The following is a 103,413-nucleotide window of genomic DNA, read 5'->3' on the forward strand; positions in this document are numbered from 1 at the left end:
CCAACTCGATCGGCAGTAAATTGTTGTATGGCGATATGATGTGAATTGGTGAGCAGTAAATTAATAGTAGTCTGAGAACATTTTGTACAGACAATGCATGTACACAAAATCAAGCTTTAAAAAGCCAATAAAAGAAACAATTACGCCAAGTACAGTAATTTTCACTAATTTTGTCAATCAAAATAAAAGATAAAATAACGATTATAATCAATTTGCTTAGCAAACGAGGATCGGAAAATGTTTTTACGCAGAAATATAATTTTTAAATATCATACTCATCAAACAGAAAACAAGAACTTTTCCAAACAAAAACTATGCACGACATAATAGATGTGTTTTAATTTTCAATATTTCTTATTAAGCACAGATTCAAATGATTTCTATTCCCAAAGAGATATTTGCAAAAATTTCATTTCGATTAAAAAAAATATTTTCAAAATCACAGGGAAAAAAAATCAATATTTTTGACCAAAATTTGTAAATAATCAAACAAGATAATACCAATTAAAATTTCAAATAATTACTGGCAGAGATGAATGAGCATTACAGGCTCAAATATCCAAGAATGTGTTTGCCAAAGCTTTGGCAGAGCTTTGGCCAAGAGCTTGACTTTGCTCCCATACCAGAGTTTTAGATAACTTCAATAAATAGCACAGATCGAACAATATCAGCTTACTTCAAGCCCACGATCTGATCGAAAAGTAGTGCATCAAGGGGATAAAAAAGTTTAACGACAGAAAATTCAGATCACACGCAGCAAAATCACTGTCATCAAAGTATAATTCTAATGCACGATAATCGATACATGCTTAGCTGTAGATGTTTGTAATGGGTATATTCATGAACGCTCATTTTAAGTGTATGTGGAACCTCTCTTTCTCCTTGCTCAATAAATATGTATATATTTATACTAAATACAGGTATATAATCTGGGAAGTGAGAAGCACTTGTCGATCCAAGATGAAACACTAAACTGAACAACTGGTGAACGTAATAAATACCATTGCGACTAAGCACCATCTGGCCCAGAACGGAACTAAAAATGAAAAAAACCGCCTCTGTAAACGTCTTCTACCATTTGCATGCAGGGCAACCTCACGAGAGACATTTGATGCTTATAGACATGCGATCTCAAATGTTGAAGGTTTTTCTTTTGTTACGAAACCAATCCATTCTCACTCCAGGGAAAAAAAATGAAAACAATATCAAAAATTTGATATTTTTCATATATATTGAATATTATCACACTAAATGCAAAACACTAACTGAAGTCAAGTGACATCCATCGAAACACCACTGTCACTAACTTTCTCGACTTTGACTTTGCTTATGAAGAGCTCTTTCATCACCCTACAAAGAAAAAGGATAAATTAATCTTGTTTTTTTGCTCACAATTTAGTGAGATAACTTCCAAATTGATATTTGCTCAAAATAAGTACAGATACTACAGTCAAACTTGGTTGTAATGACATCACAACTCTAATATCCAAAATTGGTGGTCTCGACTGATTCCTATAGAGAATAATGGATGAGCCTCTGTTATAACGTCAATAAAATGAATTTACCCCGGATATCATGATACTTTTCCCGATGCCTTTGCTTCAATTTTTATGGTGTTTTTTCAACAAAATCAATGGAATTAAGAGTTTAGCACATTAAGAAAATGTTTGCTACTCTATTGGTATGACCCGTACACGAGACATTCCCATATTTTCCCGCAATTTTGCCCAGTTTTTTATAAATATGTCTCATTTTAAGCTTACTCTAATTCACAATCTTTATAATTCTTAATGTTAACTATATATATCATGACAGAGTATCGATTAAAAACACATAAAAATCTACGCAGAGTTAGTGATTAGGGCAGCTATTCCAGAAATGAAGAAACATGTGCTAGATGTAAGGAGAATTGCCTAAAACCACATACTTTAAAACAATGTCTGAAGCTAGATATGCAAATTCTAGCATCAGGTTGCAATGGTGCTAAGAAATTGGTATTGAACCTAAAAATTGCGTAGTTACAAAATTGCAGACCGAGATCAACAGAAAATGTTTGGAATTTATAGCAGCATATCCGCTAATATGAAAGCAAGTCACTATGCCCTGAAAAAATCAAGCATTATTTTGGAACTTTTCATTTGAGTAAAATTTTTTGGAACCTAAAAATTTTTTCTGGCACTTAATTTTTTTAGCTATTTATCCGGCCCTAAAATTTGTCATTTGGTGTTATAAAACTTTATTTGTATCATGCGACTTTTTTTTCCCAAGAAATAAAAATGCTTTTATATGTACAAAACTAACCTGCCCTCGTTCCCATTTTGCTCCACATTGATAAATCTAAGTTCTGTTTGTGGAGCTGTGGCTGCAGTCAATGCTGCTTTGCCTTGTATCACATGATGACGACTTGCACTAGGATGGACAGCCGCTGTCCCAACTATCCCTCCAGCAACGTGAGACTCCACTGTGGACGGCACAGCTGGCCAACCGTAGGTTGTTGATTGCGAAAGTTGCTGTTGAAGGATCTCTAGGTTTGGTTTGACGTCAGAAGGCGACGCACTAGCTGCTGCTGCAGTAGCTGTCGCAGTGACTTGTGGCGTTGAGCTATGGTGGTTGACCTCACACAGATCCTTCATCAGTTTTTCAATATTCGTGTGGTTGTTGTATACTAAAATTTCTCCTAGAAAAGTTAAAAAAAAAAAAAAAATCAGCATCTGTTGAAATTGATTCATAATCAATTTTATATGCATAAAGGTGCCTACACACACCAGGGTTTAAGCTTGATAAAAAATTTCTTTAGCAAAAAAAAAAAAGAAAAATGAAATGGGGGAGGGGGGAAGCAATGCTACAATGCTAATGATTGGATGTCTACTTGTTTCGTATTTCCTGTAAGGATTGTTGCGAAAGTGGCTACTACTTTTTTCATATTTTGCAAAAAATGTGACCGTAGCTTAAACCCTGCTACACATGTAACTACAAGCTTTACAAGCATGCATGTGATATCTTTTTGTACAAGCATGCTTGAGCATCTGTATAAGAATTTTGTACAAGCATCATGATTGTACAAGTGGATTGAGCAGATTTGATAATACAGGCTTGTTCAAGACCCGATTTCAATAAACATAGCCATGGAGGTACCCATACCCCTAAAACAGAATGTTTTGCATTGTCAGGGGTGCAAGTGTCCCTTATTCATTTCTGAGCAGCAAATTTCATTTTTGGAGCAGCAAATTTTGAAAATGGAGCAGAACTAAACACGAACTATATCTGCAATATCAGGAGTAATTTTTCTGTGAACTGCCAAAAGTTTTGCCAAAAATGGTTGGAACAAATAATTCTAAATAAATTTCCTTCACAAATTGAAATCCATTTAAATTTTTTCTGAAATATCTGCCATTAATAAAACGTATATTACTGAAATGACGAATAAAAATTATTACTCTTTTCAAATCAAGCAACATGCATACTGAAAACCCAGGCAGCAAGAATTTCTGCTGCTTGAACACCAAAATCTTATTCCTCCTGATATAGCAAAAAAAGTGCGTGCAGAATATAATAAGAGTTTCCGTGAAAAAAAAAATTGGCTTCTCACAAAATTTAAAAGCAAAATGCAAAAAACGAGAAAAATATAAATACCTTATTTACTTAAACAATTTCTCAACCTGATAGCATGTTAATAGATTACGAATCACGAGTCGCTTTCAGAAGTACAGCATCTCAATGACTATTTTTTTCCAATTTTTTATGCCCTTGAACATAAGATTTTGTATGTCTTATTTCATTAAACATTAAAGCATTGCATGGACAGATTTTTCAATGTTCGAACAGGCTTTTATTTATTTGTTAACAATGAACTCTTTTTCACTGTCTGTGTTACCATGTGCTGAAGATAAAAAAAGTCTTCACCAAAACTGGCAAAATTTTGAACTTTGGGCAACTTTCAAAGTTTGAATATGTCTGCCAATATCTATCTATTCTCTGAACTGATTTCACTTCTTGTAATTTGTAATTGTTTGGATTGTAGTGCAACCCATTCATCACACATAATCAATAGTTCTGTTGGTGATACAATGTTAAACAACATCCCAGCAATACGTGAGGGAGTAATGTACCATCCTAGCAATGCACGAAAAACAGGGAGTGCGAAAAACAAGAAAGGGTGCAAATATTTCATTTTCTCCAACAACACGTTTTGCAAAAGTAGGACATTAATATAAAAAAGGTATCTCACAGAAGTTATGTAAAATGAGCATGCTCCTAGTACAAACTCCTTCCTCTGACTATTGTTAAGAGCATGCCCTTCCCCCACTAATGCAGTGGCGGACTGTGCGGCCATATTGGGAGCTGCTCAAGAAGGGGTGCCAAATGGAGTTGAAAGGGTGAAAAAAGGGTTGTAGACCAAAAAAACGTGGCCAGTAGCACCAAAAAAAAAAAAAAAAAAAAAAAAAAAGGTTCTGCATGGGTAGAGATTTTTTTCCCCCTTGAGCCGGCCCCGTTCGCCAAATCCGGATTTCCGTGATGTGAAATTGTTACGATCTGCAACCGCAGAAGATAACCACACGACTACATAGTGGCTAGATGACAAAAGTATGAATATTTTAACTGGAGTTTTTACAGATTCTATTTTTTCCCAACGATCTCCGAAAAATTTTGGTAATTTTAACGAGTAAACCAATCCCCTTTCGATGTATACCGTCTTTGAACGCAGGTTGGCAGCCGCGAAATTACCGTTATTTTCAGTATATAACCTATAACCAGCAGGAGAAAAAACTGTCTCCAAAATCGGAAAATTTGGCATATTTATTCAGGGACTTTGATAGCCGGTTATACCAACAACAGTACTTTATACTTCAAGGTAGTATAACTACTTTCCAAGGTCACGAGATAACGCAATTGTGGTAGATGGTGGGAAGTGAAAAAAAATTGAACCCCCGTATCGTTTTCCGTGTCTCGGAGAGAACGCGTCACGTGAACAACATTTCATGCGCCTTTTTCCTAAATTAAGGGTATTTGATGTACTACAGTGCATTAGCGGTGCCTCCGCGAACCACAAACAAGAATTGGTGCAAATGTGCAGGGATTCGGCACCTTGGTGCACTGTGTAGCAAGAGAACCGTTTCGGAGCAGTTTGGTGTAGCTTTTGCACCCCTGCATTGTTCTGCAATGAGCCCTCAGCTGACTGGAAATGTTCTGCGGTAAAAAATCCCCATAATAGTGTTTTCTTTATTTTTTCCTCCTGTATGTTCAGTAACATATGTTGCAGATTTTGACATATTTTGCTTTGGGACCCATATCAGTCTTCATGCTTCAGTGAGCTCTGCTTTTTGAATGAATGAACAAGTGAGTGATTGAGGAATTGTACAAATGAGTAAATCAGCAAGTGGTTAAGTCACTTGTGTTCTCTCACCTAGTCGTCCACTCAGTCACCTGATCTACTAAGCCCTCATGCACTCATGTGCATGTGGTCAATCACTCTCATGTCTTCATTCACACCCTCATTTGCTCACTGACTTCATTTACTTGCTCATTTTTTCTCACTTGGTCACTGCCACGGTCAAGCACTCACTCACTTGTGCTGAATTGTTTGTTGAATTTTCAGTAAAGCGCTTCAGTGTAAAAAACTGATGCTTGCACTGCATAGAGCAAAAAGATTGAACATGCATGCTTACCACGCTTACAGTTACATATGCAAGCATCCTTAGATTCTTAGATTGAGATGCCTGCACTATATGAGTGATACTGAGTTGTCACCACTGATTCACTTTAATGGGCAAGGAACCTCATGAATAAAAGCACTTTCTACAAGGAAATTGTTATTCCATGAAGTTAATTTGGGTTAATGACCTTTCCCATTACATAGATTTTTGGTGGTCATATTTTTTGCTTGTAGTTCGTTTGTAGTTTGTTCATTAATGCTGAATTAAATTTGAGCAATTGGGAGAAGAAAGCAGTTGAGTGATATGAAAACATGCATTCTTAATGATTAATAAGATTTGCTTAATTAATAAGCAGTGTGAGTTAATTTTAATAAAAAAAAATCTGATTTAAATAAAAAAAATCCAATTTTTTTAAAAACCATTATTTTTCCATGCCGTCTTTAACTGACAAATCAGTCAAAATAATATACCAATAGATAATAATGTTGTAAATCAAAAATTTTGAAACTCCATTTTGATAATTGGAACACTGCAAAAACCTTGATCCAATGATATTTCTTTAAAATCCCACTTCTAAAGAAACAAAGGTTTTTCTTTGAGTGGCCCAGATTTTTTTTATTCTCTTTCCTTAACTGTCATCTCAGGTCTTTAATTTATTCTGCAATGTGGGGAAACAGCAGCATGAGCATTTCTATTAAGTGCATGGCCATCAAGAGTAGTCCAGAAACAACTGTCATTAAGGTTGTGAGACGAATGAGACAGTTTAACAGTGACACAGCCAGAGACAATGCAAGAACGTGATCATAAGAATGATCATTATTGAACATTATTTCTGTTCGTTGTCATACGAGACATTGTCAAAACATTTTGAAAACTTGTTTCTAGATTCTCCTGTGCTCAATGGGAATATGATCAAGTGTACCAGTAACTATTTTCAAACAACATTCAGATTCATCCCTTGCACATTATAAAAAAAAACTATTTATGGCCATTAAAACAACATCCGCTGAATAACTAGAAAAATATTCCACAAAAATCAGTGCAAATCCTCTGCAGACAAACAGAAATTGCAACTTAAATCGGAGAAAAACTGACCCAGTGTCATTTTTTGTGGTCATGTTGAAGTTGGTGTCGTACCCCTGCCCCAGGAAACTTTCTGACAAGGATGAATTACGTATCGAACTAGACACATCAACATCCTTTAGTATTTTATTCGAGTATATAATCATCCTGGGCTACTATACTCATTTAATGGAAGGTGTCCGCTAAACAAGGAAAGCCCATTATGGAGGTGCCACTGTATGATGTTCCTGATATTTTATTTAAATTTGTTTTATTTTATCATGATTAACAAACACAAACCAATACTGATTAACAAACATAAACCAACATTGTTTAACCATAGAATACTAACTAAAATAAACACTACATGTCACACATTTTCCACTGTTACTGGCATGTATACAAGGCTTCCACTAAAAAAATTAGAGAAAGTAAGACGGGAGGAGGGACATTTTACTAGTACTCTCCCCCCCCCCAAGCAACATATAATCATAAGATTAAAAAGAACCACTCAAAAATTTATTCTTCATTTTAGAAAAAATTAAAAAAAAATATTTTTTTTCATAGCACCATCTCACTTTCTTATAAGATTGACTTGAGCCAAAGCAAAATGACAGAAATGAATAAGTAACAAAAACAATTTATGCCAAAACAGTGTAATAGAAAAGCATCATATGTGTTCTCCATTATACATTCCCCTTTTTTTTCTATTGAAGTCTTCCAAAGTCTAGTCCAGTGTTTCTCAACCTTGTGGTACTGGGATACGTCAAGGGGGGCACGGAAGAAAATTTAGAAAGGGGCCATGACAGGTGGTCGAGGGTTCCAGAGAGCTGAAAAGAAAAATTAAGGTGTGAAGAAATAATGCTTTTATATTAATGACTACACTTACAGAATCCAACAAAACCACCCACAAAACCAGGGCCGTCTTAGGGCATGGACCTACCTGGGCCTCACCGCCTACATTTTGCAGCAGGTTCTCTAGGATGGGGTTTTTCGCGGCCCCCCCGGCTAGACTTTCCACAAACCTCACCTCTATATTAAATTTATAGTGTAAAAAACAAAAAATGATGAAAACCATATCGGGCCCCAGCTCTGTCAGTCCCACTCTTGTGAGGGATCATGCCCGGGGGCCTCATGTCCATAAGTGACCCCCCACCTCATATTTTGTATAGTACAATAAATTTTGAAAACAAGTAGGATATACGTAGGCTGTTTATTTCCGGCTAAGTATGGGACTACTATAGCATCACTTTGCCTAGGAGGCCCATGATGTTAAGACAATCCTGAATAGAACTCAGATTAGCGGGGAGCTCAAATTCTAGGCCAGTGGTCTGGAGGCCAATCTTATTTGCAAAATTTTTGTTCAGTATAAATTCACTGAAAAAATCAATTAAATATGTATAAAGGAACTTGCTTCTAGATGAGGGTCGAAGACTCTGGGTAAGACAGAGGAGCCACGAGAAAAAAATATGCTTCAAAGGAGGCCACGGGCGAAAAAAGGTTAAGAAACGCTGGTCTAGTCTAATTCTCTTCCTCTATACACAGGGAATTATAAAGACATGCAAGTTTTTTTTCTAAAAATGACTCTTCGAGACCATTTCCGGAAGCACAGTGCAGAATTTATTAATTACAAGATCCAATGTAAATAAGTTTAAGTGTACCAGATGTTTCCATCCCTTTTTAAAAAAGGATTTGATTACATTTTGCTGTTCAATGCCAGTGTCATTATTTTTGACAAATCAAGCACTTTTGGCTCTTTGCAGAGCTTTGTAAAGATTGTTTATGCCTCTGCATGTCCTAAAAATAAACAAGACAATTGAATACTATTAGGTAGCATCAAAATCACCAAACCTAGAATAGACCTATGTATTCAACTGCTTTGTTATGCTAGCTGTTGTTTCACCTACACCCAAAATGTAAATCATAATGGTAATTGTTAGTTAATGTAAAACGAATAGTTCAAGACCATGAGGTGGTAAATGAAGAATTATTTCTTTCATCCAGACAGAAGTTTTTAATTACTCTACTTGTTGAATCCTCAAATTAAGCAAAAGAAAAAAAATAAATAAACCACATGGTCCACATAAACCCACCACATAACCTGAAAAAAGATAAAATTTCTTCTTTGGCAGAATCATCAATTACAATATACTACATTTGTATTATTTAGTAATATAGCGGTGATTCCCTCTTTCATTAAAAACAGTTACAAAAATTTTGTTGACAGGATTTGTTAAAAAAATGAGGAAATTTTACCGACAAGTGGGTGCTCTGCATATAATTGGTATTCTAGGAATTAAAAAAACATTTTAACTGCTTTCAAAATTGAAATCCAAAACAATTTTTACACAGAAAGACATAGCAAAAGAAAAATAGTGTTGAGACACGCATTCTAACGTATTAGCGGAACTACAATTTTTCTTTTTTTTTTTGTAATTAAAGGGAAATCATCATGAAAATACCAGAGAAGCTCAATAACTACATGGATCAAAATGAAGGTAACAAACACTCACTCACCTTCATTAGTGGGACCGTTTGATAAAACTATCTTATCGCGCAAGCTCCTAATACTGCTGGCGTCAGGTGACGCTCCTGGAATATGAGGAGGGGAGTTTGGACAGGAACTTGTGTCCGGTTGCGAAATCACAGTAGATTGAGGATACTGCACCTGTGGATGCAAAGGCTTGATGATAAACCTGGAGGTTGGCTGTGACAAGAAGGAATGTTCAGCACCAGTTAGTGAGCTAGACTCAGCGGGAGCTTCGATTCCTTTTAATCGCTCCAACTGCTTTCTTTGCAATTCAAACAGTTCCTCCTGGTTGCACTGTACATTCCTGTTGAGGTCTATTGGTATTTTGCTTAATGTTCTATTTACAGTATTAAAGTTCCTTCTCTGCACACTGGCACCAGCTTCATCGGAATCGCTGTCGCTTTGATCCAGTCGGCTCGACAAGGTCTCTGGATTGGTTGCTTGAGGCCGAAACCACTTCCTAGAGAAAATGAAAAAAACTAAAGCTATACTTTCAATGAAAGAAAAGTGCAAGGATAAGATATAGAATACATTACTGATAGTCATTATCATTAGTGTTAATAAAACCATGGTTTCACATTGTCTATTGAGAAGCTATTCCGCTTCTCAATAGACAAAACAATGAAGTCACTGACATGATATACCACATTGAATATTTTGGGAAGGGGGTACATAATATTTAATTCACATATCTTACAGTATATGCTTTTATCCCATACACTTTACAAGGTTTTCCAATATCTGGGTTCTTGTATTACATATATTTTATGAAACTATGACCCTATTTTTCGCTATCATTTGGTATCCAACTATTATAAAGAAATGTCAATTTTTTTCACTGTTCTACATATTTCCTTGGACACTCGAGCACCCCTGGCTCTGACGCCACTGCTGGACATTTTTGTTTTAAATTTTTTTTTGTGAAATTATAATAAACCAAAATTTTAAAAAAAGCTCTCAATTTCCAAGCCTTCAGCAATAAATTAAGAATTTTGTTCAGAACTAGTGGTGCCCCATATTTGCCGGTGTGTATAGATCCCAATTTTTTTCATAATTTCCGCTATGAAATATGGTCAACATAGAAATAAATGGCAATTAAATCATCCATCAGCAGTTTTATGATTAAACACATATATAAAAAAATGTTTTCAAAGTGAAAAGGTTGCCATGTTTCTTTACATTCAAAGATTTAGATAACTTTTTTCTTACTCTGGGAAATGTATGTCGGAGTGGAACACAGTGGAAAACAAAGTGGGGCCCCTCTTTCAATTATTTCATTTAATAACATACACGCTTTATAAAAGGACAAAGCACATGGAAGTTAACTTGGTGCTATATGATTGTTAATGACTAGAGAGAAGCAGAACAGATCTGCACTTATTCATAATGCAGTGGAGTGCATGTAGAGTGCAGAATATAATATACTGCCATCTATATGAAGGAGTTAAATCACACAGCTTTGACCACCTTCCATACAGGCTACCATGCCTGGGGTCTAGGAGGTAGGCAAGAGCTTTTTCATGCAATGAGGACGAGAGTCACTGTCTGAAAAAAAAACCCAGTAGCAGAAGGAAAAAAAATTCTTATTTCCTTCTTTTTTCAAGTTAATTCTTTTTAAGTTGATGGCAATAATTGAAAATGAACCCATAATCTGGAAGTCCTGAGAATGTTGTGAAATACACCATTGCCAAGCTAAATAAGGTAAGTCAGTAGTTCTGATTACAGTATTCAGGGTTAGCGATTTTATTTCGAGAAATACTCGCAGGATACTGAAAAGAAAACATTAATGATCTTTAAAAAGGATTAAAAAAAAAATTACTCTTTTAATGAAATTTCAAACTGATCTTGTGATGAATTTTGAAGGTGTTAACTTATTTGGCGGTATATATTAACATGTATTTTTTATTTCTGTAAAGTAACTCATACATACCATTCATTTTTTATTTCTGTAAGTAACTCATTGCAGTTAGGCAAACCGTTTGGCAAATTTGAGATGTTATCTAAGTCACCCCAGTATTCATCTAGTGGTGTGTATGCTCTGTCGAATATTACTCTGAAGGGAAAAAAATACAATAAAAATATTTATATACACAAACATACTACTTAAAGTTTAAACAGTACTATGTTTAAACTTTTTACTGTGTTTATACGGGCAGATAAGCCAAAAACATTAGAACAATCAATATGTTATGCATATGAAATTGTCAGTCTTGAAGGTGGAAGATGAATGCTTGAAACAGTGCTCTATCAGGTTGTTCATGTCGCTTAGACATGGAAGAAGCTTAGAATTTATTAAAATTCAAAGATCATGATGGCTAGATGACTGAGGAAAAGATTTAAGAAATAGTGAGTCTTATGAACTGTTTATGGCATGCAGTAGTTCTTGTGTATGGAGTACAGTTTGCGAACAAATAAAACATCCAGCCAAAGACATGGTTTCTACACAAGGCCATTGATATGTAAATATATTTTGGAAAACACGCTAAAAAAACACACAGAAAAGCCATGAAAAAAATTTAAAATTTACCTTCCACCTCTGCCAACCCTTCGCCTTGCGAAACCTATGCACCTCATTCGGTTGGGAACTGGTATGCTTGTCAAACAGTACCTGTACCGTTTGTCAGCTAAGCCACCTTCTTCTTTACTGCACCAGGGATAATTTCCTATCCTCTCCAATGGCTGCAAGGAGAGAAAATTTACGAAATCAAACAATGAACTATAATGAAGCCAACACACTTCACTATTTAACATGTCGTAAGAGATCAATTTACTCAATCTCAACATTTATTCTATAATAAATATTAAGGTATATATATTGATTTTCTAAGCAGTTAAGTTTTAAAGTAGATGTATGTAAAATATTTGGAACAAAAATGAAAATTTACGTGAATATATAAACAGTTTTGCTGGAGTTTTTTGTTTTAGATCTGCAACTATATATACATATATACATTAGATCACCCGACTCCACCTTCGATGCTGGGAGGCATTGCCCCCCGCATCTCCACTGATGGGCAAAACGCTCAATGAGATGGTTGAGGAAAAAGATGCCCATAACAAATATGGATGTAATATATTTAAAAAATACAGCAACACAATCAAAAATGTAATTACAAATACTAGAAACAATATACTCTTTTGCAAAAAAAAACCAAAAACAACCCAACCACACCAACAAAACAAAGCACTATGGAGGAAATTGCACTAATTGAAAAGCACTATGGAGCACTTTATTGAAATTAAACATGTGTAAAGCACACACAGATAATGAAATGATTAAAAATTCAAAGTCGTAGGACCCATCAATGTCTTGCAATTGCATATTGAATGTTCAAATCAGTAATTAGTAGAACCCCCCCCCCCCGGCGGCAATGCATGCTTGTATACGTTGATGTAACGAGTGATAAAGACTCCTAATCTCAGCTTGTTTTCCTTATGCCAGGCATTCATCAATTGTTGCCCCAGATCTGCGACATTTTGGGATGCCAGAATCTGGCTGCCTATCATGTCCCCTACATGTTCAATTGGAAAAAGGTCCAGTGACCTTGATGGCCAAGGAAGAGCATCAATAGCAGAGGCAGTCCAGAGATATGCGAGCCATATGGGGCCTGGCATTATGTTGTTGGAAAATGGCCCCAGGATGACGTGCCATGCAGGGTAATGCAACTGGCCCCAGGATGTCATCAACATATCGTTGAGCTGTTAAAGATGCACACAGGACAACTAGAGGTGGTCTGCTGTCGAGAGATAGCACCCCACATCATCACAACAGGGGTAATGGCCGTGTGTATGCCTCTTAAAAAAAAAGCTACAAACAGTACAAATATTCAGTCAGTACACATCACTCACTTCACTTCTGAGATATAGATGGCAGCACTGAAAAATCATAAACACTAGATACACACTCAGACTGTTAGGTACACACACTTACACTTCCGGCACAACTCCCTAGGTAGTAAATTGCCCATGGCGATAGACCCGAGTTGTGCTCGGTTTCAAAAAAAAAAAAAAAAAAGAACTTTGGCCTCAGTTGGGTCAGACTGTCCATGTATGCCCCATTCAGTGAACACGAGCTCCAAGGAAAGATTGAGATATTCTGCGCCTCTGTAGTCTAGTGCGTTCACCTGGAAAGTGAAAGGACGTGGGTTCGATTCTCTGCAAGGGGCAGTTGAATTTTCTCTTTCCAAAAAAATATATCTCCGCATCAGCCAGCTGTTAAAAACATTTGTATAGATAGCGGAGAGTGACATCATTGGATAAGTAATGTTATGCGAAGCATATGGGGAAAAAACTAATTTATTCTCAGCTTTAATACATGGATTGCTTTCTTCCCCACTGCTTAAATATTTACGATCTACAGGATACAGCCTCTAAAATTCACGAGAGAGAATAAACATAAAACAATGGCAAAATAGACACAAATGCATTTTCATCTGAAATTACGCATTCTAGTCACAACCTTACATAACCTTCTTATGCACCGATATCGCCCGTGCAGGCACGATCCGGCCGTCCTGCCCATTTAAAGTTTGAGAATAGGTCGAGGTCGTTTCGGCCCCCGAGGCCTCTAATCATTTGCTTTAACAGACCTGACTGCGTGTTTCCTCCGAGCGCAAGCTATCCTGGGGGAAACTTCGGAGGGAACCAGCTACTAGATGGTTCAATTAGTCTTTCGCCCCTATACCCAGGTTCGACGATTGATTTGCACGCCAGAACCACTGTGCATAGTTCACCATCTTTCGGGTCCCAAGGTGTACGCTCTGGCTCCGGGTCCCCAATGAATTATGGGCGACCCAGGCCGTCGGTGCGCCCTCCCGCGAGACAACCGGCAGGGATCTCGACACTGTTTCACCTTCGCTCTGCCCGTGGGCTTGATCGAGTCCCACTGACTCACGCACATGTTAGACTCCTTGATCTGTGTTATATAAATAAATTGAACATGAAAAAATTTTTCACAAATGCTTTGGCAATACAATAGCATGAATTTTTACATTATCAGCAAGAATAAAGCTACATGTACACTTACAGCAAGATAATTGCAATTTCTTTTCCTCTTGAATGCATAGGGTCCGTCAGGGTCTGCCTCTTCTTCCTGGTCAGATTGGGCCTATAAGAAAATATTATATATCAAATTATGAATAAAAAACATGTGAAAAAGAATTAACATGAAAAACCATTTTTTCCAAAAACTGAACCAGTCAAGAAGATCAATAGATTGATTTCCGTTTAATGTATGGACATTAACCTTTTATGGAAGAGTAGATACTTTTTGTTTAAGAATACTAAGAAATCACCAACAAGTAAGGCAAATATATGGGAAATACAAATTTCCATATACTTGCCTTATTCATTATTAATGATTTCTTATTATCATCCTTTTATACGGGCAACATGATTTTCTTATATCTTTCAAATAAAAGAAGGCAGTGCATATTTTGAGCTCGTTTCGACATTGATGGAGTTGCTTCTAAGCAACTCCTAAATATGTGATTTTTACTTGCAAGCTGTTCATGAAGTATCTATAATTACCAGCAGAATAATTGAAAAGCACACACGTTTCCTATTTCTTGACAAGCCACGCAAAAACAATTTTTAACCCTTGCATTTCAGAGGGAAATACCATGTGTTGATGAAACATTGTTCTGTATTCTTCAACAATGATAGCAAAGTTGACAAACAATAAATAACATTTTGATACTATTTGAATCTATGTAAATCATAAATACAGTGTGTTCCCCTAAAGTACAACATCCCATATTATTTTAAATATTGACAATAAATATTTTTACCATGTAATAACATTCAGGGTATCTCATTTGTTGAATATACAACGACTCAAAATTTTTCTTGTCTGGATATTTCAATGCTTGCCAATTAAAGGATTAATATGTCGATTCCTGGGAGTGTTCCTCATAGTTTTTTGCACACTTTTTTAGTGAACTAGGGTTATATATTTCTATTTCCATTCAACCAACAAACTGGTAAATTTAACTTTAGATTTTTTCCTTTGGATTGCATGGGATTTTATTTTTCGAAATTAAATAGAGCATTTTCCTTCGTATGATCCATATATGTAAATTTCGCAACCTTAAGAGAAAATATAAGTCTGCAGCAGTATATAATCAAGAATGTGGATGAGGTGCATGTGTGATTTAGTAGCAGCATATAATCCACATGCATGAAAATTCCACTCATCAATAATGAATGCAAGATCTTGTCTGTCCGATTTCTCTACAAAAAAATGCTAAAAAAGTTTAAAAAATCACTTTTTAGAAATTAATTTAGTAAATACAGTGAAACCTGTTTGTATAACAATAAACTTGCCTATAACGATATTTATTTTTTCGGTGCCAGTGGAATGCATTGTCTACAATGATAATTTGTCTATAACAATACTTTTTTCCCAGGTCCGAATGCAGGAAACATACAAAATTTCCAAAAGGAAAAGTAAGGAGTTTTTAAGTAGTCATGGGCAAAACGCCCCTCTTGCATCACTAGACTGAAACCAAAAGAATGGCCCAACACGTGGATTGATTTCCTTTTAAATGTCTTTTTTAAAATTCTAGTATAATGGTTAAACGATTTTAACTTTCAGAATTAAAAGTATAATACATATGAATTTATTGAGCAGATGTTGAAAAATAAGAGGTATACTGTGTATGTGAGTAACAAGCCACTGTTTGAGAACACAAATTCTAATAATAACAGAGCATTATGATGAGAATTAGGTATTGAGAAGTTGAGTAAGAAAGAAGGGAGAGTGAGTTGCAATAGTATTGAAGTGATTTAAAGAAGTGGGAAGTGAGGTTTTAGATGTGCTGAGTTTGCACAATAAAGTTTGTTTTTATCATAAAAAACAGTTTATTGCTTCAGCCGCAGTCACTCCAGTGAAAGACAATGGATGTTAAGCAAATCAAAGCCAAATCCCTGTAAACTGTTTAAGAAACTACGCTCATAAGATGCAAACTAACACTTTTCATTCAAATTCTTTCATATATATATTTTTTTTAACTCAGCCACATTTCTTATTTTTAAGAAAAAAACATTGTTTTTCTTCTACAAGTCATGACAGTTTCACATGATATGCCTTTGTGAATGAGTCAAACATTTTTTTTTATTTAAAATTAAATATCAGGGAAATGAATATGTATGTACTGGGAAGGGGGACAGACAGACAAACCCCCCCCCCTTTCATTTCCTATTATATCTTGTTTGGAATTTTGGAGCAGTGTTGGAGCAGCAAATTGAGGATTCTGAGCAGTTTTGGAGAAGCAAAATATAGGATTCAGAGCAGATATTTATAATTTGGAGAAGCAAAATTAACAACAATATTTTCGCTAACCCTCACTCCTTTTCAAAATAAAACAACTGCACTGTCTTTTGTTATCAAACATCTTTTGATCAGTTTGTTTTTTGTTGTTTCAGGCTTTTGACACCTTGTTTGAAAAAGTGGCTGTCGTAAAATTTTTCGCACCAGTCTATTTAAGATGATTTTTGCTTACTGATGGCACTTTATATAGATATTATAAACTATTTTCTATATCAAGTTTTAAATTTTTTTATAAACAGAAAGAAATTGTTGCAAAATGGGAGAGAATTTTGGAAGAATCAACACGATGGTTGGCAATTCCAGGGGTGGGAAGTGACTAAGTCCATTTCGGAGCAGCTTTAGAGCAGCAAAATTCAGGATTTGGAGCAGTTTTGGAGCAGCAAATTCAGGATTAGGAGCAGATATTTATAAATTGGAGCAGTGAAATTAACAAGAATATTTTCGTTAACCCTCAACCCTTTTCAAAATAAAACTGCACTGTCTTTTGTTATCAAACATCTTTTCGTCAGCTTGATTTTTGTTTTTGGTGTTTTAGGCTTTTGACACCTTGTTTGAAAGAGCGGCTGTCATAAAATTTTTTGCACCATCTATTTAAGATGATTTTTGCTTACTGAGGGCACTATTTGCTGCCTTGAACAGCAGCACTTCAAATGAGCTACAAAAACTTTATAAGTTTTTAATACTTGGAAAGAAATTGTTGCAAAATGGGAGAGAATTTCGGAAGACCAACTCGATATTTGGCGATTCATCACTCATCATCTGGCGAGATTAGCGATCTGACGCTCGTTATTTGGCGAGATTGGCAATTTAACGCTCGTTATTTGGCGATATTGACAATTTAACGCTCGTTATTCGGCAACATTGGCGATTTAATGCTCGTTATTCGGCAAAGTTTCCTAACTAACATTCGTAATTCGGCGGACATGCGCTTTTTACTCCCGGAATGAAAATTTTTTTCACGAAACATAGGGATTTAACACAATGACAATCGACTACAGCAATTTCTGCTGCTTCCAGTGACGACTTTTTTTTTTAAACGGAAACACTCGAATTTTCACTTTAAAGCTGAAAGGCATTGAAAACCATCTTCAGTTCCTCGATCAAGGTCAATATCGGGGTTTCGCGATGGAAAGCCCGATCAGGGGCTGATAGTTTAAGTATAGCGGAATAAAACACGCTCTTCTCGTAAAGAAACGTTTCGTGGCTAGCAGGAACAAAAATTTTTTGGCGTCCTTTCCGAAATTCCGGACATACTGAAGCAAAATTCGCTATTTGGCGCAGAAAAACGCGAAAATATGCTATTGGAGCAGGATGGCGCAAGATATTAGTTTTGGCGCAGTGCGGCGCAATTGGAACAGAGTTCCCACCCCTGCAATTCAGCACTCATTATTCGGCGAGATTGGCAATCTTACTTGTTATTTGGCGATTTAACACTCATTATTCTGCAACATTGGCAATTTAACGCTCGTTATTCGGCAAAGTTTCTAAATTAGCAATTGTAATTTGGCGGACATGCTCTTTTTACTCCTGGAATGAAAATTTTTGTTCACAAAACATCGGGATTTGATGCAATGACAATCGACTACAGTAATTTCTGCTGCTTCCAGTGGCAACTTTTTTCCTGACTACGGAAACTGACTCGCATTTGCGCTTTAAAGCTGAAAGACCATTGCAAAACATCTTCAGTTGCACGATATTATTGGGGTTGCGTGATGGAAAGCCTGATGATGGGCTGGTAGTTTAAATACAGTGATAGTTGAAGTACAGTGGAATAAAACACGCTCTTTTCGGAAAGAATCGTTTCGCGGCAAGCAGGAACAAAACCACTTCTCCACTGACGGCCACGAAAAGTTTTTCCTTAAATTAATTTCACCAACAAATAAATACCAGGTCCCCTGATGCAGGACCAAATTCACAGATTTTTAGTGGGGCCACAAACTGAATGAAAAATAGACTTTCAGGAGTGGTTTCAAAAAATAAAGTTATACATAAGGACAACAGGAACCCTGCTATAGAATCGTTAGACAAGTTTTATTGTATTTCTGTATTCCAACATCTCAGGAAAAGGCAGCAAATAAGACAGCTTTATTATTTGTGCTAAAAATTGAAATATTCTCTTAACATATAATCTGCAGATTACTCAGCAAAATACGTCATATGGGAGGGGGCAATTTAATTTGATTTGGGGGCTTTGATTTTGGGACACTTTTACTCGAAAAGGCAAATTTTGCCAACAACCTGGGGGTTCCAAGGTAAATTAGAATAAAGTGATCCCCAAAGCAGAATATTTAGCACTGTTCTGCGACGAGCCCTCAGCTAACTGGAAATGTTATGCGGTAAAAATCCCTATTCAGGTAATAGTGTTTTTTGCACTTTTTCTTAAAATTTTTCCAAATTGTTCTGCAATAGCGATAATTGTTCTGCGACATACGTCACACATTTTGGCACATTCTGCTTTAGGGAAAGTGATAATATTGTGATACAAACATATACCTGATATAATAAACATGTATTAACACTCTCAGATTTATCCATATAATATTCTGAGGACATGCTCAACCCAATGTGTCATATATGCAAGAAGAATTTGTGTGTCCGTCACTCTGTTTTGCACTTATTTTTCTTCCTAATAAGTTTATAATGCTGCAAAGAACTGACCCTAACAGCCCAGTTAAACAGGATCAACCTTTTCATGGTTTTCACAGATATGAACATATAACTTGAAGCCAAACTGCACGTGAAACTATGATTTAAAAAAAAAACCACATTTGAGTAGTTTACCATAAAACTAAAAAACATAAGTTAACAGTTTATAATTTACATTGAAGCACCTTAAATTATCAGATGGATCAATGTAAGATTTATCAATCAGTCCTATGAATGTTGAGAGAAGAGATACTTACAGGAGAAACCGCCTCTTCATCTGAACTACCAGCATCACCAAATCCAAGATCTGTACGATGTGTGGCTGACCTGGAGGTAGCATTTTCTGACTTCGTTTTTCGCTTGTAAGTCCTTTTCTTTTGAGCACCCGTCTTGACGGGCTGCAAATTCGAACATTTTGTTACGCACTGTTTCACTATTTACAAGACTTTCGCTAAGGTTTATCAAAAAAACACATAATTTGAGAAACAATACATTATTAAATTTCCCTTTTGCACTTTTTTTTTCCCCCTGCTGAAGCAGCAAATCAGATACCTTTCTACTAGGAATTCTGATTTCAGGCTTGCTGATGATAGGTACTTTCTGAGCAGGTATGATTGGAGTTGGCCTGGGAAATTTCATGGCAAGGACCTCAGACAGTAATTGACCAGCATAGTCCTGGGCATGATACCTAAGAAAAAAAAAAATCAATCAGTGAATTATTCATTTTTATGCAGGCACCATAGTAATGAATGAACAAGTAAGTGTGAATGATTGCATGCTGATTGCCAATGGTATTACTAAGTTAGTTGATGGATGAGAGAACAATACAGAGAATTCTATTTTCCAAAGTAATGCTAGATATAGTCCTCAAACCACGAGATGAGACTTAGCTAAGGCACACCATGTCAGATGATTTTATTCTTTGCCAAAAAAGATAAGCCAGTCGTAAAAGCTCAGTTGCTGACAAGCTATTTTTGATGCACTTTACCTAAAAGAATTGATTAAAATCCTCCAACGCAGCCAAATCTCATATCGTGGTTGGAGGAGTATATTTGTTATTTATTAATAATTATTAACGAAATTAACCCTTGAAGGCTTTTTCTAATTCTCACATATATAGTATCAAATATGAAGTTCTCCAATATAAAAATACCAGAGAAATAGAATTAGTTGAACAAAGCTAAACTAATGTAGAAACTAAATTTACAGAATTTCTATGTCTATGCATCAAATGTATATATCAAAAACTATGTATAAAATCACAAGTTTGAACAAATTCAATTGAAAAGAAGTCTAGAACTAGTGGAACAACAAATATAATTCATAGAGTAGAACTCTGTTCATCAGAACTAATGTGGACCGGATCTAACTCAGATCACTGAAACCTCAGATAATACAGACGCTACAGAATTTTGAAATTTAATGAAAAGCTGTAAATGGTGAAAATTATATTTACACATTTATTTTAAATTACTATACAATGATTGTGGGGGTGGGGGGAGCGATTCTTAAAAATATCAAATCAATGCAGCCTGAGTTATGTGAAGTAATGTAATGCATTTACAGTTCAAAAAATTTCAAAGATTACTTAACATAAGGTACTTTGTGAAACATGAAATAATCTTTCGATGCCTTCTGTCATCAAGCACTATTAAATCCCCCAGGGAGCATGACCGTGATCATGAGCAACAAGCTCAAGATGTTTGTCTAATACAGATCCAACAACAGAGTTCAATCAAGCTGGGTACCTGGTCATTCAGCTATCTCGGGTAATGAATTGGCTGGAAAGCTGGCTAGAGGGGGTTCTGGGACTCTGTTCATTTTTCCTCAGCCAGCTTTAGGCATTTCACAGGAATCAATTAGAAATACTGTTTTCAACTCATTCAAGAAAAAACAGTACTAAGATTGGCTGGACATTGATGTCAGTGACAGAAGAAAAGATAAATTGTGACTGCTCTAGTTTTAGGCAGGAGCTGATAAAGCTCAGCAAAAGTGGTATTCATAGAGCTGTTGGTCTACTTACCGGCCACTGCTTTGCTCTTAAAAGGCATCTCAATGTCAGGAGTCAGTAAAGATTGTTCACTTGATCAAACTATGATCTTTGCTGAACTTTGCTTCACTGCAGGTCTCTACTAAGGACTTTTATTTTTTGAGGATAGTACAATAGACCTCTGGCCGAAGTGCTAGGTTCCTTGGAACCACCCAACCATAAGCCTAAGTCTTGCCTAGTCCAGTCTTATGAAATTGGTCTCATCCTCCATCTTCTCTGAAAAAATCTTTCCAATCTCTTCCTTTGCTAAGCTACCTATAAGATCTCGTGTTGTATCTTTAGTTTCTACACCCTCTCAAATGAATTGTCCATTTCCTCCCAAGGGGGTGATATCACAAAATAGACATTATGTGAGTCTGTCATGTCTCCAAGTGTATTTGCAATTCATTCCACTGTACTAATCTTTTAGATCAATTTGTGAAAACTACCCTGGGTAACCCAAACCTTACACCAATCAAGGCACAGGTGGTTAGGATACTACTGTATTTAAATGATTTGATTTGTTTGATTCTTGATAGTTTCTTCTCCCACTGATGTCACTTTCTGTACATATCTAATGATGCTCAATTACAGAAACATATCAGAATATTATAAAAATCTTATTAAAAATTTTTTAATTTTCTTAATTCTAAAAATAAACTACAATAGTAAGAATGCTATAATTCATGAAATTGTATTGTCCAGAATACCAATTACTTAACCACATACACACACACTCATAAAAATTCCCTACAGAATTTCTAATCAATCGGTACATGCCGGAACATGTGTTCTGAGTGTATGTGTATCCCTAACATAATCATGTTGTCTGAGTTACGTATATTTTTTCATGTTATATGCCGCCGTCATTTATCTTCCAGATTTTGAAGTACAGACTTTAAATGCTTGAACTGTGGGCAAGACTATAAACAAAGTCCATTAAAATCGGATTTCACCAAATATTTTCTATGATGGATTAAAATAGAACTTTGGCCCTCACGCAAACGAAAGACATTTCCCTCTACTTGAAATCTTCAAATACGGGACTTAGAAGAAATAATGTATTGGGAAAAACTGAATGGGGGGAAACTCACCTTTTCTCAAATATTTCCACAGTCAAATGCAGGTGTTCCCTTTTTAATTTTTCCCTTTTCCGTACCATTTCTAGTAGAGAACTAAAACAGAATTGCACAGCATGTTAGAAACATTAAAATCACAGCACAATTTTTGATTCATCTGTAACTATGACAATTTATGACTTCATTTTATCTATATGCATATTCTATACTCTCATAAACTAATGAATTTATATGGAAAAGTCATACATTATACATATGGTGGAACCTCCAAAATACCTGATACTTTTTTTTTTATCCTGTGGAATAAACTTCACTGTAGTACACTACCTACTTGCAAGCATGCCCTATCAGCCGACAGGATTTTTGCACTCATGAAGTATTTGTCATTATGTCATAAGGTTTGGCTGTTTTTTTACTTTGAATTAAAAAAAAAAAATGAAGATTTTTCAAATTTCAAAATTTTAATTTTAAATTTAAAATGCTATTGTATAACTTGATTATGTATTACCAATGATTTGACTTTCTATTACACACCAGTCCCAATTTTTATCTCTCTATTTGCTTGCATAAAATCTGAAGATATAAAATCCACTACTTAGAGAAAAAAACTGCATTGTATAAATGCAACAGCTTACAATCTGTATACATACACAAACTTCATTTATCAATAACAAAATATTCAGGAATGGAAATGATTGTTGGTAACACTTTCCATAGATAAATGTTGAGTTTTCTTCCCTACTTGCATTCGTTCTTATGCTACCTATCATCTTAAATATGTTTTTATTTTTAAATCACTAGTGCGGAAAAGTTGTCTCCTTAAGAAAGAAAAAAGATGTAAAAAAATTTAAAAATCGGTTGATGTCGCGCATTGCTCTTGAAGTTTATGGAAATCGAAGAAATTGAACATTTTTCTTGAATTTTCTAATATTACTTAAAACTATACAAATAAAGATACGCCACAACAGGCAAAATGCCCAACGAGGTGGCTGAGAAAAAGATGCCCATAAAAATATGGATGTCATATATTTAAAAAATATAGCAACCCAATTAAAAATGCAATTAACAAAAATTGTAAACAATATATACACATGATAAAATATTACACAATGCCCATAAAGAATACTTATGGTTGTCTTATTCTAAGTATGGATAGCTTCTCGATTTACCCCAACACGTTTATCGTATTTCTTTTCAAACGTGTCAATTGTGTTGCAATTTACTACCTCCGGGGGTAAGCTATTCCATTTATTAACAAACCACTATTAGAGAAAAATTCCCTGCGACACCATAGCCTTGCATTGTCCCTCACCAATCGATACTAGTGTCCCCTCGTAAAAGCAGTCGATTGGCAGTGTACTAAAAGTTCATGGTCCATCCTATCCATCCCATTGAAAATTTTGAACACTTCGATCATATCTCCTCGACACCTGCGTTCATCCAATTCTACCATCGACACACACAACCTTTTTTCTGTTTATTTTATGGTTCAATAAAGTAAAATAAATTATAACATCATTAATATTTAATCACTAGAAGGTAGCTGGACTAGCTGCACGTGGAGTTCTAACCACATCCTACCCAACCATACATCCAAAAAGTTGGCGTGTAATTTACATTATATTTTAAAACTAGTTACCAAAATTGACTAGGATTTTCTCAATGGTTTACAGTTTCTTCTGTTTTTCTTCCAACTGTACAAATTTGAAGTCTGACTGTTGGGAGAAATCAGGAAGGACTGATTATTATAACAGTGTAGAGCTGTATACCTACTTCGTGATACGTATGATAAAGTTGCAGATTAAACTGAAATCATTTACTTGTATGCTGTATCCCCCCTCCAATGGGGAAGTATGTGATGATGATATATCATTCATCAATTCCGACACTAACATCAGAGGGCACCGAAAAGATTCACCATCACACTCAGACAGTCGAGGGATGTATCAAACTTGATATTGAGGCTTCAACTAAAGTATGTAGACATGAAGCTAGAGATGTATTTCACTTCATATCCATGTTATTATCAAGATCAGCTATGCCTAATTTCTTCCAAAAGTCAGATTTTCAACAAGTCTATTTTGGCGACTAGTTTTGAAATTAAAATTTTAAACACACACACACACTACTTTGGATGGTTGTTTGGGTAGGGTGTGCGTGTTACTCGACGCTTGCAGCTACCTCCTCATGGTGACTTCTGGGTCGTTATATTCTGACAAAACAGGCGAACACCTGCACAATATGAAACTTGCAAAAATTTGGCAAATTCCTGTTTTTCGAGCATGTTGCGTGCCCAATAAAAATTGAAATAGTAATGTTTTAATTTATTTTACTTTATTGAACCATAAAATAAGCATTAAAAAGTTTTGCGTGCCAATCATAAAATTTCAATATTGAAAAAAAGAAAAAGAGTTCAATTTCGTCGATTTCCATAAACTGCAAGTATGATGCACGACCAGAAGATATCAACCGATTTTGAAAATTTTTATGCCATTTTTCTTAGTATTAAGAGAGGCAACTTTTCTGCACCATATGGATTTGAAAAGAAAAATAATTTTTTTCCACCCACTTTTAGTGTATAATCCCCACTTAGAGTCTGATGCTTTTTAATGTACAGTGTTCATTTTTTGTGTACAACACAAGTGTCAAAAACCTAAATGAATGCTTTTTGATAATGTTTTGAATGCAATAGGTATATAACATGATGAAACACTTACTTTTTTGCATATTACAATGTTTTATTTTCAAACATTAATTTATTACAATAATTAAGACATAATGTTAATTATAATCTGCAGTTGTGAATTTTTCAACATAAGAGTCTAAAACATATAAAATATAATTTTATGGTTTATTTATCTAAACTTATCTTAACTTATGTTCAATTTGCTAAGCAGAATAGAGCTGTTCATTCAAAATATGTATGATAGGGCATCAGGGTTAAGTTTTTGAACCCAGAAACTGACTCGGTATTAAAATCTGTCAAAAACTTACTGTCAATGATGTCAAATACTTTGTTACCCTGATGATGTCAAATACTATTGCTAAATAACAAAACACTTACTTTTATATAGATTAAAGGGTTTTATATTCAGAATTACTGAGTAAAAAATATCTATTTTGATATTTTAAATTTTCTGATCTGGCCAAAATTTTATTCCATATAAAAATTCTCATGCAACATCAGTTGATACACTAATTAAACTTGCTCAATTTTCACCTAAAAATTTCTTAGCTGAGGGGTGTATAAATTCACAGTGTGTTTAAGAGCATTTTCAACCAAAGCAGAGCTGACAGGACTCGATACCCAAAACATTTGTTTCACATGTTTAAATACAGTTTCAATTAGAAAACCATTGCATTATAAATGCTAGTAAATATACCATATCATAGTGAAAAAGTAAGAATGAGTTTGACTAAGGATTAAGTTACAGGAGTTTCTTAAACATTATACACAAGCCAGCATTGTAAAATTAAATGACATTTTAGTACTACAATTTAGTATTTTGATCACTAGATATATTTCAATGTTTTGCACAAGAGTACCGTTTTAAGTATCAGTGGTTATTTAGATAATTTATACAAATACAAATACAAATACAACGCCACAACAGGCAAATTGCCCAACGAGGTGGCTGACTTAAGAACATCATGGATCTCCGAGCCCCTACCTACTACTGCTACACCCCACATGAACCCCCCCCGCGGAACCCCCCAACGAATCGATACATGCGGGAATGTGCGTGTACGTGTAGTGCAACCTGACGTAAAGTTTGTTTCTGTGTAATGCTTGTTATGTGTAGCGCTGTCATCTGCCCCCAGTTTTACTAACTATGAGTGAAGTGTTATGGTTGAATGATTTACCGTTGTAGGACTGTTGCTCTCTGTGGCGAGACTTTTTAACGGGGAGATCGGCTCGCATTTGCGCCTTGAAGTTGGGAACCACAGAAAACCAACTTCAGCCGACCACCACTGTGGGGTTCGAACCCGGATCCTCGCATCACGAGTCCGGCACTATAACCACTCGACCACCACAGCGGCAAATAACAGAAATAATAACAGAAATTAATAACAGAAATCAACATTACATATATGATGTAGTAAACTTTTTAAAAAAAGAGTAAAAAGAGTACAGCAGATGGTTTATATCAATGTATATATATATATATAAGCAGTTGAAGAAATTTGGGAAGGTCAAGAATCATCTTCATATCAAGAATATCAAATAATTCTATAGTTTTCGTTTTAGCTTTTATGCTATGCTTTATTCAAATTGTATATTTTATAAGGAAAAAAACATTGTCCAATATTGTCAAAGTAATTCTGTAAGGTAGAAAATGATTTTAAAACCATAATAAATATTTATTCATTGTATAACAGTCACTTTAAATATTACATGCAATTAACATGTGTAGTTCTAATGGGAATTTTTATATTGAAAAGCAATATTTGAGGTTTTTCACAAAGGTTTCTGACACGACAGTTTAAACCGTGGTTTAATCTGTCAAAAACTTGCCAACCCCGTTTGTGTATGATCAGAAGATTATACGCACGAAAATAACGAATTTCGGTTTGAAATTGTGGAATTAAAAAATATTTCAAATCTATGCTTATACAACTATTTTACCTCACACTATCAATTGACACTTCTTTTGTTTATAATGCAGAAATAACAGGTCCCAGAAAAAAAATTTAGTTCAAAACATTTTGAAAACTGTTATATCCTTCTCGTACAACAAAGTTCATAAATTTATTTGTCATACACACAGTCAAAACTCTAACTCACAGGCAAAAATCCAACATTGACATTAATAACACACACACATATGATTGACTATATGTCAGAACTCACCCGGCTCTAATAAGGTCTCTTTTCAATTTCAACATTTTTTCATAGGAAGCCTCATCATTTTTTCGGTTCTGAAAAGCATATTTCATGTATAGCGTTTTTTCTATAATGTCCAGGTTACTCGAGACTAAACCATTCTATACACATTTACATTGGAAAACTAAACGCAATGAAATATTACCTTTCTTGTTTGCATTTTTTCAGTTCTTCGCCTAAAAGCTACATATGGATTGTTGTTTGTTGAGCCATCACGCTTTTCACTTTTTACCTGAGCTATTAGAGGATGTGCCTGAGCAAAGAAAACAAAACATTTAGATAAAACTAATTAGAAAGTATTCCATCCTGTGTTCACATTTAAAAAATACTTTGCTAAAAAAATGAGCAAAAAAGCATACTTTGTCATTTCAAATCATTTTATCACACAGAACAAAATGTTTGAATGTCAGTGTCGCTATTGAAGTGACAATTTGACTATCCCTTATTAATGACTAAGATTATTTCTTTTCACATTACTTCTGAATTGAAGTTAGCTTCAATTGAGAAGTGTGAAACTTTTCAGGGTTCATACTGATTTTTTCAAAAAAAACTGTGACTTTTCAGTTTAATTTAAAAAAAATTCCAGACACTTTTTTAATTGAAAATTCACCATAATAATTATAAAATTCTTATAAAATTATATTAAGTTATTTTTTTCAAAATAACAATTGTAGATTATATTTCTTGAAACTATTTATGCTTTTCAAATACACCTGAAAGAAAAATGGAGCATAATCAAGGAATGCAAGATTTCTCCTTTTCTGCAATATCACTGTCTGGAAACATTAGCTTAACTATTTCTGCAATATCCTTGAACTGTTATAGGATGAGTGGGACATCACTAATTTCAATATCCACAACATTTAAGCCTCCACTGTTGTTTCCTTCGTGACATAATTAGTCAAAAATGTAGTTTCTTCCGCTGCATCACAATGCTTTGCAGTTAGCTTACACTCCATCCTCGTGTTAGCGATGGAACCAAAAAGTTTGTAAAAAAAAAACCTTGAGAGATTACTAAACTCCTGTGATTTCGCACACCTAGCCTGGCTCTGAATAGCCTGTCTGTCACGTTGCTCAAATTGAACGTTTTGTGGCAAAGCCAACATCACACTTTATATGGGTGCTGTTTATTTATGTCGAACCGATATTATATTTTTGGTGACTGTGTTATTTTCAACACTAAGTGTGTATTGGTACTCATGCTGTGATTCCACACAATTGCCTTTTTTCTGCATATATGCATTCTGCATGTATGTCTAGTCAGACATGCTGTTGGCAGCACTATGTTACATTAGCTATGTTAATTTTTGTTGTCAATTGAATAATTTGTTATATGATTTTAACCAAGTAATAAATGTAAAGTTTGGATGAATTTGGAATAGGCCTTCAATTTGGTCCCACTTCCCTCAGAAGTCCAAATAAATATACATCTCCTCCAGAGATGGCTGCCAAATTAAATTTAGTGTTCTGCTCGGTTTTTTCAATATAGATCCCTCTCCTCCCCAATACTCTTTTTTTGATTCTATCCACAGCTTACCCAATATCCTTCTCCAAACAAGGTATCCTAAAACTATTGAAAAAACTGAAACCCTATTCTGTTGGCCCAACGACATCCCGAATTCTATTCTTAAATTCTGTGCTGACGAAGCCGCGACTATCTTTCAATCCTGTTCAATGTTTCACTAAATACTGCTATCCTCCCGAATGACTGGAAATTAATAAGAAGATTCAAATTCCAAGAAAATACCAACTGTTGAGCATCATTGACTATAGAAAACTGAAAATGGGGGGGGGGGGAGGAGGAGTTGAAAAGGTGTTTGGTTGACTGAGTTTTTTGGATAAACGAAGTTCTGCTGTACTTCTTTTTGTAGTGACGTGTGAGCATTCGAATTTTCTCTCATGACAGTTTTTATACCAAGATATATCATAGCTGCCAACTTTTAAAAATGAAAATTAGAGAGATGTTCGTGCGGACCAGTATTTTATACTAAAACCACTCCCAAATAAATACAAAAGGGATTTTACACACAAATATTAAAGCATAGGGAATAAAATTCCTACTTAAAAACTGAAGTCAAATAAAATAAGGATTTTACATACATGGAAATTAAACCCTTGGGAATAAAATCCCTACACAAAAAACAAATGAAATTGTAGGCGAAAACTTGAATGGTGATCTAAAAAAAATATTGTGTTCAATCAGAAACGATGTAAACAAACATTCTGCGCGAATGATCCTAAAATGATCGGAAGATGAAGGGAAAAAAGCGTCAATTGTTGAAGAACATGCGACTTTTTGTGACATTTGCTTGATGTTTTTTTGATTTCACATAGTTGGGGGGGGGGCGAAAGTGATAGAACAATCAATTTAGTCATCTTTTTCTCTCTTCTCGGTCATTTTCTCACATTTCGGGGAGGGGACCAGACCCCCCTAAGTCCACCCCCTCGGTCCTCAACACAACTTGTCAGCAAATGTCAGCCTTTCCACCATGATTGATGTTTGTCCTTAACACAACTTGTACAAAAAGAAAAAGTTGGCCTTTTCCTGGAATGTTTGATGAAAGGAAATTCATCGGAATAAGTATCTTTAAAATTGATTAAATATTTTTTTGCTTATTACTATTCGTGTTTTGTTATCGCACGTACATAACTTCAACAAAAGAGGAAGTTTTGACCACATGTGTGTCACTATAATCTTCAATTATTATCCAAGACTATTGGCTGCTAAGCTATTTTCCTGCACGATAAGACAAAGAACTTTCCTTGTTAGCATCAGAGGGTTTGTAAAACTTCCTTAAAAAAGGAATTTTCCACTATTCATGACGTGTGACGTCATTTTGAAAGGGGGAAACTTTTTGCCCCACAAGAAATTTCTTAGGGATTGTTTTCAGAAGCGGGGAATCTTTTTAAATGAAGTATGGAATTTTTAGAGGCAATTAGGGATTTTTTATGGTTTTCGTAAAAATTCAGGAGATTTAAGAACTTTTTGGGATGCCAAGAGATGAAGCTAAAATTCTGGGGGCAGCATAGCCCCATTCACATGTGCAATAAAACATCCCGGGAAGTTCCCGGTAACAGGGATTTTCGCTACAAACCATTCACACAATGTTTAGTTTATGCCGGTAATCCCCTCTTCTTTCCGGAAGTCGTCACTGGATACGTGGGTAAAGTGAAAGTGCTTGATTCAAGATGGCTGATGAAGGAGCTTACAGTAGTTTGCGCAGTGCAAAGGGTTATGGGAGAGAAGGTCGGTGTTGACCACCAATCCACCCCAAGAAAGATGGGCTTTTTTGATGAGCTTCTTTACCACCTTTTTTCCCTATGGGGGGGGGGAAGTTATGCTGGTAATTATCACCAAAGCAACCCCCAATCTTGCACATCACATGTGAACGGGCTTATGATATATTGCGGTCAAAAAAATAACAGCAATATGTGGTAATTTTTCGTGACCAGTTGGAAGTAATACTTTCAAATGTATTTCAATAGTACTGAACGAAACTTCGGGTGGTCAAGACATGGCTCAAATCACTATTTCTTCGGCTTTGCAATGGCAATACGTACATAGCTGAAGAATTTTTAGAAATCTTTTCTATTCATGGAAGCACAAAAGGGGAGAATATTTCAGATATATGGCAAAATGTATCATGTTATGTACTGAGAGAAAGTATCAACTACCTATAAACAAATTCTTAGCAGTGAGAAAAAGTGGCACACATCAGCAATGGCTGAAAAAAAAAATTTGCTCCAAGACTTACAGCAAAATTGAAAAAAAAATGCATTCAGAAAATTCTTGAAATAATAAGACGAGTGTGATATCTAGCATTCTTAGTCCACACTACAGGACATTTGAATGACTTCAATATCCAATTTCAACGAAAAGATCAGTTAGCAACACATATTTTTATGCACTGGCAAGTTTCACGTGTAAATTGGATTTGCTCAGAAGAGAACATCCTCAATCATTTTTCAGTGAGTCAACAGTTGATCAATAAAAATCTTGGTGAGTTTAGTGGGAGGAATTAATTTTATGGTTTGTCTATAATTCTTACAATTCTCTTCATTTCCCATTGAACAATTTTTTAAATGTTTTTAATAAATAATAGAGATTTCTGATCACTAATTTTTAATAATTGGCAGCCCACTTTAAAGGTAATTTTGAAGCAAAATGGCCCAGGGCCTGATTGAGTTTGACATCCCTAGTGTACAACATGTGATAAATTCCATGAAACCAAGAACTATTAAAACAGTTAAAAAAAATTTCTAATATATTCAAAATTAATTCTTTCTCATCCAAACAGAGAAGAAAAAAAAAAAATTTAAGTATAATATGATATACTGACCGTTCGTAATCTCTTATTTAGCCAGTAGTCGTATACAGCAATCAACAAGTCGTCGTCTTCTTTGAGAAGCAATTTGGCCTCTTTAATCGTTACAACCTATAAAAAAATATTATAAATCATGCATTGAAAATTTTTTTCGGCACCAGCTTCATAAAATCATACCCAGAAATCATATTTATATGGGGTGTACCACAAATAGCATCAAACAATATAGACAGGGTGCATAGGTAATAGAGCACATCACATTTTACTGGCAAACCTTTGATTCTAGAGCAGGGTTGGCAAGGTTTTGGACAGTACGGTAAAAAACATGGTATTTACCATACTGTCCAAAACCTCCGATTTATAACTATAAGTGAAAAACTGCAATTTGATGAAGTTTCATCAAATTGCAGTTTTTCACTTATTCACTTTTTTGACAACTTCTATAATCAAATAATAAACTTTATATTATATAAATTATATTATATTATTAAAATTACATTAAATATAATAAAATTTTGAAATTCAAAACAGTATGTGAAAAAGGTTATATGACTGATATCAGGTTATCAAACAATTGAAAACTGAACTATCTTGATGTTAAATATTAGATTTATGGAAACATGAAAGATACAAGAATGGGATAGAAATTTTTCACATGAAAATTAGAAAAAAAAGCAATAGACTACAGAATGAAATTAAACTTATGTAATAATCGAACACTAATAATCAAGCGCAGCTGCGCCTTTTAAAATTTGATAACACATAACTAATTTAGCTACCTTATCTGTGCCAAGATGATTCCTAACTGTGTTTAAAGACAGTCTTTTGATAAGCCTTTTTCCAGTGTTTTTCTTATTGCTGCCCCCCCCCATGATAGAATTGTAAATATAGCTTGAATTTATTCGGTGAAATATTAGCTTCTAGCCTCATAAGAGCAACAATTTAAATTTAACAAAAATCTTGGGTCTTGAAGTCATCATGCGTAATAAGTGTTTGTGAAATTGTGTTCTGTTAGTCATGTGTAGATGCTACATATATATAGTGTGGCCTCATTTTCTTTGGATATTTTTCTTTATTTAAAATTAGTTTTTGAAAATTGAGAATGTAAAACAGAAAGTTCACTTGAAAATTTAAAGATAAAAAGTTAGAAAAGTCAAAATAGAACAATTTGCATTAAATAAACACTACACCATTGATATTTATTAACATCATATTGGTATCTAATAAAAAAAAATATTTGTGTAAGTTTCACAATAATGATTATAACTGTGACTATGCCTATTCAGTACCTTCAATATAATGCATTTTCTAAAGGAAAGTTTTCTGGCAGATTCGGCAGGGTTTTGGACAAGCACTGTCCTAAATACAGTACCTGCTTCATAATCATACATGAAAAATAAGATGTGAAGTAGAAATAACATTTACGAGAAACAAAAAAACTAAAAACAGATTTTGAGCTTAAAACCATAAATTTGATGAAGCAATTAATCAAATGACACCTTTTTGAAACATCTTTGATTAAATTAGTTTTATTTTTTGCTAGTATTTTTTTTTAATATGTTAGCATCATGGGGAGGGGGGGGGGGACCAAAGGTTTCCACATAACATTTTGAAAGTTGGAGGTTTTGGACAGTTTCAGACAGTTTTTTCCACGTGTCCTGTCCAAAACCCCAACCCTGTTCTAGAGGCATATTTTCAATTAGAAAAAGTATCTAAATAATGTGCAGTACTCAGATACATAATTTATGTTGCAAGGGGTTGTATAGTTATTAAAATAAAAAAACTCCATACAGTCCCCCAGTGTGTCCAAAAACCCAGCCAAAAAAAAATTTCTTGATTCACCAAGATATTTGAAAAATGAAAGTTGATTTTAATTTTAACCCTTGCAACCCAAATAACATACCTGAGGTCTGCATGTTATTTGGATACTTTTCTAATTAGAAGTATGTCTCTATGATCAACGACTCAACACGAAAATGTTACATGCTATTAACTATGAACCCTGTATATACAGTCAACATAGTACCAACCACAAATCTTAAAGATATTGCCACATTCAGAAATATTTGCATTATCATAAATAACAAAGAAAGAGGAACATGATCCAACTGATACAAACCTGTTGCCCGCTACTGCTCTCCAACCTGTCCATCATCTGTTCAAACTGAAGAGGTTTAATATCCATTTTCTCAGCCTGTTCCGTTAGCCATTTTTCATCTTCACTGTCCATGTCGTATTCGGGTATGTCTTGCTCCATGGAAAAAGCTGAAAGCAAAAATAGGAAATTCGTAAGTAAGGAACAAGGTGGTTTGATTACAAGAAAGGGTGATAATAGTTTAATCTCTGTTCGTTCTAACTTGGGTACTGATGTAAATAAAAGCATGTGTTCGATGCCCAAAATGATTGGCTGAAGAACATTTCACCTTTTCTTACTGTGCAACACCACCAAAAATATAGTCCTTTGTCGTTTGCCCCTCATACCATAAAATACCTCATAATTTTTTATTTTTTTTAAATATTTATTCCATATTATTTAAAAGTTATCTGGAAGACAGGAAAAAAATATTTTTTAAAAGATGGATCAAAGCGTTCAGAAATAAAATTCTAAAATTTTGAAGAAAAAAAAGTAATAAGAAAAAATGAGTATTTCTCACTATTTGCCGTAAAATAATAAACAACTCATAAGCTTTTGTAACAACCATGCCCCCCCCACATCCTGCCGCAAGACCCCCAAGGCTGTGATCATTGGCAGGCCCTCTGACCAACCTTTCAACAACCCTTCTATATAGTAAACTTTTAGCGTAAAAAAGTAAAAAATGACAAGAATTGGTCGCAGGCAATGTCAGGGCTGGAGCCCTGTCATCCCAACTCTTGAGGAGTGTGCCCCGATAACGACAGAATACCTTATCAAAAATTTTTTTTGGAGATATATACCTCTTTATATTTTAATTAGTGTTATCAACAGTTTTTATTTCAATGAAATTTAGAGAACAGTGGGAAAAAATTTTCCAGGAAAATTCTTCATAACGAATTTACAATTTCACGTTTGAGGAAAAAATGCACATGTACGGAACACTTAATGAAGGGGCGGGTAAGATTACAACCAATAGAGATAAAGGATGCGGAGTGATATCAAAAATTGGTACAGCGGTTTATTTACATCAGGACCCAAGTTAGAGCGAACAGAGAATACAGAGGGTGCCCCATAGACACAAAGAAAAATTTAGAGACTTTTCACATAAGAAACGAAGATTTTCTAGGATAAAATCGAGCACAGCAACTAGCCTGGGAAATCCATTCATTAAAAACACGTGACTTTCTCTCTTAACCCACGCCCTTTATCTAGTGATAGGCACCATCGTTTAAAAAATCTAGATGCATTGGCTGGAACATTATGCTGCAGTAATGTAAAAACTTAGTTTCGAAAGTGTCTCTAATGCTATAGCAAGATGAAAACAAATGATAACTGCTGTTGCCATCCCCACCCCATAGAAACAAAGAGACTTGATGGCAGATGAATCAAGCGCCAAAAAAATTCTAAGCACCAATGACTGTCTTCAGCAACCAAAATAGACAAAACAGGACAAGACGATGGGTTATTTTGCTTTAACAAACAAGCAAGAAAACTGTTAGTCAAAAGGATTCTTTTGTTTTTTTAACACATTAGAGACTTGCGTAGTCAAATCATCACAAATCTTGTAAGGCTTCAGAGAATAGGTCACAACAGGTTCGTGCATGGACAGAAAATAAAATAAGCAAAAAGCAAAAATCAGGCATATTTAATTATCTCCCAAAAAATGAGTATTCAGTAGGGTATCTCCATTTAAATCTTTTTTCTTTTTTTTTAAATCACTGATTTAAATCTCAGATACTTTTAATACTTCATGGAATTCAAAATATTTTTTTTCTACTTATGATGTAATCGAGTAAATAGTAGATATTAATGAGGTTAATATTTTAATTGTTTACGCATTAGCATTAAAAAATATTTAATGAAAGTATTTTTTTCGTGAGGTATCTGGTTGGTCAAATTAATTCAGTTTACCTCAGAAAATAAGTGGATTAAAAAAAAAAAAAGAGGTATCTAGAATCTTCCACATACGCAAGTCCTTTCCTTCGAAAAAGTTTTTTCAAAATTTCGTTAAAGTTAAAAAGTGTGTTAAATGTATTGACAGAATTTTATACATGGAATGGAGTTTATTTGACGAAGTAGGCAATACACAATCTATGGGAATAATTGTCACAGTTCAGAAACAAGATATGTTTCTCTATAAAGCTATATAATGATAAGAAATTTGTAAATTTTTTCACAACTCAATTTTTTCCGTTCATGTTTTTTGATACAATATAGAGAAATTCTTCATATCTCATAATGAATGTGTTTGATCATTCAAAAAAGTGGTTCTTTTCAGAGAAAAGTTTAGGGTATTCTAGCAATATTGTATAAAGATATTACTAGAGATGCCATTGACGCGTCAAATACCTGGAATTTTGGAAAAGGATGCATAAACATTTTATACACGCATTCCTCCGGGATGCATTCTTTCCTAGTTCTTAGAAGAACAAAGTAGAGGGGAAAAAAACCTCTCAACTTTTTACCACGTATCATGATCGCACGACCTTGAAAAAATCATTTTACTACTTTGTACATTGTACTGTATTGATATACATACGGGTTGTTTAAGAATAAGATGAGGGATATCTCTCAAGTTGCTTCCCTGAATGAAGAGCCGTATGATTGTCAAATTTTGGAGTTTTTATTCCAATGCGGATTTTCTCTCTTCTGGTTACATACTGGAAATTACGGTACTTTTGCAGCTAACTGCTGACATTGAAAGACTGCATCTATACGGCAGAAATTGGCCTTGCTCCTACAATATTGTGAATGCACATTTCTTTTTTAATCATTAAGGATTGGAACACCCGTTCAAATTGTAAAACTTAAGATCGAAAGAACCAAATCAGTACAAACTCTATCTTGAATATCCATCGTCATCTAGCTGCTATGCGGTAGTGACCATTTTGCATCGCGAATGCTGCTTCTTCTACATTACATGAGTATGCCAAAATACGTGCTTCCCCATTTGAGAAAGTATATAGTTGCAGCGCTATGTAGATATGTAGACGGCATCACCTACTCAACACAAAGAACGCCAAATACTGGGCACACACACATAAGCACACTGTTAAGTTTCTCCACCACAAATCTCACATAACTCCCATATTCAGGTGTGAAAATAAGCGGCAGTCAAATAGCAACATATCAGAACGGTGGACCATCAGGGACGGAAAATAAAACAATTTTACTAGGAAAACCAAGTATGAATAGGGAATCAGAAGATAAGTATCTCTGAGAGAGAGAATCTAATTAGCTTCAAACTTGATCAGAAAATATTGAATGCTCAGATTTTTTTAACAAATTGAAAAATCAAAAAATCAGAAAGGAATTTATAGATTGATTTATTAGGAAGTATATAAATCAGGGTTGGCAAGTTTTGACACATGACTTTCACGTCAAAAACCTCAAATAATGATTTTCAATATAAAAATTCCCATTGGAAATACATTAATTGCATGTAATGTTTAAAGTGACTGTTATATAAAGAATAAATATTTAATATGATTCTAAAATAATTTTCTACTCTCTACAGAATTATTTTGCACAAAATATATATGATTTTTTTTCTTATAAAGCACAGCATAAACCCTGAAAGGAAAACTATGTAATGATTTGACATTCTCTGATTCCAGATGATTCTTGACATTCCAAAATGGCAACTGCTTATATATATATATATATATATATATATGCATGCTTTGATATAAACTATCTGCTGTACTCTTTTTACAACAGATAAGTGTTTAAAAAAGTTTACATCATATATGTAATATTGATTTCTGTTATTTAATTATCTAGATCTTAACCTTTTTTTGCCCATGGCCCCCTTTGAACCATATTTTTTTTCTCGTGGCTCCCCTGTCTTACCCAGCGTCTTCGACCCTCATTTAGAAGCAAGATCCGTTATACGTATTGAATTGATTTTTTCAGTGAATTTATACTGGCAAAAATTTCAATTTCGCAAAGAAGAATGGCCTCCAGACCACTGGCCTAGAATTTATTGAGCTCCCCAATAGTCCGAGTTCTATACAGGGCTGTCTCAACATCATGGGCCCCCCTAGACAAGGTGATTCTATGGTAGTCCCATACTCAGCTGGAAATAAACAGCCTGCATATTTCCTACTTATTATCAAAATTTATAGTACAAAATATTATAAGGTGGGATCACTTATGGACATGAGACCCCCAGGCATGACCCCTTACAAGAGTGGGAGTGATAGGGCTACAGCTCTGTCACTCCCACTCTTGTGAGGACCACCGCTCAGTCTAAATGAAGAAATATAAGCAGGTGATCAAAGACCTGGGGCATGCTGGAAGAAAATTCATAGAGATACCTGTGAAATTATGGGGGCATAATTTTTTTTCAAAATAAATTTTTTTTTGAGACAGACCCACTTTCACTCAAAAAAGACCTAGATTTTTCGAATAACCCGGGACCCAGGTAAATCAGAGCACAGCTGCATCTCGGTATTATTCCACAATATTTAAATTAATGTCAGTTGCGTATATGCAATTGGAATAATACCGAGATACCGCTGTGCTCTAATTTACCTGGGTCCCGGTTATTCGTATATATATGACTGTGCATTTTGATTTTTTTACTGAGAGGAAATTTCAATAGTTTCAAACATAGAATGAATTGTGATTAGATGTCATTAGCATGCAAAACGAGATTTTTTTTAAAGCAAGATCTTTAGAGAGATTAATATTGTCTATGAGTAAAAAACGAGAAATATAACTGTTATGAGAACTATTCAATGGTGCCAATAAGTTAGAATTTCAAACTTCGAATTGATAATGAGCAAATATTGAACCATAAAAATCTGATGTAAACCACAAAAACTAGATTAGACTTTTTTTTAAAAACAAATTGTGATTTTTATCAACCTTGGTGCTCGTTGGGTAGACGCACGTTTACATAACTATCAATTTCAAAATATTTTGCAACTGTTCGATACAAATCTGAAAAATAAAAATTTCCATACTTACGTTGGACATGAATAAGTTGACGTGGATGTTTGTAGGTCATCGGATACAGTACTTGCAGAAATTCTTTGGGAACTTCATAGACCTCAGGCGTGGGAATGACCAGTTCACCTGTGTGCCCATATGCCTGCTGCGCTGACATGGCCCTTTGCAAGTGATGTTCCTGTGGGAAAAATAGTCTATTTTAACCATCTCACAAAATATCAGTCATTTTGAATAATAAAATTGAAATCATTGTAGCTAGAGGGGTGATTGTAGAATTGGGGGTTACAGAATTTGACAATATATTTTATTTTGAACTTCTCTAATTTTTCAGAGCTAGTAGCTTGACAATAAATCCAGATATTCAGACGGAAATAGAGGCACTTTATAGTATTTTTCCTGTTCTTTCCAATTATGTGTTTAATTTGCGTTTAGGTCTTTCAGAAACTTCACAAATTCCAAGTTTTTTCAGACGCATTTTTTGTCCATAATCCACCATAACTCGAAAACAGTTTAAAAATAGGACAGGGTTAGTACGAAGTTTGATGGTCCACTAGAGCTCGTCTCTCATATTCTGGTTTGGCAGATTAGGTCACGTTCACAGTGTATGTAGTTCTCCTAAAAGCAGAATGCTTTGCTTTGTTCAGCAATGAGGCCCCGGCTGACTGGAGATGTTTCTGCAGTAAAAGCTCATGTGCTTTCTACATTTCTCTTAAAACTCTTCCAGATTGTTCTGCAACATACATCACAGATTTCTGCAAATTCTGCTTTGGGGATTGTTTCTTTTAGGCCATAGTTTCAAAAACTTCTTCACTTTTTCAGAATTTTTTTTTCTCTCATTGCCCCCCCCCCCAACTCAAGTGAACCCATAGGATCCTATATTAGATCTGTAACTTCTATCCCCCCCGGACCATTCGATTACCCAACGGGGGGAAGGAGCAATATTGCGGTTGGCATGGAGTTTTAAATATGTTTCAGAAAGTCGCCAACTGTACTATTGTGCAGAAAACGCTCAGTGTTCTGAAATTCATCTCATATCCCTTTCATCGCGTGTGTGGTGCTCTGCACTCTTTGTGCTCTGAAATCGGTCTCATTTCGCTTTCATTACGTGGCTGGTGCCGTCATACATTCTGCCTCGAGTCGCGTTTCACCACATTGACCCCCCCCCCACTTTCACTGTTTAACTGCTTCTGCTGTACCAAGGCGCCGCAAAACTTCAAAAACTTCGCGGAATTCATTTTTCCAATGAATTTGATTTCACATTTTTGTGATTTTCCTTTAAATTGGGTAGTACCAGTGTACCATCCATTCAATTTAATTGGGTTGCTGTATTTTTGAATTATATGACATCCATATTTTTATGGGCATCTTTTTCTCAGCCACCTCGTTAGGCATTTTACCTGTTGCGGCGTTGTATTTGTAATTTTGTGAATGCCCTTTGGATTATTCCAATTTATAATGTGGATTATTACTGTGCTGTGGAGAAAGGAAGATGAAGAAAAAACAGGTGAGGGGTAAAAAAAAAGTTTTTTTAATTTCCGTATGTTATGTGTGAACCCCAGAGCAGAATGTGCTGAAATATGTGACGTACATCACAGAACAATCAATTTTACTGCAGAACAATCGGAAGAATTTTACAAAAACACTGTTGGGTAAAAAACACCATTATTGGAACTTTTACTGCAGAACTTTTTCAGTCAGCCGAGGGCTTGTTGCAGAACAAAGCAAAACATTCTGCTTTGAAGTGTATCAGGTTATTACCCGAGGTCTTGGTTTTTTCCCCATATAATCCTAATGCATGGAATATGATAACAGCTCGCGCGAAGCTGGCAGAAAAAAAAACTGTGCTGTTTCAAGTACAGCGAGAACAAGGCCACAACTAGATGTTTGGTCAACTGGGGCAAGTGCACATTTTGGCACCCCTTTGTAATGTTGAGGAGGTGGTTTCAGAATAAAATTTGCGCCCCCCCCCCTGGTCCAGCGCCCGAGACCCGCCTGCTCCCCCCCTAGTTGCGGCCCTGAGAGAGAATAACTTGTCAAGAACATACTGTCAGTCTTTATGTGGAATGTAAAATATCAAATAAAGTTTTCATATCAAATAAAGGCAGGTATTTACTAACAATTTCTTCCATTTTAATTAAATGTTGTTTTTCAAGATTTACCAAAATTTAAATACAAAACATATATCAGAAAAAAATTAAGTATCAGGGCGTAAACCACCCCCTTGCACGTGCTCGTGTTCTTTCCTGTTGTGTACTCACTGGGAATATTATATTTCTTATTAGATCAGTGAGCGAAACATGCTCACCGGCCCCGGGAAAGCTGTCATGACAAAATATTTAAAAGTGAAACCTCATCACGCTAATTATAAAACAGATGAGATAATCATTTGATTTAGTATTTTTAAAACATACAACTAACCAGCGACGTGACAAACAAATCTGCCATCCTTGAAATTCACAGAATGATCAATGCAGAAGCGCTAGAAACCTTCCTCCTGGAGACAATCAGAAATAACAGTTTCAGGAAGGACGTATTTCTTACAAAACCTGCAGCAGGATGTCCTTACCGCGGTTTGGCACCACTTCCACAAAACATCCATTGGCATCCCCACGATGCTACCAAACACCTAATCACCCTAACACGTTTACTGTAATAGTATTTTCATTAAAAAAAAATGCTCTCGTCAACATTGTTCAGACCTCCGATTTTGATACTGTGAGCCACAATCGCTTCCACAAAAACTTCGTCCAGTCCCACAGTTTTTAGAGACACTCATTGATAATCAAATTGTGACAGGTTTTCGTCACCCACAGATACCTCAGTTTCAATATTTCTATAATAAGTAACCAGCTCTCCTTGAACCAGGTATGGTTAATTTACCATATGCGTAGCCAGTGCCGTCTTAACGCATGGGTCCACTAGGGGGAGCCCGGGGACCTCAAGAGAAAAGGGGCCTCACAAAAATGAAATGTGATTGAAATTTCCGAGAATTCGCCACATAAGGGCCAATATATCGCCACGTACCGCTTCAGAGAAATCATTTGGCCCGGGGTCCCATGATGCTCTTAAGACGACCCTGGTGCCAATGTGAAGACTTTTTTTTGGTGCAAGATATCGCCACGTTCGCAGTGAGCGGTGCATTAAAGATGGCAGACAAAGAGCACATACACTTACACAAAAAAAAATAAATTTATTACATGAAATCAATCTAATTATGGCAATCGAAATATGCAGGAAATGTGAGAAAAATACAAAAAATTAAATTAATTGCATTAATTATAAGTTAATATGATTGCTGGAGGGTTACCAATTTTGACATGAAAAAAATCACCATGTTGCACTGCCCATGCTTATGAAAAGTTAACACCCCCGTACCACCTCTTTTAAATCGGTGCACAGAATGCCCCCCTTTTTGGACTTCATTGAAAAATTGCAGGTTGGGCAATCATAACTTGATGTTATTAGATCCTGCTGCATACAAAAATCCACGGAACACAGATGCAGTACAATCCAGATCACCAAGCGCGCCATAAATCACCAAGGCAGGCAAAATGGCACTGGTTTCCTACAATATTTTTCTCAATCTTTTCATTTGAAGTGACGCTAGTAACGCAGGCTATTCAAACTGTCTCCTTTTGTGTAATATTTGAAATGTCGTTATTTGTTTTCCTTTGTCTCGTTACTAGGATTATTTTTCCGTGTCGGTTGTATTTTTCTGATATATTTGTTTTTTCGTAACTTCTGCCCTTTTTTGTCATGCCTTCCGTTTCCAGTATCGTAAAGAAATGTTTTAATTTATTATTTATAAGAGTCTGGATACCCAGAGTGACTTATACCCGATTGGCTTATTATTTCAAAGAGAGTCCGGGTTTTATTTTTTTAATACTGAGAATATTTATTTATACTATTTATTTATCATATTATTGTTATGACATGAATGTCGCTCTCCACTTGTTAATACAAGATATACAGAAGACTGGATGTTGTGAAGATATTTATAATTTGAGATGTTAATATTTTAAGGAAGGAAAAAACTCATCTCTGCCTCTACCGGGAGTCAAACCCGGGTCCCTCGATTGCCGGACGAGTGCTCTGACCACTAAGCTACAGAGGAGATAGAGATTTTCCGGCATATATACGCTCTAGCGAAGGAAAATCTCTATCTCCTCTGTAGCTTAGTGGTCAGAGCACTCGTCCGGCAATCGAGGGACCCGGGTTCGACTCCCGGTAGAGGCAGAGATGAGTTTTTTCCTTCCTTAAAATATTAACATCTCAAATTATAAATATCTTCACAACATCCAGTCTTCTGTATATCTTGTATATTATTGTTAGTTCCACTTTCATGTTTTCTAAGCTGATGTTTCTTCAGTGGTCCATAGTGTCCGTTAGTCTTGGCGACTTTGAGTTGGATCATCGAATGTTTTTGGCGCCGAAAAAAAGGTCATCAAGAGGGTCTGGATTATACATCTATTCCATCGCTGTATCTCTCACATTCTTTACTGTTTCCCTTCTGGCTTTCTGGAATGTTTAATATAACGTTTCATAGGTGATGCTAGTTCCGCAGGGTTTCAAACGGGTTTCTCCTGTTTGCTAGACAGTGTCTTCAGGGCTGTCATTTAAACTTTTTCCAGGGGAGGGAGCAAAGAACATGTACTCAATGTATTTATAATTATATATTATATATATATATATATATACCATTTTTAGTGTATTTTCAAAAGCGCGGGGGGGGGGGGAGGGAAGGAAATGCAATGGTCCTCTCTGACCCCCCCTAAATGACGGGCCTGCGTCTTTGGAAATTTAAAATACCCATTCAATTTCACCATTTTTTTTTCCAGCACATCAATTGCCATGGATTTTTTCCTTCTCCTGTCGACAGGTTATTTTGTATCGTTTAGTTATTTATTATGCTTTGTCTTTAGCATTATTAAGAAATGTGAGGATGTTATTTCTGAGGACCTCAATGTATAATTTGGAATTTTCCAATGCCACGCCAACCTTGGATTTTTTTATCCTGGGGAATTATTTATAATCCAGAGCTTCGTTGATAGGGTCAGAAGATGGCTGTAGCAACTCCCCATTAAGCTGTTGGGCATGTTTGGCGGCAGAAAAAAATCACTGAAATCGCAAGATTGCAGATTACACAAAAGTGTCCCATAATTTGGTGAAATTGGGGAGAAAAGATAATCCACATGTCACGACAAAGCCCACTTAACCCATGGGGGGGGGGGGGCAGGGGGTTTGGTGGTGCTTACGTCATCAACCACCCTTTATTTATGAAAATATGAAATATTCTTAATGGCATCTTATTTGGTGCGTCATAAATGGAAAAAAACTTTCGATAGTTATTGGACATCTGAACTAACATTCTACATATTTATTAATAAGTCCCCTTACTTAATGATCTTTAATGATCTCTAAATGTTTCGTGGACCCTTCAAGTGCTCTGGAACTGTACCACGCATAACTCAAGTTATCCGTAATTATGCCACGGATCCCCTAAGTAATCTGGGAATGTTCCGCGGGTAACTTGAGTGATGTAGAACCACACTGGGGGCCACTTAAGCGCTCTAAACCTGTGCCACATGTCACTCAAGGGATCTCTAAATGTGCCACGGATAGATTAAGTGTTCTGTAACTGTGTCGCGGGTTACTTAAGCGATCTTTGAGACCTACTCCAGTGATCTGAGAATGTGCCATGGGCCACTTAAATGCTCTGGATTGTGCCACGGTCATTTAAGCGATTTGTAAATATGTCGCTTAGTTCATTTTTTACAAAGTTAGGTTTAAGGGGGCAAGTTGCATCAGATAACCTTCAGGACCACATTTGGTCTGCGGGCCTAGGGTTTACCATATATGGCTTAAAGGGTAGGTTGCAATAAACTTCTTCAAAAATCTGTTATAACATATAAAGGTATTTTCTTTCGAAATTTTAATTTTTATAAAAATATTTGTTGCATCAAAAAAAATAATTTTTTCACCATCGTGAAGGGGGGGGGGGTGCCACACAAGTCCCCTATGCCGCCAAACCTGCGTACATTTCTGATCCCACCAATATGCATTAGGAGGCAGTGATGAAATTTTGCTGACAGGGGGGTGGGGATGTCCATAATGGCTAAAAGTTTCCTTACATAATACTTGAACGGTCCCTTATGTATCATCACACTTTAAATCAGTGTTTCCAAAACATGCAATAGAAGCTAAGAGCATAACCATAGAATCCTGTGGGTTCGCTTGAGTTGGGAATGACAAATGACAAAAAAATTTTGAACAGGAGGACATCGGAACTAAAAGTTTAGGGAAACTGCTTTAGAATGGCGAAACACACACTGCATTTGACTCCTTCAGGCGCAATCAGCAAATCACGCCAGGTATCAAAAGCACTAGGGAGAGGCGTGTTGCACTCTGTAGGAAAACAAATTGATTACAGTCACGGTGCTTTTTTTTTTACGTGTGAGTGGACGGCACGTGGCGCTGGGCGATTCATGTTACACATGATGCTCCTAGTAAAATCAGCTTCAATGGACAAATTTTTCCAAGTCCAGACCTGTATCAAAAGTTCACTATAAAACAAGTGAGGAGGGACCGTAGAGAGGTTCACAGCCACTAAACAATATAATCAATTTGAAAGAAAACTTAAATATATTTATAGTACCCTAATATTTATTAACAAAAAACTTCCCAGATCAAATTCCTAGATTTTATTCAAAGTGACCAGGGCTATAAAAAAATATCAAACATCATCCTAACATTGGACAATGTCGCCGAAAAAATGTCTCTAAATTAAATAATTTTCCCCATCATATGTAATGTCAAATCCACAAATCAACTGTCCAAGTGGCCATTGTTAGGCTTAAGTTGCATCATGTAAACAAAAACATCCCCCCCCGCACACGAAATGGCTGCCCCCCCTCCCCCCCACACAATAACTCCCGCAAACGGGGACCCTCCATACCCCCATCGATTACCCCCCGAATCTGGGGCAATCGGCCCCCAATATGCTCACAGAGATCCCGTAGTAAAAAAAAATCTTAAAATTTTTTTAAAAAAATTAATTTTTTGAGAACCCGCCACTGAAACGAGGTGGACCAATCACGAGCGAGCACGAGTTATACACAGCCATTGGAACAATAATAATATCAATTTTTTTTTGGGAGAAAAAAAAAAACAACTTACGCATTCCTCTTCTTTTTCCATTCCCGTCGGCATTTGGGGCACGGCCCGATTAATTGCAGCGAAATCGGGAAAATCCGGGACTTCTTCAATGTAATAAATGGGCATGGGCTTGTAAGCGTCCAGCGCCCTAGCCCTAAACGACAGCTTACTCATGACGATGGTCGTCGTAGATGGCTACTAACACTAACGATGATAAGGTTTCCCCCACGAGGAGCGCGATTTATTCCTTGGTATTGAGTCCGAGAACCCGTAGGGACGGGCACTCTTGCTCCACCGAGTTATCTCCGAGCTTCTACTTTCGATCCATGACATTTTCGAGCTTGTTATATTCCATAATGATGGTTCGACGCACGATTTATCGTCGACGGCGATAAACAAAGATTCCTAATGATTTCTAACATGGCGGCGGATCGACTTCCATTGCGTCCACTTTTTTCGCAACAGCGCCATCTCTGTTTTCTGACGTGCTGTTGCCAGATACGCGGGTCGATCCGAAATCACGCCCGGACGTCATCGATCTTTTTGGTTTCGATTATGAATTTTATTTTATTTTTTCTTTTACTTCATTTCGTCACAGTAAATATATTTTAAAGATGAATACAGTATTGATGTGCTAGTTTTAAATATTTGTCAAAGAATGGCATTTATAAAAATGACAATATGTAGCCGAATACCAAAAATATCAAGTTTTGTCATTACTTCTGACCAGAAGCTTTCCTTATAGCTCAGTGCTTCCGACTATATCGCAGCCTTCAACATCAATCATTTGACCATATTTTACCCAGATTCAGAGACACTGAAGGTGGAAGCTAATGCCTTCTTGATTTGTGGACAGGTGACGCTGCTCTATACTATGAATCAGACTTTTCTTTCCCGCTTTTAACTTTTTTTTTGTTTCTTCCTTTGACCATTAAAGCCGGGTTTTCCTAGGAGCAGGTAACCTGCAGCGTGAAAACGCTGATTGGTTAAAAAACGTGAATTTCAGGTTTTTAACCAATCAGCGATTTCACGCTGAGCGCACCGTAGAAAACCTTTTCCTACGAGCAAGTTCCCTGTACCGCGCGCAACGTGATTCACCCAGTGCGATACGCTGTCCACTCACCAATAAGAAAAGCAGCATGACTGTTTTCCTACAGAGCGTAATACGCCTCACGACAGCGCTTTACGTCAAGCGTGATTAAACACGTTTCTGCCAGCGCGAAATTGTATAGTTCGGTTCACGCGGCGCAAAAAACCTATTCCTAGGAAAATCCGGCTTTCGACCGATCACCAGGAACCGGGGAGGGGGGGAAGAGCTAAGTATTTTACGGCCCTCTGAGGAGGGTTTCTTTTTATTACTTCATGATCCGTGACAACACCTTCCAGAGCAGGTCCGTAGGCACCAGTGCCGTAACTAGCCATTCCTGTGCCATGTAAGAATTTGCATTTGTCCCCCCCCCTTCCTCCCTTCTGGCCCATTCCAAGGAAAAATGGGAAAGAACATCGATAAATGCGGAAAAACCTTTTTACCCGCATTTAACACTATTCTTTCTCAAATTTCTCAGTTTTTCGAATTTAAATATCTCCGGGAATATTACACTTAGAAGAATGGGGTTTTTTTTTGGTAGCATCAGGGTAAAGACAGGGCAACAACTTTGTAAGTGGAAGCTACAGTACGGGGGAAGGGGGTTATGAAAATTTAGATTTTTTTATTTTATGACACACGCTGTACTTCCACTCTCAAAACTGCTACAGGGAAATTTTTGGACGCCTGTTGGGTATTTTATAAATTTAAATCATACGTGTACGACAGACAGTTGAGAGGCCGTCCAAGTATTAAGTAAGCAAATTTTTAGCCATTTTTAACCCCCCCCCCCCCACTCGTCAGCAAAATTTCGTCATCAGCCTCTCTGAATGCCTCTCTGAATCCTCACGCATATTGGTGGGATCAGAGACGAACACCAGGGGGGGGGGGCATAGGAGGCTCGTGCCCTCCCCCGACGATCAAAAAATTATTTTTTAATGCAAAAAAATTTATTTTACTTGCAATTTTGGAATAAAATACCTTTATATGTTATAATAATCAATGTCTGTTAATTTCGATGTTATTTGAAGGCTATGAACTCAAAATTTATATCTTTAATAAATTCATTCCGACCTACCCTCTAAGCCAGTGATTCCCAACGTGAGCGTTAACACCCCCTGGGGGGGGGCGATGGAGTGTTCCAGGGTGCAGTAGAAGCTACAGGTATAACACAAGGTTAGATTGCGTTGGGGGGCGATGGGAGAAAAAAAATTCTGAAGATGGGGCGATGGGACAAAAAAGTTTGGGAAACTATGCTCTAAGCCATATAATGATAAATCGCATAAAGGCCTTTGGTCCATGGACCAAATATGGACCTGGGGGGTTATCTGATGCGGCCTGCCCTCCTCAAACCTAATTTTGAAAAAATTAACTAAGAGGCGCATTTACAGATCGCTTAAGTGTCCTGTGGTACAATTCCAGAGCATTTAAGCGGCATGTGGCACATTTTCAGATCACTTAAGTGACATGTCTCGTAGTTTTAAAGCACTTAAGTGGCCCCCAGTGCCGTTCTACATCACTAAAGTTACCCGCTGCACATTCTCAGTTTATTTAAATGATCCGTGGCATATAATTACGGATCACTTGAGTGATGCGTTGTCCAGTTCCAGAGCACTTGGATCCGCGAAACATTTAGAGGTCCCTAAAGTGGCTCTGTAGGACACTTATCAATAGGGGGGGGGGGGATGTTACTTCAAGCGACCACAAACTATCGAAAGGTTTTTCTCGTTTTTTTCGCACCGAGTAAGGTACCATTAAAAATATTTCATATTTTCATAAAGGGTGGTTGATGACGTAAGCATGGTCCAATTCCCCCACCCCCGTCTGTCATCAAAAGTCAGCAAATCGGAAACCCATCTCCCCCCATCGATGCTGACGTAATACTTGAATGACCTTAGTAAAATAAATATTTAAAAATCAGTGAAAACATTTGTCATTTGTCCTCCCCGTCAGTTTGATTCGGGGTTCTGGGTTCCGCTGACCTACAACTACAAACAAAAATGCATTTCTGTTGACAAACATTTATATTTGTGTACCCTCACTCCATAATTCTGAGTGAGAAAAGTGCTGAATTTGGCATCCTGGATCAGTGCTGCCTCAGCGCATGAACACACTCAGGCCATGGACCCCCCATAAGGATGGGACCGACAGGGCACCAGTCTGAGAGCCAGGAACAATTTTTGTTTTTTTTGTCTTTCACACTATAAATTGACCAGAAAAGGGTCTGTGAATAGTCTGGCCTCGGGGCCCTCTAAGATCCCAGCCCAGGGGCGCAACTACAGGATGTGAGGGCCATGACTAAGGCCCGACAGCTTCAAGTTCAGAAGGGCAGGGCCAGTTCCTCTCATGGGTGAATGGAGCACATTCCCAGGACCCATAAATTTTCGCCGCTTCAAAATTTGCATTTTCTTTCGATATTTTAATTTTTTTACAAAACATATCAACAAATATTTTTGACTTTTTATTGCCTTGTTGGGGGGGGGGGGGTCTCCAATTCTCTCTCTCTCTCCTCCTACGTATGTCTCTGCCTTGAAAACGATGTAGATAAGAGGAGGCTCAAAAAGTTATGTTTGCCCACGGCTCGAACTTACGAGAGACAGGCTCTGCAGAAGGGGGGGGGGTTATTAAGACAGCCCTGCTCTGGGAGTGAAATATAATTGCCTTTCTATAGTTATGGCTCTTGTGGTGGTCGAGTGGTCAAAGTGACGGACTCGCATAGCGAGAATCCGGATTTGAACCCCACGGCTGAAGTTAGTTTTCTGTGGTTCCCAACTTTAAGGCGCGAGTGTGAGCCGATCTTTCCGTTAAAAGTCTCACCGCAGAGAGCAACAAGCCTACAATAGCACAGATATTCAATCATTACATTTCATTAAAAATTCGGAACATAGATGGCAGCACAACACTATATAAGCACTCAGACTGTTAGGTGCACGCACACTCACACTCCAGGCACAACTCAATCAGTAGCAAACTGCCCACGGCAGGACCGGAACGAGAGGAGACTGGTGGGACAACAGCCTCATTCGGAAAAATTTAGGGCGGCAATTTTTGGTGGGAACAGAAAACACGGTTATAAATTATCCAACTTCAAAATTGTGAGGGTGGCAAAATAATGTTTGTCCCGGGTGGTAAAAATCCTAGTTACGGGCCCTGCCAGGTCCATCATTTGGTGGTCCTGGTCCACATATACATACCTATATATATATGTTCTTTTCCCCTTCGGAAAAAGTTGAAATGATGGTCCAGGGCCCTACACATAGCGACAGACAAGAGTTGCGCTTGGTTTAAAAGAAAGAGTTCTGGCGCCGCGGCCGAGTACCCTTCTCGAGGCGAATGAGTTTCCCCTACATTAGTTTTCATATTTGAAGCTCAAAGGTTTTGAGAAAACTTGAAACTTTCCTTGTTTCACTCACTTCAAAAAATTTAATTCTTTCACTTCTAGCCTCTGATTGCGGGGATCCTCAGATCACGGGGCTCGGTGCGACTGCACCTGATGCACAACCCTAAGGGTGGCTCTGTGGTCGACCCACAGGAAAAAAGCTTCGAGAGCCACATATGGACAGCAGGCCATACGTCGTAAACCACAGCATAGAAAATGTACTCTGATTTATAATTGCGGAGACTCTTAGACAACGGGACCCGGTGAGACTGCATCTGTGGCACAATACTAAGGACGGCTCTGTGATCGACGCACAGAAAAAAGTTTCGAGAGCCACATGTGGCCCACGGGCCATACGCCATAAACTCCAGCACAGAAAATGTACTCTGATTTATGATTGCGGAGACCCTTAGACCACGGGGCCCGGTACGACTGCACTTGTAACATAACCCTAAGGGCGGCTCTGTGATCGACAGACGGAAAAGACTTCGAGAGCCACATGTGGCCCGCTGGCCATACGTCGTAATCCCCGGTACAGAAAATTTACTCTGATTTATTATTGCAGTGAGATTACCCTTATACTACGGGGCCCGGTGCGACTGCACCTGTAGCATAACCTTAAGGGTGGCTCTGTGATCGACACACGGAAAAAAAGCTTAGAGAGCCACATGTGGCCCGGACAAAAAATGTACTCTGTAAATAATTAAGATACTTTGTCAAATAATTTAATTAATTAATTATTTTTATGCTATCCCATTAACGCCAATTTGACATACCGTTTTTGTTCTGGTGCAATATGGTCAGCTTCTGGTTAGGTTATTTGATTATTATGAAATTAGGTAAGCTTTATCGAACCGAATATAGAGTACTGTATATCCAATTGTAAAATATATAATTTTTTTTTATTTTCCAATAAAAAATCAATACAATGTGATTAATAGTTGTTATTGGAATTAATAAAAAAAATAAAAGGGTGGAAAGACCCAAGTCGTATCACCTGCCACAATCCGATGGAGTCGTGTTGACGTTTGCTTGGCAGACGTGTCTCTCCTATAAATTTATTTTATCACTTTCCGAGTGGACAAACACCGGGTTCGAAATTTCATTCATATCTTACTCCTTTCTTATTAATTGGTAATTATTTATTTGTTAATTATTTTACTGGAAAATTAATTGTTTTGCACGTTATTTACTTACATTAGTGCTAAGCAATTTAAAGGTATTAATTGAGTAGCTCATTGTATTGCACTCATAGATAACACACCTTCGCATCTGGGCAATTTTTTTAAATATTCATTTAACCAAATTTATTTTCGAACTATCATGAGCTGTGCGGTAGTTATATTGATCCGTGGGGGTGTGGTTCTAGATTTGATAAAAAAAATTATTTCATGTTTAGAATCAGTTTTAAACATGTTTATAATTCAACAAAAATTGAAACATTGAAAAGGGGCTGAAGGTATGTAAATTTAATACAGATTTAAGACTAATGAAATTCTTCACTGCTGTGAAGGGGGGGGGGGGGAATTATTGAGCATACGCCCGTTTTTGTCCTATACAAGGTCTCAATTACAACTTGAGGAGGCCATGGTAGTAAAGCATGCATTGCTAAGTGGTGGTTGCAGATCGTATATCGTGCAATTAGGGGCCTTGTACAAATATCCAGCTTGCCATGTGAATATCGGCACTTGGTAATGACATTGTTAGGGTAAAATACGTACATTGCTTTACATGCCCTGACCTCTCTTCGCAGTGGCGAATTCACCGTGATTGTTCTCCCCCTCGATGTTTTCTTTTCTCCCATCTCCATGCACAACCTGGTTCCGACTGCAGCTTTGGGTAAAACAAAATCAACGATTCGCAACGAAAGCTCCTCGCCTTCCGAATCCATCCTGTGTGGAGCCTTTTAAGTTTGGTGTTCGTCTAGTGTGTGTTGTGTGGCTTGCGATAAAATATTTTGTGACAGCAGTAGACATACCACTTGAAGACAATGCATAACATGGACATGTAGACACACCCTAAAATTTAGTAAATACAATCTGACTTAAAGGGTTTTTCTTTCTATCAAACTGAGCACAACTCTTGTCTATTGCTATTGAGCAATTTACCACCAATGCTCTTGGCAGCTCAATTCTCAAATTTGCCGCCTCCGGACTATAGCCAACTACACTCCTTTCCGCCCCCCCCCCCATAAATACGACACCACTGGGTAAAACCTACTTTGCAGGCTGGAATTAGTGTACCCTTTTATAGAAAAGGGGGAGGGGGGTTGTTAAAACTCGGGTTGAATTTTTTTTTCTATTCAAATTTGATAATTTTCAATCATCACCACGGTCATTTTCTGCACACGAGGGCTAATTAGACCGGGACCTACTATTTATTGCCGATTCCGAACGGCAGGCTTGTTTTTCATACTCATCAAGAGGTTGGTGCGCTAACCCCTCGATGGGGGACTCCCTGTGGTAGAAATTTTTGCTTTGGTCAAGTCTCCGTTTTTTGTTGTACTCCTTGTCAGGAAAGCTTTCTGACAAGGACGAACTGGGTATCGAACTCACGACACCTCTAAACATCCTTTGGTACTTTAGGTGAGCATCTTATCGACCGGGCTACTGCGCCCCTTCTATTCAAAAACTGATCCATGTATAACTCTCCTCCCTCCACCATTATAGGAACAGATGTTTATTAAAAAGGGAAAACTAAGCTTTTAAAGACAAGTGTACGACACTGAATTTATATTAGATTGCTTGTGCATAGTAATAAACTCATGCCTTTGGCAGCAACAACTGAAATAAGTTATAAATTATTTCAGTTTGAAGTATTTATTATTCAATTATTAATCTTTGTAGTAGTTATCCATGGCAAACTATCAAACATATCAAGATTTTATCCAACAAAATGAAGAACGTGATGGGATCAGGTTCACTTGGAATGTATGGCCGTCAAGCCGTTTGGAAGGAACCAGGCTCGTGGTACCACTTGGATGCCTATTCACACCCCTCAAAGAACGATATGATTTACCGCCGATACAGTATGATCCAGTCATGTGCAGCAGGCCAACATGCAGAGCAGTTCTAAACCCACTTTGGTGAGAAATTTCTTCTTACTTGCTACATGGGTGATAAATGATTTATATGGTGTCACAATTTTTTCCACTTTAATCATGTTAATCAGCTATGAGTCCATATCAATATAATGTATACATATTTTTAAAAATTACGCACTTGATGCTATGAATGCCAGCCTTAGTTATAATCTGTGAAAATGTGATCTTTTTCTTTATTATGTGAATGCACTTGATGCTATGAATGCCAGCCTTAGTTATAATCTGTGAAAATGTGATCTTTTTCTTTATTATGTTAGCAAGGCTAGGCTGAATATCAGTTGCTGTGAACATGACACACCTTTAAATTTGGTTATAACAACATTGAAGATTCTGTGGAATCTTGTCATTATAACCTAGGTTGACATTTTCAAGACATTTTTTGTCAGAAAATTCAATCAGATCCAATTGCATACTTTGCATGAAATTATTATTTCATTATGATTAGGATTGACCAGCTGATTGAGAAGAAATACACACTAGAAAATTGAGGTCATAAATATGGGCTGTGATCTATTCAAGTCAAACGTTTTTTTTTAACAGCTCTACTGGTATAACAATGCAGGTTGATTCAAAAGTATTTTTTTATCCTTAAATATGACGATCAATTCAAAACTAAAAAATTCCAATGAGAGCAGGTTTAAGAGAAATAGTTGTCTTACTGATACTTTATCCCACTCACTCTTATTTTCTTCCGAAAGAGTTGTGTGGACAAATGATATAAATTCTCTTATGTGGGCTGTCTATTATGGTCTATGTTCAAAGTCTACAGCCTCCGCAAAGTGGCCAGCAACTGATTGGTCACTTGGTAGAGCAGTTGGCATTTGAAGTATAAGTAATGTGCAAACGTAGCTTGTGTGTTGTTTCATGAATTCACGAAGACTAGACTTAAACTGTAATGTGTATATATTTTTTTAGTTTCATCAACCATTTTCTCTCCTGTAGGCTTTATACAGGAAATTATAGTGTAAAAACTTTAAAACTTTGTTTTTACTGGTCAATTTTGCTACTAAGGTTATTAGTACTGATTTATCTTTTTTTCCAGTCAAGGTGATTATAGAGCAAAGATGTGGGTTTGCAATTTTTGCTACCAACGAAATGCTGTAAGTATTAAACTTCATAAATTTTCTCTTATAATTTAGTTACATAAATAATAGGAATATTGAAAGTTTTTGGTTATATCTTTTTAAGTATGGTAAAACATCGTACAAGTAGCAATTCAGTTTTATTAAATTATTTGATTAACTTTTTAAACTTTATTGAACATTTTTGTATATAATGTTTATTCCTCCTAATCAAATATTGTAGAAACTCATTATAACTAACTAATAAGTTTCAGGCCTAATATTTGTCCATTTTAATGAAAAAGTCTGGTTTATAACAATTTTATAGAGATGTAATCTAACAAGGTATGCATCAATGAAAGTGCAATAGTTAGCTACAAAAAATGCTTATTATAATATATCAAATAAAAAACTGCCTTCAACATAGGTTGAATTGAAATAATGTGTGCATATGCACTGCATTAATCTTAGTTTTTCTGGTTGGTATTTACGCAAAACAAAACAACGATCAATGCGTAATGGTTTTCTTGGAAATATAAAACATGAGATTAAAAATAAACACCCTTTATTGGTATTGTAATTTTTTTAACTGTTATAATGAAGTTCCATTGTAGATCTGTAGATGATAGTGAATAAAAAAATATTTAGATTGCTTAATTGTATGACTTCAATCACCTATGTGTTGAATTCGTATACAGTTATACCTTGGCTAATGAAGATAATTCATTCCGTAATCATGTTTATAACCAAAATGGTTTTCTATGGGAAATCGTTTAATTCATTCTAGGTACTGCCCAAAAGTTAGATAAATTTTCTAAAACACTAAAGGGAGCTTCTTAAAAAAAGATTAAAACCTGATTGGCAGTTAAAATTAAGAGTTTCAAAATTGGATAAATGAAAATTTACAGGAAGATGAGGTTCTGAAAATCCTTATTTTACACTGTATACATATCTAACAGGTTGATATGTTCACACAACCCAGAAGAGTTTGTAGGTGTTCCCATTCTTTGTTTTGGTCAGCTGATTTTTATGTTTTGTATCTAAAGATGGAAAAGGTAAGCCCCTGGAATGTTCAGACTGTTCAGTTTGATGCGAAGTCTTGCACTGGAAGAACGCATGCTGTGGAAACATGGGCTCCCTTTTTTTTAATGCATTTTCTAATAACTGAATCTTTCATTTTATATGAAAGAAAAGTGGAGGCACATTTGTAAAAATATTCCGAGGTAGACATGAGTAAATTGGGCTGAGGTGACAATAATTCTGATGTGTGTGATAATTGGCATTAAACTTCAGCTCATGATGTGGTTTTTTTTTTAAGCGCAGGCATCCATATCAATGAAAGTGTTTGTTAGTTGAGGCAGAAAAAACACAAAAATCATTGTTAACAAAAAAATCTGTCAGCCAAGGGGTGTCACTATATTCAGTTTCAATAAATGTTGCGATTTCTCCTCTTGAAGCTTAGGTTTCAATGACTAGATGAATTTTACATTGATATTTAAATTAACATTTATCCTATTATAAAAAAAAATGTAGAGTGCATAAAAATGTTAGCCTATAATTATTCTCTAAAATTTATTTCAGTTCCCGCCACAGTATGCAGCAATAACAGAACAGAATCAACCGGCAGAGTTGATACCACATTTTTCTACTATTGAGTATACCATCACTGTAAGTTGAGCTGCACTATTTTTATTAATTATTGTGTATAACTAGTATTGCATGGATGTAAGAGTTCCTAGTAAGTGAGGTTGAGATCTCGATTGCGTTCCTTATATTTGTGGACCCTTGTTTTTATTTAGATTTTCGACATTTGTCACTCTTTTATACTCAATCTTATTTTTATATGCAACATCTGAGCTTTCAGACTGTGGCAACACTTGTCACATTTTTTTAAAAATGACAAAAAAGTCAGTTTTGCTATTCTAAGATGAATGGGACCAATATCAGTGAGAGAAAGATTACTGTATTCTGGGATAATCTGACAAATAAATAGAAAATTCACAAGATGTTTGTTTTACTTTAACCCAAATTGCATATTGCAAAAAAAAACGTAGAAGCCATGAGCCATTTTCTCAAAATTTGATGTGAAAAAAATGAATTCGTATTTGATGAAATGATTATTCATAGTTGTTTTCGTTTGGATTTACTTTATCTTATCAATTATTTTTATTTCATATTCTTGATCGACTGAAGCTTCCATGCAGGTGCAGCAAAAAGACCCTTTCAAACTGAAATTACTCGTATTCCAAAATAAAAATTAAATATTCTTGAAGAAAGCAAATGGGTATTGAAACAAAGTTCTAAAATAAAAAAATATCTTTTTGAGACACTTTTCTGTATTTTTTTAAATGATAAGGAATGTAGTGAAAGGCATATCACTGGTGTTTGTAGTGGGTTTTCTTTCACCAGAGATTTACAAATATGAATTGACTTAAATCTCAATATTTCTGATTGTCTCTGTGCGCGTGTGTGTGTGCACTAATATAAATCCACAATTTTCAATTGATCTTAACAAAATTTATAAATCTTTATCATTTTTATCTCTTTTCTTTAGCTGATTATTTTTTTCATAATGATGTTAGCAAATTTTATTGCTTTTCACTATACAGATATCAATGAAAAGATTGTCCTCTTTTCCTCCACTCCTTCTTTCAAATGATTTTTTTCCCTTTGGTTTAAGACAATAAAAATTCAGTTTGTTTTCCTATACTTTTCAGAGAGTTACGAGTATGCCTCCAATTTTCCTGTATGTTTTGGATACGTGCCTTGATGATGAGGAACTTCTTGAACTGAAGGTATGCATACCCTTATTTTTTTAATTTTGAAGTAGTATTTATGGAAAGAAAGCCTGTATGTTACATTTTCAAAATTTTACTGAAATTAAAAAATTATTTGTTTAAAAATAATCCACTATGCATGTAATATAACAAATATAACAAGAATTGAAGGGTTCGGCCAAATAACGGTTTATGTGGTTTTTTCTGAACTCTAATTTAGAGACAATGCAATAAAAGTCACTGCTGAATAAGGGAACTTTTTTGCCTGGAAAAAACAGACCGTTATTCTGTCAAACTTGTACGGCAATGAAAACAATGAGCACAGTGATAATAAATGGTAATAAGATCAATGATGATAAAGGAATATATATGACATCCATATTTGGGCTTTTCTTGGCCAACTTGTAGGACATTTTGTCTTGAATTTGCAACATAGCCTGTTTCCATTATAGAACTCACGATTGCAGCTGTGTAAAGTAGCATAACAATGATATATGTTTATTTCTGCAGGAAAACTTAATTGAGAAACCTGTAAGAGAAACTATATGGAACATTCTGTCAAAAACCTGATTTTGCAAAAAATGTGACAGACCATTATTCAGCTGCACCCTTGAATTGTTATCTTACCTAGGATAAGAGCTTTAACAACTGAATTGTCTGTTTTGTAATATTACGTATGGAGTGTTTTCCTGAGTTTTCAAGTCATTTTACTGGTGCAGCTTATACGTTGCAGGGGTGATGTCTCCCACAGGGTGAGAATTTTGTTTGAGAATTAATTTCATAATGATAATTGTTTCTTACTCCTTTAGGGAACTTTGCAGATGTCACTTTCACTCTTACCACCAAATGCTTTGGTCGGTCTCATAACATTTGGCCGAATGGTTCAGGTTCATGAGCTTGGCTGTGAAGGCATATCCAAGAGTTATGTTTTCAGAGGCACCAAAGATTTGAATGCAAAGCAGTTGCAGGTATATTTATTCACATCAGTAATTTTATTTTCTTTATTTAAGTTTATTTTGATGTGCTTGCTTTTTACTAGTTTTTTTGTATTTACAGGATATGTTGGGCATAGGAAAATACCATCAACAGCCTCAAGGAGCTCCGAATCAGCCTAGGACAATGACTGGCCAACCTCTGCCACCAGCTAACAGGTGGGTCTTATGAAATTGATTTTCACTTATATCTATTGTGCTTGCTGATTTTTCAATATTGAGTTATAATATGGGAGAGGGGCGGGGTACCAAAATCATTTTGGTGCTTACAGTGAATAATGTCTTTCAATTATGAGCATGGAATAAAAGCTATGTATTTTTACCTTACTTAAACTATTCGTTAATAAATGATTTTGGTGTTTCTAATTATATTTTCATAATACAATTATTATTATTTATTTTTTTTTATCTTCAGGTTTCTTCAACCACTTCATAAGTGTGATATGAGTTTCACAGATTTACTAGGAGAATTGCAAAAAGACCCTTGGTCCATTCCTCAAGGAAAACGTCCATTAAGATCTACTGGTGTTGCTCTTTCAATTGCTGTTGGATTACTTGAAGTAAGTTGCTTTGCTTTTCAATTGAAGTTATGTGCATGCAGTGTTGAAGTGAAATTAAGCTGAAGCTTGTTTTCAGATTAATTGCAGAGTAAGTACTTGTGAGAGGTTGTTCATTGTGACTCAAGAGATTTTCTTGTATAGCTTTGGCATAGATCTGAAATTATGAAGTTGTAGTTTATATCAGATTGTCTTTTTTTTTACGCTTGTTATGAAGATATAGTAATGTGTGGTAGTTCCCGTCCCGAATTATGGTGATATATATAGCTCTTAATGAATTATTCAAATTTATTTACAAATAGTTCGGACAATAAACTTGTCAAATTAATACATGCTTCAGTTTAATTTTCATATTACCAAATTTTTTTCTGAACCAGTCAGTAAGTGAAAATCTAAGTAGTTGGAATTCATTTGGCACTCAGTGATTCTGTCACTAATGTAGAAAAATTTATTGAATGACCTTAACCATATTGAAAGTCATTGTTATTTCAATTTCAGAGAAAATATTCTTTTTACCAAATACAGTAAAATCTTCCAACAACAGCCACTAATGGGACCGTGAAAAATTCATGATCTCTACGTACATGTAGCATGTTAAATAAAAATCCATTCTGTAACTGATTATGATTATATTAAAATTGATTATATTTTGGTAATATAATAACTGATTAATCGATCTACAGCATTATTATGGCCTAAACTTCAGGCTTGTAGTACTCATTTAGAACACAACAAGCAGAAAAAACTGATATGGACCAAGACGGCTCACCAGAAACCCCAAATAATTCTTTGTTCCCACTGCACCTTCAACTAGACCAGTGTTTCCCAAAGTGGAAAATTTCATTCCCTGGAGCGATGGAATGATCCAGGGTGTAGAAGCTATGGGTTTAGTATAGGATTCTATGGGTTGGCTTGAGTTGGAGATGAGAACAAAAAAATGTTGGAGAGGATGCAACAAAAAGTTTGGGAAACTGAGCTAGAACCTTTCCAGGTCGTTCCAGTGTCCAATCCAATAGCTGTGGACATAGTGCTGACGTACATTCTTGTTAAAGAAAAGACACATCCCCCTCAAAAAATTAATACCCTGGACATTTCTATTCCTATTTGCAAGTACCATTTCTTTTGGATGGAACGATCCCTTGGATGAGGGCAGTGTTTCTCAACCTCCGGGCTGCTGCTCTGTATCAGGCCCCGACGTCATGTCAGGCTGCAGATGATTGCACATTTCCTACAATCATTTGCCGCTAGTCGTGTGTTTGACCAGGCCTTCCACTTAAAAATAAATAAAACCGGGCTGCGGGTTTCCAAAGGTTGAGAACCACTAGACTAGGGAGTGTTGTAAACTTGCATATCCCTGTAGTAAATTAGAGTGCTGACAATAGGTGTCTTCTGTTGTCCCCATATTGTCTCCTAGATTTTTCTTCTCCACTGCCTTCAACATACCCATCTAGCGTTTGTACCCATGAAAAGAAAGCATACATTATCTTTTCCTTCCGTAAAATTCGGGGAGCAGGAAAATTCCTTAAAAATCAGTTTGAAAATTATTTTTCCCATAGCGATATGCATATTTATTCCTGTGTCTGTGTCCAAAATGACTGTTATTTGGAAATCAATGTTCGGAGGTTTTTTGTCATAGGCGGAGATAGACTTAACAGTCTGGGGGGCACGATGATGATGTCAATTTGTGAATTCATATATATGCAAATACATTATATCAGGCGGCTTTACCTTTGATGCTGGAGGTTGCCCCCTCCCGTATCGCCACCCACGATGTTAAGTCTAATGGTCTAATGGATGCATTTGGTTCCAACATAACGTTGATATTGTTTGAAGATTACCTTTGTTTGGAGGTGGCCGATAGAGGAGGTTTTACTGTATAACTTTTAGATATGCACATGAGAATTTTTTTAATGACACTCATTAAAATTTTAATTTGATCATTTTATTTTTAAGGTAATCATTATGTTTTTTTTCTGAAATTATGTCAGTACACAATATCATGATTTTTTGTTCCCCTTTTGATTGTTTATGCTGTCAAGCCCCCTTATAACAAAATCTGATTTTGCAAAGCATTGGTTAATTTTATTCTATTCCTGTGAACCTGCAATATCAAAACAATGTTAAAGTATCTCTATTTATACCAACTTGCTTTGACCGTGGGATAATAAACAAAAATGCCAGATTTTTGTTTTTCTTTTTTCTGTCCACATGAAACACAGTTGCGATTGTTGCACCATAGCCTTCCACCATGCTAGATGAAGGAGGCACAATGCAAATGTCTTGGGCGGACCAGCTGGTACATCCAAGTTTGACATTTGTCTGGTCTCATTGTTTAGCTCGCAATGAAATATTTTGTGAAATTCAGATATATTGATGGGAAATTTTAGCAAACCACTTGAGGACAACACATGGCACTGGGATGTAGACAAACCTTTAAAAGTATTGCATACAAAATTGTCATATTTAATGAATATATCAGATTTAATAAAGTTTTTGGCAATCTAATTTCCATTATAGGATTAAGTAACAAAGTCAGAAATTAAAGTTCTCATTCAAAAACTAAGAAGGTGAAGTACAGTATTGAAAACCATGTTTTTTAGAGCTTGAAATATTGACTGCTGTGCAAATTTAAATGTGTTAAAAAATTAAATGTGGAGATTATATAATATTGAGTAGACATTCGGCCACCCCCAAAAAAATCTCATCTTCCCCCTTGTATAACATAATTTCAGCCTTTAGAAGATGTTTCTATGGCCTAAACCAGTGATTCCCAACATGGGCGTTAATGCCCCTGTGGGGGTGATGGGGAAATTCTAGGGTTGCGGTAGAAGCTACGAGTATAACATAGGATTTTATGGGTTATATTGTGTTGGGGGTGATGTGGGACAAAAAAAGGTTGGGGAAACTATGGCCTAAACTAAACGAGTGATTGGATTTTTTTTCCCTTTCATATTGAACTTGAATGTTTATTTTTCATCAGTTAACAAATATTTCTCAATGTCCTGTATGGCTTTGTTATATTCGAGCTTGACTGTATTTACTATCATTTATTAAATTAATGTTCATGAGAAGTTGGAAATCAACTTTTCCTTTTTTTTGTTTTCAGATTCAAAAGACATTTAATTCTCAGGTTTGTTCTGCCTGAAGAGCTTTCTTATGCATGCGTTCAGAGTTTTGAGTTCATTCCCTGTCCACGATTGTTCCCCTTATCACTTTCCAAGCCTTTTGACCATATAATTGCTTGCCACCTTCCTCTGCTGACTCGGCTAAGCAAATACAAGTAGATACTATTATATCTAAACTAGTGTTTCATGTTTTCTAGGGCACATATCCAAACTGTGGTGGTCGAGTCATGCTGTTTGTTGGTGGACCATGCACTCAAGGCCCTGGCACTGTCGTTGGAGATGAGCTGAAACAAACCATCAGATCCCATCATGACATAGAAAAAGATAATTGCAAGCACATGAAAAAAGCTATCAAAGTTTGTCTTTTTTTTGTGTTTGTATGATTGCTAAATTTTGTTTTATTTATAATAACTTGCCATGAGTGCTTTAATCTCGTTCATATATACTTTACAGCATTTTGAAAATTTAGCTGGAAGAGCTGCTGCGAATTCGCATGTGATTGACATTTATTCTTGTGCTCTAGATCAGACTGGATTACATGAAATGAAATACTGTTCCAATTTCACTGGGTAATATATTAAAGGGTGTTTTTTAATAGCAATTATTGAATGGCTGGTCTTGATTTTTTTTTTAAAGCTGTTATACATTTTGAGGCTATAAAATAATACTGTTTCGTAAAATAACTTTCTTATTTTAAATATATATCTGATTAATGTAGGAGAAAATATTTAAGGGGTTGGCTGTGCTTGTTATAATATTTTCTATTTTTTAAGTGAAATTTTTTTTAATAAATATTTTTAATAATTTTAATAATAATTTTTAAAATTTAATTTCTTCAAAAAGCGTTTTTAAAACTAGTTAATAAATTTTTCTACGTCAGAAGTAAAATTAAATGCAATGCACTTCGCATTATTGGACTTGACTAAATTGCATCACATCAAATGTTTTTATTTTCTGTAAGGAGAAGTCAAACATGATAGCTCATTCACAGAAAAAAGAATGCCCAATCACTTTACCTAAAAGAAAAAATTGAATCATTTGATATAACTTGATGTAGTTGCATTGCATCTCGTGCTAGGAGGACTATAGTTTTTGGCTTGTGGGAATCTGAATACGTGATGGAAATAAAATAGCAAGTTTATATATACAGTACTCGTTTTCTTAAACATTGATTGATTCGTGGCTTCATTAAAATTTTGCTAATATTTTGTACAAATTAAGCATAGAAATTAAATAATTTAGTAAAAGACTAAACAAAATCTCTGTATTATGTTGTATATTTATAAAACTATTATATTTGTGAATGCAGAGTACATGTGTTTATTGTGTTTATTTGGGTATGTAAGTTATCTGAATGAAGTATATCAGAATTATATATAAAGTATCAGATTTGTAAACTGTATTTCTGCCAAGCTTATGAATTTAAGTGTTAAGAAAAGATAATCTGTAACTTAAAAACTAAATTTAGAATTTAACTAAAAAATTGATTAAACTTGTATGAAAATAAAAGGAAGGAGACTTTCTGGATATTAATACAGAGACCGAAAAGTCCAGAAAGTCTCTTTCCTTGATGTATTGTGGGTAAAAAAAATTATTCTAACACATTTATTGACATTGAATATTCAATGAATTAGAACATTGATTCCCAATTTTTCATATTTTAACTTACCCTTTTACCCTAGGAAAATATGTGTTGGACAGTCATATCTTATTATATATTGCACTTATACGATAACTAATGTTTCACATTTCATATAACTTTGTTTCTATATTTTTAAAGTCAACTGTTGTTATAACGACCTAGAATGTTATAAAGACCATTCCGTTAGAATGACCAGTATAAGAAGTCCAAACGTTTTCATTTAATTACTATCCTATATGTTTTCCTCTGGATACAATGATTGAGATCATCATGATGATCATTGGCCGTATTTTTTCATTTATCCCTGAATTGCTCATCACAAAGACTGAAGAGTATGCATTTTCAAAGTTGGGAATAGCTTTATTAGAATATAAAGTTTTGTTTTTTGAACACACAATATGTAGAGAGATGATTGAGTTTTCTTTGTTTTATCTCTTTAAAATGTTTTTTCTTCTATTTGAATATCCAGAGGCCATATTGTGATGGGAGACACATTCAAATCTACATTATTCAAACAAACCTTGCAAAGAGTTTTTTCACATGATGCAAAAGGGGATTTCAAAATGGCATTCAATGCAAGCTTGGAAGTAAAAGTGAGTAAATTTTTTTTTTAATCTTTTCAGCATTAGATTACATTTCATTTCTGTTTATGCATTGCATCAGTTCAGTTTCAGTTTAATAGTAATTTCTGGTTAGAATACTTTTTAAATTTTTAGAACTTATTAATTTAAAAAAAAACTTTTTGAAATATAATTTTGTTTATATATATGTTTTTTTTTTTCTTGGTTTACACAGACTTGTCGTGAGATCAAAGTAACAGGAGCTATCGGATCCTGTGTATCTATGAATGTGAAGAGCTCATCTGTATCTGATACAGAGCAAGGCATTGGTGGAACGTGCCAGTGGAAATTTTGTGGCATTGACCCAAATAACACAGTTGCTGTGTTCTTTGAAGTTGTTAATCAGGTAATTTTTCTTTTAAGCAAATGTCTGCATGCAGTACCAGCACTCTTCTGTAACTTTTCTTTTCAGAAAAAAAAATTTTAAAAATCATTTGTAAATGAAGGATCTTAAATTGTATTCTATCAATATTGTAGAGAGATATCAAATAATTTTTATTTTAAAGACATTACTGGTTTCATTTTATTTTTTAGCATAATGCCCCAGTCCCTGTGGGAGGAAGAGGTTGCATCCAGTTTATCACGCAGTACCAGCACTCATCGGGACAAAGACGAGTTCGAGTTACAACTGTTGCCAGAAAGTAATTTCTTCTTTGCCTAATCCTGTATTATTAAAAATCGAAACTGTTTTCTATTCCTTTATTTTTTTCCCCATGATTTGAAAACTTCAATTTACTATTAAAGCTTTTTTACATGTGCAACAAAGGTATTTCATACATAAAGGTAGCATACCTCTCAAGTCTCCAGAATTTCTACTCCGTCTCTCGGACTTCCTAAAAATTCTTATATCCTGAATTTTTATCTTGATTGAAAAAAAAATCTCTATTTTTAGGGGCGGGGGGTTGTTCCCTAGGAATTAACCAATGTCTGTCAGTTTTTTCTCCCTCTAAATGATGTCAAATGTATAACATAACATTAATTTTGGTGAGGAAAGGATGAAAGTTGGCAAAAAGCTGCACCAATGCAGATTTTGAATCGATAGAGCCGAATCGATAGAACAAGTTTTGTTTGATGGTTTGATGACAATGTCCTTTTTGCATGTCCTCCACAATGACAGGGCTGACGGCTCTAGCTTTGGGGCTCGCCGCTGTGGTGGTCGAATGGTCATAGTGACGGACTCGTATCGTGGGGACCCAGGTTCGAGCCCCACCGTCACTACAGTGGTGGTCGGCTGAAGTTGGTTTTCTGTGGTTCCCAACTTTGAGGTGCAAATGCGAGTCGATCTCCCCGTTAAAAAGTCTCGCCACAGAGAGCAACAGTCCTACAAACAGTACAAATATTCAGTCACTACACATCACTCACTTCACTTCTGAGATATAGATGGCAGCACTGAAAAATCATACACAACACTAGATATGCACTCAGACTATTAGGTACACATACTTACACTTCCGGCACAACTCACTAGGTAGTAAATTGGCTATGGCAATAGACCTGAGTTGTGCTCGGTTTCAAAAGGAAAAAAAAAAAGCTTTGGAGCTCGGGACAATTGTAATCTTTTGCTTTTTCATGCTATAAATTAACTATAGAAGGGCCCATGAAAAGTCTGATAAAGGGGACCCGCAAAAGATCCGAACCCAGGGGCCCTGCTCCAGAATGTGGGGGCCATGCCTGTTTGAATATTACTGTCTTTTTTTGGGCCTGGATTTTTTATTTTTTTGATGGCGTGAATTTGATTTCATTGTAGTAATTGTAGGCACTTTGGGTTGGGCATGATTAGTGACACTACTAATTAGCAATGGCTGACACACAATGCTTCAGCATTTCAATGTCAGTCAATATAGAAATTACAATCTGAAATTTATTTTTTGATCAAAGTATTGCTTAATTTTTTTTTCTATATTTTTCTATTTTTTTTTTTTCGATTGTTGGACAGATTGGTGGACTAATGTTTTACATCTGCTTTTCAGTATTTCTTTTAATGCAATTTTAGATCATCAGAATTTTAAATTATTTCACAGTAATTGGGAGAGGGAAATCCCTACTATTTTGCTTCAATTTATGAAAAATCCCTAATTTATTCACAATATTCCTTTTTTATATTTATTTCTGGTTTCTGTATTTGTGTGCAAAAATCTTTATAATTACCATTCTAAAGCAGCTAGGAACTAGTATTGACAACATAGAGATGAAATTCTCAATCAAGGTTAATTCTAACAAGGATCATCACATATATCTTCTTATTTTAAGGTGGAACAATCTTCTGTACAAATTAAGGCAGATTAATAAAGGTTTTGTAAAATTGATGTATGATGGAAAGAAAAAAAAGCTCACTTTTGAAATAATTATATCATACAAAGACATTTTTCAATCATTTGTTTTAATTTCGATTTTTAACTCTTAGAAGAAAGAATTTACTTGTCTATTTTGTAACTAAATCCTTGTTAGTGTCCCTCCCCCATTTCAATTCTTGCTTCCTCTTTACAATGTTTATCTTTAAGGAGCTAATTGCATTGAACCCTATTTATGTTGCCTTTTGATAGTGACTTGTTTTCTTTCCACAAATAGTTGGGCAGATGCCACAGCAAATATTCACCATGTTTCTGCTGGTTTTGATCAAGAAGCTGCTGCCGTTCTTATGGCAAGACTGGCATGCAATCAGGCAGAGAAAGAGGATGGTGCAGACGTTCTGAGATGGGTGGACAGATTGCTGATTAGATTAGTGAGTATAATATTCAAAAATAATAAATTCCCTCCTATAATGCATGTCTGTGTCACATTCAAAACTATAAATGGGTGTATTAATTTTTTTTTCATTAACAGTGTCAAAAATTTGGTGAATACACTAAAGATGATCCAAATTCATTCAGATTTCCAGAAAATTTCTCCTTGTATCCTCAGTTCATGTTTCACTTGAGGAGATCTCAGTTTCTTCAGGTATTTAACAACAGTCCTGATGAAACATCTTTCTACAGGTTGGTTGTCATTCAAAACAAAATTTCATTTTCGTATGTTTATAAAATCATAAAAACTGATTTAGTACACTTATAAGTAAAATTTGGGACTTGCAGCATTATCAGAATATATGTAGTTTTTAAAAACTTATGTATGTTCAACTTTTTAGTATTCTTATTACTGTATCAGCTTTCTTTTTCTTTTCTGAAATGTGGAAGAATATCCACACAGCCACATTAATTAACTTTTAAAATTTGGTATGTACTGAGTGGTTACAGCTTGTGTAGTGTACCATTTTGTCTTATAAAAATTTATTCCATACCCAGGGCTCCCACTCCTACTTTTTGGTAAAATGTCTAATTTTTCGTACCAAATCCTATCAACAAAATTCTTGTGATTGATTTTAATTGAGGAAGGAGTCATTGATATATTTCCAAATAATACAAATGTAGTAAATTGAAATTAATGATTCTGCCAAAGCAGAAATTGTATTGTTTTTCAGGTTATTTGGGGGGTTGTATGAGGACCATTTGGTTTAATTTTTCTTTTGCTTAGTTTGAGGGTTCAACAAGTAGGGTAGTCATTAAAAACTTCTGTCTGGATGGAAAAAATAATTTTGTATTTACTACTTCATAGTCTTGGACAGTAACTAGCATTCATCATTCAAAATTGTGGTCCTCTTTTTGTGTATAGGTGAGACAGCATTATAAAGCAATTCGATATACAGGCTTATTCTAGGTTTGTAACAGTTGTCTGTATTTTTAAGTCATGCAGAAGCATAAACAATGTTTGCAATGCTCAGCACAGAGCTAGAAATCAGTCTTCATTTGTCGAAAATGATTACACTGGTATTGAACAGTATAACGGTAAACAAATCCCTTTAAAAAAGGATGGACAACACAGTAAAATCATCCAATCACCTTGACTTATTTACATCGGACCTTGTGATTTACATTTTGCACTGTGCTTTTGAAGTAGTCTCAAAGGAGCATCATTCTTGAAAAACTTACATGTCTTCATGTAAGCAACAGTTCCGTAACTAGGCTGTGGCAACTAGGGCACTGCCCTGGGCTGAATGGTTGCCTCACAAAAAATTTACATTTATTTTGCATAATTTTTTCTTTTTTTAGAGGCCCTCAAGGATATATCTGTCCCGGAAGTCTCTAGAATATACACTACTGTCCTGGTAAGCACTGCATTGTCGAAGAGAGTTGACTAAATAATGTAATAGGCCTATATTTTGTGAGGAGAGACAGAAAAGATTTATTTATGGTTGCTAGTACACCGTTTTGGCCAAAAATTGTCTTTGTTATTGTAACCAAGTCATTTCTGTCACTTTGCTTTGACTTGAATCAATCTTATAAGATACAAGCTATAATACCCTTTGCCACCTGGGTTTTCTTCAATTACTGGGAGGATTGAAAAATAGACAAACCATTATAAAGGAATAAACTATTATACATAATACTGGCAGCATTAAAGAAGTGATGAACCATTGTAAAGGCATATTCATGTCTGAAACACATTGGTAGAGAACCATGGTAACCAAAGCAAACATTCAGAAACTGATTGTTAAGGCCCATGAACCATTGTTGCCTAACAGTTTTTTTGCTCATTTCAGGTTTGACACTTTTAAAATAGCCTACGTTTAAGGCGGTATATGCAAAATAAATTGTTTTGTATATATGCAAAATTTGGCGACGATATGTCTGAAATTGTAGATTTGTATAGACACACACAAAAACTCAATTTTATACATTTATAGACTGAAATGGTGCTATAACATAAAATTGAAAAAATTAAGAAAAAATATTTTTTTAGCGGTTTTTTTTTATTATGCTACGATTGTTGTCTAAAGGGGATACCCCATCCTACTTTTTAGTCCTGCTTTTTCCTACTTTTCTAATTTTTTGAGTGGGAGCCCTGTACGATATGAAATTTCTGAATCAAGGGCTATATACAGTGAAAATCCTTGTTTCCATGATACACTCTATAATGGTAATTGCCAATATGATATTAGGCTTTGGTCCTGATACACTTTTCATAGTGTTAATATAATACATCTATATAAGGATTTCTAATGTGATTCCAAAACAAATTATCATTAATTGAGGTATCAATCGTTATAGCCAGGATATTTTTGTTATGAAATTTGGGTTGAATTTCAATTCAGAATAAAATTTTGTTTAGAATTCTTAAATATATTTTTTCTTAATTTTGAAATTTTTACTTGTGGAGGTTATGTGAGAAAAGAAAGATTTTACTTTTTTTTTTTTTCTAAAATGTTACTATTTATAAATTCTTTTTTATGTATAGGCATCAGCTGATGAGAGAAGACCTAACCAATTCTCTCATAATGATTCAGCCAATTGTATATTCGTATTCTTTCAATGGCCCACCAGAGGTAATTGTTCATTTTTTAACTCTACAGCTTCAATCTTAGTTTTTAAAACCTATGTTACAAAATATGACCAGTTTTTTTTTAAATTTTATTGTAGCCTGTATTACTTGATACCAGCAGTATCCAGCCTGACCGTATTCTTCTGATGGATACATTTTTTCATATCGTCATCTTTCACGGAGAAGTAAGTACAAGATATCTTCTGTTGAATTTTTTTTTCACTGTCAGATGCTATTTTCAGTTAGTAGATAACATTGACAGCTTTGATAAGAACGTGTTTAGTATGTGGCAGAACGTGAAACAAGCACAATTCTGACAACATAAATATGTTAGGGCCACATATATCTACACGCACTAATGAATTAAATTTCCCAGAGGAATTTTTTCGAGGTGCATGCATGCTTTAGTAGCTGAATTAAAAACACTATTATTGAAATTAAAACAATATAGATATAAGAGTCATCAGAATGGGTTTTTTTTTTATAAATATGGTGGTTTTTTAAATGGGCAATTTTTTTAATGTTTCAAATACAGTAGATGCTGCTTATTGGAATCATGGATAATATTATATATTGAGGTATTGTTATCACTTTGGCAAAGTACAAACCAGGTCAACTTTTTTCTGTCGTCTTTTTTTTCTTGTGCATTTTGAAGCTCTTAAGGTTGAATTCGACCAATATTTTTTCCATCAAGTTATCGTTATCAGTTTGCAAGACTAGGAAGCCAGTTGTACACCCACCCTTGTTGACAAAGAAATGTTTGATTGAAAACATTCACAATGTCCTATAATGAGGCCACTATGATCCAAGCGTATGTGGTGCTGTTTGTTTAATGGGCTTTCTACAGTGGAGGCAGATGGTAAGGTAAAAGAAAAGGCTCACACATGTGTATTGCATCCTTGGTCAGTGTCTTTTAAGTTGGCTAGATTCACAGTTCCTTGACCCAAAGACTTTGCTCAAGGAATCAATGGATCAAAATTTAATAAGTATCATGAGCCACGAACTAAACAGTTCAAAGTTATAACTCCTCATTCATAATTGGCTGAATAAAAACAGACATGATCTTAACTTGAAAGCAAAAAATACCTGTTTTTGTAATAGTATGAATAAAGAATGAGTGGGATGTAATGGCATGATTGAACACATTAACATTTTTGTATAAATTAAAGACAGTTTTGTGTAAATTAAATGGAGCTATCATTTTTTTTTTTCAAATTAAATAGGATGTATGGTCTCTTTTTTTTTGAGTTTTGGATATAGTTGTCAATCGCTTGTTGTTATCAGTCTCGCCACAGAGAGCAACAGGCCTACAACGGTATAATTATTCATTCGGTACACTTCAATCACCGTTTTTCAAAAGTTTGGCTTTGAATCATTCTTTTAGACAATCGCCCAGTGGAGGAAAGCTGGATTTCAGAACTCGCCAGAGCATGAAAATTTCCGTCAGCTTCTGCAAGCTCCAGTCGATGATGCTCAAGAAATATTGAAACTCAGATTCCCAATGCCTCGTTACATAGATTGTGATCAAGGTGGATCACAGGTAAGTTTAAAAATGAATTTTTTTTATTTACAAAAAAAAATGTTGCAAGATTAATGAAATAACGTGTTTTTTTTCATTGAATAAAAAATTGTTAACTGAATTGACGACTGTTAAATGAATATCTATTCCAGGCTCGGTTTTTGCTGTCAAAAGTCAACCCATCCATTACCCATAATAATATGTATAACTGGGGTCAGGTCAGTACACAAAGTTTTTTTTATATTTTGAATTCTTTTTGCATCTTACATTTTATGGGCACTGCTTTTATATTTATTGCTGATGATTATTATTTGTGTGTGTGATACATCGTGTGTAGATTTTCCTTCAGTTTCTCATACTGTTCATATATTTAACAATATGTGCACAGTATGAGAACTGATTAATAATGTGAATAATTGAACAGATCAATGGCAAAAATAAGTGACTTATCCTTTATCACCCATTTTTTTAGTGTTTGATAAAACTGCTTCAGCAATTTATCATTTTCATCCTGTGATATTGAAAAATTTGTGAAGCTAATGGGAGTAATCAGGAATTAAAGCGATAGGGAGTTTCTCCAAAGCAACTTAAAGAGGATTGCAGCATGGGCAAATGAATGGAGCATGACGTTTAGCGTTGACAAGTGCATGGTCGCTCATTTTGGTTCGAACAACCCACTGTTCTCTTACGAGTTGAATGGTGTCGCGATCCCGGATGCAACTAGGGTCACCGATTTGGGAATTCTCATATTGATGAGCGGCTTATGTTTTCTGAACTTTGTTCAGCGGTGGTCAAAAAATCGAATAGAAGGCTTGGTTTGATTTTCAAAAAGGTCTCTTCGCGTTCTCCTAAAGTCATTCTTCCGCTTTTTCGAGGCTTAGTTCGTCCTGGACTGAAGTATGCTGTAAGGTTTTGGAGACCATACCTACAGAGGGACACAGACTTGGTTGAAGGGGTGCAGAGAAGAGCTATGCGTGTCCTTATTGGCACACAGGGATTGAGTTATGAACACTTTATTTTTTAAATATGTTTACATTGAATGAGTGCAGGTGTCGGGGAGATATGATCAAAGTGTTAAAAATTTTCAACGGGATGGATAGGATGGACCATGAACTTTTAGTACACCGCCAATCGACTGCTTTTTACAAGGGGACACCAATATCGATTGGTGAGGGACAATGCAAGGTTATGGTGTCGCAGGGAATTTTTCTCTAATAGGGTTGTTAATAAATGGAATAGCTTACCCCCGGAGGTAATAAATTGTAACACAATTGACACGTTTAAAAAGAAATACGATAAACATGTTGGGGTAAATCGAGAAGCTCTATCCATTCCTAGATTAAGACAACCATAAGTATTCTTTATGGGCATTGTATAATATTCTATCATGCATAATTATATTGTTTATAATTTTCGTTAATTGCATTTTTAATTGGGTTGCTGTACTTTTGAATTATATGACATCCATATTTGTTATGGACATCTTTTTCTCAGCCACCTCGTTGGGCATTTTGCCTGTTGTGGCATTGTATTTGAATGAGTGCCAAGTCTTCTGGATACCCAAACTATTCTTATATCTCACAAATTTCAACTATGATTTAAAAAAATCCTCACTTTTGGGTAAAAAAATTATTCCCAAAGAATTCACCTGGAAAAATTCTGTTGTCTCTGTTTATTTCCCCCCCCAAAATGTAATAAAATTCCTAAAGTAAATGGTCGCCATTACACTGAATCTCAGAGAAAAGTTTGATTTCTGCAAGGAAAACACAAAATTCATCTACCAAGCAGTGCCTCTCCACAGTTCAATCAGTGAGATGACCTGTGTCAAGAATGACTGTCTCATTTTTAGACCTTATGGCGATTTTATGTTGGGATGATTTTGATATGAGTAGAGTAATGGCAGGTGAGGGGGGGGGGTGGGTAAGTCGAGAAGCTATCCATACTTAGAATAAGATACCACAAATAAATTTTATGGGCATTGTATAATATTTTATCATGTATATATACATTTAGTTTTTGTAATTGCATTTTTAATTGGGTTGCTGTATTTTAATAATATGGCATCTATATTTGTTATGGGCATCTTTTTCTCAGCCACCTTGTTGGGCATTTTGCCTGTTGTGGCCTTGCATTTGTAATTTACCCTACCATTTTGTGATAACTTAAGACTGTGCTGATTGGGGATAACTAGCACTATGTCATGTTTTTCCCTGAAAGAAAAAATTCCTTTTATTCTATTTTCATTAATGAATTTTATTTTTTTTAATCCTTTTCCTATATTTGTTGGTGTGTGGAATTCAAATCTGCGTGGAAAATCTCTAATTCTCATTCTCCAAAGTTGGCAACTAAGCTTTTCTATTATCTGATGCATATATCCTCTGTTGTTAATTGTTCTTCTATCTGCACAAAAGATGTACGAAAACGTGCACACAAGCCATTTAGAAAGATATTGGAAACTTGTTCGGTGGTAGTTAAACTGTGTCATTAGTGTATCGTTTACTTAGACAATCTGCTGATCATTTTGGTATTAATTTTGTTTAAAATGAGTTGACCAATCACATTAAAATATTTGTCTCTGGAATTAAATTTGATTGGTAAATTTAATGCAGGGTTCCTACAACCTAGAAAATGAGGGGAAAAAATTGTGGTCAGGGATCAGACAAGATAGTGAGGGAAATTTCTAAACACGAATATTTCCTCAGGTGGTTGCAAAAAACTGTAGTTGAAAATATATATTTTCCGTACACACACATCCTCATTTTTATTTAGTTATTTTTCCATATTTACAGTATGAATGTTCCTTTCTACTGAGTGATATTCCTCTACTTATTTTTCTTCCTCTATTCTTACCGCTATATTTTTATAGCTGTTTCTTCATCCATTCTTGTTTACTTTCTTTCATAAAAAAAATTTAAAAATCACATAGGGCACATGATTTTTAAATATTGGAGTGTGTTTGGAGAAAAGCTAAGTTTATAAAAAATCACTGAATGCATCACACAAAAGTGTAATGCAGTAAAACACTGCTCTTAAACCAATGTTCCCTAATTAACACTAGAAAGACAGATCGCGAGAGTATACCTAGAAAGACGGGATGGGGTCAAAATGACCCCTCATAGTTTTTTTGCAATTTTCGGATACCTTAATGTTTCAAATCATGGTATATCATTTTTAATACATAAGTGGAGTTATAACACAAAAAACAAAGGGTGAAACCACTGATTTGTTAATATATTTTGTTTTTATCTAGTACTCAAAGCATTCTGTACAAATCACCTCTCTCGATGCACATTTGCCGCACACTGGTTTTTTTGCACTGCGTACGAGAGATTGAGGTGTTTTCTTATCTTTGCAGTTCCTTCTTACTTGGCATTTTTGTCGTTTTTTGTCTCCATCAATAGGTGTTTTGCATATTATCACATTTTGAATTGTAGTTCTCAAGTTGAAATACTCAGCATGGAGTTCTTCACATAACTGCAATATGTAAGCTCTCAGAGTGATCTTTTTTTCCTGTCACTTGTTTGTACAAAATCAAAGCATTTATTGCTGACATATCCAAAATGTTAGAAAATACATGCATTAGCCAGCGACGTCTTCCAGTCTTGGTCGTATGTAATTGTACCATTTGATCCACGATGTCGACTCCATCTGTTGTGACGATAACAGTAGTATTTACTGCATAATGTGCTAGGATATAAGGAAGGGTCATAATGACCCCCTTCCGTCTTTCTAGGTATATCCGCTCGTATCTTCGTTGTTAAAAAAGATAACGAAAAAAACTTTGGTATACAATAAGAACATGCTAATTCAGGAAAAGTCAAAAAATTTCAGGTGGTTCGGTTTATTTTTAGCAGAGATATGCAAGCTTAAACAGCGTGCAGGGTCATAAAGACCCTCGTTTGTCTTTCTAGTGTTTATGGATAAAACAAATTATGGCTTTCTTTGTGATTAAAATAAATATTCAATATTATTTATTATTCAACATATTTGAATTAGTATTTTTTTTTTACTGTAAATATATAGAGTTGACGGAATTTTCAAGTGCTAGGTTAATTAAATTGTGTGCCTAGTAATTTTTTGAAAATAAATTTTTTTAGGCCCTAATTAGAACTAAAATGACCTACCAAAAAAATTCCACAATAATTCATTTTTTCATAATGTGGTACTGAAAGGGTTAATTTCTGCTTGTTTTCTTCACTTATGATCTCTTCCTTGTTTAATTATCTTTAGAGAACAAGCATTTAAAAATGTCTAATTAGAGTTATTAACACTAGAATGGCTGGAGCAGTCATTTTGACAATTCTATAATTTTGACAATATTTGATGTACACAATCAATGTTTGATGACTTTTCATTATTTTTTTCTTTGTGTAAGAAAATTTTAAGACATTGGAGGTTTTTTTAAGAGATATCGACGTTTATACCTAGAACGGGCAAGAGCAGTCATTTTAACTGCTATATGTAAATTGTGTAAATTTTCTCCTTGCGTCTGACAGTGATGTATACTTTTGCTGTTGGGTTTATTCCCTATCATTCACTGATGGCACACGCACAACACAACGTATATTCACGAGTAACATACCGATAAGAAAAAATAAATTAAATGTTATTTGGTACATATTATGTTATTTGAAAATCTAAAAATTCTATTTCCATGGACAACAGAAGTTCATGTATCCACAATCAAAACAAATGTAACCTTATCGGTTGCATTTTTCAAGTTTTAAAGAACTTTTCTGAAATTTTCATACTGTAATGCAGACCTTAGTGGTCGTCTGGTTATCAAAGTTGAGGAAACTTTTTTTTCTGATCGTTCACCTGGCAAGCTCAGTTTTAGTTTGTTTGACATTTCATAATTCATCATGCCACCATCTACTCTAAAAGCTTCCTAGGAAACAGGTTCATTCACAGTGTGTAGAAATGGCTCTTGGAAGATGGATGTATTAGGTCAAAAATGATGTTTTATTGGTACTAAATGATATTTCAGACAATAAATCTGAGGTTGATGTGAAATGCAATGTTCACCTGTCTTTTTTTCATGTTGAATCTTGTCTTAAAAGCTGTCCTCTATATTTTTATATTTAAAGTTCAAGGGTCATTTCATATTCATAGACACCTTGTATGTTTAGAAAAAAGCTTAGTGTTAGAAAAAAAGTATGTTTAGAAAAAGTTCTTCACAACTAACCATTTAGGATAATGCTTGTTATTTTGTATTGTAAATATTTGGTGTGATTAAATATATTGCACTAAAAAGAAAAGCAGCAGAGTCAGAATGACTGCCCACTGCCCTTCTAGGTATTAACGTGTAGTCTGGCCCTTCTAGTGTTAAAGGATGTATATTATACTCATATACACAGGCATGTTAATTTTAAAATAATGGGTCTCATTTGAGTGCATGAGGTGTTCAGATCAAAGGGTGTCGAGAAACCTTACTCTACATTCTAGGGTCTATATTTCTAGGGTGGAATTTTTTTATGACTGATTACATTATATATATAAGGGTTCAAAAAGATGTTTCTTCACATTTTAACCATTTCTGTGCGTCTCCCCCCCCCCTTCCCAAAAACCATTGATTTCATTTGTAGCTCCTTTAAGATATCTCAGGGCCACAAGTGGTGCCATATCGCTCCAGGTAGAGAACCATTGATCTAAATTTTACTTGTTTTTCTGGTAATATTTTATCCATTTTAATTAACAAATTACATTTTTCAATGTGAAAAAAAAGTCAACGCTTTGAAAAAACAAGCTCAAGCTCAGTTCAGCATGTATATTTTAATTGCATTGAAGACTCATTTTATTTTAAATGTTTAAAAACAATAGAAGGGAAAAAAATTTAATTTTTTCTGAGATATTCAAGTGATAATGGTCTTATTTTTTTTAAATTATGTTTTCTGTTGAATCTAATATTTTCTTTCTATTTTTTTGTTTTTATTTGGCTGCGCTGCAGGTACCAGCTCCTACAATGGTATTTTAATTTTAGATTATTTATTCGGGTGTTTTCTTTTTTCTTTTTTTTTTTTGGTGAAGGATATTACCCACACCCTTACTTTTCTTTTAAATTTTCAATTATGGGCTTATATTATTAATTTAAAATGCCTTGAAGATAATTTTGGTTTTGGATTTTTTTTTTGGTTATGGTTTCCAGTACTTTAAATTGCCAATTTTCATTTCTCATTAATTTTTGTATCAAAACTTAATTTTATTTATGCATGGAGTATTTCTTAACACAAGTTTTACTTTTTAAGTATTGCATATTGCTTTCTGATATATTATAAAAATTATTGAATTTTGTATGCTTTTTTTAGGATTTTTTTTAGGATTTAAACTTTTATGAGTTTATGTTGAGGTTCTTTACTTTGCAAGCTTCAAATGAGAATTTATGTTCTAATGTTGGGAATGAATGTACTATGTCAGAGGTTCTCAAACTGTGCCATGGAGCCAGGCCTGTCATTCAGGACGGGGGGGGGGGCCTAGCTTTTGAAAATACACTAAAAATGGTATATATATATATATACACACACACACATACATTGAGTACATGTGCTTTGCCCCCCCCCCCGAAAAAGTTGAAATGACGGCCCTACATGGCGCCCTGATGCATCTCCAATCTTTGTCAGGGGCACTGCGGAGTGGCCACTCTGACAATGATTTTTTGAAAATATTCTTTGTTAAACAGCTCTGAGGAGCTCATGCAGCAGCATTGAAAAGGAAACGGGGGCGCCGTGGGTGGAAAAAGTTTGAGAACCCTTTTGTTCTATGTAATGCTCTATTTCGAAATGCAAAAACAAATATTTTTGACATTAAATTCAGGGTGATTATAATTAAAATGACCTTACATAGACCTATGTAGAGCCTGTTATGGTTGATGGATTCCATTGAAATTTTGTATGTACATTACATATAGAAAATAGTTATAAAATTTTCACCACCTGGGGAAAAGTTGCACTTAAAGAATCAATCAACTGCACAAATTGGAAACATAAAAACTCTACATTTGATTACAACATTTGTTCAATATGCATGATATTTGTGTCAATCATATACTCAAATGGGAGTCTTGAGGAGAGCACTTCTCAAGCCCTTGAAAAGTGTTCCCCATACAAGGACAAGAACCCATTACTTCAAAGACGTGCACCAGCAAGTCATTCCTGTCTTATGAGAATGTTTAAAGACTGAATGAGAATGCTTAAAGAATGTTTAAAGACTTACTGTCTTTGTGCCAGATGGTACAACACCCCCATATTAACCAACAAGTCAAGGAACTGCTTTGTGCTTGTTTCACATAGATATTCAGGTAATTTTTAGAGATTTTTTTCAAATGCCTGGCCTTTTTGTTTTCCTGACTTAAATCCCTGTGACTTGTGGTTGTGGGGATTCCTGAAAGATTGTGTCTATGGAGATTCCTGAAAGATTGTGTCTATGGAGATTCCTGAAAGATTGTGTCTATGGAGATTCCTGAAAGATTGTGTCTATGGAGATTCCTGAAAGATTGTGTCTATGGAGATTCCTGAAAGATTGTGTCTATGGAGATTCCTGAAAGATTGTGTCTATGGAGATTCCTGAAAGATTGTGTCTATGGAGATTCCTGAAAGATTGTGTCTATGGAGATTCCTGAAAGATTGTGTCTATGGAGATTCCTGAAAGATTGTGTCTATGGAGATTCCTGAAAGATTGTGTCTATGGAGATTCCTGAAAGATTGTGTCTATGGAGATTCCTGAAAGATTGTGTCTATGGAGGAAATATACAACATAAAACTTCGTTTAGTCAGAGCATTTTTCCATGTATGTTTCATTTGTGCCATTCCCATGATCAAATGTTAGTCTTGAGGAATGCTCTCCTCGAGGCCCTATAAAGTGTTCCTTCATGAATGCCTATTACTGCAAACTTCTGCAGCAGCAAGTCAGTCTAACAAGAATGTTTAGAGACCACTGTTTTCATGCAAGATGGTGCAACACCCCCATTTAATATTTTTTTATTGCTCCTTTTCCCCGTGGTTCATATAGGGTTCAATGAAATACTTTAACTATATAATGGGCTCTACATAGGTCTGAGTAGGGTTGCTTTAATAATAATCAATCCTGTTCAAAATATCACAAACTAATTTCATAAATCTTATCAGTTTGTTGGAGCAGTTGGTCTGAGGCATAATATGTCAAACTTAAACTCAAAACAAAAATTGTTGAAAATTATTATGGGTGACACATTTAGAAATCTTATCCAGATTGGCTTGTTCACCTTGTCATAATATGCAGAAAGTTTTTCCTCGATACGGCTGAGGAAAATCTCTCTGTCGCCACCTGTAGGCCATTTTGCTGAAGTTAAGGGAGGCTGCTAAGTCTACTTCAGAGCATTGTGCTATTGTTTCTGCCATAAGAAAAGCAATGCTATGTATCCCAGACCCCCCCCCCCCCAAGTCCGCCCCCCCCCCCTCTGCTATGGCTTTGAGACCGGGACCTACAATTTATTGCCGATTCCGAGCGGCATTATGGTTTTATACTCATCGAGGGGTTGATGCGCTAACCCCTCGATAGGGGACTCCCTGTGGTAGCAATTTCCTCCTGCGGTCATGTCACCGTTTTTTTGTTGCACCCCTGTGTCAGGAAATTTTTCTGACAAGTAAGAACCGGGTATTGAACTTGCAATACCTCTAACCTGCTTTCATAAAAAATATATATGTATTTTCTTCCAAAATGCGGCTTTAAACATAGTCATATCTTAATTGATATAAATATTTTCTATTGCTTTAAAATGTTTTTCCAAGGTGAGTAATTTAAAATTTGTTTTGGAGAGAATTTTCTCCAATTTTCCTACAGTTATCAAATCAAATTTTGCTATTTTATTTCTTATTTTGAGTATTCTATTGTTCTAATTATGTCCATTTTCGTCAATATTGGGATAACACTATTAATTTGCCATGTTTTCGTCACACTACACAGGTATAGGGACACTAAATCCTTTTCAAAATAAATAATAGATATGTTGACAGAAACGAGCTCCATAGAGAGAAACATACTGTACTAAAAAAAAGTTTGTTTGCACCTAAAAGATAGTTGCACCTAAAGATAGTTTGTTTGTAGTAACCTAAAACAAGAGTTGAATGACTCTCCTGTAAAATTTCCCTATTGTCACATGATACCTTTACCTCTGGCATGCAAAAATTCAGACTGAGCAAAGAAAAAAAAAGATGTAATATTCTTGCCTTTTCTATAGCTTCAATTCCAGATATACTGTACTTGCCACCAGGTCCGGAACTACAGGGGGGCTCCAACTGCCCCAGACAGTAAAATTTAGGGAGCGGCAGTTTTTTAGGTGGGAACAGAAAATAACACGTTATAGAATTATTGAATTTTAACATTGTATTATAGAGAGAGTTTGCAAAATAATGTTTGCCCTGGGCGGCAAAAATCTTAGTTACGACCCTGCTTGCCACTATAATATTTTCATAACTAGAGATCAAATTTTTACACATCCCTTTGATAAAAATAATTCTTTTTTTCTGAAAAAGAACCAGAGAGTTTCTCCAGATTTTGTTTTTGAATCTTCAAGTCCCCAATTTACATCCCTGGACTATTAGGTCCCACCTCAAAGGCATTGATTTGTTTTTCCAAGCAAGTCATGAAAAAAATTTTGACATTGATTTGTGATCATTAAAGACCATTGACTAATCTTCTTAAAAAGTGTAGCTTTCTCCAAAATATCCACTCCAAGACAGACAGCGCCCTCCCCGCAAATGTTTAAGAGTTGTAGTACAATCGTGAAGAAATTATTTTCCCACTTGTATAATAGTGTTTTCTGCCTTTAAAATGTGGACAAGGGTCACCCACTTTAAAAAAAAAAGAAAAGTAAATGAAAAATTCCAGAATCACTGTTTCTTCCCTATAGTAGGGTTATTTTTTGGGACCTTTGTCCGGCTGTGCATTTTCATCCAGGACTGATTTTTATCTGTCTTGACCATTGCTTAAAAAACAGGGTGTTATATCGGCTAAATAACGTATAGCCCCTGTGAATCCTTCTGTTTTCTTCATGATTTTTGGCCTCTTTACTTACAGTTGTGAAATAGCCTGTCATTGTGATGCGAATGGGAAAGTAAAATTAATTGAAGAAATCACAAAAGGCAGGGTACTTTTTAGGTAGGAGAGTATCTTTCTACTTAAAACTACTTTAAAACGCTTCTTTTCAGAGCTTATCTGGTGTTCAACTGTGTGTGTTCCCCAAATAGGCTCATAAAATGGAAGCGGAAAGAGGGATTTTTTTCCCTTCAGGTTCTGTGTATAGTTCTCTCAGTATTAGGATTTTATAGTAAGCACAAAGTTACTTGTACAGTTTTTGGAATTGGAAACTGGAACCCCCTTCCAATGTGTCTTTCTTTCCCATATTTTTTTCCCACACAATGCTAGAGAAAAATATTTTTTCAATGAATATTCCCCATTGATTTTTTTGAAAATGTTTTATATTCTATTGCAAGTATTACTGTATTGCAACAGCATTTTCCCCAAATTCTCTGGATTTCGGGAACGGGAAAATCTTAAATTCCTTGAACTGGTGGGTGGGAATTCTCGCCTGAAAACCCTATCATAACTGCCAATGCTTTCAATTTATCCGGAAACCTTCTGATTTTTCAGCCTTATTAAAAGTTTCCTATCAGAAATCAGATTCTTCTGATTTTTCGTATCTTCATAGAAAAATCCCTAAACTTCTTCAAATTGTGTTCATTGAAATGGAAAATCCCTGAAGAAAATACTCTTTCAGTCCTTGCATTTCCAGGCTTATCCCGTTTTCTCAGGAACGGTAACTGTTACCAAATATAATGCCAAAAACAAGCAAAGTTGCCAATTATTGCTAAAAAATTAGATTGCGAAAAATGCATCCTAGGAAAACTGTATTTATATATGGTCACCGGATGCAATACCAAAAAAGATCCCTTAGTTTTCCATTTTATTTGTGTGACATGTTCTCTTTGATGTGAAATATGTCATCACGTGATAAACTACAGATTTTGCAAGTCTTTATATTGGCACCTATGCCCTACTATCAACCATCCTAATTCAATCTGAAATAAGTTTTTTCCTTATTGCATTTGTATAATAGATAGGGATAGGTGTCGCAAATTTGATATAATTTTACATTTGAGTGGAATGGAGTAATTTAATTATTTGTCTATTTCTAGATTGATTACCAGAACAACTTTTGCATAAAAGTTTTTAAGGAATGGAATAATTTAAGTTGTTTGTAATAAATGTGTTGAAGGTCACTAATATTATTTTTTTACAACTTTTGTATTTTCAGGAAGGAGTAGGTGCGCCAGTTTTAACTGATGATGTCAGTCTTCAAGTGTTCATGGAGCATTTGAAAAAACTTGCAGTATCCAGCGCAGCTTAGAATAAAGATATCACGATGTCTTTTGCACAACGATGATGTTGTAAGATCAATGACTCTCTTCATTCTCACTTCAAACTGAATTTATTTTTTTTATTTTTTTTTGTTCTAGATATTATGAATTTTAAAGATGTAAAAAGCGTTTTTGTTTATATGAAAGTCGATTCCATTCATGTGTGTTAATAAAATATTGAGAGATATTTGCTCCATTTTATATTGACTTCATTGATATGAATGTTACTATTGCATCATCCTGAAAGTTCTGAGCATTTTTGGTGTGTGTGAACATTTTAGATGCTTATAAGTTTTTCATATCAAAATATGCATATTATGGAAATGGGGGGAGATTCAGAAGGGGGTCTGCTGTCAAAATCAGCATATTTTTCAAATGTTTTCCACGTTGTGTTCATTACAGCTGATTTCAAATGAGCTGTTAGTTGATTGTTGCGGCTATCCACTGCACAGAGCCTTTCAGCATATACATGCTTCTAGGAAGAAATATTTTGTATCCATAGCTTGGGTGGGGAAAGGAGGGGGGGTAGAGCACTCATCCGGCAAACAAAAGACCAGGGTTCTAGTCCCCCCATGTATTCAGAGATGAATTTTCTTCCTAAAATCATCTCCAATCTTATATGTCAAGATATCTTGCTTAACTTGATGCCTTGTATTTTGGCACACAATACATTAGTCACATTACGAGATATCTCGCCTCTTTAAAGCATTTTTATTTCGGCAATGCTGAGTGCAGCTAGCTCTGTACAAAGGGCTGTGTTTGCAAACATTTCACAAACAATTTTTTTCATTTTCCCCCGAACCTGTCAGATCAATTATCAATGAGCAAGGTCTGCTTTTGCCCAAAATTTGATAACGGAGGCGAGGCAGGGTTTTTTCCCCCCTTCCTTTTGGGGAAGGGTTCAAGTCCCCCCTGCGTACAATATAATAGAAAAAGCCCATACAGTATTTCTCTTGGTTTTCAGTCCTCGGGGGGGGGGGCACTATATCACCTGCCAAAATTGGGAAAAAAATTATCCTTGGAAAAAGATGGCATTTTATTCAGGGTTTGGTGATATTTCTACTGTGGCAGTTATATATATAATACGGACGAAAAACTGCTTCAATGGATGTCGCGTAAACAACGATTTTTCGGGGTAGAGAAATCGCCAAAGTTTATGCCTAAGGTAAGCAAAGTTGCCAAACATTGCTAGAATCACTTAAAATCGCCAACTTGATTTATGAGTAGGGAAAATCATTTTATTGAAAAATTAATGTGTATGTAAAAAAAGACATTTTTGCAAAATAAGTCGGAAGGCAAAAATTACGTTAATAAAGTGAATATCATGAGATATACAGGTTGTATGGTCACATTTGAGAAAAACTACAGTGGAACTTCGGTTAACAAGCAAAGATTCGCATTACGAGCAAAAATTTTGCACTTCGCTTATTTAATTTCACTTTATCATAATTGGACCATTCGTATTCCGTTTCCATCCACACGTACTGTGGATATGTTGGTAATATTCTTGTCTAGTCTCCGGAAATTTTCGATCTTCAATCAACAATATGCAATTTCCAATTTCAAGAACCTTTGCATCAAAGCACTATTTCAGTGATATATATAGAGGGCGGGGGTCTGGGTCCCCCCGAAATGTGGGCAAATGACCGAAGAAAGGGGGAAAGATGGCCACATCTATTCTATCACTGGTCCACCCTTTCGAATGAAAGGGTAGTATTATTTCTGGAACCATGAGAACCCTTAATTCTGCTTGGAGAAAACCTTTGGGCTGATGGCGTTATTGAAAGGGACTTTGAGGAGTTAGCTCATGAGCATTCAGATGTCCTTGGGAAAGACCATGGGACTGGAAGTGAATGAGGATATTTTTTCAAGAACTAGTGGAGGAACATGGCCAGGACCGAGTTGACCACAGACAAACTGATGGATCTCCATTGCGTGTATTACGAACGGATTTTCGTCTGAGGAAGAGAAATTAGGAGTTCCTGATTTTCAAATGAGATTCGAGAGGTGAGAAAAATTTTGTAGAAAAGAACCACCTAAGTAAAGTTGTAGAGCAGTGTGCGGGCAATAAATTTGTCCATTAATGCAATTTCTCATTTTCACGAAATTTTCAAAAGGAGTCAAAAGAAATCGTCATTGCATTGGTTCCTTTTCAAATTCGCACAAAAAAAATGGCGTCTGCAGATTACAACGAGTCCTAGAAATAGTCCTCCCCTTGTAGATTAGAATAGTTAAATTTACAAAATTATTGTGTATTGTATGTTTATTTTATGATGCTATAGCATCACCTTACATGAAGTTATTACTGTATCGTAATTATCGATGAAATGCTGCTTTTATTAGTCATTTTTATGTGAATGAATAATTGCGGAACGAATCATCCGAGTTAAAATTATTTCCTATGGAGAAGTTCGATTCGTTATACGAGGGATTCTTTCGGATAATGAGCGCGTTCTAAAGAAATTATGCTCAACTGAACGTACAGGGGGGGGGGGGGGGCATTACCTCCCAGCGTCAAAAATGCATTGGACACAAAATATGACACCCGTGGAATGAGAATTTTAAAGATCAAAATCTTTATTAATAGGCTGTTGGCCCTCCTTTTGCATTAATTACTGCTTGTATCCCTCGTGGGATGGACAAATACAAGTCATGCACGACAATGAGAGGGGAGTATACCACAGGTTCTCTCGAGCGTTGTTTTTCACAAGTGTGCATATCATTTTGTCCAACCCCTGTATATATGTGTATGTATATATATATATATATATGAATTGACATCAAAATCATCGTGCCCCCCCCCCCCAGATCTCCGCCTATTTAACTGAAATTCCACTGTATATTGTTAAGTCTTGCCAAACGTAAGAGAATCGGGACCGCAACTAGATGCTTGGTCAGCCGGGCAAGCGCGCATTTTGGCGCCCCCTTGTAATGTTGAAGGAGAGGTTTCAGAATAAAATTTGTACCCCCTTGGGTCGATAGCCCGGTAGCCCAGGTCGATAAGATACTCGCCTAAAGTACCAAAAAGGATGTTTAGAGGTCTCGCGAGTTCGATTCCCGGTTCGTCCTTGTCAGAAAACTTTCCTGACACAGAGGTACAACAGAAACGGCGACATGACCGCAGCAGTGCCGTCTTAAGGCATGGGGCCTCAAGAGAAAAGGGGCCTCACAAAAATGAGATCTGGTTGAAATTTTCAATAATTTGCCTGGTAGGGCCTCAGAAAAATCTCTTGGCCCGGGGGCCCATGATGCTCTTAAGATGGCCCTGGACCGCAGAAAAAAATGCTACCGCAGGGAGTCCCCCCATCGAGGGGTTAGCGCACCAACCTCTCGATGTTATTAAAAAACAAGCCTATCGTTAGGAATCAGGAATAAATTGTGTCTCAGTCTGAAAAATTAGCCCTCATCTGCAGCAAATGATCAAATGATCTGGAAAAAAATTTTGAACTGACAAACTTGCAAAAATGTCATTCGAAAATCTACATTTCGAAATACGATGTGACACGGGACATATGGTCAGATTGACTTACAAGTTGATGAATTGCGTCATTTTTCCTAATGCACCAATCACAAACATCAAAATGAATATCCGATCCAACTCAGTAGACTAACCGGAGTGAGAGAGAGAGAAGTATCCAGGGATAAAAGAGCACAAAGACGTCCTTGCCCGTTAGAAACTTTTGATGGTTTACCAGCTGGTGAGTAACTATTTGTTTACATAAATCTACAAACTATGATTCATTCGCAAAAAAGTAAGTGTAGCGGAACTGGTACCGGTGCTCTCGCGGATGTCTCCGCGTTGAATTTATTATTAATTAGACATTTCTAATGTCTATTTATTAAATAAGAGAAATTTTATTTCCCATTGACAAGAGAGTCCTTGACATCGTTATCCTGTGAAGGAGAAACTTGCACGGGTGTCTAACCGTCCAATAGAGCGGAGAGAAGTCGCTTTCAATTACCCTTACTAATTATATTAATTGAGTATGATGTCTATTATGTGAATGCTTTTGATTTGGTTATTTAGGTTTATGTATGTTTCACTTTCCCATGACCTTCTCCATTATTCTAGTGTGATACTTTCAAAGCATTGCGCAACCACTCCCATCGGGACTATCATCTTGTTTATTTGTAAGAGGCACTCTTTAGATTAGTTACTGTTTTAGGAAATAGTAAGTAATATAAATATTGTCTCTATGTAACAATTGCATGATTTCTGTCTAAAAAATTTCGTCATGATATTCAGGGTGTGTGTACCAGTGTCTGTTATTACTCCACTGTCTCGTACTAAGCGAGCCAGTTGCAGCTGTAGCAGTTGAGCGCATAGAGCTTCAATTTAAAATGTGCTCAAACAAGTGCGAAATTTGTTTAAATCAGGTAATTTTATTTAATGCAAGGTCAAACGTATATTGAGGTGTGTCAAAATACAAAGACAGCAACTGGCAAAATGTCCAACGAGGTAGCTGAAAAAAAGATGACGGTAAAAAATATGGATGTTAAATATACATCTAAACTACGCAAAAAATACAACCCAATAGAAGCAATAAAAAACTAATAATTATGATAAGATATAAATATTACTGCCCATAAATATTTATGGTTGTCTTATTCTAAATATGGATATAGCTTCTCGATTTATCCTAATATGTTTATCGTATTCCTTTTTAAACGTGTCATTTGTATTAGAATTCATGATCCCCAGAGATAAGCTATTCCATTTATTCACAACCCTATTAGAGAAAAACTCCTCACTGCAGCACCACAACCTGGAATTATTCCTTACCAAAATATATACAGGTTTCTCCTTGTTAAAGCAGTTGATTGACAGTGTATTAATAACTCGTGGCCCATTTCAAAATTTTAAAAACTTCAATCATATCTCCTCCCTCAATATCTGCGCTCTTCCATTGTAAATATTTTAAAAAGTCAAATCCTTCTTCGTAGCTTAAGCACTGTTTGCCATCAAGAGCACACATGGCTCTTCTTTGCACCTGCTCGACTAAGTCAAGGTCCCTCTATAGGTAAGGTCTCGAAACCTAATGGCATACTCTAATCCAGAACGAAATAAGCCCCGGAAAAGGGAAAAAATCACTTTAAGAGAACGCAAAGAAATGTTTTTGACAATGAAACCAAACATTCTGTGTGCTTTTTTAACCATGGCTGAACAATTGTCAGAAAACCTTAGCCACTTGTTAATGAGGATTCTCAAATCGGTGATACTTGGTGCAGTTTGATTTGTACGAGTTTATCATGTGTCTGAAGTAAATTGCTGCCTGAAAGCTAAGCAGAAACAGCTATATAGCCTATATAATGTAATTCCCTTTTGAGACGATTTTTTTCTTTGCTGAGAAAAACATCTGAAACCATGAGAAGTCACCAAGAGTGAAACAGAGTTACTCTTACGGATATTTTTCTTGCCAAAGAAAAAAGAACAGCAACACATAGCCAAAAAAAGGAATACCCTGACGAGGGACATGTCTTGGCTGCCAAGTCTTGCCATCTTTGAAGCATTATTATGTCGATTCCTGCAGCTTCTTCGTGTTGCTCAATGTATTTAATCGCAGTTTCTAGAGCCTTAGTCGCTGTGTGAAATTCAGAGTGGCTTAACAGTTGGTGCTTGATCTTGCTCTTCAATTTTTTTTTTCATCACAATTGACAATAGTGACAATTTCTTCGTTGATTATTTCATACTGATCATCATGGTGATAGTGTAGACAGGCGAGCCACTGTACAGTCGGAGTAACTAATTAGCTGCAATACAGTCAGGAGCAACAAAACATAGACAATGCTCATGCTTGCAACTGGTAGTTCTTGTTGCCGATTGATGCATTTTGTGTTTTTTTTTTTTGCTGTGGGACGTCAGATAATACGTAATGTCAGATAAACGAGACTCTACCATATTACCAAGATTTTGCAAATATTTGTTTGCTATTTGTATTCACTGCAATGACATGTTATTTTATTTATACTCAAAATTTTTCTTAATTTTTTTTATAGCAGTCTATTGATTACTTCGCCATAACTAGAGCATGGGGAACAGATCGTCCTTGATGCTGCAGGAGGAAGAAATAGCAGAGATTCATGAAGAGACTGGATGTTAGTTAATCCCTATTTTTTTTTTTAAATTCTATTTTCACAGATTTTAACTCGTGATGTCACTTATTGTGTGAGGCTGTTAAGCCATAAGTGCAGTGAGAAATGAAAGCTCTGATTGTTCTGAGTGCAACTGGATACTCAGCAGATTCATGTATTATTTTTGGTTTTTCCCTCCCACCCAACTTATAATGTCAATTGAGCCATTTAAGGGTGAGTTTGGCATCTGACTCGGCTTGGCACTCTGATTTCCAGATACGCTGAAGTAGACCAAATTGCACTCCACATTTCATTCATAAGCGGTTACAGACTATATTGATTCAACAAACACAAAATTTTCATCTTTGCATTTAATAACTGTATATACAGTAGAATCCGGCCTAATGTGGCGGAAGGGTGGTCCAGATAACAGAAAAGCCAGATAGGCTGCAGTTCTATTAATGCTCACTTCTCCTACCCTTACCATTTCATCAAAAACACCGTTTTAATACCAAAAACTGCTCCTATTCATAATGTAAATGCTTGTTATGTACTAAACAGTTTAAAAATTTATTGAAAATTTTGGGAAAGGGAAGCTCAAGAATATAAATATTGTTATGAAAACTACGTAAATAGTTTATTATTTATTACTATTTATTCTTATTTATCATTTATTATGCTATTTTTCACCTGTAAATAGTCATCTTATGCAAAAATGAAAATTAACGCATTCTTCTGTAAATATCGTGAAATTGGCAATAAACTTAGCTCGGTTCAGCAACAGCTCTGATGACTTGACAACGTCATTGCGCCAAAAGACTAGGTTGGATAGTCAAGATTCTACTGTACTTGTAATAAGGATAATTTTGGTAAAAAAATCTTGTGTTCGGGAGGGGGGGGGGGGGAGTTTTTGCTGAGAAAAATTTAACAACAGTTTGGCAAACGCCCCTATTGCAAAGGTGGCCTAGAACACAACCTTCAACCAGTGGCTTAAATATACCCCTCCCTCAAAGGGATTTCCTCTTCCTCTGGCTAGCTAAAGGTGTTTCTTTAAATAAGGATCAATCCACAGCTCTCGATAAGTACCCCAATTTGCAGCTTGGGACTGCTAGCCAAAAGAATCAATAAAATATCTAGAAAAAAAATTGAACAAGTTGACATGAAGCACAAATGACATTAATTTGATACTCTCTGTGGCTACACTTTTTAACAGGGAGATTGGCTTGCCTTTGCTCCTCAGAGTTGGGAACCACAGAAAACCAACTTCAGCTGACCACCAGCTAGGTTTGAATCCGGGTCATTGCAATACGACTCCATCACTATGACCACTCGACAACAACAGTGAGAATCGTCATCACTGATGGCATTCTTTTTGGTGTGTAAATGTGATTCAATCTCATGCTCAAAAGTCTCGCCACGGAGAGCAACATACCCTACAATGATACAAATATTCAATCATTACACTTCATACTTGAAAAATAGATGGGAGCACTAAAAACTTGCGCACAACACTAGGTATGTACTTAAATTGGTACACATGATACTTTTGGCAAAACTCATTAGTAGAGCCTGGATTATATGCACTGAGAATGTATTTTTTTTCTGGGATGTATTTTTTTTTTGTGTGCAAAAATGAAAAAAAGCCCCATCTAATATGATGAAGTATGGCGCCAAATATGAAAAGTTAAAGTTAAACAAAAATTTAAAAAATATGTATTTCAAAGTGTCGAAAAATGAAAAAAAAAATCATAAAAATTGCATTTAAAATGCATGATAAAAATAAAAATTGCATGAAAATATGCATTTGAAAATATTAACATACATAAAATAAAAAATATGCCTTAAGAATTCTCCAATGTACAGTAAACGCTTCTTATAAACATTATAACGAGCGTCTACTGTATATTGAAGATGGCATACCTTTGTAAGAATACTTTCTTTCAAACCAAGCATAACTCTGGTCTATTGCTGTGGGCAATTTACCACCGAGAGAGTGGTGCCAGAAGTGTGAGTATATGTGTACCTAAAAGTCATATGTATATATGTATGTTGTGTGATTTTTCAGTGGTGCCATCTGTATTTCAGACGTGAAGTGAGTCAAGGAAGTGTAATGATTGAATATTTGTACCATTGTAGGCTTGTTGCTCTCTGTAGTGAGACTTTTTGATTGAAAGGTCTGCTTGCATTCCCACTTCAAAGTTGTGACCAGAAAAATATATATATGTATTTGAAAATGCTGAAGTTTCCCTAGAAAAATACAGGAAATTTAAATATACGAAAAATAACTAAAAAATTATCATATTAAAAGCACTGATGTAGGGCTTAACCTAAGAGAAAAGAAAAATGTGCCACAAAACTAAAGCATATATGCAGAAAATGAACACCCTTATTTAGAAGTGCAAAGTATGCATTTTTAAAAATGTCTAAAAATATGCCATAAAATGAACAATACTCAATAGTGAAATATTTTCCTGAAAAAATTAAAGAAATCTGATGAAATCCAAAGAATAAAAACTTAAAAGTGATCTCAAATGTTAGTACAATGTGATTAATAGGAAAAAATGCCAAAAATATGCACTTCTAAAATTTTGGTGATTTTATGCATTTATATGCACACTAACTATAAAAAGTGCTAAAATATGCAGTTGCATATGCTCCAGGCTCTACTCATTAGGTATTAAATTGCCCATGGTGATAGACCGGAGTTGTGTTCAGTTTGAATGAAAGAAAGTCTCTTCCTGAGAGGAAACAGGCAGCACTACTATTGAACAGCGGGGTATGTCACACAAATCACGTCAAGGAACTGCACCAACCACAATGCTCTCAAATTAATCAGAAGTATGCATAACAGCAAAAACAGAACCAAGTGTTTGCAGTTAAATAATTTGTTCCATATAATAATCTCGTAGCAGTAATTGAAAAGTATTAAAAATAGAATTCACATGAATGGGCCCATTTCTTTTGTTGAACCCGGTGCAATGTGTTCATTTGAATATGCCAGGTGTACAGTTTGCCATCCGAATCGCCTGTGCTGCACCACCACCACTCTATGTTTGGTTCATTGTGGATCCTCCTTAAGATTTATAATCATTACTATCAATAAAGGTGAAAATTAAGAAATTTCCCTACTGGCCAGTGGCGACTGGACTTGCTAAATCCAGTGGCCACTCACAAACTCGATCAAAAAAGAAAAATATATATACAAAGAAACCAATTTTAAAGAAACTAATTGCTACAAATGAAGGAAGACAATTGGTGGCAACTAGAGCAAAATATCTCGGTTTCCACTCTCAAATGTCTGGTTGCCACTTGGTGAGTTGCGAGTGCGAGTTTTCACCTTTAGCTATCAACTAAAGTTTCCTGGTGTTGCTTTGTGAAAAATATCTACAGTTCTGATCATATAGTTCTGGACCAAAACGTAGTAGCCGAAAAAAGCCAGAGTTGTCATGATGACTCAGGGCGAGGTAGCCCAGGTCGATAAGATACTCACCTAAAGTACCAAAGGATGTTTAGAGGTGTCACAAGTTTGATACTCAGTTCGTCCTTGTCAGAAAACTTTCTTGACAGGGTAAAACAAAACCGGCGACATGACTACAGAAAAAATTGCTACCATAGGGATTCCCCCCATCGAGGGGTTAGTGCACAAACCTCTCGATGAGTATAAAAAAACAAGCCTGCCATTCAGAATCGGCAATAAATTGTAGGTCCCAGTCTAATTAGCCCTCGTGTCCTCGTGTGCAGAAAATAACCATGGTGCGACAAAAATGATCAAATGGTCATGATGACTCTACCTCATGCCTTTTTTGAAATGAAAGTGTTTTCACTGTGGTAAACATTGATATTGTTTTTATTTTGCCTAGTTTCTCCGAGTCAAATTGAAAGATTGTACAGTAGATTCACAAGTTTAGATAAAGGAGATAATGGCACATTAAGGTAAATATGGACTTATTTACTTACATGACAACATGTTCTTAATTTTTGAAGTATTGTACATACTAGTGTGATACAGTCAACGCTTGTTTTTACAAACCCTTAATAATCCTTATGAACTTGATAATTAATTCATAAAATCAAAAGTTCATAACTGGGAGAGACAATGCAAAAAATGCAGAAATAAAAATGTTAATCATTCACCTTCATTGATGATTTCCATAAAAATCACTTATTTTTGTTTGCTTCATTACAACATTTTGGTAATATAGGATTCCATATGGGATAATATTTCATGTGAATCTCGCTTGTCTGAAATATTTTCAGGATTGTGGAATGCCGCTAGAACTGCTTGTCAGAGTTGGGTTTTGACATGAAAAGCATCAAAAACTGGTTTAAACCATCAAAACTGTCGAAAACCATCAAATCCTAAATTAACGTTTTTGAATATCTTGAACAAAATAGGTTGATAACATGATGAGAAACTTTTTTATATATTAAATTTTATTTTTAAACATTAATTTATAATGAAACAAAATATTGGTTATAATTTGAAATTTTGAATTTTTCGATATACAAAAGAGTCTAGAACAGATCATATATAATTTTTTGGTCCATTTTTATCTGAACTACTGATTACCTGTGTTCAACTTACTAAGTGAAATAGAGCTGTTTATTCAAAATATATGTGATAGGGCATCAGCATTAGGTTTTTGGCTTCAGAAACAAACAAAAACTTATTTACTTACATATTAAAAGTCAAAATTTTAATGTCAATGTTGTCAAATAGTTCTTTTTTAACCTGATAGATATGTTGAATAACAAAAAATAACTTACTTTTATGCAGATTAAAGTGTTTTATATTTTTAATTAGTGTATAGTTACAGAATAATAATAAAATATCTATTTTGATATTTTAAATTTTCTGATCTGCTCAAAATTTTATTCCATATGGAAAGTTCTCGAGCAGCATCTGTTAATGCACTAATTAAACTCATTTATTACTTTCTAAAAATTTTATTGGCTTAGGTTGTATGAATACAAAGTTTCAAAAGTATTTTCAATCAAAGCAGAGCTGGCTTCACTTGACATCCAAAGCACCGTTTTACACGTTAAGATACATCTTCAATTGGAAAACCATTGCATTATAAATGATAGTAAATATACCATATTACAGTCAAACTTAGTCATTCTTACTATTGTGCTTAGAATAAGTTATAGGAGTTTCTTAAACATCACATGTTCCATCAATTTAGTATTTTGATTGCTAGATACATTCTCATATGACGCACAATAAAGGTATTTATGACATGAATGTCGCTCTCCACTTGTTAATACAAGATATACAGAAGACTGGATGTTGTGAAGATATTTACTATTTGAGATGTTAATTTTTCAAGGAAGGAAAAAACTCATCTCTGCCTCTACCGGGAGTCGAACCCGGGTCCTCTTCACAACATCCAGTCTTCTGTATATCTTGTATTAACAAGTGGAGAGCGACATTCATGTCATATATATAGCCCTCTGGTGGCTCGTCGTCCATGAGCTATTAGCTGATCGGTTTCACCGTCCATTGCACGGTTCCGTTCGGTATATATACGCTCTAGCGAAGGAAAATCTCTATCTCCTCTGTAGCTTAGTGGTCAGAGCACTCGTCCGGCAATCGAGGGACCCTGGTTCGACTCCCGGTAGAGGCAGAGATGAGTTTTTTCCTTCCTTGAAAAATTAACATCTCAAATAGTAAATATCTTCACAACATCCAGTCTTCTGTATATCTTGAATAAAGGTATTGTTTCAAGTATCAGTGATTATCTGGATAATTTAAATATAACAAAAACCAACATTAAATTTTTGGTGTAAAAGAACTTTTAAACATCTATATGTTATGAAAAGAGTATAGCAGATGGTTTATATCAATGCACATATATAAGCAGTTGAAGAAATTTTGGAAGGTTGAGAATATCGTTCTGGATTGAAGAATATCGAATTATTCCATAGTTTTCCCTTCAACATTTATGCTATGCTCTATTCAAATTGTATATTTTACAAGAAAAAATACACATAATAGTGTCCAAAATAATTCTGTAGACAGCAGAATATTATTTTACAATCGTATTAAGTATTTATTATTTCTATAACGTAGTCACTTTAAACGTTACATGCAATCAATGTGTGTATTTTCAATGGGAATTTTTAAATTGGAAAGCAATATTTGTTGTCTTTGACTACCATGAGTCAAAAACCTGCCAACTCTGCTTGTCGTAGAAACAATCTTTTGTTGATCTTTGATTGGAGGACACAATGCAACTTTTTGAATCCCATGCTTTTGGCAATTTTTGTCTTTGTATGTTTTTTGCTGTTTTGTACATTAATTTCTTTAAAAATTTTTTTCTTTCCATCCACTGTCAAGCACAATCTTTTTCACTTTGTTGTGAAGAAGAAAGTAGATGAACAACATGTGGCTGAAATAGAGTTCGATTGACTCTCGACTCAGAAATGGCCTATCAATAACTTAATATATTATGCCATTTCTGAAACCAGTAATTTATCCAATAATAAGGCACAACGAGTAAATTATATTGTCGATGCATCTTCAATTCATGATCACCCCTGCGCCACCAACCGACCCTCCTTCCTGGCACATGTTTAAAAAACACCTGTATGTTGGTGACAAATTGGTGAACTTTCTACAGGGTTCACAAACTTTTTCTACCCGCAGTGCCCCTTTCCCCAATCTGCGACTTTCCAGAGCAGTTTAACAAAGGATCTCTTCAAAAACCTTTGTTAAGGCCAGTTCTCTGTGGTGCCCTTGACAAAGGTTGGCGTTGCACTAGAAGGTGTAAATTCAAGTATTATGTTTGCATGCCCGAAATTGCAGAACAGGTTGATGCCATAGTTAATTTCCTTGAAACTGTCAGTTGGTCATAATAAAGTAGCTACTCAGTGTATGAAATATATGCAAACATTATGGACGATTATTTTAACACAGTAATTTAGCAGTCTTAAAATTAAAAATTATTTTCAATTGAAATAAGAAGAGACATTATTTTGCAACTAATATATATTTTTTCCAGTCGCGAAGATTTCCTACGTATTCCAGAGCTAGCCATCAACCCGCTTGGTGATCGTATCGTGCATGCCTTTTTCTCTGAAGCTTATGACGACCGCATCAACTTCCGACAATTTATGCGGGTTCTGTCTCGTTTTCGTCCAGTGAGAAAAAGCAGGGAGAATAAGCTTAACAGCAGAGATGAAAAGCTTCGGTGTGAGTAACTACATCTATTTCCTTCTCCTCAATCACAAAATTTCTTTTTTTTAAAAAAACTATTTGCATTGCAATGACTAAAAAAATTTTTTGAAATATTTATGCCATGATTAACTAGATCTGTGTAACTGTAATAGACACCAACAGCAGAACATCACTCACATCGTAAAATTCCAAACTGAATTTTTTTGTGTGTAATAAAGGAATTGCTGCACATCCATGCAATACCCATTTACACATCATTCGATTGAAAATATAGCAAATCATTTTTCATTTGTCAAGGGCAGAAGATGGTATAGAAGGTTGTGAACACAAAAGGCATGAATCGCTGTGCTTTATAAAAACCTAACCACACACACATAATAGAATAAAAATAGTCTTTGTGTGAATCAAATAACGAGACCAGGACCGAACTTTGACTTGATGGGGCAAAAGAGATATTGGGGCAAAGGTTGTGTGGTCGAGGAAGTTTCATATGTTAGTAAATACAGTATATGTCGTTTTCTAAAACATCAAAAAAGAGTAAGCACTATTTTAAATGAGAAATGTAATATAAAATTCTCCCAATTACATTTCTAATTTTTGAGTTATCTCAGCTTCAATACGCAATTAAGCTAAAAAGATGATAGTTTTTTCTTATAAAAGACGAGCGAATTGATAATTATATCCTTTTTAATAAGAACAATGATCTTTCTCTGGAAAAGTTTGATATTAGGGATGTTGTCAATGATGATTCAATGCTGTCTCAACATTTGAAAACTTCTCTTCTAAACCTCTAGTGTTATTTAGCATTGTGTCAGCAACCTGAACCAAGGGTGAAAATTGTTGCAGTTCATCTGTAAAAGTGTTTGCAAGATCATATGCATGTAAATTGCAATTATACAGAATCTCCATGAAGATTTGATTATTTCATGGTGATCAAACGTGCAAACTTTATCATCATCATTTCATAAATCATTTTGTGAGCAAAAAGATGTGAAATTGAAGAATTGAATACAGGTAAAAGACTGACACATTGAAACACATTTTTGTCATGGAGTTAATATTGCAATAGGTGCATTGTACATGTTATTGTTAGTCTATTATCGATTAGTATAATATTAAAATTCATATTTAATAAGGTTTGCTAATAATGGGTCGTTTGTAATTGGTATGATGTGATTCAGGGAAAATTCTATCAAATAAAATTTGAGTAAAATATATGCTAGTATAATTTTGGGGGGCCTGAGCAAATGCCCATGATGCCCATGCAAAAATCTCATGACATATAATGGTGGAAGTGATAGATCTGATATTACGGTATACAGTAATAATGTGGTCTCTTGTCTTGAAAAAAAATTTTCCTTCATTTCGATGCACTTTAAGCAAAGCTTGAAGGCTTTGATTCTTTCTTAAAGTTGCATCAAATACAGGGTGATTATAAAAAAACTATCCTGACATATGAGCCCCTAACTATCATACCATTCACAGAAACTGAATGAAATTTTGACATAAGGCATTTTGATGTATGCGCTCAAGAATGATATGGAAAACAACAGTGTCACTCTTATAGTTACAGTGAGAAAAGTTCGAAAATATCAAATGGCAACACCAAGTTTTTTGTATTGGAATGTGATCTCCATTGTGAAAAACCCTAAATAGCGTTCAAACGGCAACTGTAGCGTGAAAATCACCGGCGGTAGATAGGCTAAAAGTGAGGACAACCAATAAGGACAGAGAAGCAGCATAAAATAAATCATTTTATTGTGTTTTCCACATGACCTTGTGGAGGACTAATCAGGCTGGGATCTCAGCCGAAGAAACGGTGTGATGAATGAAACGAACATTAATGCTCTGGTGCACAGCAAAGTCCTTTTTACTTTTTCCTTGCCTAGCTCCGGGAATTTTCGTGCTACAGGTGCCATTCCAACACTATTTAGTGTTTTTCAGTATGGAGATCACATTCCAATACAAAAAACTTGGTGTTGCCATTTGATATTTTCGAAATTTTCTCACTGTAACCGTAACTGTTAGAGTGACACTGTTGTTTTCCATATCATTCTTGAGCGCATACCTCAAAATACCTTATGCCAAAATTTCATTCAGTTTCTGTGAATGGTATGATAGTTAGGGGCCCATATGTTGGGATAGTTTTTTTATAATCACCCGTACATTAAATAGAATAGGGTGACCGTATGACCCATATTTTCAATGTAGCTTAGTCAAATTTGTGATCTTGACTGAAATTGTTATTGAAGATAATTTTAATTGCTTATAAATTACATTATAATGATTATGAATTGACATTCACATATCACATATTTGTCTTGGTGCATTGTACACCAAGGGTTAGAGGATGCACCTTTTGCGCATCCTCTAAGGGCAGCTTTGCGTATTTTTGACTATCCTGACCCTTTTTTTCGATGAAAATAAACTTTTTTTTAGCAAATCTTAATTGACTTGGTAATGATGGAAATATTTTTCTTTATTGGAAATGTAGAGGAATATATTTTTCATAACTTGTATATTTTTATAAGGGGACCCCCCCCCCCCCCACCTCATGATTTTTTGGGCTTAAAATTTGGAAGAAAAATTTGGAATTTTTTAAAGATATATATATCCATTACTATCTGTGTATAGGAAACCCTTCCTATTTTCAGGAGCCAATTTTTGGCAAAAAAGGATTCCTTATACACATTAAAATATGGTAATTTATATTGCATATAATTCTTTTTTTTTAATGTTAGTTCAGTGAAATAATGCAGTTGAGCCTTAACTTGCCCTGGTACCTGAAACTTAGATTGTTAGAAGTGTTCGATTCCTTGTTCTGCCAGTAGGATGCAGGAATAATATTTTTTTCCAAAATTTCGGGTGCTTGACATGCTGTAGTGCAGTGTTCCTTAATTTTTTTTGTTACTATGAACCCTTTTGGACCATATTTTTTTCTTGTGCCCCTTCCCCCTTGTCTTATCCTGGGCCTCCCTTCCCATCAAGGAGCCAGATCCTTTTTATTATTGAATTAATTTTTTAAGCATATTGATATTGAAGAAAAATTTCATGAGTTAGGTCGACCCCTGATTCAGTGAGGGTTTTTGTGGAGCGGGATATCCTATGCAATGCTATCTCACCTCCATGGGCCTTTGAGCAAAAGATGATTTGGAGCCCCTTTTACTTTAGCTAGAAACAACAACTTTCATATTTACTTTTTATTTGCAAATCATGATACCAGATCTCATCATGCAGGACTCTCCATTGACACCAGAGCCATTCCTGGATGGACCGATGTTTTAAGATAACACTGGTTCTACACAAGGCAATTTTAGTAGCATCAGGGTGCTCCCCTGTTTTGCTGGGAGTGTGTATATACAAATTTATGTACTTACTCTAGAGAGAAATAGTATCAGATCTCATTATCATGGGGCCTTCCTACGCACTTAAGACTCTGGGCTATGTTCGAGTTGGCACTTGTGTTAAGATGAGATGCTGCCCTTGCTCTATGGGCAGTTCCTCTCCATTCTGTGCTATTCATTCTGCACCTACATCTGAATTTTTTTCCCACAGTGCTTTGCAGAACTTGATTTTCACCTGTGATCCCCCCCCCCCAGAGTATCTCAGGACTGTAAGGGGGGCCCCATATGGCCCCAGGTTGAGAAACACTGCTACATTGTGTCAGTAATACCACTGAGGCAGATTAGAACTTCAATACTTCTTCCAAAACATATAATCTATATTATGTGCAACATCTTATCAATTTGTAGCTTTTATTAAATTTCTAAATTATGAATTACTGTACGTAAAGTCAGATTATTTAAGCTGAATGTCAATTTATTCTTTTCTATGTTTTAGTTGCATTCAGAATGTACGACCTGGATGACGATAATAAAATTTCTAAAGATGAGCTTCTTGCTGTTCTGCATATGATGGTTGGCGCTAATATTTCTGAGGAACAAGTATGTGTGTGTCTGTTTAAGCTCTAGTTATATATATATATAATCAATTTAATGTAAATTGATTTCTAGTTTGGAAAATACTACAGCCAATCAAAATTACCTTTTTCTTTTCTGACTTTATCACTCTGGTCGTTCGTTTTTGATGGGACAACGTACAGTCAAACCGTTACAAAAAATTTCAAGAGACTTGGAATTGGATTCACTACCTCTAATCTAATTACAGACCATCCTATGGGGAACCAGGTTAAAACTTTCATTCATTATATTTGAAAGTTTGTTATAAGCTTGGTTCGCTATAGCAAGGTTCGACTATACTTAGGTTTTGCGTTGTGTTTGTAAACTATTTAGAAAAAATTTTAGGGGTGATAGTACTCATCAAGAGAAACATTATTTGCTATGGTACATATGATTGCAATCCACTCAGAGTGTAAGAAAAGCATAAAGTAAATTGTCACAATAAAGTTTCAACAGGGAAAAAAAATAAACATAAAATCATGAGTTGCACAATCCTGTGCAGATCAGTGAAAGACTCAAAAGATATATTCTGTATAATATAATGAACGAATAACTATATAATGCCAAATAAATTTCTATTGAACTATATAAAATGTAGAATTACCATAGGTGTAAACTTTCATCTGATCCGTGAGCCTGAGCCAACTCAATATTCGCCACCGTCTTGATAATACTTACAGAAACATTGAGTTTGAGCACCCCTCTTCCCAATATCTTCAATGACTCCACACCTTTGCATATAATAATGCACTAGATATTATTTCTAATTTGGTAATGCACTAGTCAGTATCAAATCCTCTCTCTCTGCGAAATTATTCTAATACACAACCCCTCAAGCAAAGACAAGCAGAAAAAAATGAGAAAAAATTTGTTGAGTGGAAAACTTGTTTTTATCTACTCACACAAAAAACTTCTAGGTTACTTTCATTTCTCAAATCAGCACTCACACACTTCGCAAGTGAAGAGCGGTGTTATGTGTTTCTTCCACAGAACTTCCGACATAATATTACATCAGAAAAATTGGGTGTGTTAGGTTAAGATCATTGTCTAGTCCAAAGTTTGGAAGTCAAATTCCTCAAAATTTTCTCTTTCCACCAGGGCTGTCTTAAGTACATTGTGGGCTCTTGGGCCAGTTTTTCTGATGCCTTACTAGGCAAATTTATATGCTTACTCTCAAAAATTCTAACCAGATATTATTTTTGTGAGGCCCCTTTTCTTTTGAGGTGCCCAGGTAGGCCCACACCTTAAGATGATACTGCTTTCAGCTCCAAATCTTCTTACTTTGGTGTTAATCACAAAAACAAATGTCCTTTATCATCACACGTTCTGATCAATAACTAGAAAACTTATGACTCATTTTTTCTCTCTCTTATATTGGAAATCTAGTTGGCCAGTATTGCAGATCGAACAATTATGGAGGCTGATAAGGATGGCGACCAAATGATATCGTTTGAAGAATTCTGTGCCTCGCTCGAACGGACTGATGTTGAAGAGAAAATGAGCATACGATTCCTTCACTGAAAATTGCTTTGTTCCCCCTCTCTGTCTCTCCTCGAACATTCTCCAAATGGTTGTGGGTTCAAGATATAAATGTAATAGCAAATACACACACACATATCATTGTGTGTGCCCACTAATATATGCATATGTCGATACTCAATCGCTCGGTAATGTATTCTATAATAGTTATGATACATTGTTTTGTTTACTTTCTTTTTAAACGGCTATACATTTTTTTTTTCTATTGAATTTGTTTATCACATGTTTAAAATGTTATATAACTGTTTCAATTGATGGAAATTATATATGTATATTTATGGATACAGAATTTATTTACGTATGCACTTGTAGGTTTAGAATTTTTTTTTTGTTATCGATATTTTGTTGTATGTTGTTACTTTGGGCATTATAGCTATTTTGTTTCTCTCAAAAACTCAACTGACTTCACAATATAATAATTATAGTCCTCAATATAATCGACTAAGATCAAAGAAATCAAAACATTATACTTTGAATCTCGTCCTGAAAAAAAGTGTTTTTGTGAACATTATCTCGCATGATTTCAGTTGTCACATGAAATGTGGAGTTGACAGGAATTGCAATAATTCAAAAATGACCATATTTTTTACAGAGATAATAATGTGACTAATATGTAGTAATGAATATGCTTCCTTATATGCAAGTTTAATAAACAGTGAAGTGTGTGAATGAAGGTGCGTATGAAAAATTAAATTTTCTCTCTCGCTGAGTTTTTTTTTGGCGATTTTTCGATCAATTTGGTGCAGAAATGTGTATAAATTAAGAATTCAAATTGAAGATATTTTGATAAAATTTTCTCCCCCCAGCTGTTTACCTGAAAGATGATGGTTAACTCTTTCGAATTGGAAATCTTATATTTTAAAAAGAATAATAAATTACTATTATATGAACATATATGTCTCCTGTGTTCTGCGTTCAGATTTTTTTTTCATGTGCGCTTGCATTACTGTTATCCCATTCTGACCCGAATATTAATTTTTGGGAATTTTCAAGATGTCTTTGCATTTTTGATACTGAAAAAATACATCAAAAACATAATAGCAAAAAAATAAACATTTGTGGGCTATTTTTTTTATGAAAAAATAATTCACTTCATTCAAATTTTTTCAGCCAAGGTGATGGAGGGTATATTCATCTTCGCATTAGATTTTTTCCAGAATTTTTATTGCTAAATTTTATGTATTTAATAATTCACACTTTTTCCGGAGGCACTTTCTCATGGAAGTGGTCTTAAAAAAACCTCTTGAAAGTTCAACTTTAAGTGCTGCCCTCTGATGAAAGCCCCCAAAGTTCATATTTTCTATATCTGTAACTGAAAACTTACACAATTCTTTGTGTCTGGGCTTACCCCCCTGAGGTTAAAAAAAAACTTTTCTACAGTGAGTAAAAAAAGCAACCACAACATTTGTGCATGCAGGGTCTGAAAGGGTTATGTATCCCCATATTGCGAGAGGTCTCATTTAATTATACCTTATTTGCCTGAGTATAATCCGCGTGCGAAATTTGAAGAAAGGAAAAAAATATAATCCACTGTGTGGCGTATTATCCGCAGGATTTAAAAAAAAAAAAGCATATATATATATATAAACGTTTATCTTTTTTTTCTGTTTCAATCAGTGCCGTAACTAGCCATTCCTGTGCCCTATGCAAGAATTTGCATTTAGGCCTTTTCTGGTCTATTTTTGGGTCCAGAGAGAGAGAGGGGCCCATTCTGGGTCTCCCAAGTGGGCCCAGTGGTGCACCTGCCTAGTTACGGCACCGGTTTCAATAATCAATCCATTGGTACCGTGGCGATTGAAGTCGGTCGAGACCCCGAGCACAAAAGAAAATATTGGGCCCCTTAAATTGCAAAGAAGTGAAGTTTTGGCTTTTCGGGGCAACGGGCGCCCGCCCGCCGTCAAATTCGCCTGTACATTAGTACGCTAATTGTAATTGTTGAAATTTATTTTCGAAACAATAGCATTTACACGGACATAAAAAAATTTACATGCAGTCAAAAACTCTCAAATTCAGACTCATCAGGCTGATAACATTTTCTGCAGATTGTCCGCTGCGGTAGATAAATCGCATTTTTTAATGTTTAACCACTTTTTAACAGAAAATCCGCGGATTATACGGAGGACAATACGGTAAATACAGGGTTATCTTAACGCATGGGCTCCACCTGGGCATGGCCTTGAGGAGGAAGGCTTCGTCCATGATGATTGATGAGACCTGTATTATGGTTCTCTATTGTAGGTCCCGGTCTAATTAGCCCTCGTGTGCAGAAAATGA

The 103,413-nt window shown here is 35.4% G+C and overlaps 3 protein-coding genes across 9 annotated transcripts; 2 read left to right on the top strand and 1 right to left on the bottom strand.

Moving 5' to 3' along the window:
- Positions 1–316: 316 nt before the first annotated feature.
- Positions 317–46,307, bottom strand: E(Pc) (Enhancer of Polycomb). The gene is made up of 15 exons (XM_089240002.1): positions 45,807–46,307; positions 38,649–38,808; positions 33,660–33,805; positions 31,556–31,651; positions 27,361–27,468; positions 27,183–27,250; positions 22,346–22,426; positions 19,775–19,910; positions 19,480–19,620; positions 14,273–14,353; positions 11,774–11,925; positions 11,177–11,299; positions 9,234–9,706; positions 2,302–2,677; positions 317–1,350 (listed from the first exon to the last, which is right to left on the bottom strand). The coding sequence occupies exons 1-15, from the start codon at positions 45,957–45,959 to the stop codon at positions 1,272–1,274; spliced, it is 2,373 nt and encodes a 790-aa protein (XP_089096128.1). The 5' UTR covers positions 45,960–46,307; the 3' UTR covers positions 317–1,271.
- A 4,932-nt stretch (positions 46,308–51,239) lies between these two features.
- Sec23 (transport protein Sec23) lies at positions 51,240–82,576 on the top strand. 4 transcript variants are annotated; one of them, XM_089240003.1, is made up of 22 exons: positions 51,240–51,382; positions 53,095–53,333; positions 54,394–54,451; positions 55,994–56,080; positions 57,130–57,207; positions 57,999–58,157; positions 58,246–58,340; positions 58,597–58,741; positions 61,845–61,868; positions 62,061–62,219; positions 62,317–62,432; positions 63,975–64,098; positions 64,301–64,471; positions 64,660–64,766; positions 66,694–66,847; positions 66,949–67,100; positions 69,397–69,484; positions 69,579–69,665; positions 70,865–71,020; positions 71,152–71,217; positions 76,947–76,964; positions 82,287–82,576. In XM_089240003.1, the coding sequence occupies exons 2-22, from the start codon at positions 53,104–53,106 to the stop codon at positions 82,377–82,379; spliced, it is 2,367 nt and encodes a 788-aa protein (XP_089096129.1). In that variant the 5' UTR covers positions 51,240–51,382; positions 53,095–53,103; the 3' UTR covers positions 82,380–82,576. The 4 variants fall into 4 exon arrangements, with proteins under 4 accessions (XP_089096129.1, XP_089096130.1, XP_089096132.1 ...); XM_089240004.1 differs by lacking the exon at positions 76,947–76,964; XM_089240005.1 differs by lacking the exon at positions 61,845–61,868 and having other exon boundaries at positions 51,248–51,382.
- Positions 82,577–86,012: 3,436 nt separating this feature from the next.
- elm (calcineurin like EF-hand protein 1 elm) lies at positions 86,013–102,031 on the top strand. 4 transcript variants are annotated; one of them, XM_089240009.1, is made up of 7 exons: positions 86,125–86,373; positions 86,462–86,561; positions 88,387–88,485; positions 92,322–92,394; positions 95,466–95,656; positions 99,482–99,585; positions 100,987–102,031. In XM_089240009.1, the coding sequence occupies exons 3-7, from the start codon at positions 88,419–88,421 to the stop codon at positions 101,119–101,121; spliced, it is 570 nt and encodes a 189-aa protein (XP_089096135.1). In that variant the 5' UTR covers positions 86,125–86,373; positions 86,462–86,561; positions 88,387–88,418; the 3' UTR covers positions 101,122–102,031. The 4 variants fall into 4 exon arrangements, with proteins under 4 accessions (XP_089096133.1, XP_089096134.1, XP_089096135.1 ...); XM_089240007.1 differs by lacking the exons at positions 86,125–86,373; positions 86,462–86,561 and adding an exon at positions 86,013–86,087; XM_089240008.1 differs by lacking the exon at positions 86,462–86,561 and having other exon boundaries at positions 86,069–86,141.
- Positions 102,032–103,413: the final 1,382 nt, after the last annotated feature.

This window comes from Pholcus phalangioides, unplaced genomic scaffold, assembly GCF_987345545.1.
Source record: "Pholcus phalangioides strain wild (caught in Gottingen) unplaced genomic scaffold, Ppha-v1.0 ptg000012l_1, whole genome shotgun sequence".
Classification (NCBI taxonomy): Eukaryota; Metazoa; Arthropoda; class Arachnida; order Araneae; family Pholcidae; genus Pholcus; species Pholcus phalangioides.

What these genes read in the sequence shown, in the direction of transcription:
- Sec23 (XM_089240003.1), top strand. Translation starts at nt 53,104, where the DNA reads ATGGCAAACTATCAAACATATCAAGATTTTATCCAACAAAATGAAGAA. An exon ending in TACTGTTCCAATTTCACTGG is followed by an intron (nt 62,433 to 63,974) that starts GTAATATATTAA and finishes TTGAATATCCAG; the next exon opens with AGGCCATATTGTGATGGGAG. An exon ending in ACAGATTGCTGATTAGATTA is followed by an intron (nt 66,848 to 66,948) that starts GTGAGTATAATA and finishes TTTCATTAACAG; the next exon opens with TGTCAAAAATTTGGTGAATA.
- elm (XM_089240007.1), top strand. Translation starts at nt 88,419, where the DNA reads ATGGGGAACAGATCGTCCTTGATGCTGCAGGAGGAAGAAATAGCAGAG. An exon ending in GGAGATAATGGCACATTAAG is followed by an intron (nt 92,395 to 95,465) that starts GTAAATATGGAC and finishes TATTTTTTCCAG; the next exon opens with TCGCGAAGATTTCCTACGTA. An exon ending in CAGAGATGAAAAGCTTCGGT is followed by an intron (nt 95,657 to 99,481) that starts GTGAGTAACTAC and finishes TCTATGTTTTAG; the next exon opens with TTGCATTCAGAATGTACGAC.